The sequence below is a fragment of the Coenobita brevimanus genome, chromosome 66 (genome assembly GCF_032717465.1).
Source record: "Coenobita brevimanus isolate Jiangsu-jjx chromosome 66, ASM3271746v2, whole genome shotgun sequence".
Lineage (NCBI taxonomy): Eukaryota > Metazoa > Arthropoda > Malacostraca > Decapoda > Coenobitidae > Coenobita > Coenobita brevimanus.
Window position 1 is genome coordinate 17,343,640 of NC_137019.1, and position 115,000 is coordinate 17,458,639.

General features: G+C 42.8%; 1 protein-coding gene across 1 annotated transcript; it reads left to right on the forward strand.

Annotated features, from left to right (window-relative positions):
* Positions 1 to 18,519: 18,519 nt before the first annotated feature.
* Positions 18,520 to 78,805, forward strand: LOC145405274 (rap guanine nucleotide exchange factor 6-like). Its single transcript, XM_080276689.1, has 4 exons — positions 18,520 to 18,605; positions 20,819 to 20,954; positions 50,669 to 50,796; positions 78,718 to 78,805. Exons 1-4 carry the CDS (start codon positions 18,520 to 18,522, stop codon positions 78,803 to 78,805), a joined length of 438 nt encoding a protein of 145 aa, XP_080132815.1.
* Positions 78,806 to 115,000: the final 36,195 nt, after the last annotated feature.

Genomic DNA, 115,000 nt, shown 5'->3' on the forward strand with positions numbered 1-115,000 from the left:
CATCGCATCCAGCAACCACCACACAACCACAACCTAACACTACAACCACACAACACTACCACACAACCATCCACCACAGCCAGAAGTCCACTCACCTCAACAAAGGCACCCACCACAATCACACAACCATCCAGTACAACCACTCGGGCACATACCACAACCACCACTCAACTACCTACCACTACCACGCAACCACCCACCAGATTCATGCACCACAGCACCCCACCACAACCATACCACACTAATCTCCCCTTCAGCACCTCTGACTTCCAAGTTAATCCCCTCATTAACGTAGCCACAGCGTCAATGCAACCACACAAAATCATCATAATCGTCTGTAGGGTCATCATCATCACCATCTCTGTTTTCATCATCATCCTCTGTCAGACGGTCGAGAGAGAGAGAAAGAGAGAGAGAGAGGATGGGGGAGGGATTCTAGCAAAATGGAAATGATCCTATGAGAGGGAGACTGAATTGACAAGAGATTAAAAAAGCAAAAGAAAATAGACCAGCATGTATGTGGGTGGGGCGGGAGGGAGCGCGCCTACCTATTTCTGGGCCATGGTTAAGCTGTTTTTCGACATCGCCACCATCACCCTCACCATAACACCTGATCCCACTTATAAACGGGTGGTGAGATACAGCAACAGAAGCAAGGAAAACACTATAGAACAGGTACATTATCAGTAAATTGCCCAATAGCGAGAAATACGATGATGTAATGGCCATTCTTCTGAGAGTTCTACCTCAAGTCTGAATATTACTCTCAGGCATCTTTAAACATGAAATCATAGAGACGTCATAGTTCAAGGTGCTTCAGTGGCATGGTTGGAAGTATGGGAGGAAGAAAAGCGTGTCTCAGAATCCAAGTCCATGGTAAATGCTTGCTGTTTCGGGAGGTAGAGGACGAGAATTCGGCTTCATTGTATTCCAAGGTGTCCTGGCTTGCACCTCTCCGCGTTCAGTGGGGGTTATTTCTGTGGATTACAGTGATCGAAAACTCTCGCCAGTACATGCCTGTGCCAGCAAGCATTGGATCTGGACGCTGCCTAACATACCATGGTTTGAATCGAAGAGGCAGCTGGGAATTTTGTGACTTCCAAACGGGACCAGGGACATAATGGTGAGATGATCTGGACTACATTAGCATAGACTTGAACTCTCCTACACCCCATGCCCTCCCTGGGTAATAAAAGACTGCTTGTTGTTTCTTTTGTTATTCCATTAAAAGGGTTGCCAGAGATTGTTTCCAGTATGGAGGCGAATACACAAGCGTCACTTTCTCACTCGTATCGCCTTCCCCACAAGGATCTCCTGACGCTGCTGTTTCCGTGCTAGAGGCGTCAGACTGATGAAGCGGTTTGCATAATGAATGTTGCTGGCGGCTGTGTTTCAAGAGAGACTGCGGTAGGTTGGTGGACTGGGGTGAGGTGTTGTGACGAGTGGGTGGTACTGGACATAGTGGGGAGGTATTGGATGTAGTGAGAGAGAGAGGGTTGGGTACCGAAGACGAGTACTGTATAATGTGATGGGTAGATTGATAGGCTGCAGTAGATTTTAGGAGGAGATGAGGTGCGCTAATAGATAGTCATGTAGTTATATAAGTTGCGAGGGATAAAGAGTTGTTCAGCCTGTTTTAGACCTACATATTGGGATATATAGAGATGAATGTAGAGATTTCGGCGGCTGTTTACCTCATGTCTGCTGATATATAATTATCTGTGGAACTGCATCAATTCATCCACGCGTTACCTATTGCAGTCATCGAGGGGTTGTTTCGGCAAAAGGGCTTGTGAGTATATGTGTCGCTATTCAGTAACAAATGCTTCTGACGTGGAATACCACCAGAGAGAGAGAGAGAACACACACACACACACACACACACACACACACACACACACACACACACACACACACACACACTACATCCTATCACTCTAATTTCCTCATTGCAACTTCCTTATACAGTTGCGTCATCTCATTGCCGTCTCATAAATATTCATTCATAGACAGGTGTGTAAATGTGTGTGTGTGTGTGTGTGTGTGTGTGTGTGTGTGTGTGTGTGTGTGTGTGTGTGTGTGTGTTTGAATGAGTCGTGGCAAGAGTGGCTGGTACTAAGTGGGGGCGAAGGCGGAAATTCTTGATCATACTACCTGCCCCTCAGACCCACACACCACTGTCTCACTTTCCCAGTCCCTCTCACTTTCTCTATCTCTCTTTCTCACTTTCTCTTTTTCAGCTATGGTTCATTGCATATTCGTTTTAAGTCTCTATAGGCCTGGAGTTTTTCCCAGGTCTGGCTAATATATCAAGGCGCAACAGGGCTAAATATAAGACGTGTTACTGAAGGAAAGACAGATAGTCGTTCCTAATCCATATAGTCCTAAATCTCTGCTGTGCTGGCTAAAATCGTCTGGCGGTAAAAAGAATAAATATTTTTAAGGAGTAATCTTAACGAAAGGGTTGACATCTGATCCCGATTTGCAGTGTACGTGTTTGAATTTAAGCAAGAAAAGGAAGAATTTGTGTGTGTGGGATGGGAAGTGTTTGGTGTGATGTCCTTTGTATTATGATTTTAGCTTTTTATAATATTTTTCTGAAGTTGATTTTGGTGCATATATATTTTTCCTCTGACTCTTGACATTTTTGTAAGCTTTAGAGACAACACACATGGTGAAAAGTTTGAGAGATCCAAGCGCAGCGAAAACATGACTTTCCCCCATTTTATTTGTATGCCGTTATGAATGTTGAAGTGCAAAAGGATTATTCATGAGGTGTGGGAAGGGAGAATTTAATAGAGGGAATGAAAGATAGAGGGAAGTGGTAGGGAAAGCAAGGAAGAAGAGGAGTGTGTATGAACGTCGGAATCATTGAAAGGAAAAGAGAAATGGGGAATAGAAGAGAGAAAGGAAGAGGTGGGATATTCACGAAAGATTTCAGTAATGAAGAGGAAAGGGGGACTGGAGATGAGAGAGAGGAAGAGATGGAAAGTATAAGGAAGGCTGGAATATGGGAGAGAAAAGGGGAAGGAAAGGGGAGTGCAATAGAGAGAAGAGATGAGGAATGCAAATGGGAACGGAAAAGCGGCAATGAATGGAAAGGAAGGGAAAAGAATAGAGGGAAAAGAATGGGTAGAAAGTGCAAGAAAAGTTACGATTAAAAAAGGGGGAGAGCAGGGAACAGGAAGGGAAAAATAGAATTGGTGGGAGGTTGCAAAAAAAGTGGATTAATAGAAGAGAAAGGAAGAGAAGGGTAAGTGGAAAGGGCAAGAAATAAAAGGATGGAAGAGATGAAAAACACAAAGACTATAATACTGGAATGGAAAATGGAAGAGGAGGAAGAGAGAGAGGAAGGGGGTAGACAGGAAATGCTGCGAGTGCGGTGGCGGGTGAGGGTGAGGAAGTGTGTGGCTCATGTAATTGTTGTAGGCGCGCACACACACACACACACACACACACACACACACACACACACACACACACACACACACACACACACACACACACACACACACACACACACACACACACACACACACACACACACACACACACACACACACACACACACACACACACACACACACACACACACACACACACACACACACACACACACACACACACACACACACACACACACACACACACACACACTCTTCCTGTCTCACAAACACTAACCTACTTACACAGATACTAATTAACACATGTGCAAGAGACTAGTGTTACCGTTACCATGATCCTTCTGTGCTCTTATGCACTGTTTCTTTTATTCTTACACTTTCAGGCATGTTACTGAGATTATAAGAGATTTTTATCGAAATGAAGGGATCAGCTGTGGTCTTCGTTAAACCCTACACCCTGAGATTTCCTTAAACTTGACAAAAATTGACTGAAAATTAAAAGAATATGTCATAGCAAAAGGAAGTGTTATTGCTGGGAGAAAAGATGTCAAGCCAAAAATAGATAAATAACTAATGAAACACCTGTCTGACACTCACCCGCTAATAAAAACCAGATCCCACGTGTAATTGAAACTAGATTATTATCAGTATTATACCATTTACTGCTAATAACACAGTTTATTTTTTATTCATGCAACATTGATTAACTTCAACTAATCGCCGCTTTCCATAGGGTTTCTACACCAGTCTCTTGTTTTCTGGTGTTCCTAGATCACACCAGGCCGCCCTCATCCCGCTTCCCCTCCTGCCTGCCGTGTCGGGTGGGCGTCACGGTCATTTAGCCGTACCGTGGCACTTCGAAAAAAAAAAAGGCCAAATGAACGTGGCCTCATTCGGGAGATCGGCCGCAGTAATTGTCCTCATCTGTTTTCCTTCCTCTTCACCTACCTCTCCTATCCTTTGTCCTGCCTCTTCCTCCCTCACCTTCCGTCCCTTCCCTTCCCCTCCTCTTCCTTCCCTTCCCTTCCCTTCCCTTCCCTTCCCTTCCCTTCCCTTCCCTTCCCTTCCCCTATTCCTTCACCTGCCACGTCTTCCCTCACCGTACCCACTCCCCCTCCTGCCTCCCCCTCCTGCCTCCCACTTCTTCTCCACCCTTACTGTGCTAGAGTGGAACATTTGGATCGAGAGATCTGCCTAGGAGATGGCTTATAAATTGACCACCGAAATTCCATCTTACCCTTGCCTGTTTTTAGATTTTGTACTTTCCCTTTTTTTCCGGATCCATCACAGTGTATTTCAATCGTATTTTTCAATTTTCTGCTTTCCTTCTGTGTCTGGATCCCGCACATTGTTTTCTGTCAGTTTTAGTATACAGGATGATGTACTGTATATGTATATAACCCTCCTCTTTCATTCCACCTGGCCATTTCTTGTGTTGTGGGGACAGCTCAGAGTTATCGGTGTCTATCCTACATCATTTATTCATTGCCTACTCTTAATGCCACACCCGCGCCCACACCAGCAGACTTAGCCGTACCCGTAACACATCAGATACCATTAAGTGAGTTTCTAGTGGAGCGCTATTTACGGACCACCCTGTGTAGTCCACATGCCGGTCAATTAACTCAGACTCATTACCTTTTGTAAATAGTCACGTCGGCGCGTCTCAACACTCGCTCGTAATTAGCCCAGTTTAAAGTTGCAGCATAACGATTGAGCTCAGGCCGGTGGTTCCCCTCCAGTCATGACACACTGCTGGATTCCCTGGAGTGAGTTTTGCAAGATGAGGAAAATCGTCTGTCGTAAGCTATGATCCAATTAGAAGTTCTTTATTCGGTCAAAGTGTCCATCAAAACTGTTTTTAACCTTTTGTTCTGCAGTAAAACACACCATTCTTACTACTTTATATCTGGGTGTTTCTCTGTGGATGAGTATCATACGACGTTTAACCGAAACGAAAGGCATAGATTCCATTTTCCAGCCAAGTGATTTACAGTAAGCTGTGGCATAATCGGTGGGGTCAGTCCAGTTGTTCGGCTCGGGTCATTACTTTCCACTTACACTGCACGAGGACCCACCAACTTGACTTCTGGGAAACTTCTGGGTGGGTTTCGTTGTAGAATGAAAGGGATTGAATTTTAGATCCGGCTAGAGGGGAATCAGTGGTTAGGGGTAGAAGGGAGGGGGTAGAGAGGAGATCTAGAAATGGGGAAGGGGGAAATTGGGATGTCAGTCCGCAGCTCTCACATTACCACATCGGCGCCCTACCACTGTCTGTAACCACCATCTTCAGTTTCATGGTTGTGCCTTGTTTCTGTCCTACCCACCCCGTAGCCCCTTAGTGATTTTACCCTAATCTACACCATATTGCTGTCTGTTATTATTATAATATGTACTTTGTGTCAGTCCAACCTTGAGTACGTAATGTAGATGATGATGGTTATGATAATGATGATGATGATGATGATGGTATCCTAATCAAATAAAGCAGATTGTAGATGTTATGTTTAGGACTTTCTCAGCCATCCAGCATCTATTCCACGAAGCTGGTATTGGTCCTTTAGTAATATTATCTGCTTGAATTACAAAGAACACAGGGAGAGGGGGAGGGGAAGGGAGAGGAGAGAGAGAGAGAGAGAGAGAGAGAGGAATGCTAAAGGGGGAGGAGGGTAGAGGAAGGGAGATGAACATGGATGGGGTGAGGGAGAGGAGAGGGCAGGTAGAAGGAGAGGGAGAGAGACATAGGAAAAGGGATGTTAAAGGAAGAGGGAGGCAGGAATGGGGAGGGAGTGGGAGAGGGGAAAGGGAGACAGGAATGGGGAGAGAATGGGAGAGGGATTGGAAAAGGTAGTTGACAAACTTATGCCAACGTTAGAGGAAAGGAGGTTGGAAGGGGAAATAGAGAGAGAGAGAGAGAGAGAGAGAGAGAGAGAGAGAGAGAATGGCGATAAAGTATACATAAAAAAGTAAAAAGAATATTGATAACTGAGAAAGGAGAGAGATATAACAATAAAACGGGAACTGAAAAAGGTGGTGTGAAGATGAATATAGAGAGTGACAGGTGAGGGTGATGAGAGGGAGAGGGGAGAGCAAGAGTGCCTGGAGCAACCTTGATAATAGAGTCGTATGTTGCAACGAGGGGCACGGGAGAAGAATGAGAGAGAAGGTGTTGGGAAAAGAGAGAGAGAGAGAGAGAGAGAGAGAGTTAGTGATACGGAAAGAGGATTGTCAGATCAGCAGTCAGACAATTACATAGTAGTAGGAATCGCCTCACCTGTTTCGTAGTAAAACGCTCAGAAACAATAACCATTTCGGTATGTTGACCGCTTAGTTCATATTAAAAAAAAAATCTTAAAGCATAAAATAAATTATATATAGATAGACAGATAGATAGGTAGATACATACGGAATTTTCTCTAAAAAGAAATGTAAAAACAGTTTTGTCTATAATATGTATGTATATATTCAGATTAATATGTATTTATATTTATTCACAAATCGGTATCCTCCCTATGTAAAGTGGGAAACAGAAGTATGTTAATGATGTGCATAATATTAAAATGGCCCTGCAGCTAATGAAATAAATTGCGCTCCCTGACGTGCATTAAACATTCCTGAAGCGGTAGCTGTGTGTGTTTATTTTCATGTGTGGTTCTCCCGGGGTCGTTGCGTTCGTGTTACTTCCGGCAGTTTGCGGGAAGATCAAAGACAGGATTCCCCCCGTCAGCCGGAGGACGTGCGTGTAATGTTTGTTTTATTGTTCCCACCTCCAGACGAGTTTATTCAGCTTGAGAGAGCGCCACAGTAGTGAAGTAGTAAATGAAGGCTTTCTCTAACCCCACCAGTATTAAAAATTTCACTATGCCCAATGATATCGTCTGAAAACATCAAGAACGCAATAAAAAAAAACGCCATTGAAGCTTGTTATTGTTGTTGTTGTGGCTTTATGCTCTTGTTAATGTGAACCCAGTGGACTGCAGGCTAAAGATGCCTTACTTCAGCAATCCACCATCCTCCTTTTGGGGGAGACAGGGAGAGAGTTGAGTGACGTTTGTGTAACCAGGTAGTGGAGCCGCCTTGATGTATCGGTGCCGCCACGTGAAGGCCTCCCTCATCACAGTGAAGGGGTTGGGCGGAAAGATCAAAGTCAGGCGCTGCTGTTCGAATCCCAGGTGTGGTTGGATTAAAAGCTTAGTTGACGTGACGGGGTGTTTTTGGGTCTAAGGGTGCCGTAAAGGTCAGGTGAGAGAGAGAGAGAGAGAGAGAGAGAGAGAGAGAGAGAGAGGGAGAGAGACAGACAGACAGACAGACAGACAGATAGAGAGTTCATAGCAATGGTGAGAATGGTTTGCTCTTTTTAGTCTGACTTGGCCTAAAATTACCATCTCTCCATATTGAGAGCTGAATTAACAAGAGAACACTAAAATAAAACACTAGTCACGAAGAAGTGCTATGGAACAGCCGTCGTATTGTCCATTTGTGCTTCTGCGCTGCGTGAAAATATGCCACGAAATGACGAAAATCTGGGCCAAGTTAAGGTGAAAGAACTATAGCCGTAGTGTTGGTGTTTCAAGGTGGTGCTGATGGAAGTGGTGAAATTGATGGCTCTTGTGTTTACCGCCATTTAGCTTGACTTCTACCCACCGCTGGAGTCAAGAGGGTTAAGGTGAAGCAATTTTATGACACTTGGGATGGGAAGTGATGGTTGTTTATCATAGGAGTGCTCAGATTAGTTGTTAATATATCTGTTAGCTTTTTTCTACGATTCGATTGATATCTAACCATCATGTAAGAGAAAAGTATTGAAAAGAGGAATTTAACTATTATAGTACAAAACGAATACGTTGCTGTGTGTGAGAAGGGTAGCTATGGTTATGGGGGAAAGTTAATGTGCATTCAGGTTAGTGAAATAGTAGATGTTTGGGGGGTCGTCAGGAAAAAGAAATGAGACTACGATAATAAGAGCAAAAAGACATTGAGGACGGTGGGTGAGGGCAGTAGGGAAAGGAAGAGAGACAGAACATTCAGGTCAGCGAAGTGGTTGGTGCCATGTTTTTATAAATGTCTGGCAGTTATCGGTGTGATCGCCAGGAAAAAGGAACAAACAAGGTCTTAAGGCATGCAGAATTGGCCGACGGAGGGGTGAAAGCTGTAATGTGTGGGTGTGGGATCGTCAAAGGAAAAATGATGCGGCCGTGAGCAGAGAAAATAAAGGAAAAATTTTATGACAGGAAGTAGTTGCACACATGGCACAAAAAAAGGGATGAGGTTGAGTTGATACTGTATGCAGGCCAGGGAAGTGGTGGATTCAATCTTTAAAAAATCGTAGTCTTCGGTGTGATCACAAGTAAAAGAAACAAAACACAGAGATTGAGACGGAGAGAGATGGAAACGGAAGTTGAGGGGAATCGTAGGTGTGGATCGGCAAAAAATTTCTCGTCTGTGGTATTTCCACTGGGGAAAAAATAAATAAATACAGTATTAGGTAACCCCTTGAACCCTGATGAAAGCTTTTATTTCATTTCGTTTATCATCAGACATATATTAATCATGCTAGAGCCAGATGATGTAATAGTGATTAATGTCAGAATATATATATATATATATATATATATACCTATCGCCAGATTATATGTAGCTTAAGAGAGACCAGTAGGATTGAAAGCGTTAGAAAAATAAAATATGCATGAGGACAGGAAGGTGTGGGTTGACGGAGGTGAGGGAGGGGGTGATGAGGTCAGGAGGGGGAGCAGATACGTGCAAGTCAGCCGAAGAAAATCGCCTGGTGTTAGCCAGAAAAATATACCCAAGTGCGTCAGTAACATCGAAAAGGTTAACCCTTCACTTTTTTTTTTTTTTTTTTTTTTTTTTTTTTTCAGGCTTTATACTTCACGTTTAGGGAGACATCTGTTATAGAAGGGTGGGTGAAAAGTCTAAATATGGCAAGAATTAAAAAAAAAAAATCATCGTACACAAGGAATTAAGAATGGAGGATGAAGGTGAAGGATCATCAGGGGAATAAAATGCATGCTAGTCAGTAAAATAATAACTGAACAAAATTCTCTGATGAAAAATGTACATGATCCGTAACAGCAAGCAGGTGTTAAGAATTGAATATGGATTTGGAGGGGTCAGGAGGGGAAGAAACTGCAGGCAAACCAGTAAATCGGTGAAGGTAAGATTTCTAGAGATCTTTCCTAAGCTGAGAAAAGTTGTCCAGAAAAACTAAGAATAAATTGAACTAATACTTAATCACGTGGAAGGTGAAGAGAGGGAAGAACAGAATGCATGTAAGTCAGTAAAATGGCTCACGGTCGATGAACTGACACAGGAAGAGGCGAGTGGGAGTGGACGTGAGGGGGCGAGGAGAGGGAGAGCAAGAGGGAGAGTGAGAAGCAGGGCAGGAGAGAAAGTCAGGTAGGTCTTGGGAACTTCTCTCTTCCTCTTCCTCTTTTTTTTCCTACTCCTCTTCCTCCATTCTTGTACGTAGGGGAAAGAGCGGACGGGAGGGGGCGAAGAGAGGGAGAAGAGGAAGAGGAAGGGGAAGAAGCAGGGCAGGAAAGTGAGTAAAGTCCTTCTCCTCCTCCTCCTCCTCCTCCTCGATAACGATAATTCAGTTAACAGCCAGGATTTCTTTAGGCTGAAAAAAATCTTCCTGTGTTTGCCTAAATGTAATACCAAGGTGTACTGTGCAAAATAAATCGCTAAGGAAGAGGTGTAACGTAGCCTCCCAACGCCCACCAGGATACGGCCCTAAAAGTAAAGGTCAACCCAAGATACCTATTCACTAAAGGCGATGTGGCAAAGGGTCTCTCTCTCTCTCTCTCTCTCTCTCTCTCTCTCTCTCTCTCTCAGTATGAGTACGGTATGTAGTTATCTTTACCTGTATCTGTCTATCTATCTATCTATCTGTCTGTCTGTCTATTTATCTATCTTTGTCTCTATCTTCCTGTCTGTTTATCTCTCTTGGTATAGCGAGGGAGATTTTCTGACCGTTGTTACTGTTACATTTAACTGTTGCATCCTCTTCCTTTCTCCTGTTGTCGCTACTGTTGCAGAGGCGTCAAGGGCTCTTAACGGTGGCCAGGAAGTTGATTCTAACAGTTTGTCAAGGGGCGAGGGTAGTAGTTTATGAGCAGGGAATTAGAGCTGAAATTACGAGCTACACGCTATTTTTCAGGCCATTACTCAACCATTTAACTACCGCCCCCGTCAGCGTGCCTGATGAATGAAGATATAGTAACCTCGGCACATTCACCACCCAGTATAATAAGAACGGCGGGTGAAATAAATAGATGTAATGGAAGTTAGTTTAGACGGGCGTTGAAATCAGGGCTAGTGAAAATTATAGTCTGAATGATAGGTAATTATGAAGCTTACGTGTGGAAAGGTGTATCAGTCAGGTGGAGTTAGGATTCCGGGGGCTTGAATGGTGAGTGGATGGATGTGTGGCTCATTTCATTGGCCATGCTGTTGGTTAGGTCTGCCAATTATACTCTTTTCTTTTTCTGTTTTTTTTGTTCCATGCCTCAACCTATTTGCAGGTGGGAAAAAGAGGCAAGATGATGATGATGATGGTGATGGTGATGATGATGATGATGACAAGAACTGTATTTTAAGTGGCATAGGAAACTTCGTAGCACCATTTTGTTAGTGATTTATTATGTATATTACACCCATGATAATTAAATGTGTGCTATTTGTATGTTTCTATTATCGACAACGCTTGATGGATGATTTACAGTTGATATATGCATGTTAAAGGGAAATTAATCATAAGTTTCCAGTGTTGACGTTGATGTTTTTTCCAAATTAAGCGTGTCAAGGAAAGAAATAACTAAAACTGAAATTCCTGAAGCCAAAATTTGTGCGTATATCTGGGAGGGGCCAAGGTGAGCCGGACCGCCTCAACCAGGGCACGTCACGCAGCCACTGGGATGCCCTAACCCTGTGCAGCAAGGGGACCCTATTTTTTTTTTTTTAATTTCTTGCTGCCACTTGACGATTTTGTTAAGCTTTGGAGAGAGTGTATATTGATTGGGGTATAGATAATCCTTTTTTTGTGTGTGTATTTCTTGCTGCCACTTGACGATTTTGTTAAGCTTTGGGGAGACAGTGTATAGTGATAAGGCTATAGATAATCACCAGTATCGGCTCCACAGCCTGATTCCCTCCCCAGGCAGAGTAAACTTGTCTGGAGGAAGCAGGAATGAAACGAAAAATATGTCATGAGATTGAAGGGGTTAATTTCTTGGTGGTGCGTGTCAGAAGGTGGGGGAGCGTATTTGATGGGGGGGAGGGGGGTCAGAAGGAGGTGGAGAGCGGGGACAAGAAGTGGAAGGAAAAGAGAAGGTGGTGAGAAGATGGGGAAGGATATTGGAGAGGAATGTGGGAAGGGTTTGGTGGAGGGAGGAGAGGGAAAGAAAGAGGAAAAACGGGTCAGGGGTGTGGGAGGGGGAGGAGGAGGAAGTTACAAGGAAGAGAAGGGTGATGGAGGGAGAGGAAGGGGGATGGAGAGGCATGGTGGAGTGAGAAGTGTGGGGGAGAGAAGGTTAAAAAAGGTGGGGGAGGGGTCAGGGGGTCGAGGTGATATCAGGTATTGTGGACACTGCTAAAAGGTCACCCTGTTTGGTTCATTGTTTATGAGTACAGCATTCAGTATACTAGATGGTACTGTCACATTGGGAAGTAGATAGATTCACGTGACCTACAAGTGTCAGTGGGGTCAGCCAGGTCAAGTAAGGTCAGCCGGTGGGGTCGTTCAGGAAGGTCACAGTGTAGGGTACAGAATGGGGCAATTGTGTGTCGGTACGGGAATCTGTCGTGGTAAGTCAGAAGAGTAAAGCAAATGTAGACCTTAGACAGTCTCAGTTCAATATTTGTGTGTGTGTGTGTGTGTGTGTGTGTGTGTGTGTGTGTGTGTGTGTGTGTGTGTGTGTGTGAGAGAGAGAGAGAGAGAGAGAGAGAGAGAGAGGTACCAGCTCTGACTGATTCTGAGGTACAATATTGGTAAAGTTCATAGGTCATAGTATAATACAGATACAAATTTATGTGGCCAACGAAACTAATATTTAAGTGAGCATTGTGCTGGGGGTTGGGTGGGATGGAGTGGGGGTGGATAAAATGAGTAGAGGGGGAAGCATGACGAGAGGGGGGGGAGGGAGATAGAGGGGCTAGAGAGAGGGAAGAAGAGTGTATTGCGGTGGGGACGGGGAGGAGAGAGCGACTAGGGGAGGGGGCGGAAGGGGAAAAGTGTAATCATAAGGGGTTGGAGGGAGGAGGGAGAGGGGGGAGTGGAACTAGAGTGAGATAGAGATGAGGAGAGTTGGAAAAGGGAAGGGGGTGGAAGGGAGAGTGAAACCAAAGGGAGTAGGGTTGACCAGTGGGGAGATAGGGAGGGGGACAACTGTGAGGGGAGGGTAGATCAGTGGGGAGAAAGGTAGGGGGGACAACTGTGTGTAAATCCTACATTCAGTATTGGCAAAGGTTACGGGTCGCGTAAAGTAGATGTAGGTGGACTGTATGTGACTGTAGCGTGTCTGTAGGGCCAAGTTGTCAACAAAATTTATGTTACTATACCCATTGATTTAGTAGTGGGATGATGATGATAAAGGTGATGACCGAGAGAGGAGAGAAGGATGATGATGATGATGATAATGGTGAAGATGGAAGGGGAAGATGGTGATGATGATGATGTAAATTCGTGTCTGACCTTCGCGTGACTGAGTGTATTGGCCAGAGTGACATTAGGTCGGTTGAGGCTTTGCTGGAAACCTTTAAAAGTGAAAGGTGAACGTGTGGAAAAATAGAGAGGGTGATTTAGTCTCTCTCTCTCTCTCTCTCTCTCTCTCTCCTCTCATCTGTCTGTCTGTCTGTCTGTTTATGTATGTGCGTTTGTCTGTATGAATGTATGTATGTATGTATGTATGTTCGTGCTAAGCTGCATCCAGACTGAATGATAATACTCATCTATCAGCATGAAGAAATAAAAAATGGCACACTTAATTATAACGATGAAATTAGCTACACATAAATAAATACCATTAGTCTCACAGTCAAACTAGGCCATAAAAATAATCATGGAATTAAGTTCTAAACGATATTACCAATAATAATTCAATCTGTGTAATTAAATTTAATGGGATTTATCAGATTTTTGGCATTTTCTCTAATTGCTAAAGATTTTGTGGCCTTGCGAAATTGCGGGAGTAAAATATTGCGGCAAATTTTTTTTCTGTTTTCATTTTTTTTTTTAGCCGAATCTCATGTGTCGGGCATTAACGTCATATGGTCTCTTGTGACATTACATCAATTTCCACCTTTCCTCTTCGTCCCCCTGCTCTTCTCTTCCCCCATGCCCTTCTCTATCTGTGACCCTCCTTTTCCATTCCACTTTCCCTCTTTCCTTTCCTCCCAGCACTTTTTTTTTTTCTTTGCTTCCCCTGCTTTCCATTCCCTCCCGACCGATTCTGTCTGTCTTGTAATTTGTTTTTATTTCTTTCTGTCCCTTACCGAAACATACCCCCCTTCCTCTACTGCTTTTTTTTTTTCCTTCTCTCCCCTCGTCTCCTCTCTTCTCCTCGCCTCTCCTCTACTTTCCTCTCCTCTCCCATCCCATCGCATACCATCTCATACCGAATCGATCCCAAACCCAGTCTCTCTTCCATCCCATCTCATCCCATCCGAACCCACCCTCTGTGTACCTGTATATCGTGACTCACACACTCATAAATGAAACACGTGTCCATAGCTCAGGTGTTAATTATACGGACCACACCTGTACGAGAGAGAGAGAGAGAGAGAGAGAGAGAGACTCATGGCACTTGCCATATTCCATCATTATTAAATTTTCAACCAGCATGTTGCTGGTTTGTGTGGATCTGCATGGAGTGTTCGTCCCACCCTTTCATGCTCGTTTTTTTTAATGATTATTATTATCATTATTATTATTATTTTTATATTATTATTATTATCCATGTTTAATTCATGTTGCCTGCCTCATTTCACGGTCGTTGAAGCTTCAGCCATCATCCTGTCATCTTTTGGAAATCAGTGCAAATTATGGGATTGTTGATGGGTGAAAATGTTGTCTGCTTTTACACAAACCTATACCCTGACGAGGACAGTTTAGGGAACAGAAACATAGACACAAGTAGCCTACATAATCTTAACACAGCACCCTGCCAAAGAAACAGCTCAGGAAACGCGAAAACTTATTTAAGAACCCGCGCCCTGCAATAAGTATGAACCGGAACATTTGACCTTGCTCTTTGTCCTTTACATTTGACCAATTGTTTTAAAATTTAATACCTCATCCCTGCCTGGCTCTTCCATCAGATTTGGTCGATATTGGATAGAAAGTTTGAGTTGACCTTGCTTGTGATCTTGACCTTTGACCTGTTACAATCAGATTAGAATCACCTCATCCTTGGTTGACGTTAAACCCTTCCACCAGGTTTTGTCCAGATCGAATAAAAAACAATGTTCAGTTAAAGGGTCGAACCTTTGACTCTAGGATACAGACACACAAAACTCAGGCCTGATAAGACTCAAGGATACAGACATAGACAGTTCAGACTTAATAAGGCTTGGACACAGACAAAAATACAACCCAGACATAATAAGACACAGACAAAACTCAGGACATCATAGGACTCCAGGATACAGACACAAGAAAAAATCAGACATCATAACGCAATCCTCTGACTGACGCTGCAAGACTCCGATGCGAAGGGCGCGCCACGTAGGAGGGTCAGGGAGCGTGTCATTCGTCCTTGAGGACCTGACCATGATTCAGTGGAGCAGGCACCCATCCTTCACCATACACCCCTCACCCCTTCCTTCGTTCTTCCTCACCTTCTTTCCTTGAATCTTGGACGGGCAACTTCCATTTCTTCATCCTGCATTCATTCCCTCCTTCATTTTATACACCTCATCCCTCGGTCGTTCCTTATCCTTTTCCTTTCTTGGATCTTGGACGAGCAACTTTCTTATCTTCATCCTATTTTCATTCTCTCCATTTTTCACTCTGTGTCTTTACCACAATGCCATGAATTGTTCAGATGGAGGAATTATACCCAGATATGGAACTACACAAGTAATTTTTACTGTATATTGATGTTCTTCTTCCACTCCTTTCTTCCTTTTCTGAACGAACAACCACGAGAAATATCCTTTTAGGCACCCATGATTATATACACATCTCCCACTTTCCCTCCTTCATTTTTTCCTTCTGCTTCATTGTATCCTTCCTTCCCCCTTCCTCTCCCTTCCCTCCTTCCTTCCTTCTGTCCGCCCTCCCTTCCTCCTTGAGTTCCTAACAATGACTCAGAGAAGCAACCACCCACCCTTGAACTGAACACCCCAGCACCCCCCTCTGTCTTCTTTCTGGACAAATAACCACCCCCCACATCCCTCCTGACGAGCAGACATCCAACACCTCGACAAATACCCCCTCCCTCCCACACTACCAACACATTTTAACATGCACACAAGTAATCCCCCCCTTCCTACACACTGCCAACACATTTTCACATATGCACAGACATAATCCCTTCTCCACCCACTACCAACACATTTTCACATATGCACAGAAGTAATCCTTAGTTTCCTTATCTTGTACGATCAGCCGACACTCCTCGTCCCCCAGCTCACATTCCCCCCCTCACCCAGCGAATATCCTCCCCCAGAGCACATCCTCCCCTCCCCCAGAGCACATCCTCCCCTCCCCCAGAGCACATCCTCCCCTCCCCCAGAGCACATCCTCCCCTCCCCCAGCGCACATCCCCTCCCCCTCAGCCACAAGCACAACCATCTATAGTTCCTTCCTTTTAACTGGGCAGAGATTTCGTCCTTTTTCACACACACACACACACACACACACACACACACACACACACACACACACACACACACACACACACACACACACACACACACACACACACACACACACACACACACACACACACACACACACACACACACACCAGACTAACTCAAGAAAAGAAACCAAGACAACCAGTGCAAATGCAAGAATAAAACCCAGAATTTCCCAGCAAAGCCACTTCTTCCGCCGACGGAACAAAGCCATCGAGAGGGAAACCAATACACGAAGATGTCAGGCTTCAATAAAAAGCGTGAAACGGAGCGAGGGAAAAATACAAATATGTGAAAATTCAGAGCAAATTGAGTTGTCAGGTTGGAACAGTTGAGTGTGTGGGAGGGCAGGTCGAGGGTGGGTGGGCGGGAGGGAGTTGAGTGTGTGGGGGTGGATGTGGAGGGGAGAGGACAGCTTTTGGGATGATGTTTATGTTTGGGATATGTGGGGGTATTGTGTGTGTGTGTGTGTGTGTGTGTGTGTGTGTGTGTGTGTGTGTGTGTGTGTGTGTGTGTGTGTTCATAAATAGGCGAGTATAAAAATTGATTGTTAGTGTGTATGAATGCTTGTATGCTTCCTTGTTTGTATACTTGTTTTTTTCTGGTGCTTGTGTTTTTGTATATGCATTGTAATATAGTTCCCTGCATTTTATGATAATGTAAGATTTGTAATACTGAACACTGTGAGTTTGGTTTCTGCCAATAATTTACATTTTTCAGTCCAGTGCCTTCCGCTATATATAATTCATCTTTAAAGTTGAAGTTCCCATGGGTCTTTCTCTGAGCAGTATAACCATCATCATCACCGTCATCATTGTCGTCATTCATCATTCATTGTTATTTCTCCTCCTCCTCCTCCTCCTCCTCCTCCTCCTCCTCCTCCTCCCTTTTCTCATTCGTCTTCCTCATCGTCCTACCTCTATTTCCCAATGTTTGATAAATAGATCTGACAGGATTCAGAAACAGGAACTGTAAAGCAAAGGTTAGCTTATAGGGTACAGCACCATCGTCACAGTAGATTCATTAGTCTGTACCACTTTTTGAGAGAGAGAGAGAGAGAGAGAGAGAGAGAGAGTGAGTCTGTTTTAGGTTTTTGCATAATTACGAGAAAGTCCAAATGAACTGTTGAATCTCCTTCTGCATAAATTAACACTATTTTTTTTTTCATCTCCTTTCAGAGGTGGTCAGGGAAAGGACGACGACCCTTATACTGGAACTCAAGGCCTCATCCTGCATCTTAGAGTCGGAAATCCTGGCCCTCATCCTGCAACTTACAACGTCGTAAATAGGAATCCTCCTGAACAAGCCGAGTAACCAGTCCAAGCCTGAACCAGTCGAAATATAGCACACATATCCTGGAGAATCGAAAGCTGCTTCTTGAATAATCGAAAAAAAAAAAGAAAAAAGTTCTCCCACCTTCTTGAATATTCGTAACAACTTCTCCCAACTTCTTCTCCTTCAATAATCGAAAATAACTTCTTCTCTACTGACTAATCGAGAGTATCCAAACCCGGTGGAATCTAGTCACACTGTCGTAACTGCAAAGGAAATCCCAGGCAAAAGAAATTACTACACTAAACAAATAACTGAGGGCTTAAGATTTTCGTAACAAGGGGAAGGAAGCTTAGAATATTACGTGAGAAAACCAGATCATTCTGCATCATAATAAGGAATTTGTAACAAGAACTATTAATACCAAGCAGTGATATATCTAAAGGCGCAAAAAAGGAAAGAAGGAGTATAAGAAGAAGAAAAGGCTTTATTACGTGTGAGAATAAGACCGGAAAGAATCTCTGTGTTGTAACTGGGGTCTTTTAACAACGACTTGTTTAAAGACGTAAGCGAGGAGAAAAATATTGTGAAGGAAGCAGACCGGATTATTTCGCAACACCGTGCACGTGCGAATAGAAGATTCAGTGCTAAATAGAAGGTCCCATGCGGAATAAGGGGTTCTGTTCCCAAAAAGAAAGTCCTGAGAAGATCGTGGTGTGAGTAAAAAGAATTTCCTGAGCAAAAGAGAGTTTCCTGTCACAAAGAAGGCCCTGTGCGAAAAAGAAGACCCTGTGCTCAAAAAGAAGGTTCGAGAGCTCACTGGCAAAGGAGAAAACGTACTCAAAGAAGAAGCCAAAAACAGAAGATCCTAAACAGCGAGAAGATCCTGTGCGAAAGACAAGTTGGTGGGGGTGTGCGCCGTACCTATGCTCTATGCCAACGTTCTGTGCAAAGGGCGTGAACCATGGCGGGGCCGGAAACCCCTCTTAGTGCCTCTAGTCTCTTCACCCGGCGCTGTCCTCCCCGTCGCAGCCTAAAGGGAGTGAGCAGGTAGGTAGGGTATAACCTGCCAGGATGCGCGTGTGGTGGTGAAAAAACGCAGACGGTGGTGTGTTCGTGTGTGCGTATGGAACAACCCATCGAGAGCTAAAAGATGAGTCTCTGATGGATTCCGACTCATCTAGGCTGCTGTTAAAGGATGGGTGAATTTAGTTGATATCAGTAGCTAGACTTGGCGACTAGCGAAGACGGTGGTGTCAGTGAAGGACGGGTGACTTCTGACTCATCGACTGCTAAAGGATGAGTCTTTGTAAATACAGCTGATAGAAGTGACCAAACCTGTGGACACCAGTGAAGTAACCTATTGGTGCGTTACGGAAGGCTCGTGGATTTTGACTCATCACCTGCAGATGGATGAGCGAGTAAATAGAGTAATTTGTAACCCTGACTGACCTGTATGAATCGGTTATGAATCAGTTACATACGGTAAAGTTAGCTGAGAATCGTGACCAAACGTGTGGAAAGTGAATAATGGAATACTTTTATGTGTTTTGGCTGTCATTCGCAACCGAGACAGCCTGATGCCTCCAAGAGGGTGTTCCAGGGAAGGACTTCACTAAAACAAGCAGCAGGCGCAGAAGGAAAGCTGAGAGAGAGAGAGAGAGAGAGAGAGGGAGAGGTCTTATGCCCCTCGTATCCAGATATGTTGTAAGTGAATAATCGAATACACATATGTATTTTGGATGTCAGACGGAAGCCAGACAGCCCTGTTCCTCCCAAAGAGCGCCTCAGAACACCCCACTAACATTGTTGAACCTACAAACGCGGAAGGAAAGCTGAGAGAGTGAGGGAGGTCCGATACCTGCTTGAGTCGAAGTGTAGGAAGTGAATAATCGAATACCATTACGTGTTTTGGCTGTCAGGAACAAGAGAAACAGCCTTATGCCTTCTGAAGAACGCTTCAGAGCATCTCACTAGCACTACTCTAGCAGCAGGCGCAGAAGGAGAGCCGAGAGAGAGAGAGGCCTTATACCCCCCGCAGCTTCATGCTCAGTGTGTAGTGCTATCCGCTTCAAGAGAGAGGGTTGTGCCACCACCTAGTCTCCGTCAGCTGGCCCCGTGCTGCTGCTCCACACGCTCTGTCAGCTGATTGGTGCCGACGCCGCCTCTGTGTCAGCCGGGTCTGTCACTCGCATCTGTGCCACATTCGTATCTCTGGCACTCTTGTCTGTCACCCGTACTTGTATTGTGCCAGGAAGTGGGATACACTGAAACTTTTTGCCTGTGTCTCTCGTTCTGTGTTACTTGCATATGTGCCACTCGCGAACCTGCGGCACTCTGTGTTACCTATACTTGTGTATTGCCCGAAAGTGAGACATTGAAACTTTTACCCGTGTCACCCATTCTATGCCACTCTCTCTGTGCCTCTCATAGACCTGTGTCACTCGAGCTGTGCAAACCCGATTTGTGGGACTCTACTCGTGTTACTTATAGCTACCTACATTGTGCCTGTCACCCTGGGCTGTGCCACTCTCGTATGTGTGTCGCTCGCTCAGTGCCTGTCATATACCGGTGTTACTTGATCTGTGTTGCCCTGTCTGTGGCAGTTTACATGTGTTAGTTATACCCGTTTCGTGCCTGAAAGTGAGATAGATTGAAACATACTTGTGTTACTTGATCTCTGGCACTTTGGCACTCTACCTCCTATCATCGTGTCTGTGCCACATCTCACCTGTGTCACCAGTAATCTGTGGCACTGTTTGTGTCATGTAAACCCGTTCTGTGCCTGAAATTGAAGACTGATTTCTTATCAAACGGTACTGTCAATCTACTTGTCAGCCAATCTGTGTCACCCACTCATACCTACTTTGTGCCTAAAACAGAGGACGGATTGTAACTCGAAACTTGCCTGAATCTGTGCCTCTGACCCACAGTATTCTTGATCTCCGGCACTTGTTTAAAGTCGCCCGAAGTGCCATTGAGTCAGAGGCAGCTAAGTCCTCCCCCCTATCTAGTCAAGCCCTCAGTCTAAGCTCAGAATCTGTGTTGATCAGTTCAGTCAGAGCTCAGAAATTGCGTTGATCCTTCAGCCAACGCTCAGATATTGCGTTGATCGGTTCAGTTTAAGCTCTGAAAGTGTTTTAATCCTCCTAACCTCTGTGCCAAAATCGTTATCGAAGCCTGCAGCATCATCACAATGGGAAAGTCGTACCAATTCATTTGAGAACCCCCATTTGTGGTTGTGAGTTGTGGTTAATTCCCAGCTCACTCGTAGCACCTTCAGCCACACGAGCTACCAGAACAACTACCACCACCACCACCACCACCGCCATGGACGACTACCACGACAAGCAGTTCATCCAGGCCCTGATGGTGCACCCGCCTGAGAGGAGCCAGGAGGTGAGTGGGTCAGGAGTTTGTTTTGAAGGTCATGGGCTTGGTGTCTGGGCCGTAGTCGTAAGTGGTATTTAAAGGAGACTTCATAGCTCCTCTTCTTTGGCGATTTATTTGCTTTTTATGGCTTTTTTTCCTTCCTCCAGCCTGCCATTATTAGTACCGGTATCCAAATTACCTAAATTCCAGTTGAGTCAACATCTATATAAATTTCCCACAGGTGCATTGTGGGAACGAAATCCATAGTAATATTTTGGACGCACTGTGCTATAGGTCGATGGCAGAGGGTAATGTAATTTGTATTCCTTGGTTGATGGAAGTCTTTATTGCATGATAGTGCGTTACTGAAGCAAACTATGTCATCATTGCAAATATATAAATACCATGAGAGAGACCGTTATGGCGTAGCAAATACCCAAAATAAATCGATAAGAGAAAGAAGCAGCGAAATCTCCAGTGTCACCTAGAATACGACCATTTGTCTTTACCCTCCATTCATTTCCATTTCTCATCACTCACTCTTTTTCATTAATGTTTAACCTGATTTTCTATATATCATTTTCAGCTTTACTGATTATATTATCACTACCATCTTTGTCATCATAATCATCATCATCATCGAATACAGAATCAGGTGAGTGGATAAAAATTAATCTCATATTCCTTTAGTTTGTCTTTCATTCTCAGATTTTTTTTTTTTCATGCGTCTTCGTTTTCATCTTTATCATCATCATTATCATCATCAAATCATGTATTACGTATTTTATTTCAGTATCGTATTAATTCTCGCCTTTTTCTCTGGCCCCATATCAGTCAGTGCCTCTCTTGTCTCCTCATCATACTGTTTCACAAATCATTCATTCCGATCCACCCCTGCCATTCAAAATACACGTGTCTCTACTACGTGTTTATCCACTAGTCGTTCAGATCCATCAGTGTGCCTCTTAGTTTTATTATTATTTTTTTTTACAGCTTATTGTTGCGAAAAATACCCTGAGATGTTGGTCCATGTGAAAAGAATAAAGGCGAGATTAATTAGGAGATTATGTTATGTGGGATAAGTGGAGGGGGTAGGGAGGGACTGAGGTAGAGGTGGAGGGATGGGATGGAGAGGTATATGAATGTGGTATGAATTATAGGAATGGCAGCTTGATGGTAGAAGACAAGGCGACATTGTGCGATTTATTTGTGGCCATCCCCTCTGTAATGATGGCGTCTAGGTATAAATAGATAGATAGACCCACATCTCATTCATATCTACGTGCACCCCCCTCTGTTGGTGTCTTTTGATGTGATATATTAAAAATTTATTCAGATCTGCGAGGACTGCTCTATTCATTCACATCCCCCACAGTCTGGCCGAATATAGGTAGCCTTTAGGATATGATATTTTACGGTATTGGTCAGTCGCTCAGATCAGCAATAGTCCCGTTCAGTATTGGTGTGTGTGTGTGTGTGTGTGTGTGTGTGTGTGTGTGTGTGTGTGTGTGTGTGTGTGTGTGTGTGTTTGCGTTCATGAGTGAGTATGTGCGTGCGTGCGTGAGTGCTGTACCTCATGACTCTCTCAACTTCAATCTGTGGGGTGTGCCAGTTGCATGACTCGTCACTTGCATCATGCCATTCCCTCCCCATTGTACTCACCTACGTCATGGCGTTCTCTTTCGTCCCCAATCCTACCAGCTGATCTTCCATTTAATCCACCTTATTTTAAAGCCACCGGACGATACTTTTACCATTCATATCCATAATTTTTTACTTTCTGTATTTTTTGAACCACGAGAACTTTAGACAGGGTCCCTCTTCCCCTATGTGTTCCTATGGAGAACCGAAATAGACCTTTTTACCCTATTTCGGCCTAAAATTCTCATGTTGCCCTTATGAACCCTGAGTAGTAGCAATAGATTCACACTACTAGCCACAAAGAAATGTTATGGAAAGGATGTAGAGCCGTAGTATTGTCTTCCGTCGCCAAGCTGCGTGAAATAAGCTGCAAGAGGACAAGAACCTGGACCAAGTTAAGGTAAAAAGAGTACAGGCGGACTTCCAGGACATACAATAACCTACAACACCAACTTTCTCACCTGCATCCCACTTCATACCTTACACACCCCATCCCAACTTTACCTAAGTCGTCGAGGGAAGGCTTCCTGGTTGGAACCCTCTGTTATAAATTGGTCTAGGCCTCCAGTGGTCAGTACGGGACTACACATTCTTCTTGTTGGTTGCCCAGGTGTGAATGATGAGTGAATGGAGATGTGGGTTGGTTTTTGATGACCACTGTGACGGTGATGGTGACTGCGTGTGTTTTACGTTCTGTTTGCGTTTATAGTTAGTGTTCTCGTTTTTATGCTTTTCAGTCTCCTTTTTTATGTGTGTCTTTAGTTTCATTGTGTTTTTTTGTCGTTTATTTTTTGCTTGGTGTTTTTTCGCTGGGTCAGTTTTAGGGTAGAACAACTCTGCGTGTGGGGATTTAACGCCCTACTTCCCTCCTGGACACACAAACACTAATCCCTGCCACCCCTAGCCACGGCCCTCTGTTGGATTTTTACTTTGTCTTTTGTTTAGTTTATTCTTGCTTTATTCATATGATTTTTATTCTGCTTTAGTGATGTCTAGTATAGTTGGTTTGTTTTCACCTGACGGAACTAAGTCATTCCCACAAACTGATTGCTAAGTCGTGGATACATGAAATTCAGTGACCCTTATTTATGAGGTAGGAGTGAGTCTTACTGGGTACTAGTTAAATCATCCCTCCAGTCTGGCCATACTTTGCTATAAACTGAGGTGAAAGAGGTTAATGATTTTTACTGCATTTTTTCCATGACAGTTATGCCAAGCTGTCTGTACTTAGTAGGGTAAATCATCTGTTGTTACGGTAGCCTTAATAAAACATTCACTGTTCTCCATTTTGCTCTGTCTGTTCACTTTCTTTAACTCTTGTGCTAATAGAAATCCTAGTCATCAAGGGCAACAAAAACTACTTCAAGTAACTCTTTCTCTGCTGTCGGTACAATCAGGAAATGTATTTAGATTAAAACCAGAAGATTTTGCTCAGTCGAGAGAAATCCTAGCAGGGAGAGGGTCAAGGTGTTATTTTCACCTCGATTCGTATTGGTCTGGCTGAGTCCATATCGAATCCTCCTCTCCCCTTTAATTTATCCTCCCTTCCCCATCCCACTCATGCCTTCTTCCTCTCTCCCCTCTCCCTAGTCCTTCTCCATCCTATCCCGTCTCTTCCTCTCACATTCTCCACCTTCCATTCCACTTTCCTTCCTTTTTCTTCCCTCCACTCACATCCTCTCCCTTCCTTTCCGTATTCCCTCCGTGACCTCACCAGTCATCCGTTCCTTCCTCCCTCCCTTTTCCGTCGATCCTCTTCTCTATCCTTTCCTTGCCCATCCTCTAATCTGCAGTCCCTTCCACTCGCCACCATTCCCGTCACATCTCCACCTCTCATTGCTTTTAATCTCGTCCAAGCCCTGTTTTCTTCCCGCCCGTTCATAGTCGACCCCCTCCCACAACTTCCCTTACATTCGCTTCCCTCCTCTTTTTCCCCTCCCGTCCCATCTCTCCTTTCCCCACTCCTACTCTTCCTTACCTTCCTCTCCTCTCAAATCCCATCTTCTTTTCTCCTCCTTTCCTACCTCTTTCCCTCACATCCTTCTCTCCCTTCCCCATCCCCTCCCTTTCTACCTCTCCATCACATCCCACACTTCCCTCTCACTTCTCCCATTCCCATTCTAACCTTCTCCTCACTCTATGTTCACGCTTCTAGCCTATCCCTTCCCTTATCCTTTTCTTACTTCTCCCCATTGCTTGCCTTCACATCCTATGCTCCTGCCGTCTCTTCTTTCCTCTCTGTTCTGCCTTTACTTCCCCTCGCATCACGTCCCTCTCTCCATCCAGCTTCCCTTTACATCTCTTCACCCCTCTCCTTTCGTTTCCCCTCATCTCCCTTCTCCTGCTTCTCTCCTCCCCTCCTCTCATTGCTATCCATCTCCAGCAACACCGCTCTCCCTACTTTCGCTTCGTCGACCCTAATCACACACAGTTTTTCCAATACATTTGCTCCCCCATGCTCGTCCCTGTGCCCGACTGTACTGCACACACACACACACACACACACACACACACACACACACACACACACACACACACACACACACACACACACACACACACACACACACACACACACACACACACACACACACACACACACACACACACACACACACACACACACACACACACACACACACACACACACACACACACACACACACACACACACACACACACACACACACACACACACACACACACACACACACACACACACACACACACACACACACACACACACACACACACACACACACACACACACACACACACACACACACACACACACACACACACACACACACACACACACACACACACACACACACACACACACACACACACACACACACACACACACACACACACACACACACACACACACACACACACACACACACACACACACACACACACACACACACACACACACACACACACACACACACACACACACACACACACACACACACACACACACACACACACATCTGTCTATCTATCTATCTATCTATTTGTCTGTCTGTTGCCCATCCTCTTCAATTTCCGTACCTGCGCGAGATTCCCCACTCATTCTTCTGTGATTCGCGACCTCTGATCCTGTTCTTCTGTTATTTTTTTTCTTCCCTCTTGTGTGTATCTGCTTCCTGTCTCTCTTTTGTTATTCTTTCTTTCTCCGTCCATGCCTTTCCTGTAAGTCTTTATTTCTCCCCTTCCTCTTTTATGATTCCTTCCTTTTCTTTTGTGATTTTTTTCTTTTGACCCATTTCTTCTGTGATTCTTTCTTTCCATCATTCTTTTTGTGATTCTTTCCCTCTCCATCTTCACTGATTCATTCCTTTTTCATCGCCAGTAATTCTTTCCCATTTAATATTCATATTCCTCTTATCAACATTTTATTCCTTCACAGATTTCTCCCCCTTTCCGTCTTCTTTGATCCCTCCCATTCTTCTGTGTTTCATTCCTCTTCCGTGATTCTCCGCATCTTCTCAGTGATTTCTCTACCTCTTCATCATCACATCTTCCACGCTACTTCCATTTTTTTTTCTTTATTCCTCTCTCTTCTCCACTGATTTTCTTCTCTCTCTTCTGTGATACCTCTCTCTCTCTTTCCCTTTCGTGACCTTCCTCCCCTTCTCACATTCTTTCCCTGGTATTCCTCAGTTTCTCCCCAACGCTACCCCTTCTTGAGACTAGTTACTTTTTCAATTATATATATCCGGCTGAAAGTTTCTACCCATATAATTTTTTCCTCCGGTGAATATTAAATAGGGAATTCCTCATTGGATGTGGCGTCGGGCTTTACATAGATGGAGAAAATATACATACTTCCGTACATATATACCGTACATACATACATGCATACGTATGTAGTTAGAATGAGAGATAAAGGCTGCGACAGAGGTATGATAGATAAATTGATGGACAGATATAGCCTAGATATGTAGATAAATGGACGTATTCTAAGTCCCCTCCTTATCTCACATCCTTTCACGATTTGGTAATATTATAAAACGCCGGTATAAAGCCCATAATGTTCTGCAAGATTATTTTACATGTCTACAGCTTAGGGTATAGACCTGAGAGTCCTTTCGGTAAGGTACAGCAGTCCACACACTTCTTACACACCAGCACATATCATGACTTCGGTGTTATAGCTCTCACCTCAATTAAGCATAGATTATTTTCTTTATGTTGCTTAATTATATGTAGTTTAGTGGCAGAAAATTGTCATAGCTCTATATCCTATCCATAGCACTTCTTCGTGACTAGCACCACATTCTTGTTCATCCTACAACTTAGTTTTCAAGATGGAGAGGTGGTAGTTTCAGGCCAAGTTGGAGTAAAAAGAATATAGAATCCACTCTCCATACTGAATAACATGCTGGGACTGTCTCATTCAGGTCTGCAGTGGATATTAATAGGGGTGTTTTTATATCATGCCGGTGGGGCGTGTGGAATATCAGTAATTTCCATATTAACGAAATTCTAATCAACCTGTTCCCTGCCCCAGCCTAGGATGGAACCGCCGTCCTTTCGAACAGATTATGAATAGATTACAGTAATAATAATGATGATGATGGTGATGATTTATTATTATTTTCTATATTCTTTACATTCATTCTGGTAGACTATTATCGCCTTATAATTTCCTTGGTACTCTAGACTACCTGAGTTATCTTTCCTAATTACGATCTCAGTTAACACCTGGCGTTTACATTTTTAATTAGGCCAAAAGGGGGAGGATTAAGTGGTCTGTATTTTTCCTGTCTCAGTAAAAATATTAATTCCATAAGAACGAGTATTAACGATCAGTAGTGTAAGAGAACGAAGGGAGAATACTATTATAGAGCGTATAGTCACGAAGAAGTGGAAGGCAGTGGTAGTGGTGCAGGAATGAGAGGTAACGAAAAAAAATATGATAGTAACGAAAAGCAAAAAGGAGTAACGAAAGGAAATAGAGTTGTGAGAAAGAATATAGAATTGTAATGAAGAGAAAGGAGACAGGGGCGAAGGAGCAACGAAGAAACAAAGACTAATAACGAAGTGTCTGTGAGTCATTTACCTTTACCTGTGGCAGAGGAAGTGACGTGTGTGGATGTATTATGTTGATAGTGTTGCATAGTCATTCTTTCTCTCTCTCTCTCTCTCTCTCTCTCATTTCCTTCCCTTCCCTTACAATATGTTCAGTTCTGTTCTCTGTTCTCTTCTCTGTAGATGAGAGAGAAAGAGAGAGAGAGAGAGAGAGAGAGAGAGAGAGAGAGAGAGAGAGAGAGAGAGAGAGAGAGAGAGAGAGAGAGAGTAGGTGGGAAACAAGGTGGGAGGATGTGAATGGACCTGGAGGAGAGAGTAGGAGGATGGTAGGTGGGTGGGTGTTGGTGGGAGTGTGTAGCTGTGTGTGAGAGAGGAAGCTTTGTGGATAGGTACGTTGTGTGTGTGTGTGTGTGTGTGTGTGTGTGTGTGTGTGTGTGTGTGTGTGTGTGTGTGTGTGTGTGTGTGTGTGTGTGTGAAGGTACGTGTGCAGGTAAGTTGTGTGAGTAGGTGTGTAGACAGGTGATTGGGTAGTATGTGGGTAGATGTATATGGATAGATGTGTAGACAAGTGTGTGGGCGGATGTTTGGTTAGTGTGTAGACAGGTGTGTGGGTAGATGTATGAGCCGTTATGACGGTAGATGTGTAGGCAGGTGTGTGGGTAGATGTTTTTGTAGGCTGTAAGTGGATGAATGGGGGACTGGTACGTGAACCTGTGCGGGAGTGGGTGGGTGAGAGAGTTAAATGTAGGGGAATGAGCATACCCTGTCCACCTTTACTTGGCCCAAAAATGCCGTCACTCCATCTTGAATGCTGTGTCGTAACAAAAGAGTAACACTAGGAAATAATGCTAGTCACGATGAAGTGCATAGGAAAGGATGTTATGCCTATGTTTTGTCCTCTGTAGTTGAGTTATGGAATATCAAATGCATAAGACCCGTCACGACAAATAGTTTTGAACGAACTGTAGTTTTAATATTAGTAGTAGTAGTAATAGTAGTAGTAGTAGTGTATGTGTGTGTGTGTGTGTGTGTGTGTGTGTGTGTGTGTGTGTGTGTGTGTGTGTGTGTGTGTGTGTGTGTGTGTGTGTGTGTGTGTGTGTGCGCGCGTGTGCGTGCGTGCGTGTGCGTGCGTGCGCGTACGCTACTGTGGATGGAGGACGATGGAGATTGGAATATCATAGATATAGGGGTATTGAATCTAAATTAAGTTCGATAGATGTGTAGATATAGACTATAGGGAGGGTGACTGATAGTTAAATAGATTGTTTTATTAGATATGGTAGAGGTACCTTGATTGATGAACAGAATGACAGATATAGGTAGATGGATGGATGAGTGGACTTGAAAATCATCTTTGTTAATCAGCAGCAATTGACACATACATTTATTTAGCTCTAGATCGGTGACATCAGTGTCGGTGGCTGCGGACTCACCACACTGATTTTCTAAATTCATGGAGAGAAAAGCAGGAGAGGCGACAGGGCTTTTCATGTCGTCTGTATTATCTTTGTCAAATATTGTTTTAGATATACCGTTGTCGGCAAAAAATTGGGCATGCATGATCCGTAGCTATCTGAGTTTTAACCATTCGGCCTCTTATTGGAAAAGGGAGAATATATTACAGGGAATCAGTTTAGGGTATCTGTTTGTCAATCTTAATACACGAAGGCACAAATGATTGAAAAAAAGGACGACACCACTGGATAAGAAGTACGGAAGCTTGACTCAAATATATACTTCTTTAACCCTTGCATTACTATACCCATTGTACCTTAACCTGGCCTAGAACTGCCTTCCCTCCCTTTCAGATACAGAGCTAAAACGAAAAATAAATACTAGAATATGAATCTAGTCACGAAAGAGTGTATTGGCAAAGATGTAAAGCCGTAGTAATATTATGCCACTGAGTTTCGTGAAGTAAGCTGCAGAAGGACCAAAACTAGGGCCAAATTAACGTAAAAGGACTATAGTTGGTCCTTGTATGCTACATAAAGTCGTATGATCCCAGCAAGAATGTAATAAAAATGCTTTCGTCCTAAAGGAGTTCACTACAATGATGGGATAACTTATTACACGGAATTAGTGCAGCATTGTATGATCATATTATCTCCCAGAGTCAGTGCAGTATTGTGCGATCATAATACACCAAGGCGCCCTTGACCGAGAGAGAGAAAAACTTGTCATCATTAGAGAGTAAGTGCAGGTGCTTGATTGTGCTTTAGAGCCCACGCAGCCCAGGTATATATAGAGCAGAAATGGTGTAGCTAGTGCGGTGAAATGTGCCCTTATGTTTGGCGCTCCCACATCAGCTTAAGTTCGAGTGCCGTGAAGCCCCCATTGTGGTTTCACTCTTGTATAGCTGAAACCTCAGTAAAGGGAGATGAAAGCATTTGTATGCAGACGTAAGGTGGTTTGTGCTTGCGTGGTAAATGTTATAGATGTTATGCGGGTGCTTGTTGGTGAAAGGGTGTGGGAAGTAATTGTATGCGTTCTTGAAAATGAGTGGGAGGGGAAAATACAGGCAAAGAACGTAATCTTTTGCTTGTGTTATGTGGAGGTGGAGGGCGTTTTATTGTTCTGTAGTAATGGAATGCTGATGGTTGATGGTAAAGAGACAAGAGATGGAATGAAATGTGCTCTTGAAAATCGATGAAAGGGGACAGCAGAGCGAAGAACGTATGCTTTTACGTGTATTGAGTGGAGATGCAAGGCTGTTGATGCTTGTATAGTAACTTACGCAGGTGCATGATGGTGAAGGAACATGAGATGATAATGGTATGGAGTACAGTATATGTCAGTTTTGATCTGTACTGTAGCAGGCTTTAATTAGAGTTAACATACATACCGGTACATATACACACATACACTTACATAGAAACGAACTCGATCACTGTACACAAACAATCGATGTGTCCAATAAAAGGCCGTTTTCGTACTGAAGGAGTACATTAGACGTGAGTACAGGTGTGGCCAAATGAGATGACGAAGGTGTATTGTTGGTGGCGTAACACCCCCACCCCCTGCCCCTCAGGCCTTTTCTTACTACCTGTCCTGGGGGTGAGTTGCAGAGAGAGAGAGAGAGAGAGAGAGATGTGCACGGTTTAGTTTATTTTCGTACAGATCATCCCCAGGGTACGAATCTATCCAAAGCAAAACACTCATGTACTAACCACGTGTCTTTATCACCAGGTTTATTGATATAGTTGATGCCTTATGGTCTAGTGGTCTAACGCGCCAGGCGGGATGAAGGTCAGGTGTTGTGGGCACTGATCTGAATCGCTGAGAGACTGCTTGAATGCCTGAAAACTGTTTGCAATGTGATATCGTATGCAAGTTAACCATATCTTATTCTCAATTCTGTTTCATAAATGATCGTCAGATGTCTGAGGTGTACTCCCTTAGTTTGTTTACATTTTTTTTTCCAATTATATCCAACCCCAGGCGATTTTACTTAGCCTCAGGTGATTTCTCAAAGGCAATTTAGTCCTTCACGGTACTGCTTGTCATTCCATTCCTATAAAGCATATCGTCAGCGGATCCGGAAAGTAGGTGAGAGAGCTTTGTGCTTACTGATCCTTTCTCATACTGTCTGTGATTAGCGTTTGAAGTTTCCTGTTGGCAGTGGGACCTGATTACAATGAAAGGACCATAAGATCCTTGTCATCTTTGTAATACTGAATCTCTTCTCCGTACATTTTAATCTTATTCTTCACGTTTGCTCATATGACACCCTCCACGCACCACCTTCCCAACCTCGGAGCTCAGATCAGGAACCCCGCTCCAGGGGCCAAGTCATGAATGGCGTCCCGGAGTACTGGGCGATATTTTTTGTCTGTCCTGGAGGCAAGGGGGAGACTGAGGGATGCAGAGTTCCCAGGCGCTTCCTGACCCCTCCAGCCACGTCAGGACCACAGCACCACCTCCCCCGATATGCTCCCACGTCCTTTGGCTCTTTAATACTTGGTTTCTCCCACGCTTCCCCCAGCTTCCCTCCTCCCTCCTTTCTTCTTCACTCATCACTTCATCTTCGACCCGAGTCCTTCTCTCTCTCTGTCACATCCTTTTCCTCTCCTTTTTTATCAGCTTCCTCCATTCCAGCTTTCGTCTCTCTTGTTTACCCTCCTTTTCTTTTCATTCCTCTCTGTTTCCATGATCTGTCCCGCTACCCCTTCCCACTTTCAATATGTCCTTTCCTCCAAGATTGTTTCTCATCTCAGATCCTCTTCTTTCCTCCGCCCCCTTTTTTTCCCTCATTCTCTTTTCTCATCCCACTCAGTCCTCTATGCTCCTCTCCTCTCCTCATCCCGTACTCCTCTAACCTCATATCCTTTCCTTAGGTCTTTTCTCAGCCCTCCTCCCCTATGTATCCCTCTCCCTCACCTCTCATTCCTCTCCCTCTCCACTTATTCCTTTCCCTCTCTTCTTATCCCTCTCTTTCTCCCTTTGCTATGTCCCCCTCCCCCCTCTCCTCACCTCGTTTACCCCTGTCTTCTCTCATTTCCCCCAACATTTCTTCTTCCTTTCTTTTCGTCCTCTCTCTCTCTCTCTCTCTCTCTCTCTCTCTCTCTCTCTCTCTCTCTCTCTCCTTTTTTTTTTTTTTTTGGTCCCGTCGTAATATTATTGTACCCTTACCCGCCTTTTGTTCTGCATTTTCTTTTCACATCTCCCTTTTACCTGTTCTTTCCTTCCTCACCTCGTTTCAGGCAGTCTCTTCTCTGTTTCTCCTCACTCTCTCACCCTTTTTTTCCTCCCTGCACCTTTTTTCCTATCCTTCCCTGTCTCTCTTTACGCTATCCATCGTTTTCCTCTCCCTTTAATTGCCTTATATTCTCTTCCTCCCCTTTCACATCCATTCCCTCAAGTGTCTCTCTCAGTCTTGCTCACTTGTGTCGTGTTTTTTATTTATTTTTTATTATACTGGTTCGACCTCACTAGAAATTAAAAAGAGCTTTATTATAAAAACTAAAAAAATCTTGGGAGCGTCCATTTGTGTTGGGTGTTCGTGACAGGTACTCTGATTTTGTGGATTTCTTTGCTTTTGAGTGGATCGTACCCATGCACTCCATTAAGGTTAGTGGGAATATGATGATGGTGATGATGATGATGATGATGATGATGATGAGGAGGAGGAGGAGGAGGAGAAGAAGGAGGAGGAGGATGGTTATGAAACGACGTACAGGATACAGAAAACAGGTATTCAGTAACGAGTTAGACCACAGAAAATAGTACCGTAAAAGAATTGATTCCATTTTTCATTCAGCCAGAGTCTCATATATATTTCCCAGCATTATATCGCGAAGTTGTCAGATGTTGCCTAGTGGACTTGAAATGATGCACTTCCTGGATGACGCTACAACTCTCGGCTAGTTTGGCGCGGGAGTCGTGTTCTTGTCCTTGTTCTTGAGGAGCTAAAATTAAGATGTCGTTGATGAATTACAGACAAGACAAATTGGGGTTAAGATGAGCAGTCACGCACGCATTTAACCTTTTATATGCTTGTCTGTTAGGAAGTCTCTCATTTGACCTTAATCCTCTCGGGTTATCCAAAATAGAATATACACAGTTGCATACGTGGCAGTGAAAGTGTGTTAAAGGGATACAGGAAGGGTGTAATTTTGTGCATCCTTTAGGGCTTTAGGCTATATGCTCCGTACCTCATCACCTCCCGACCCTTGATCTTTCCGTACGGCAGTGGAGCGGATTTTAAAGCTAAAGGGGCCTGGATGCTGCCTGCCATCTAAACCACGAGACTTCTGTAGCCTATGATGTCCTTATTGGTCGTCTTGCTGCTGTAGAATGTTTTTTTTTGTTTTTTTTTAGTTATTATAGCCTACGGAAGAAAGGGCGAGAGACATTAAAAAAAGATTTCCATTGGTTATATTTTTACACACGAGGACGTTCATTTATATGCAGGGTATCCCGCGAGATTTTTCAGAAACTTTAGATTATTCAACGGCGAATTTTGGGGTAAATGAAAAAGCTGCTATACTAACACAGATCCAATTCATAACTTTTACGGAGCTATAGTTGCTGATGACCTTATGGGGTTAGAATGAGGGAGACCATTTTTACCCATATCATCATCAGTAATTGTCCCTCCTCCTGAGAATTGGGTCCATAGCAATAGAGCATTTATAACGAAAAATTAGCCGTAGAAAATCACCCTGAAATTACTTAATCACGCGAGACACCCTTTTTGTTTCCTCGTGTCAGGTGGTTTCCTTCAATTAAGGGGAGACTTTTTATTGTTATGAGGTAAAAAAGTTAAGGGGAATGGATGCTGGACCGATCTGACATTTTGGGGGAATACAGAGCCCCACCTTGGCTTTGGCATTGGTGGTGGGGTTGACTGGTGTTGGTAGTGGGTTTGGCTTGGCAGTGGGGGTTAGAAGTGCAGTTGGTAGTGAGATTCGCAGTGGGTTTGGTAGTGTCGTTTATGGAGCTGGCAGTGAAGTTGGCAGCGAGGTTGAAGTTGGCAGTGAGGTTGACAATGAAGTTGGCAGTGAGGTTGACAATGAAGTTGACAGTGGGGGTGGTAGTGGGGCTGGTGGTTAGAGTCGATGGTGGGGTTGATGTTGAGGTATGTCAGTGGGATTCAAAGGGATTTATGGGTTGGGTTAGCAGTGAGGTTGAGGTTGGGGTTGGCAGCATGACCTTTGGCTGGGTTGGTACGTCTCGCCTTAAAGGTTATGTGCTGGGGGTGTACAGGGTCAGGGCACGTACACTTCTATGTACACACACAATCAATAGTCCCTTTACACGTATAGAGTTCTGCAAGTGTGTGTGTGTGTGTGTGAGGAGGGGATCGTGTGTGGGGGGATTGTGTGTGGGGAGTGGGGAATCGTGTGTGTGTGTGTGTGTGTGTGTGTGTGTGTAGAGAGAGAGAGGGAGAGAGGGTGGGGGGGGTCTTCCATATTAATATTGAATATATTCGGTTTGTTTTCATCTGATGGAATTGTGCCATTCCTGCATCTTGAATATTGTTTTGGGATAACCTGATATTCGATAAACCATATATATGAAGTACGAATCAGTCTCCTTGGTTACTTTTTTTTTTTTACTTGAAGATCCATATCCCCATTTCAGTTTAGTTTATAGCCAAGTGGAGTCAGATTGGAAGATAAAATTGACTCGTAACCAAGGAGACTCATAACTACCTGATAACAAAAGTTCATCGAATTTCACGTCACCAAAACTTAGTACATGTATTCAATTTGCGAATGTGACCCAGTTCCGTCAGATGAAAACAGACAGGCTATGGGCAGATCATCCCAGCAGTCTGATTATACTTCGACATCAACTGAGCTGGAAGTGGTGAGGGATATTTGTGAGGTTTAATGTGCTGTAATTTTCACCATATACTCGTGCTAAATTTACCCCTCGATCAGAGTTAATACCCGTAACTAGATATGCCCTGCCATGACGATAAGGTAATACGCTTAATTGGTGTGTCAGCCTACCTGCCTTTTCCATTTTAGACATGTAGAAATACGAATCACTTACTGTTTTTAGTAGATATGAGATGAGTGTAAGGAAATGCGATTGGGTTTGAGGATTGTAGACATATGCCAACCCCTTCCACGCACGCACGCACAAATACACATACGAATAAATATATAGGCTACACACACACACACACACGCACGCATACAAACACACTAGCCTCTTTCACAATTTGTTTTTCTGTCTGCCATAGCCTTTGAAACCTCTAGTCCATTAAGTATCATGTAACAGGTATCAGGTGCCTTGAGCAAGTATCGGGTATCAGGGAGCATGTATCAGGTATCAGGGAGCATGTATCGGGTATCAGGTGTGAGGCAGGGAAGCGCTACCGGGAGAAAGAGAGAGAGGTCAGGTCAAAGGTCATGGGAGTGTGGGAGGAGGAGAGAGGGAAGTGTCAGGAGTTATGGATGCTTCGTGTGACCTTGACCATCTCTTACCTTACACTTGTTCCCAGCATCGTTGTTATAATCTTCATCCCCAGCGCTTCATTATTTCTTTCCTACCCTCAGTATCATATCTCAAAGCCCTCTTCTCCTTTCCTTTCCCCTCACTACATCCGTTTACCTCTCCTCTCCGTCCCATCCATATCATCAAGTTATAGAATTAGGTACTATAGTCATCTCTAACACACAGCTTAGAAAGGATTAGTAGGTCTGTTGTTGCTAGCTTTCCTTTTACTCATTCCTACCCCTTTGTGTCTTCTCACTTCTTTTTCACTCTTCCCCCCTGACCCATTCCCCCTCTTCCTTACTTTCCCACTCTTTCCTATTCCTCTTCTTTGCCCTTTTCTTCTTTCCCTTTCACTTAGGACCCTCCTTTCGCTTTTCATCATCTTCATTAGTAGCATATGATTATTCCTTCTATCTCCCACCTAATCCCTAATTCCCCTTCCTCTTTTCCCTCTAATTAATCTCAAACCTTTCCATTTTCCCGTACCTGCCTTCTCCTCCCTCATCCTCCTTAGCCTGTTCCATTTTCCATTCCTCTCCTCCTGCCTCTACTCTCCCCCTCCCTCTCTGTCCCCCTCCCTCCCCTCTCCCCTACGTCTCTCTTATAGATTGCCTGCATTCCCCTGTTCCCAGCCTTCCGTCATAATCATCATCATTTAGCGCCTCATTACTCCCTCACCCCTCTCTCATCATCATCTACTCCCTCTTTCCTTCTCCCCTCTCCCCTTTCCTCTCCCCTCTATCCTTCCCTCCTCCTGTCTTTCTACTAACCTCCCACTGTTCCCAGCCTTCCGTCATAATCATCATCAGTACTCCATCGCTCCTCCTTTGGCCCCCTATCCTTTGTTCCCATCCTCTTTCCTGGTCCCCTCCTAATTTCTTTTCCATTTTCCCTTATTTTTCCCCTTCCATTTTTCCCTTCCCCGTGACATAAGTTAGATTGGAAAGTTAACAAAACATAATGATGAATGATGAAACATGACGGACATATTTTTTATTTTTTGTAGCTCCCTCATTACGATGTCTTTATTTTTCCTATTTATTCAGGTGCTGAAAAATTATTATCATCATTTTTAATGATTAAGAAGAACCTGCCGCATTTCAGTGGACAAGAACGATCCCTCTTGAACATACGCATTCCAAAAAATCTCCCATAAATATAATCTTCAGGTACATTATAAAATATCAGTAATGCTGAGTCGAGGTATCTGGTCTAGCACGGGATGCGAAAGTAGTTAGTTAGCCCACCTCTTGCGTCACGATGTTTTATGATATACCATACACAGCGGGTTTATAGTCCTTTGTTTTGACACACAAACGCTAAGCATACATTATTTTTTTCTTTCTTCAGCTGTAGTCGTGAACATAGTCTGACCTGCTTGGGTACAGGAGAAAGAGTGTTCTAGATCGGGGTCCGTCTGGGGACGTGATAATACTGTAATGATAGTACTGTTAGGCCCTCGGTTAGCCCCTTGACTACCAGAATTTCCCTCAGTTTAACCAATGTGTGTGGTGTTTGATGAAAGCAGCCAGTCTCGTATTACCCCTTGGGAGGTGTAGAGGACAAGCTTGACCAACTATAGGGGATTCGATACGATGTGCATAGAGGTTCTCCTTCACCCCAAATGGTTCCTCAGATATTTCACTGTGTCTGCTGTGCCTGGCGTAAAATTGTTGACTCACAGTCGTAATTGCTGAGCTACATCAGTAGATTAACACTAGAATATGGTGATAGTCATGAAAAAGTGCAGTGGAAAGGACGCATAGTCGTAGTACTGTCGTATTCAGCCGCTAATAGCCTGCAAAAGGACGCAGATCACCAGGTTACCGCAGTGGCAGACAAAGGCAGTGCAGCGGCTCTACATCGTTGACATGGCTCTTCTTCGTGAATAGCATCACAATCTATTGTTAATCTATTGCTACAAGTCGGATTCAAGATGGAGAGTTGGCAATTTTAGGCCAAGTTAAAATTAAAAGTGTATAAACAACATCCAGAGTCGCCAAAGATTTAGTCAGCGAGCTTAAATGTGTCAGGAGGGGCGGGGTTGTACGGCTATATTAAATATTTTATGTGAGTTTTACTACGGGTGTTATCGAGGGTGGAGTAAGGGAAGAGATTTGATTATATTGATTTAGAGTTAGTAATTATAGTGGGCAGGATGTACTTGAGTAGGTGTGATGTGTTAAGAGAGAAGATGCAGTTATTATTGCCTGGCAGAAAACTTTATCTCAGTGTATGTTACATAATTCTTTTGGTACCTTACCGTAGTCTTTTATTAGTTATGGTTGTGTGTGTGTGTGTGTGTGTGTGTGTGTGTGTGAGAGAGAGAGAGAGAGAGAGAGAGAGAGAGAGAGAGAGAGAGAGACAGCTAGATAAACCAAACATTTTCCCTCCATCCTTCAATAGCTGGATTAACGAATTATGAGCACTACGCATGTTATGACGCTATAAACCGCACTACCTAATGCATCCTTCTAAACAGCCATGAACACTAATTCTGGCAGTTTATATAAAGCCAGCACACTTAACTTGATCCGTCCCTGTTGACATCTCATATATGTTTATGTGATGGCAGGATTAGTGCTATATTCCAGCGACCCTCTCACGGGGATTGCTTTGCCTCACACAGCCTACAAGTCCGTGGTGAGATGAGGTCCTCTTTAATTTCCCTTATGTTAACGTCAGAGGTTTTTAGATCATGTAATGCTAACAGGCGAGCAGGTGATTCGCTACCCATATAAATTCTGGATCAAGGTAGCCTCGACTTGGGTCCCTCCGCCTCAGGGAGCAATATGAGATTAGCTTTTGCCATTTCCCCACACCAGGAGACGGATTAATTTAGGTTAGGAACTCTCTTCTCCTATATAGCTAGCAAACACTTCACAGTCAGATTAGAGTGAATGCTAAAAATAACATGACGTAAACAGCGATTTTTTTTTTTTTTTTAATCATCATGCCTAACCTATGGAAACGTTCATATTCTGTAAATTGGTTAGAATCCTTTATACTGCCCTATATGAAAGAAATCCTGACAGTCAGAAGGGCACTGAACCGTGTGGCCCATAATTCGTCTCGGGAAGCAAGGTTATTACAGCACCGAACTCTGGATTTTATGACCCGATATCAGGGGCGCGGCCGCATTTACCAAAGTGGCCCTTGATGGACTAGTGGGTTGGATCGTGAATTCCCTGTCCCGCCACCTCTCTCAAGGGGTATATGAGCTCATGAGTCCCGTCAGTCCGATGACAAATTTCTCTGTACATTCTTGCTATCTACAGACTTTTCTTAATCAATTTTGGATAGATTTTTTTTTTTTCCGAACTGGTGAGGTTAGATGTAGCCTTCAGTATCCCCTTCACTATTGTAGGCCTGTGCTTGGTTTATATAGTTATTTGGAGGAAACAAGAATAAGTAATAAAAATACTTTATCTAATTCATAACAAGGTCGGCTGGTCTCCCTCTCTTGAGGATTCTAACTGTAGTATGTTCTTGAGCTGACTCCATCTCACAGAAAGAAGCCTGTATTGTTTTTCACGATGTAATTCCAGCTTTCATTCAGATAAAGTAAAATAATTGCTGCTTCCACCTAAGGTAGCACATGGTTAGAGTATTTCAGCCGTATTCGTGTAAAAGAGTTAGCGTTGGTGTTGGAAGAATCTAAGTTAAGAGTGTAAATCATGTTTGTCTTCGCATCCTTGATGGTGAGTGCTCTTTGTAAGGTGATATGCACGCTGCCTCTATCCAGTGCTTGCAAATACCTTCGGCCTCTGTTTAAACACTTTTCCACGAGGGGGGTTTCTCCTAGGCCGAATAAAATCGCTGGGTATTGAAGCATGAATGAAATAAAAAAAAGACCATCATATTTGCAGTTAAAAGCTATGTTCATTTCCTAAATCCTTACCATGAGGGCTGTCTTCTAATATAATTGTCTGGGAATAGGATGAGTAAAATATAGATCACGTTACCATATAAAGGGGTTAAGTATAGGAGGGTGAGTGGTATGTGGGAAGTTGTGGCGTAACGTAGTGGTGGCGAGGCAAGGTAAGGCAGGTAGCGGAAGAGTAAAGACGAGCCATTGTTTGTTATGATGCCACACAACAATGGTGGCACAGGTAGAGGTGGCCAGGGGAGGGGGGAGAAGGAAACGGAAGGGTGGGAGGAAAAGAGAGGGAGGGAAAGGAAATAGAGAGAAGGGATAGGGAAGGAGAGAGGAGAAGGAGAAGGGTTGAGAAAGGAAGTACAGTAGGACGAAGGGTAGGGAGGGGGAGAGGGAAGAGACTGGGGAGTGAGGGGGGAGGGAGGGAAATGAAGATGGAGAGGAATCAAGGGAAAAGGAGAAATTGGAAGCAAGGCAAAGACAGAGGAGAGTGACAGGGAGACAGGAGTTTGAGGAAAAAGCGTGCAGAAACAGCACTAGGTAGGGGAGGTATAGAGAGAGAGAGAGAGAGAGAGAGAGAGAGCACACTAGGTTGGTACTGCACAGGGGGACACCAGCCAAGAACCCAGGCATTAGCGGTAACCCATTGTCTCAGGCATAGCAGTGGGGGGCAGGAAGTGACTATATACTCGGTTGTATTGCCTCGTTAGGGGTGACAGACAGGCCCACATAACTTGAGAAATTGTAACTGCTGCATTAGTATTAAAACTGGGTTTACTAAAATATAAAGGATTATTTTTTTGGCGATCATTTTTGGAACACCTGTTATTTTGTGATGCATCCCACAGTACTTAGCGTAGTCAGCATCGATCAGCAAGATAAGGAATGGTCTGTCTTCGTTTCATGCTTGGGATATTGTTGTTAGAAATTGGAAGCATGCCTTGTCATTCACCATCTCAGCTTTAATTATGATGCCTTAAATTCAGTATCCTTTTTTTTTTCCTCTTTATGGCAGAAGAGTTTTTTCCACTCCCAGTTCAAAAAATTTCATGCTGAAGAAAGTTGTCAGGAAACAGCAAGAACAATATGTCGTCCTTGGACTGAAGGGGTTAAGGGTAAATGAGCAGCCTAAGCCCCCGGTGGCATTAGATGCATGATCGAATACCCTCCACGTGCCTTTAGAGATTCATAACTACTCGCAACACATGGCCATCACTGCCTGGTTGAGGAGCTATGGTAACCCAATATTACCCGGGGGCCTAATAGGACCCTCCCTCAATCCTCTGTATAATTTAGGTGATGCTCATGGATTCACTTGACAATGGAAGGCTGTGGTTTGTGGCTGTGACGGTAGCTTGAGGGCCAGGCCACCTGTACAAGGTTAATGTGCCTTTCTCGACTTTCTCTTGTTTAATTTCAGCCTTCAGCATGGCATATTCACTGAACTTTGATACCGCACCCAATTCCCACTCCATTTTAACCGAATCCCTCTTTTCGTCGAACTTGCAGTCCCGTATTAAAGTGCTAGATCTGTATAATTTAGGTGATGTTCTTGTATTCACCTGACAGTGGAAGGTAGTGGCTTGCGGCTGCGACGATGCCAGACTTCTCATAGAAGGTTAATGTGCTTTATTCAACTGACACTCGACTAATATCAGTTTTTAATGTACAGGAGTGACTGACAAGGAAACCATCGAAATGTAACGGGGTGTGTACTTCCCTGTACTCTATTCGCTGATGTAATATATCCGAAACCTCGAAGCGTTCCTAGGAATCTGGTGATTAATTGATATACGGTATTATCAAAATATGAAGGCAGTCTGACAATCCATAACTCTTCGCCCTGTGGTCGTGTGATAGAGGTCTGAAGTCGAGGATGAAGGTTGTTCGTCACGTGCAATGGTGCAAGTCCTCCGGAGATGACTAGAAGATTGTCTGCTATATAAAGTGCTATCTAAAAAAAAAAAAAGGAGGGGGGGAGGTAGATGTCGCCGGGTTGAAGGGAATTAAAGAAGAAATTATATTCTTTTTACTCTAAATTTGCGTAAAATTGCCCTTTCTTTGTCTTGGATGCTGAGTTCTAATCATAGATTGACAAGAGAATATACAGTAATGTTAGTCAGGAAGAAATATTATGGAATAGTTATATACCCCTTTTTTGTTTTATTCTGCCGCAGAACTACATGAAATAAGCTGCAGAAGAGGAAAATTTGGACCAAATTTAGGTGAAAAGGGTATAGGCATCTCACTGAAGGGGCTACCTAAGCTGCAGTTTCTAGAATACATTTAGCCTAGATATATTCGTCTTCCTCTCGCTTGTCCAATATTTCTTCAAGTGAAGTATTGTCACCTGTCCTTTTCACATAAAGACTCAATCTCAAGCACTAAAGGGGGCGATTTAGGAGAGTTTTATGGTTGTAACCCATTTGACGATCCTTTTAAAGTTCATGTGAGCATTTTAGAGCGTCGGAAGTGTTTGGTTTTGTTGTGCGGCGGCCTCACTCAGGCTGAAGATGAAGAGGGTGTATTTATACACCCTCTAACTTGGCCTAAAGTTGTCTTTTCCCCATAGTACATGCTGAATTGTAATAATAAGTGAAACCTAGGATAATAAATGAAAACCACGCTGGGTGGTAACCAAATAATCAAGTGACGTAAAGTGCTCTTGTGGATTAAGTTGATTCAACCGGATAGGGCACGTAGGAGTTTACTTCCGAGGAGTGTTTGGGGTTTATCGCTCACATTATGCTACACAAGGGTTTTTGAGGCTGGTCACATTCATCTCAAATGCCAGGACTGAGTAACATAACCCCGTGCCGCTGCGCTACTGTTGGGGCAGAAATGGAGTGGGTGATGAATGGATGGATGGTGGCTGTTGTAATGTAATCGTGTATGAAATACTAGGAATTAATAACTACCGGTATCGTAATATAACCAAATGTACAAAGTGTTATAGCAAGGACAAGGACAAAAAAGGATGAGCAATAATAAATACAGAGAAAACGAGAAAAAAAGTATACTGGGAAAAAGAAAGAAAAACACGGGAAAATAAGAACAAGGAAAAAACACCACGTGCACGAAAAAAGAACAGTACAGAGGAGAGAGGCGAAGAATTCCTAAGCACCGGGGGATCAGGTAGAGAGAGAAGGCAGGGGGGCGAATGGCAAGGTGACAGAGAAAGAAAGAAAAAATGAGGACCATGAAAAGGGGGAGCTAGAGGAAGAAAAATGTAGAGAACAGGAAAACAAAGAGGTAACAGAAGCGGGATGGAAGGAAGAAACGAAGGAAAAAAAAAAATTGGAAGGAGAGCGAAGAGAAAAGACACAAAAAGGCAAACAAAAAGGAAGAATGGCTTGGAAATACGGGAGAAAAACAAGACAGAACATGGACACGCTTGGAGCCTTCTCTGCCTGTTCCACCCCTGCCTTACCCTGCCTTATTCTGCCTCATCCCAGCATCACCTCTGTCACATCCCTCCCTCACCCTGTCTCACCCCTACCCCAGCCAGTCTCACCACTGCCTCACCTTGCCTTACCCTGCCTTTCTTCTGGCTCTATCTTTCTCTGCCTTTCTTCTGCCTTTCCCGTTGATTCTGTCCTGCTTCACACGTGTCTTTTTACTCATCTTTATTTCACATCTACTTCACCCTTGCTTGGCTCCATGTTATCTGTACCTAACATCCTCTTCACCCGTACATCAACCTTTCCTAACTCTTTTCTGTCCCCATATCCCTCCCTTGCCTTTCTCTTGTCTCACCCTACCTTCTCACTCTCCCACTTCATCCCTGCCCCAGCCTCCCTCATCTCACCTTCTCCCTTTCCCAGCTTCACCCTTGCCTCACCCCTTCACTTCCTAACCTCACCCCTTCCTCACCCTAACCCCAGCTTGCCCCGTTCCTCATTTCACCTAGACCTCACCGCACCCTTTTTCTCCCCATTGCACCCCTGCCTCGCCCTGCCTCTCCGGTTGCTGCCTCACCTGGACGCTTCCCACCCTACATAATTAAAAGCGAGGGTGTGGTCGTCTGGCCACGCCGCTGACACCACCACACTCTGCCAACAGCGTCCTCTGCCAACAGTCTTTTTTTTTGGCATGAGTCTGTTACACCAATAGTCACTTCAGTCATCAGTCACATCTGTCATCAATTGCATCCGTCATCAGTCGCTTTCATCATCAGTCACTTGCGTCATCAGTCACTTCTGTCATCAGTCACTTCTGTCATCAATTGCTTCCGTCATCAGTCACATCTGTCATCAATTGCTTCTGTCATCAGTCACATCTGTCATCAGTCTGTTATGCCGTCAGTTACTTCTGTCATCAATCCATTATGTCATCAGTATTGTCATCAGTTTATTAAGCCATCAGTTTTATGATTATTTATTTCATGCTACTCTTTCCTTTGGCTTCTGTCTTTTGTATGTAAGAAACAGTTTTGTTATTTCCGATTTTTTTCTGTATCAAAAAACTGCAGTGACTCTTTGAAACATGGCTTCATGCACAAAGGAGACGTAGACAATGTATCTGTGGTTCAGTAATGAAGTTATTGTTTAGCTAAAAGGTGAAGAATCGTTTTAACTTTATTGTTGGCGACAGTTTGGTAATATTGGCCAAGACATACAAACACATAACGTATTAAGTACCGTACCGTATATAAGAGGTGTATGCATTCCACACTTAAGAGGCACATTTAGCTGTTGGTTAATTCTCTATGTCAGGTTTTTTCTTTCTTTCAAAACCCTACTTCAGCCCATCCTTGAGTGGGAAAAAAATATGATGTGCAAGTACTCGTACTTTGCCTAGTTAATTCTTTCAGCACAATGACGACAGGCTACTGTATAAAAAACGGAGACCTCTCGTGGCAAGAGGGCTAGTGACGGCTGTATTTAACCTCTCAAGCTCGAAAAGTCTTCTGAGTAAAACGATCTAGGTGATAGGAAGAAAGAAGTGAAAAAGACGCCATCGTGCTGAAAGTCTTAGTAGTTGGTAAAGGCTGGGGAAATATACGCATCTCTTTGGTATTGTCAGGTTAAAGAAGAACTTTTACTTTAGCTTGGAATTTAATTTACCTTTCCTGCATTGTCTCATTTGTAGGAAGAATCTGCGTAGCTTAACCCTGATGTTAGGCAATTTCTCCCCCATTCTACTGCAGTACCGAGATGTCTTGCTTTTTTTTTTTTCCCCTTTTTTTCTACTCTTTTTGCTATCCTCATAAAATTTTACTCAACTTAGGAGAGATTATTCGAACTGGAAGGGTCAAATTTGGCCTTCATTAAATTGTTCACTGCCGGATGCCCCCTGTAAAGTTAAAACAGATCGTCTAGAGATTAGAATAAAGCAAAAAGTATGGTACGCATCACACTGAAGAGAGTAACCCTGATGTTAGGCAATTTCTCCCTCGCGCTACTGTAATGCAGTCTCCGGGGATCGGACTTGTGTGGTTGGTGTACTGTGTGCCTCTCCATTTCGAAAAATCCCAAACCTCTTTCAACGCGCTCGGAGATAGAATGAATCAAACAAGTGGCGTCAGAGTATTACAGCGCTTTACAACCTAGGTCTCTACAGAACGCAATCGGCTTAGGGTACTACCCCTCCTAAGAATATTGGTGAGTGAACACTGTTGTTGTTAAAGGTGAACCAACAGAGATATTATTGACCGTGAATCACCTGCCACAGAACAGAGAACCTTCAGTCTGATGGCGTTTGAAGGCAGTTTAAGTCCTTCACTGCGAGAGGTCGTTTCAGAGTTTAATAAAAGTCGTATGGAGATTTAGAATTTAAGCTACAGGTAGGTCTTAATCACCTGACAGAACACATAGCTTCAGTCTGACTCTGCTTGAAGACAGCTTAAATTCTTCGCTGTTGGAGGCCGTTTTCAAGTTTAATACGGTTGTCTGGAGGTTACAAGAATGAATTAAAATGGGAAAACATACTAAGTTGATTATAATTGTTTCTTGGCCATTCACCTTTAACAGTCCTTTCTTGTAAATTTAATTAAAAAGCAATTCCCTTAAACACCTTCGGAACGACGTGAGGATTCAAGGCTAAACTGTCTTATCCAGATCATATAAGTCGGAGGAGACTACCCTTCGTCCTTGGCAGTTTTTTACCTGATAGCGAAACCTCCAGTCACTTCTTAGATCGGAATCATAGCCTGTTTGCGCCAAAATTAATTTGAGGAGGAAGTTGACAGTGATAATAAAGGAAATAATAGTAATAATGTTTATGACGGCCTGACAAAAACGAAAAAGAATATAGCAAAATTATAGATACCGGTACTTGCAATCTTAATTAACGATAGGAAGAGGCCAATTTCCATCAAGAGCAAGAGCAAGTAACTGGGTGGTGGTGGTGGTGGTTGGTGTGAAGTTATTGATCACGTCTTGCAATTGCTGGGACGTGGCTGCTTCTGCTTGCAACACTGACAGACACAGTGCAAACAGCGAGGAGGAGAAGGAAGGGGAGGTGGGAGAAGTGAGGTGGAGAGAATAGACGAATTAGGACGAGGAGAAGGAAGAGGGAGAAATGAAGTGGAAAGAAGAGATGAATCAGGAGAAGGAGGAGGAGGAGGATGTGGGGGGAGGGGTGTTAATATGTGGAGAGAGAGAGGGGGGGGGTTATTAATTGGAGAGCAAGAGAGTTGGAAAGAAGAAATGTGAGAGAGAGCGAGAGGAAGAGATGGATGATAGTGGGAAGAAAGAGGGAATGAAGAAGGGCAGAGGTTAATCAGTGCGAGAGAGAGAGAGAGAGAGAGAGAGAGAGGGAGAGGGAGAGGGAGGATGGACAAAGGAGAGGTTTAATAAATGAAGAGGAAGAGAGATGGAAAGGAGAAATGAAATATGAGAGAGAATGAGGGGAAGAGATGGACGATAGTGGGAAGAAAGAGGGAATGAAGAGGGGCAGTGGTAATAATTGAGAGAGAGAGAGAGAGAGAGAGAGAGAGAGAGACTGAATGTATGAGGAAGTAGAGGAATGCGAGATGTAAATTGGGGAGAAAGGACATGCAGAAAGGGGAAGGGGAAGGAGCGTGAGTTAAAAAATGAAAAATCAGGAAGAGGGTAACGGAGTGAACTGAAAGCTGAAAAAGATGGAAAGAGGGGAAATAGAGAGAGAGAGAGAGAGAGAGAGAGAGAGAGAGGTAACGAAACCAGAGGAGAGGTGAAGAGAGCAAGGTAGGCATTCGCACAGACACACATAAAGGGAAAGGTGAAAGTTGACTGGCTGTGGTGTGAATGAATGCTATCTATCTTGTTATCAATCTCTCTGTGTCTATCCAGCTACGTACCTACATTTCTGCATACTACGTACTTACCATACCAATCTATACCTTTGTCCATTTTTTTGTACTGTCTACTTACGTACCTACTTACCTACTTAATCCATAGCTATCGTACTTACTGAACTACAGCACCTGCCTACCTCCATACCTACATACCAACCTGCCTACCTGCCTGGCTACATATTTACCTATCGTACACACCTACCTGTTGACCTACCATACATAAGCTGTCTGCCTTCTAACTTCAAACCTGCCTGCCTGTCTGTTCTTCCCACGTGACGAAAAGATCCAAAATCAAGAAAAGAAAAACTACGAAAGTGAGAGAAGTATCGACTGCATGCCCAGTGAAAATATATATATATATATATATATATATATATATATATATATATATATATATATATATATATATATATATATTATATAGATAGATAGATAGATAATGATTGTAAGAGAAAATCTGGAGATGTGTGTGTATAAAGGAAATGTAATATCCCGTAGCCGTTCACTGGAAACTTTTTTATTTTTAGCCACATCCTGGGAATTGACAGACCGCCCATAAATTTTTCTTTCCATTTATCCTTTCATTTTTAATATTCTTTACCTCCAGTGGATTAAGTGACGAATAGTAAAGGAATAATATATTAGGGTCAACTTTAATACATTCGCTTGTTCAGCTCTCTTCAGCTAGACAATGTCCTTTTTCATATTGTTACAGCTAATGTCAGGCAGGTTCATTCATCCCAGGAGACGTCCATCATGGTGAAGGTGGGAGTGAAGAGTATATCCACCCTCTCTAGTCTTAAAAGTCTTTCCTGATCGGAAGGACACGTTTTGTGGTAGCAGGAATTGAGAGAGAGAGAGAGAGAGAGAGGGTAGCACACTAAGGGAACTTTAATTTTCTCTCGATTCCCTGGAAGAAGTTATTCCCTGCCTGTTACAAAGCTTTTTTTTTTTTTTTTTTTTTTCAGGATATCGTCTGCTTCTGCTTTTCTTGATAGAACAGTAAAAGAAATTCAGAAGCTTTAGCTGTGCGGCAGAGCTTACATAATAATATTGATAATAACAATAATGATAATAATAATAATAATAATAATAATATAATAATAATAATAATAATAATAGTAATACGCTGGTGGGTCAGTTCATTGCCTAGTAAATTCGTCTGATGTTGGCAAGAAGGTGATACAAACAAACACTTCATTGTATCAGACTTAACCCATTCCTTGCCATGGCGAAGTTCAGTATTTTATTTCACTTTTTCTTTCACACTACCCCCAGACGATCTTAGTTTATGATTTTATTCGCATATAATTGGAGGTGTTTACTAAGGAAGAATAGACGAAGACAAAAAAGAGCCACCGGATTGAAAAATGAGATACTGATTCTAACCTTGCCATGAAGAGAGTCTCCCTTCAAATGGATAAAACAACAGAAGAAATATAACAATAATGACACCATCGCATCATATTGAAGAGGTTAAAGGTTGGGATCGATGCGGGGTGTGTAAAGAGGAAAGGCAGAAGTGGAGGTGCGCAAAAGATAAAAATGTGACATGGTGATGCGCATGACTGAAAAAAAAAAAAAAAAAAAAAGATCTGGCTGCGGCAAAAACAGGTAATGTCCATCTTCCCATGAGATCTATGGCAAGGAAGAGTATTAGTGGACATGCGCAGAAGTAATGATGGGTAGCTCCGTGTACCGTTCAGTTGAATTAAATCGTCAGGTCGTAGTAAGAGTGATGCACAAAAGCTGTCATTGTTGTGCCGGGGATAAAGTTTGTGGGATCGATATCGGGTGTATAAAGAGGATGGACAGAAATGGAGGTGTTGTGTGCGCAGAAGGTGAAAAAGTTGGCCTCAGCGCATGCTCTCCCTAAGCTGCGCAATATCGTCTGTCTGCAGCAGGAACGAAATCGTCTGGAGGTGGCAAGAATGAAAGAACCAACTCGAAATTAAGTGTAAAAAGGGGCTTCAGGAGCAGACTCATAGGTAGGCAGATGACAAAAAAAAAGGGTTGTAGACAATAAAATCATCTGGAGGTGGCAAAAATTAGAAGAATAATCGGTGGGAGGTGTAAAGAGCGCTTGAAGGGCAAAAGATGTGTATATGCACAGAATATTAATGTTTGGTCTGGGGTATTGCATGGCAGCCAAACCTTAAGCTGCAGAAATAATCCTGAGTCGGCAGCAGGAATGAAGGGTTAGAATTTATCATAGATGTAAAAGGAGCTTGAAAGTTGGAAAATGCAGATGGGCAGAGAATGAAAAAAAAAAAAAAATGGCCATAATTAGAGCAGGTTTTCCCAAATATAGGTTGTACAAAATTGCCTGACGGTAGTGGGAGAGAGAAAGTAGACTGTGTTAAGGAGATTAAAGGTTAGTGTTGATGTCAGGTATATAAAGAGGAAGTTCAGAGGGGTAGGTGAGGTGCGCAGGAAAGGAAGACGGACACGTACAGAGCATGTCGGCCCCTCCCCTCACTCTGCGCCATTCATACAGCTTGCAAGAGGACCAGAAGGGGGCGGCGTCCCCTAGTAGCCCGGAGGTGAATGTTCTGGACTATGCGTGTTGGGGTGGAGGTAGGTTTTGTATGGGGGTCAGAGAGGGTTTGTAGGGGTTTGGGCATGTTGTTTGGGTGTGTATGTGATGGTAGGATGAGTTCGTGTGTGTGTGTGTGTGTGTGTGTGTGTGTGTGTGTGTGTGTGTGTGTGTGTGTGTGTGTTTGGGGGGGCGAGGCAGGCTGTTGGGAGTCAGCACTTTCAGTCAAGTGCTGCATTTTATTTTTTTCTCGCTGTCTTCAGATGGTTTTCTTGACTTTGGAGGGGGGGGGGGAGATCGACCTTTTCGAGGAATTACATACCGCCTGTTTCTCAGCATGGGCCCTCAATAGCTGAATAGAATCATATGTTGGCGCAAAATATTCAGACTTAATAGGGTAGCGCGCTGTTACGTTGAACAAATCAACAGGGTGTGTGTATGGGATGGGAAGGCTGTAGGCGAGGGGGGTTGTTGGGGAAGGGGGAGGGGCGAGCTGTAACTGGGATCTGGGAAGGGGGGGGGGGCTTCGACTTCGTCAAGTTGTGGTCTTGTCCGTGTGAGGAAAACATCTTGACGTTTATAAGAGAGGATGATTCGTGGCCAGTGTATTTTGGTCTGACCTCGATTTCTGAGTCACTGTCCTCTTGGAGATTTGGACCCGACTTTTTCCTTTAAGGTCTTCATTCCGACAGCACATTGTATATTTAATTATTTTTGCTAGCTTCAAATGATTCTATTCTACGTAGGGGAAAAGTAAACTGGAGGGATTAATATAGCCTTCATTGCCGTATATTTTTTGTTAACTCCAGACGATTTTATCCTTTCTAATTTTGGGAATACGTTGTTAGCTGGAGGGTTAGATATAGCCCTCATTATTAACTCCTTCATTTTATAAGGGCTTTTCTGACCTGAATAACTATATCTGGTAACAGCAAGAATGAACAAATATACGTGTCATCATAAAGGATTGTTTAACCTCTGGTCATTTGACCCTGTCAGTACGATAACTGTATTTCAGTATGAGATATTGACAAATTTATTGTCAATATCTCATACTGAATAAGCTGATAAAGACTTTGGCTAATCTATTTAGTTCAGAAAACCTCTATGAAGCTGAAGATAATCGTCTGGTCGTAGACAGAATAAATGAAAATGACGTCACGGTGCCTATAGTTAAATATGAACAGTGCGTTTCGCGTTGGATTGGCAAGTATATGACCGATTATATATATTTACTCACATATCACTCATTAGTCACTTATTCGCCGTATATCCATCATTCACTCACCAGTCATTCAGTATCAACTCGTCCGTCAATATTTCACATGTTATTACGTATAATGGTTATCACTCATTTCTTGTTTAGCCTTATATCCACTTCTTTCATCTAAGCCTTAATTTTTTGTCCCCTACAGGAGCTGGACACTATCTATGGGACCCTGCGTGGTATGGAGGCCCTGTGTTGGCTCCGAGAACCCGCTCTCAGGGCCCTGTGTCGCACGGTCAGATATCAGATGTGTTACGCCAACGACATCCTCTACTGGTGAGTATTAGCACCATATTATTAAAACTGGATGCGCGAAAGTGTGGACAGAACCATCATTTTTTATGATAGTTTCTTTAGCAGGCAATAGTCATAGAATCTCTGACCATTGTTTCATTGCTGACTTTGCATTGTAATGTAGTGTTCTTGCTGATCACATCTAATTATTGCAGGTGTTCCATAAATGACTAAAAAATTGGGACTTTCTTACACAATCGCGCACACTGTTTACTGTACGTCTGATTTTTTTTTTTTTTTTTAAATCCCTATACTCCTATGACATTTTTCATTTCACTTAGACCATGACCAAATTATTTTATTCGAGTTAAAGGGGACCACTGAAGTGGCCGGGCCTCACATTTTAAATAATTATTTAGTTGTGGTAGGCAAGAGTTTTCTTGGTTGCTAGTCAAATCTACCCTCCAGTCTTGCTACTCTTGGTCAGCCATCAAGTGAGCTGAAAGGGGTTTGAAATTAAAATAAACGCGCTTTAGTGAGTCTTAGTCATTGCTTCAAGGTACACGACTGTGGTATCAAGTTTATCATACTTGAAATTAGAGTTTAGGTTGAAAGTATAGTACGTTTGTTTTGTTGCCTCTTGAACGAGGATTTCCTTCAAATTAATAAGTGTCTGATGTTAGCTTGAGTATAATAGGTAGGTGCGTTCGTAGCAACACAAGCATTCATCGATATAGTTTTTAACCACGTGACCTCTAAGATTCTCTTCTGGTGAATTAAATCCTGTGATAGTAGCATGAATACAGTTTGCAGTGGCCTTCCTAATAGTCGGAACAATTTATACTGGACAGGTAACAGTTTTGATTGGAATTGGGTTATTTATGGTTCATATTGTTTTAGATTACGTTGGTTCATGTTTATAGCTTCAAGCTGAAGCATTTTTGTTCTGAAATTGTACATAGTTTACAGATTTAGAAGAGATCACTGGAGTTGCGACAAAATGAATGGGCAAAGTCGAATAATAATGTTACCCCTTCATAGCTATACGTTTTCTTCCAAGACTGTATGGCTCTGAATTTTCTGTTACCTGTTAGGGACTACTTAAATATTTCTAAAGGGGTGCCAAACCACTATCTTGTATGTTCTGTGTACGTTTATTGAGTTTCCATTATTTTTTTTATTTTTTTATTCAGCATTTAGAATGTCATCGGTGGAGCCTGTTTAATGTTCAGTTCTCAGAAAAATTCAAGGTCCAGGTTTATGATGGATTGCCCCCTATTATCTGTTCATGACTTTTTTTTTTTTTTTCTTTTTTTAACAGATAACGCTCTGCAAAGCTGCCTATATATTATTGAACTTTCCTTGGTTTGTCTGTTTGATAGATAGTATTGTATGTTGTCACAATATTGTTCGTAAACAAACTCATTTTGCAACAAGGGAGTTTCAAGGTTGCGACAATTCTAGCTGTGCTCAATAGATGGCGGAGGCTGGCTGGTTGTGGTTCGAGAGATAAGCCCTGTGGGGAAAATTGTTCACGTGTAGCCACCAGTCACTTGGATTTATGTTTTATTCTATTTTATAAGAGATGGAGATGTTTCCTTCTATACATAAAATGGTTTAGTTCTCTTTATCACGCAGCCAGATCTCATGAACATAGAATCTACGGTACCTTCCTCTTTCACTGTAGAGGAAGAACGAGAATCATGGAAAGTGTCTGTGATCTCTAATCCTTCGTCCTAGAAATACAAATCTTACGTAAAGAAGTTAACTGATAATAAATGAATTTGTGACGGCATTCTTTTGGCAAGCTTCTTGGAACGGTAATTACGAAATGATTAGAACCTTTACCACGATGGAATTGTGAGAGGTATTTTTTTATTCTTCGTCTGCTCTTTTGGGGTCCACAAAAGCCGATTGTTTCTCTTCATTGTTGCAGTAATTACAGCATATTTCCTAACTCAGCGACAGTGGCAAACAGACAACAATATTGTTACTGGGGAATTATTGTCGTTTTCTCTGAATGGGAAACTTCGGGAGCAGGCGTATCCCAGGGAGACCAGTATAAAGTGGATGTGTTTGGACTTGCTATTTTCATACCACTCTTGCTTGGCTCACGCCGGCATAGTTCTCGAGGGTGTTGGACTTTAACACAGTGGCAAACAACGAACTTAGTTGCTCGGTTCTCTTCGCATATAAGGACTCCACAATACTTGCATATGTTGTTGCATTCTTAAAAAAAAAGAAAAAAAAAAAATGGACCTTGTTGGATGGACACATGTCGAGAAGAGCGAGCAGTAGAAGTGAGTGGAGCATGTGGAGTTACGAGAAGAGATAAACAAATGAGATTGTGAAGGAGCCATCCTCTTGTCTGGCCTTTTCTCTTATACATTGCTTGCATCTGAGTAGAATTAGCAATTTTTCCAACAACTAACCTCGTAATGGGTCAACAGGACTCTTGTTATCTGTACTCTCTCTCTCTCTCTCTCTCTCTCTCTCTCTCTCTCTCTCTCTCTCTCTCGTTTATGCTTCACATAACTCCGGGATATTTATTTTTCAGTATTTTCTACCCCGGAAGTTTAATTTGTTCTGACATTGGAGTAGCAGTCAGATTAAATAATTCATCATCGTGTGTGTGTGTGTGTGTGTGTGTGTGTGTGTGTGTGTGTGTGTGTGTGATTTAGCTTGAATGGGTGTGGTTTTGAGTTACAAATACTGGCATTCTTTAGCTTGTCTTTGGCATATTCTTTACCTCGTCCGGTACCACCTGAATAATATCATTTGTACAACCTTCATCGTTCATTACATCCATCCATCATCCAGTCAGTCATTGCTAATTCATTCCTACACTTCCTGCACTAAGCATTATATAAGTATACACAGCTATCACAAGTAGCTACCTTCACCATCGTAGCTACCAAAACAGCAAACTCGTGATTCCCACTACCATGACTGTCAGCATCACTACCCTTACTGCCACTGTCACTTTTGCTATCGCCATAACTACCTTCTCCAAAACTATGCCATCTCGAAGCCATACCACCTCCTTCACCCCTACAACCATCACAACTTCCACAGTCACCACCACAACAACACATAGCATCACCACTACCACCGTTACCACACTCTACCACCACTACTTCCTCCCCACAGACACACACACAGCTACCATCACAAGGACCACAATCACCATTATGACCACACCTACCATCATCACTACCACCGCCACACCACCACACCTAATCATCCCGGAAGTAGCAGTGTACCTCAATCGCGGCCACCGGAAAGTCCCAGTCACGCTGTGTGTCACATAAATAAACACCGATTGATGCTGGCTTCCTCTCACACCCTCGCATCTCACTTTTATACCGGGTGTTTGAAATGAGCAAGATGAGGTGTTCCTGTGTGTGGTGGGAGACATACTCTTTTCGCCTTAATTCGGCCCAGAGTTTCTTCCTTTTTTCAGCTGTTATTTCCGGTAACCTAGTGGCAGAAAAGGACAGTTCTACAGCTCAGCATCATCCTTTCCAAAGCACTTCTCCGTGACTAGGATTATATTCTTTTGTTAATCAGTATGTTACAGCTCAGTCTTTAGGATGGAGAGTTGGCAGTTTTAGGCCAAGTTAGAGTAGGATGAGTGTAATAATGTCGTAGTGTATGGTTTGGTCGTGTGGCAGTGTGTGGTGTAAGGTGTTACTCGAGTTAACGTTGTGTATGAGGTGTACCCGTGTATGGTTATGTATTTTGTGGTGTGGTGGTGTGAGGGACGTGATGTTTAGGGGCTTATACTCCACTGTGACTTTGCTCTCAACCTATATCAATCAGTCTATCTGTCTATCTGTCTGTCTGTGTCTGCATGTCTTGTCTCTGTGTATATATTTATGTGTATGTATGTTTCCCTGTCGGTCTGTCTGTCTATCTGTCTATCTCTATCCATCTATCTGTCTGTCTGTCTGTCTATCTATCTATCTGTTAAGCTTTTATTTGTGATCTGGAACCAGGAAAGGTTTCCACAGGCTTAAATGATGTGTGAAAGATTTTGTGGGCCGTTTCGCTGGTTTTATAGTTATGTCAGTTTTATTCTTTAGTTTCTTTGTTTCTGGTACCTACGTTAGGCCATCTTTTAGGTGGGAATTGGGGTTGGGATTTATTATTAGTATTATTATCATTATTATTAATATGTTTTTCCGTTCTGTATACCCACAGGGATATTATTTGATTGCGAGAAAACGTAAAAGTCAGTTGAAAAATTAAGTCCACATACTGAAATTGTGTCCATTTTGAATCAGTCTCGATGAACACCACAAGATATTATGAAGCCAAAGGAAACTGTATCGCTCAAAGCGTTAAATAAGCGCCAACGCCTTGCCTTCACATCGGGCTACAATTGTGCAAACATTTGGCCGTACCAACAGCAGTGCCGGGCTTAACACGGCCTAACACGCTCTCATACACTTGGGAGTTCACCCCAGGAATCACGGATGATGGTTTTGGCTGTCTTATCCTTGGAAATTTTTTTTTTTTTTTCCGTCGTTTTTTTTTTTTTTTTTTTTTTTACAAGAAAACTAAGCAGCGGTTCTGTTTTTCATTCCCCAGGTGATTAAATGTGTTTATGGCTTTCCTATCTTTCGTACGATATATATATATATATATATATATATATATATATATATATATATGTATATATATATGTATATATATATGTATATATATATATATATATATATATATATATATATATATATATATATACTGTATATATATATATATATATATATATATATATATATATATATATATATATACGGTGTATATAATTCATGTTTGACTTTCATATCTTTCGAATGTATGCGTTTCCTTTCATATTTTATCCTTTCTTTATAATTATAACAATAAAACAGTTGCCGCGCCACTTTGTGTGTGTGTGTGTGTGTGTGTGTGTGTGTGTGTGTGTGTGTGTGTGTGTGTGTGTGTGTGTGTTTTACGAAGGTGACCCATGGCTGCCCTGAGGTAATGTTGGCACTGGCAGAGTAATTACTGCTAAACTGCCGATACGTGTGCCAGTAAAATGAGAGTTTTAGCGCCAGCCATAACAATTAAGCGGGAAGTCGACTCTCACGGACATTCTCACTCCTGACGGGGGAGTGGTGGTGATGGAGAGGAGTGATGGAGAGAGGGAAGGGTGGAAAGAGAGGAGGAAGAAGAGGAGTGACGGCGGGGGTGGAGATGGAGAATAGTGGTGGTGATAGGAAAGGATGGAGAGATGTGAGGGAAGGAGTGGCGGTGGGGATGGAGATAGAGAGGAGCGATGGTGAGAGGAAAGAATGGAAAGAGAGGAGGGAAGGGGTAGCGGTGGGGAACTGAGAAAGTGGTGATGGAGAGAGGGAGAATGTAAAGAGAAGAGGGAGGCAGAGGATCGATGGTGGGAGTGAAGGAGACATAGAGATGGAAAGACTGAAGGGAGGAGGGAGGCAGATGAAAGAAAGAGAATGGAACAAGGGAGTCTGTTGGTAGAAAGGAGAGTGGGCGATATAGGGGCGGTGGCAGTAGTTGAGATAAGTGATGGAGAGGGGGAAAGAAGGAAAGTGAGGAGAGATGGAGGAGTAGGAGACGAGAGGAGGTGAAAATTACTTTACAGGTTGAGGGACGGTGGAGGGAAGTGAATGAAAGGGAAATAAAAAAAATGGTGGCAGACTGAATTTTAAAAAAGGAGATATGACAGAAAAAAGGTGAGAGAGAGAGGGGGGGGGACAGGGAGAGAGAGAATCACGGAACAAAGCAAGCGAACAAAAACAAAGAGGCGAGGGGGAGGAGCACGCCTGGTCTACCTTCCCCATCCCTCCTTCCTCCCTAATGTGGGTTTTTAGAGGCGTAATGGGTGTGTCTAATGCGTAAAGTGGGGAGACTCTCGACCCCTTAACGCTTTTACTACCGGAGGTCTCCCTTAAGCAGAATAAAAATCGCATGGCGGAAGCATCATCGTAGTAACGCAGCTGACCCTTAAACCTTGCTTACAGTTTTTTTTATTTTACTGTTTTTAGCGATAGATGATTTACGTGTGACTGGTCTGAGTTAAAAAAAAATATATATATATCGTGCTTTACCTGTAAGATTCTGCTGACGGCTTTATTCTCTGTGGTAAATGTTTGATGTTTTTACCAGCTGCTGGAAGACCACCTGAGGCCTCTGAGAGTTAAAAAATTTTCTCTATTAACCTTTAAACTTAAGCAGACGACACACTTTTTTTTTTTTTTACTCTAGCTAACGTCAGACGATTTTCCTTGCCACAGGGAAATCACCAAAAGGATTATTTGTAGGTTAGTGTAGTTCCAGATGAAGAGCTGAAGGTACGTGTAATTGGCCAATTGTTGTATCATTTGTGGATGTACTTTGTCGAAGTGGTGGTTGTGGTACCTAGGCAGGGAAATTGCCGTTGATAATGGTAGGTTGGAGAGAGAGAGAGAGAGAGTTAATTGTGAAAAAGATTGCAGTTGCTTATCAGTTACTCTGTATGTCTCAGGTATCACAGTTTTCATATACAGCCCTCACTGTATCAACTTTTTATTTTTATTTTTTTAAAATTAATCAGGGTTCCACCGTTCATGCATGATTATCCAGAAACAGGAGAGGAGCCGTCTTAAAATATCAGTAACGAATCACCCAGTAACTTAATATTTCTCAGCTTTCAGAGTTTTCATTTACTGTATAAGTCACATTAAGGTTGCAGTATTTAGGTATGGTTATCGAGAAATACAAAAGAGAGGGAAATATTTAGTCTTAACCTTATAAAAATAGAAGAGAAAGGTTAGTTATCTGTCTAGGGTGTTAGGGCCGGGAATAGCGTATTGAGGGGTTGGGTATGGTGGAAAAAGTTAAAAGGGATGAGCCGTGCTAAGCTGAGAACCTTGTATAACAGTGACTTAAGAACAAAATACCTCATTTTTCATATGTACCTCAGTGTCCTTGTAGGCTTCATTAATTCACCCATTTTTTAAGAACTGTATTAGAATCAGTTATAAAGAAAATATATCAAGGTTCCAAGACCAGAGCATGAGTATCAAGCAACACAAATGGGGTTAATTATCTGTGTAGTGTGTAAGGGCAGTGAGTGTTTCGAGGGGATTGGGTGTGGTGGAAGGGGATAAGAGGGATGAGCCTTGCTAAACTAGGGTCTGTGTGGGATAAAGAGAATTTTGGAAGCTTGGTTGATGAGTTAGTGGAAGTGTGGCTCATTTTGACTGGGACCTTTGATGATGGTTCTCCTAATTAGTGTGTGTGTGTGTGTGTGTGTGTGTGTGTGTGTGTGTGTGTGTGTGTGTGAGAGAGAGAGAGAGAGTCTGGTAGAGTGTGAAGTGTTGTGGTGAAGTGTGGTGAGCGTAATAACCATGTAGAATGTGGCGTGGTGTAATGAGGTGTGGGGTGGAGTGGTGCCTTATGGTGCACTGTGATGTGATGTAATGTGTAGAGAGAGAGATAACCATGTTGAGTGTAGTATGGTGTGATGAGGTGTGTGTAATGTAGTGTAGGTAATGCACTGTGGTAAGATGTAGTTTAGTGTATTGTAGTGTGGTGTTGTAAGTTGTAGTGTAATGAGGTGTAGTGTAGCATAATGTCGAGGTAGTGTAGTGAGGTGTAGTGTTGTAAGAAAGGCAACCATTTAGAGCGTAGCAGTGATGGATAGCTTCCTGGCAGTTGACGGCTTGCTAATGAACCTGTAAGCGTGGCCTCCATAATGAGCTAAGAAATATTAGCTCAGACTCCTTAGCCTTCTCCTCCGTCTCCTCCTTTTCCTTTTCATCTTGCAACTTTTTGTTTTGTCTTTCTGGTAAACTGTTATCATCGTCATTACTGTCATTTTCGTCATCGTCGTCGTCGGCTTCATAATAATAAGAATAATAAGAATAACAATAAAAAGAAATAGTAATAATAATAATAGAAGACATCGTCATCTTCATCGTCATCGTCATCCTCATGGTCATTTTGAATTTTTAATATATATATTTTTCTTATGCAGGCATACTATATTAAGTCCCAGGTTCAAATCCCGGCTGGGGCAGGGACCAGTTTAAGGATTTGAATTTCATTAAATCAGGCTTTACTGATCTACCAGAAGACCCGCCGACATGTCGTAAAAATACCCCCGCTAATACCAATACACCAGTCCTGTATGAGACAGCCCTAGCATGTATTCAATATGGACGGTGGGTGTTAGCGCCGAAGTGGTGACATGTAGAGGTGTATGGTATGTAGGAGGACTGATGGGCCTTGATAGCAGGCTGTGAAGCCTATGCCCAGAGTCGGACACATTTTAAAAAAAAAAAAAAAAAAAAAAAAAAAAAAAAAAAAAGTCAAACGAGAAAAAATGCACTTGCTCATACAAGAACACCAAATATTTTAGGTATGAAGGAATGCTGTGTGTTATACTGGAGACTGTATTAAACCCAGAAACATGGGGCTTCATGATTAAAGTTTGTGGGAGAGAATGTGTTAGCCTGCAGACTTGCGTGATAAGCTGATATTACTTCACAACTTCTGCAACCCAGTAAAGCGATACAATCTGTTAGCTCTTCTTGGTCTCGGAATTAGCCCCCTCTGTAGGATACTCTCTTGTTATTTGCTTCCTTTTAATTTCATGTTCTTCTTTTGCTTAATGGGAACACCTTGTAGTGAAGGGGTTAGAAATGGTCTTCTTTCAGCCTTTCAGTTCGGGGCGTCTTTCTCTTCAGACTAGCTTCTGCCCATGACCTTTTGATCGCCAGGAGTTTTCCACTGCTGAATTCGATCGTCTGGCGTTGTATATGTGTAATAAGTTTTGTGAAAGGATTAGTGACATGCCCTATATTCCTTTAGTTGACGAGAGTTTTCTAGGGTGACATTATCCAGATTCCAGTACCGAAGTGTGACAAAATCCGTGAATGAATTTACCCATAAGTGTGGGTGTTTCCTTTTAAAATTTATTCTTCTTGCAGCCAGACAGTTTTATTAATGCTATGGGAAATCTCTGGTAGCGAAGGGTGTAAGGGCGACTGGGAGCTGTCAGTACCCTTATGTTCAGGACAGCTCCCGAGGCGGTGCTGGAGTCGTGGGTATTCCGTGGAAGGAGGCGGCGGATAAAAAAGAATCTTCCACGAACAGACTCAATTTCGTCCTTGATAGAATTTCACCCTGAGTCTTGTAAGGGGAAAATAAGGATGATATTTAATCATAGGCCTCAGGTTTGGGGCCAGACCATTTGTTCTTCTAGGGGATTTTTTTTTTTTTGGAGGTGGGGTGGGGGGGGGGGTGGCTTGGAATGTGCTTGCCTGAAGGGAGGAAGAGAGAGAAAGTTTTTTAACTTCATCTCCACGATGCTCCAGTTATTGCTGTCGCTAAGCGATTTTGGTTATCTTTAAAGGGATTTTCGAGCTGGAAGTATTGGATATTGTCTTCAATAATCCTTTCAGTTGGAGAGACTTTTCCATAGTTGGATAAAATCGTTCAGCGGTAAGGAGAATAAAACTGGAATGTCGTCCCAGGTTGGAAGTGTCGTATAATAAAAAAAGCCTCAGGCTTTGGTTAGCCTGGTATCAGTTTTTCCTGGAGAATTTTTTTTGCTGTCGCAAAGGGAGGATAGTACTGCGAGAGAGGGACATGGATTCTTGCAAGTCTTTCTCCTTATGTGGATGTTATAATCTATATTTTATTAATTTTTTTTAGGTGCATCGCTATTTGTATGCTATATACATTTTGATTTTTTTTTTTTTTTTTTTTTTTTTATGCGAGGAAGAAGGAACCAAAGGCCATGAGCCCGCAGTAACAGTTCCCTCCAAGAGAAAAACAAAATACAATAGAGAGCCAAATTCAAGATCCGATCATTTTGAGATGCCTGGACACACTACGTTTGAAAGACTGGAGATCATAGGCAGGAGGAAATACAGACAGAGGGAGACAGTTCCAGAGCTGACCTGTTGCATAAATGAAAGACTGGGAGTAACGGTTAACTCTTGCATTAGAGAGTTGGACAGAAAAGGGATGAGAGTTTGCTGCCAGACAGGTGCTACGCGCCCGTCGTAGAGGTGGAGGAATGCAAGCAGACAGTTCAGAGGAGCAGTGACCATTAAAGTAGCGATAGAAAAGAGATAAAGATGCAACAGTGCGGCGAAGAGACAGAGGTTGAAGGGAGTCAGTAAGAGGAGGAGAGTTAATGAGACGAAAAGCCTTTGACTCCACCCTATTGAGAAGAGCTGTATGTGGGGAGCCTCCCCACATGAGAGTTGTACTCCACACAGGGGCGGATCAAACCCCTGTACAGAGTCAACAATTGTGCAGGGGTAAAGAAAGAGCGGAGTCGGCTTACACCCAATCTCTTGGAAGCAGATTTTACAAGAGATGTAATATGATCTTTCCAAGATAAGTCCCGAGTAAATGAAACCCCAAGCATGTTCAAGGATGATGCAGGATTAATCTGAATATTATTAAACATTAGTGGGTATACCTGTGGAAGATTTTGTCGGGTTGATAGGTGTAAGAACTGAGTCTTAGATGCATTAAAGACAACCATATTATTTTTACCCCAGTCAGAGATATGAGCCAAGTCAGACATTAGGTGTGCCATAGCCTCATCCCTTGTTTCTTGAAGTAACTGTTGAGATGGGCGTTGCGGGAACCGAATGGAAAGATGAAGGGTGGAGTCATCAGCGTATGAGTGGATAGGGTTAGATGTACAGCTTAGAAGATCATTGATGAATAAAAGGAAGAGAGTTGGTGATAGGACAGAGCCCTGAGGAACACCACTGTTGATAGATCTAGGAGAAGAACGATGGCCGTCTACGACAGCGGCTATAGAACGACCAGAAAGGAAGCTAGCGATGAAGGCACAGATAGAAGGATAGAAACCGTAGGAGGGCAGTTTGGAAATTAAAGATTTATGCCAGACTCGATCGAAAGCCTTTGAGATGTCAAGTGCAATGGCAAAGCTTTCGCCAAAGTCCCGAAAGGAGGATGACCAGGAGTCTGAAAGGTTGGTGAGAAGATCGCCAGTGGAGCGTCCCTGACGGAACCCATACTGACGATCGGAAAGAAGGTTGTGATAGGAAAGATGCCTTAAAATTTTTTTATTAAGAATTGACTCGAAAACTTTTGAAATACAGGACGTTAAAGCAATTGGACGATAGTTGGAGGGTTGGGAGTGGTCACCCTTCTTTGGGACTGGCTGAATGAGAGCAAACTTCCAGCAAGAAGGAAAGGTACAAGTTGACAGACAAAGGCGAAATAGTTTGCCTAGGCAGGGTGTAAGCACAGAAGCACAGTTTTTGAGAACAACAGGAGGGACTCCATCAGGCCCATATGCCTTGTTAGTACTGAGGCCAGTAATGGCAGAAAAATACATCAACTGAAGAAATTTTAATGTCAGCCATGAGGAAGTCAGAGGGGGAAGTGATGGAGGAACAGCACCGGAATCGTCTAAGGTGGAATTGGAGGAGAAAGTCTGTGCGAAGAGATCTGCTTTATCAGTAGAAGAAACAGCTACAGAACCATCAGAGTAGAAAAAGAGGAGGGAAGGATGATGAGGTAAAGTTGTTAGAAAGATTTTTGGCAAGGTGCCAGAAGGAGCGAGAAGAATTCGAGTTGGAGAGTTGAGAGCATTTAGTATGGATGAAATTATTTTTAGTAGAGCGAAGAACAGACTTAGCACGATTCCGGGCAGAAACGTAAAGATTATGTGATTCAGGGGTGGGTTGGCTCCGGCACCTTTTGTAGGCCTTCTCCTTGTTGCGGACAGCATTAGAACAAGCGTGATTAAACCAAGGCTTTCTTGCGTTAGTCAAAGGATATGAGAAAGGAATGTATGCTTCCATGCCCGAGAGAATAACCTCCGTAATGCGCAAGGCACACTCAGATGGCTCACGGCCATGGAAGCAATAATCATTCCAGGGAAAATCAAAGAAGTACTGCCTGAGGGCCTCCCAGTCCGCAGCTCCAAAATGCCAGAGACGACGTTTCCCTGGAGGGTCCGCAGGCCGTACTGGAGCGATAGGACAGGTTAAGGTAATAAGGTTGTGATCGGAGGAGCCCAACGGAGAGAAAAGATTAACAGAGTAAGCAGAAGGATTAGTTGTGAGGAAGAGGTCAAGTATGTTGGAGCTCTCTCCAAGGCGGTCAGGGATACGGGTAGGGTGCTGTACAAGCTGCTCTAGGTCATTAAGGACACATTTCCTTGCGACACTGTTGAAAGTTAACACGTACAGTAGGACGGTAATATCTTCTTATTTCAGTTTATTTTTGCAGCCTTCAAGCGATTATACTTTGCTTTCATATGTAGCTCTCGAACCGAAGGGAGAAGAACTTAGTAACGAGAAGAAAAGGATATAAAAGAATATGTCTTAGGGGAAAGTAAACGAAGCTCATCACTATTGCGTCACGAAGTATGCGGGGTATAAAAAAAAAAAAAATCATCATCATCATCATCATCGTGACCCTCTTATCCCCGTAGAGAGAGAAGGAAGCGAAATAATAGAAGACATTTTAAGGGGAACTAAGCGTAACTCTGCTTATACTTAGCGTCATGTCTGAAAAATTAAACGTGGCTGTGTCCCTCTTAGGATGTTTCTGAGGGTAAGAGGATGAGGGCAAGAAAATGTCAGAGAGGGAAGCGAAAGTTCAAAGGTGCTCGTGGAATCTGTGACCTTTTTGCCCTCCTCCTCCTCCTCCTCTTCCTTGTTTATGTTCTTGTTCTTGCTCTTGTTGTTGTTCTTCTTCTTTTTCTTGCTCTCCTTCTTGTTCTTCTTCTTTTTCTTGCTCTCCTTCTTGTTGTTTTTCTTTTTCTACTACTGGCACATCATTCCTGCTCTGGTGGATTATCAGCTTGGATCCTGAGGGGCAATATAGGTTTCGTGGGGAAAAGAGAGACTGAGTAGGTAAATAGACAGACAGACCGACACACTGTTAGATACATACATACATACATAGGTAGATAGATGGATGGATAGATGGATTGAAACACCGATTAACAGATCGATTAATTGATTGAATGATTGATATATACAGAGGAGATAGGACACATATCGGTGATGCTGTCAGAGAGAGAGAGAGAGAGAGAGAGAGAGAGAGAGAGAGAGAATCCTGTTGCTCACTTCGTCTCTAGTGTAAAGCAAGGGAGCGTGAAACGGATGGAGAACCTCCCTTGTTCTCTCTCTAGATAGACAGATAGATATAGATAAACACTTATGTATCTAAGAAAAATGGATGAGATAGGAAAACAGAAACAGAACGAACCGGGAAACAGGGTAATAAAAATCTGGGAAAAGAGCGGGCATGAAGACAGAGGAGGAGCAGAAAAACAAGAAGAAGGAAGAGTAGTAGTGGAAGTAGATGGGATAGAACAGAAGGGAACGGGAGCGTAGAGCTAGGAAGGGAGAACTCAAGCAGGGAGGGAGAACAAAGGAAGGAAGAAGGTAGGGTGGTAAGAAAAGTGAGGAAATGGAAGAATCCAGTGAAAGGGAAAGGAGAAAGACATCAAGACTCAGAAGGAAGATGAAAGTTTAAGCAAAAGAGAAAGGAGGAGAAAGTCAAAGGTTACGAAACGAGTAGAGAGGAAAAACAAAGACTGGACGGAAGGAGAGACAGTGAAAGAAAAGAAAGAGTAACAACGAGAAATATGAAATGAACAGAGAAAAGGGACGGACAATAAAATATTAAAAAATGAAAATAAGGAGAAGAGACAAACATTGCAACTGAGAGAAAGAATGTCTTATTGATGGAAAGATGGGGGAGGGGGGAAGGGAAGAGAAGAAAAAATCGATAAATACTGTACACTGTGAGAAGAAATGAAAGAGAGAATATATACACAGTCGAATGAATTACTGCCGATTAGCAATGGAGAGAGAGGAGGGGGGACGGAAGTTTGAGAATACAATGCATTTGAAAAGAAACGAAGAGGAGCTGAAAATTTAAGTGTGTGTGTGTGTGTGTGTGTGTGTGTGTGTGTGTGTGTGTGTGTGTGTGTGTGTGTGTGTGTGCAATTGTACGTATGTGTTTGTATGTTTGTGTAAGTAAGGATGGGATCGGATGTGCCGGATATGGAACGGTTAATAGTGAAAGGGGGGAAAAAGAAGAAAGCCGCCTCGAGGTTTTAAAAAATCCCAGCGTTAATTTTAATTGCAAAATCACCCGATGCAACTGCAAGCCCGAATTTCAAAGTCAAATTTAATTATCTTTCCCGACCCAGCCCGACTCCACGCCCGACGCTCTCATTCACTCGCATTTTGTACCCCCTTTTTTGAGTTTATGCCTACGGTAAATCTCGCCCTCATAAAGTTACCCCTGAATTGCTGCCGCTTTCTCTCTCCGTTTTCTGCCTTTTTTTTCTCTCTTCGTTTTGTGTTTTTCTGCGAATTTGCTGGTTGTGTGTGTGTGTGTGTGTGTGTGTGTGTGTTATATTTATTAATCGTTTTTGTGTAGTCTGTACATTTCTTCTTTTATATTTATTAGCGATGTAGCCAGTTATCTACTTTCTTTGTTTTATATTTTACTTTATTTTTTTGTTACTCTGGACAAGCATTAGCAGCCCGTTCCCAGAGGCCGAGCGTTCCTCAATTCCCAGACACTGTTATACCGGTGTGCAGTTCTGTATTTTTTCCGTATTCTCTAATAATTGCAGTATTTTCCGTTTATTTTCCACTTCCTTTTTCTGTTGCATTGTTTTTTTACGCTCTTAGTAATATTGGGGTACTTTTTCTGCAGGTTCTTTCATCTGATTTGCCCTTCTCTGGGTTTTTTGTCTTCAATGTAGGCTAAGGGTTTTCGATTTCTGCCTCTTCGTTTCCTTCATTTTTCGGGTTGTTTTGTGAGGGTCTTAGCTAGGCTTGTTTTGCACATCACTAGCCAAGTTCACTCAGCCAAATGGGTAGATGTGTTTCCTGTGTCCTCTCGCTTTAGTCTGTGGATCAAAGGTATAACAACCCCTCTTTTCCCCATCATTATCGTCATCATCATCATCATCATTGTCCCTCCTCCTCCTCCTCCTCCTCCTCCTCCTATTCTTCTTCCTCCTCCTCCTCCTCCTCTTCCTATTCTTTTTCTTCTTCCTTCTCCTTCTCCTATTCTTCTTCCTCTTCCTCCTCCTCCTCCTCCTCCAGTTCTTCCTTGTCGTTCTCCTCCACTTCCTCATCCTCATTCATGACGCACCCCCTCTTTTCCTTCCTCTCCTCCCAGGTTTGCATACAAATGGAAAAATTTATTGGCTTGTATGACAGAAGTTTAGTCGTATTTCCACCTTTCTTATACCAGCCCAGGTCCTGTATCCTCTTGGGCTTAGGAGGCTCTTTTTTACCTCTTCCTTTCCAGTTTATTACTACTCATGTGTATGCTGGAGAGACGCCTTCATGTGGTTACATCGATATAGTTCGTAGATGGAGCTACACACACACACACACACACACACACACACACACACACACACACACACACACACACACACACATCAGGTTATCTACATATTTATCAGTGTTCATCTAGCTGTCAGTTTATCTACCTATCTGTCAGTCTCTCTATCTTATATTACCTTTCAAACCCAGTGGCCCCAGGAATATCTTTTTTTTTTTTTCCTCCATTTTCCTCTTGCCATCTCCAGACGAAACTGTTTAGCTACCTTTGGAGAAGCTATTATCCTTGAAGTACCATTGTTTCATTGTCTTTAATTTATCGTCGAATTATTAGTTTCTTTATATATACCCTTATTATTTATGCACAAACGATATTTTAAAACCATTTAACCTATAAAGTATTAATCTTGGGCTGTAATATGTAAAGCAGAATTTTGGGGCAAAGTTTGGTCGTTGTATGGGGGAAGTTGTGAGAGTTTGTGGGGGAATTTCCTTTATAACGCGAACAGAGGGACTTTCAGGTTAAGAATCACCCGATGTCGTTGGGGACGTGAAGAATGTTCATGTAATGCTAGGGGGAAAATCAGAAGAAATTCGTATTGATATGGACGTCTTTATTGGGAAGTACTCTAGTCGGTTTGTTTTCATCTGAAGGAACTGGATCACTCAAAAGTTAGTTAGTGTATTATGGTTACGTGAAATTGATGAGTTTTAAGTATGAGGTAGGAATGGATCTTCTTGGTTACTAGTCAAAGCAGGTCTCCGATATTACGACACTTGCCCAAAAACTGAGCTGAAGAGGTTGTGGATTATTTGGATGGAGAGGTGTTTGGAAAAAGGGGGAAAAAGGTTCACTTACTATTAACTAAAGTCCCTCTGGAAGTGACAGGCAAACTGGGATAACCTCGGCTCCCCATAAGTTGCTCTTTATTACTTCCTTGGGCTGTGGTGAGATAGGCTGCGAGGGGAGAGATGGAGGATGGGGAGACTGGAGATAGGGATATAGGAAGAGGGATGGAGGGTGGCTGTAAAGACTTGGTAACACCTCTTCTTTAGCGACTCATTCTGCACTTTACACCATCCAGTCCTCTTCTGTTAATATCTGTATTGAAGTATCGATAAAATACAAAAGATATGTCAAAGTGTAATGTGTATAATAAATCGCAGAGAAATAGGTTTTACCAAGCCTCCTGGAACACAGTCTAAGAGGGGTGATAGTTGTGTATTAGTATGAGAGGCAAGAGTGTGCTGGTGGTGGTGGTGATGGCGGGAGGTCGTTGTGGTGCTGGCAATGGACGTGGTAATGACGCCACAGAGGTGCGTTGTACTCGTGGCCGGGATAATGTCTGAACTTGGGGTGGTGTGAGAGGCTATAATGCGATTAGCTTTCCCCTGCCGGTTGTCTCGTATAGTCAACATACCTGAGGAGCCTTGTGTGGTGGGGTCGCTAGTGTTGCTTCTCCCACTAAAGGGGGCGGGGGGAGCAGTAATGTGTCCATTGTCCTTTCATTTATTTTCACATGGATAACAGCACTGACTTCAGAACGCCTTCATAAAGAGAGTTGCCCTGCTATTATAGTGGTAAGATATAAAGGCGTCATTGTTTTGATGGGGCTGACTCATTCAACTCAGGAACGTCCCTTTTTACCATACCTACTTACGTGATTTAGTGCTACCCACTGAGTTACAAGCAGAGTGATTTCTAGTAGCCTAGGAAGCCATTTGCTAAACCATATAACCAAAGAAACGTCTTATGGTCTAGTTGGTAAAGGCGTTACAGACAAATGTGGCCCATCAAAGCTTATATCCAAGGGTTGGCTGGGATTTGTTGCTCACATATTGTCACTGAATGATGTGCAAATGGTTACTATCAATCTTTATGCTTGGATTAAGTAACCTAGTTCTTGGTCACTACTTTCCTAATAAGACTATAAAAGGTTGGATAATGAAAGGATGGATTGCCAAACCCCAGACCGCATTATTCAGCTTCCAAAATACAAGTTAAATAGAACAATATATCTAGGCTTACTTCATGGCAGGACGGGATATAAAGTGGTGTGGGTGGTGTCGGTCAGTAAAGACTAATGGAGAGGAGGGCTGACACGGCTGTAATGAAAATTTGCATGTGATTGGAACTGGGCACGGGGACAAAATTCATTGGCATGTAAATGTGAGCGATGAACACGTTGAAGGTCCCCGCGCAATTGCAATTCCCGCGTCACTCTTCGGCTATTTGTCTTTGTTGCAGCGGGCGGCGGACGTATTTGTGTGCGCCTCGGGGTTCATTTGGGAGTCTGCTAGGCCGGGAAAGACTAGTCGACCCGCACTGGCCTGACGTAGAAGGAAATTGCGTTTACTCAGCATTTTGTCTCCTGCTTTCCTTTGCTAGAGACGTGGGGGGAGAGAGAGAGAGAGAGAGAGAGAGAGAGAGAGAGAGAGAGAGAGAGAGAGAGAGAGAGAAACCTCTGAAACAAGAAAATATTGCTTTTATCTAGCATTGTGTTTCCTGCATCCCCTATAAGCAACGTAGAATGAGGTGGATGTATGTGGAAGTAGGGTTAGCCTGTCTGTCTGCATTCTCGGCAAAGTTAATGTTGGACTTGTGTACTGCATGGGATAGGATGAAGCGCTTGACCACTAGATCAAGGGACAAAGAATATAGAAACAGTCCCAGGAGTCTGATAGCCCCGAAGATGAAACTCTGGCTCTTCCATTCATGAACTGGACGAGCCAACCAATGCACGGAGAGTAAAAGCCATTAGAAGAAGGCGTTAGGATTAGAGTGAGTGTAAGTAGGTATAGATGGGTGTAGGTTGGAGTGGGTGTATTTAGATGGATGTAGGTTGGACAGGTGTAGCTAGGTGTAGAGTGATGTAGGTTTGCTTAGATGGGTGTGAGTGTAAATGGGTGTTGCAGGGTCTAGGTAGTTGTGGGTGGGTAGAAATAGATGTAGGGTGGTATGGGTTGGTGTAGGTGGAGGTAATAGAAGTGTCATTCATTGCAGACTAAATAGGAGAGAGGAAGGAGGAACTGATGACGCGGGGTGAGGAAAGAGGGAGAGGGCGAATTCAAAGGGAGGAAACAGAGGGGGAGATGGTAAGTTGGGGGAGGGGAATTAGAGACTGACGAGTAAAAATCTGAGGGGATGGGGCAGCCAAAAGGGGATAGGAAAGAGGGGAAGGGTCTACAAGTCGAGATAGGGAGAAGGGATAGTTAGGAGGAGAGGGGGGATTTAAGTCTGGAAAGTTTGGCGAGGTTAGGAGACTAGATGATGGACAGGGCTGCAGGGAAGACTATGCACAAGTTTTAAGACTTAGCATGGACTGTATATTATTTCTGTTTTTACCGTAGTTTTCCCTAAAGTTTTCTCTTTTGGGGTGATATGAAAGGAAGTAGTTTTGTGTCTGTAATCTCTCTCTCTCTCTCTCTCTCTCTCTCTCTCGTGTGTGTGTGTGTGTGTGTGTGTGTGTGTGTGTGTGTGTGTGTGTGTGTGTGTGTGTGCGTGTGCGCGCGCACGCGCGCGTGCTTCTCTTTTCACACCAAGATTTATTATTTTCTCAAACGTAAAAAAAGTGGGCTTGGAAGAAGGCTAAACGAATGTGCCCAGGAAAATACTTCAGCACTTTTACCTGGTGGTCAGATTTATGCAGCCACTCCCCCTCCCTTGCCGTTAATCTTCGCTTCTTGTGTGTGTGTGTGTGTGTGTGTGTGAGTGAGAGAGAGAGAGAGAGAGAGAGAGAGAGAGAGAGAGAGAGAGAGAGTAGGGGAGAAACAAAGGGTTGCTAAGGGAGAAGGGAGGCAGGGTCTTCAGAGAGCGAGGGAGGAAGGCCAGGTCGAGAGTAGAAAATTGAGCCAGTTTAAAGAAAAGAGTTTATTTACAAAGCGTGAAAGCAGACAAAATTAAAATGAAAATGTAGTAAATAATAGCGTTAGAAAGTAGCAGTAAAGACTTTGTTAAGGTAATGCAAATAAAAATAATAAAATTGTGAATAGGAATACCGTTATAGATAGTGTACAAAATGTGGAATTCAAGCATTAAAAATATCCAAAGAGTTGTGTATTATCAGAATAGAGTTAGTTGTGTGGGAGCAGAGTATATAAAAATAATTAAGTGTGATAAATGATGGTGGGGGAACAGGGCGACATGGAGGCGATTTGTTTGTGACCACCCCTTACGTGATTAAGGCGTCTGGCAATAGATAGATAGACAGATAAATGATGACTTTGGCTCTAGAAAATGTGGAATCATAATATAAAATGATAAAGAAGGAACTGATTAAATCGCGAGAAAAGATTACAGGAAAGTCATGACAAAATATGGACACCGAATTGTTTGTTCAGTATTCGTCCGTACATAAAACACCAAAAAAAATATATGCAGTATAAAGATAATTAAACCTTGGTAAATTAAAATATAAGCAGATATCAGTGTTAAGCCTTGACCCTCAGTTGATGACTTACAAATATAATGGGAAAATTACTGAGGTATAAGGCTTAAAAAAATCTCTTGGTTAACCCCTCAACCTTGGCCAATGTCTTTAATATATTTTACTCAGACAAATGCTAGACGAGCCTAGTCACCAACTGGGAAACCTCCGGGAGTCAAGGGGTTAAAGGAGAATGAAATAAAGCGAAAGTAGCAAGATAGAAAGTGTTAAGTAACCTAGAGTTTTTTGAGTACAGCGTTGCAAGAAATACACACGAGGTTATTAGAGTGAAAGGTTAAAACAACGGGTGATAAGGGGAGAAGATGAGAGTCGTGAGGTGGAAATGAGGGTTATAAGAGTAGGGTGTGAGGGGTGGAAGTGATAACTGTGAGGTGAGGAAATGAAGGGATTAGGGATGGGGGATGAGGGGTGGAAATGAGTCCTGTGAGGATAGGCTATAAGTAAGGAGGATGAGGGATGGAGATGAGGGTGGCTGAGGGGAAGAAATGATATCTGTAAGTGTATCAGTAAGGGAGATGAAGGGTGGAGATAGGACTGGAGGGGAGGGGAGAGAAATGAGAACCATAGGGGGAGACATAAGAACTGTGTCGAGCTGAAGGGAAGGACGTTAGGGAAAGAAATGAGGAGAGGAAATGAAGGCTATTAGTGGTAAAAATGAGAGGAGATGCAGGGAGAAAATGAGGACCGTGAGGCGAGGAAATGAAGTCTCTAGAAGTAGATTAGAACTGTGACGAACAGAAATCAGGCGTTAGAGGAGGAAATGAGTGGTGTTAGAGCAGGAAATGAGTGGTGTTAGAGGAGGAAACGAGTGATGTTAGAAGAGGAAGTGAGTGGTGTTAAAGGAGGAAGTGAGTGGTGTTAAAGGAGGAAATGAGTGGTGTTAAAGGAGGAAATGAGTGGTGTTAGAGGAGGAAATGAGTGGTGTTAGAGGAAATGAGTGGTGTTAGAGGAGGAAATGAGTGGTGTCAGAGGAGGAAATGAGTGGTGTCAGAGGAGGAAATGAAGGCTCTGAGGGGTAAAATGAGAGGAGAGGAGGGGTGGAAATGAGGGCTGTGAGAGGAGCAAGATGGCGAGGGCTGTGAGGAATGGGCCTCTATGAAACCTTAGGGCGCTGGGGGATTTAGTGGATATGAGGCTGAGAGAGAGAGAGAGAGAGAGAGAGGATGTGAAGATGTTTGTGAGATAGATGATAACTGCAGGAGGTGATGTGCAAGGGAGATAAGGAATAAACAGAGAGAGAGAGAGAGAGAGAGAGAGAGTTTGCAAGAAAGATAATAATTGCAGTAGGTGATATGGAAGGGAGATAAGGAGTAAACCAAGAGGGAGAAGAGAGTGGGATAATAAATGAGAGATAACGATAGGAGCTGGACCTTAATGGACTTTAGGACTGAAAGGAGAATGGAAGATAACAAGGGAAAATAAATAGGGAGAGAGAAGGGAGGGGGAAGGGGACTCGGAGATGTGAAAGTCAGCAGTAAATAATGAACTTGTGTGAACTGGAAAGATAAGAAACACATGGAGTAAAAGAAAATGAGAAGCAAAATAATCAGTAGTTCATTCATTTTAACAAGGTGGTGATTTTTGTTCCTTTGTAGCATGTGTCCCTTGGCTCAGTGTCAGAAAAAGACAATACTACAGTTCAGCCACTGCCCTGGAACTTCTTCGTGACTAGAGCTATGTGCTAGTGTTAATCTGTTGCTAAATCTCAGCATTCAAGATGGACATATAGCATTTTTACGCCAAGTTAAGGTGAAGTGAGTACAGTTTTCTACGATATTGATGCACGATGTTTCAGTATAAAAAGATACCGGTACGGGTAACATGCAGTAGACTATTAAGGTGTAACATGCAAAAAAAAAAAAAAAAAATCACAAAGGAACGCGAGCTTCGAAGCTTCCTGTGGCATCCAGAATACGGACAAGGTAAGGAGAAATACGAGACAGGCCATTTTTTCTTGTTTTAGGGGAAACTTGAAGATATATGAGGCTGGCAGAGAAACGGGGATGAGGAAGGGAGAATGAGGCGTCTGAGGGGAATAATGAACGAGGGGAGAGACCAGTTGCCGAGGGAGATTACACGATAAGAGGGGAAACACACACATACACACATTACATAAGGGAGAGGGTAGGATTTGTGGAGGAAGGAGACACTGATAAACAAACTGAAATTCCTCTTAACTGCTCCCTTACTATGACTTGTGTTTAATTTATTCTACCCATTTATAGACGATACTATTCAACATGGGAAAGTCGCCTCTACCGTTTTTACATTACCTTGGCCCTTTTGCATGTTTATTTTACGAAGCTCAGTGGCAAAATGAGACAATACTATGGTTCCACGGTTCTGCGTCCTTTCTATAGCACTTATTCGCAACTAGCATCATATTCCTGTGTGGATCTTAGTTACAACTTGGCATGCAAGATGGAGTGATGGCATTTTTAGGCCAGGTTAAAGTAAGAGGTGTATAGCAATGCAGGGATTAACAAGGCTATTTTGAAGTGTCTCCAGAATGGAATGAAATCATAGAGACAGCAAGATTGAAATTAAATAGATTATCGTGGGCAGAAGAAGAAAACACTGATATCTTTATGTATTTGTGTATTTATTTATTTTTTGTTTACGTATATATTTATTCATTTATTGTACTTCTGAAAGGCGGTTTTGTTTAGGTTGTTACGAGATTTTATTATTTAAATCATGAAGCATATCACGTATTCTGGGGGATATTCATGACGTCATAGTACTTAAAGGGTTAGCAGTAGTAGTAGTAGTAGTAGAGAGAGAGAGAGAGAGAGAGAGAGAGAGAGAGAGAGAGAGAGAGAGAGGCCTAAGTGGTGACTGTGATGAAGTGAATGGTGAGGTATCGTCTGTAGGCTTTCAGCTTTATCAAGAGGTAGTAACTTTTACGAATTAGAGAGAGAGAGAAAGAGAGAGAGAGAGAAATTGTCTGTGTTGGTAGTGGGATTTGTAGTGGTAGTAGTGGTTGGTAGTGGCGGTAGTAGTGAAAGTGGTAGTAGAAGTAATAGTATTAGTGGCAGTGATATTGGTAGTAGTGACGGTAATTGTGGTAGTAGTAGTAGTAACTAGTAGTAGTAGCAGTAGCAGCAGTACTGTTGGCGATGGATGGGGTTGAAGGGTGCTGACAGTCATGTTAGTGGTGGAAGGTGTGATGATGGATGTAGATGGATAGTAGTAATGGTGATGATGGTGGTGGTGGTGATGGTAGTGGTTGTATCGTGGTCGGATGGTAGTAACTAATATTGGCATTGGTAAGAGGTGATGGTAGAAGGGATAGTGGTAGTGTCAATGGTGGTAGTGTTGGTAGTGGCCAGAATCGTAAATATATACGCGAGATAAAAATGAAGAACCACGCCCTCCTAGATTCACTTTACCTTGAGAGAGAGAGAGAGGACAGTGAAAATGCGAGGATACGCGTGAAGGAAAAAAAAAAAATCAGTTACTCCTACCTCACTGACTCTAAGATATCACTCCACGAAAAAAATCCTTTGATGCCAGCCGGAAGAAAAGACCTGCGAGTGTCAGTGTCAGGGAATAGGTTACGTTGAATAAAATAATTTCTTTTTATACTCTCTCTCTCTCTCTCTCTCTCTCTCTCTCTCTCTCTCTCTCTCTCTCTCTCTCTCTCTCTCTCTCTCTCTCTCTCAACCCCCCCCCCTAGAGCAGCCCACCGGTGAAACAGTTAAAGTAGATGTGTCTAAAAGCCTAGACCGGTGGCCGTGGGAGCTGTGTGTATATCTGTGTGTGTGCGTACTTGGTCGTATTTGATTTGTGTGTGTGTGTGTGTGTGTGTGTGTGTGTGTGTGTGTGTGTGTGTGTGTGTGTGTGTGTGTGTGTGTGTTTTGTGTGTGAAATATCCATAACCTTTGGAGACCATGAACTAAATTTCGTGTCCAGCAAGATACTACCTCAATTTCTGAAGAAAGTAGAGCTGTATAAATAAACCATGACCCTCGACATATTCTGTGCTCATGACAAAAAGAAAATACGGTAATAAAATATAATAAACCACTTGCAATATTCACCCTCATTGTTCGTGCATGATGAACCATAAATAAAGGCCAGGTGTCATGAACTGCAACAGCCTCAGAGAAAATCATGACCTACAACATTGAGCCTCGTTTTCCATGCATAATTGACCATTTGGCAAAGAGTAAAGGCCAAAATCTGCTAGTATTTCTTTTTTCTTTTTCTTTTTTAACCGCTGTGTTCCGAAATCTCTTTGTTCTGAAATCCGGCCATGTGTTCCGAGATTCACCTATGTTCCAAAATCCACCCATATTCCAAAACTCACCCATATTCCGAAATCCACCTATGTTCCAATATCCGCCCGTGTTCCATAATTCATCCAGTTTCCAAAGTCCTCAAGTTTTGTGGATGAAGGGATCCAACTGAGGTGATCCGGCCGGCTGCAGAAAATATCCCCGAGACTGGCTAAAATCCGTGGATGCGTCGGCAGGTTCCCGGTCATGAGCGGCAATTTCACGGTGGAAGCAGGTGGGCAGAAAACTTCATTAGCCGCACCATCTCCACCCCAAGGAGGTGGTTGGCGGGGGAGCTTGGAGGAGTGAGGAGGGGGAAGGAGGGTTTGTCTTGAAAGGGGTGAAAGGAGAGGGGGAGGAGGGGGAGTGGAGGTAAAGGAGGGTTTGTTTGAAGGGGAAGGAAGGAGTGGTCTATCTTGGAGGGGAAGTAAGGAGGGTCTAAGTGTGGGATGGAGGAGGGATCTGTATTGGAGGGGAAGAAAGGGTTTGTCTTGAGGTTGGGGAGGTTAGACGGTGAGGGATTTGGTGGCGGGGGGAGAAGAAGGGAAATGTCTTGGAGTGGAGGAAAGTGGATTGGTTTATATATTAATTTATTCATTCATTCATTCACTCATTCATTCATTCAGTAGCTCATTTTCGAGGAGGAGAGGAGGGGTGTGTCTTGGGGGGGCCAAGCGTAGACCAATTGGAGACTCATACTAGAAGGTGAAAGGAAAAAGGGAGTTCATCCTGTTTACGAGGGGAAGGGGTGGCTAGGTGGGGGAAGGGGGGGATTTCTGTTTAGTTTCCGGATCCGCCTGGGGGTTATAAAATTGGTTTCTCTCTCTCTCTCTCTCTCTCTCTCTCTCTCTCTCTCTCATATTGGACTTGTAGGTAGTTTTATTTTTCCCTGTCTTGGCTGTATACCATTTTCCTATATAGATTTTCTCCCTCACGATTATACAGGACTTTTCTCTCCCTCTCTTTCTGTCTCTCCCTCGAATTTCTCTCTTCCTCTCTGCCTCCCCTGCCTGCGAGTTGCAATAGCCTGAAGGGTAGGAAACTTGGCTGGGACTGCCTTCGTGCCATGAATAGCGAGGGGAGCTGGTTGAGTCGCCTCGGGTGCCTTGCGTTGGTGTTGTGGTCGAAAGGGAGAGACGAGACGGTTTGATGGAAACTGTTTGGTTAAATGAATTTCTTTACTGTAGACATGCTTATGTACTGAATTGCGGCAAAAACTGAACGATTTTGTTAAACTGCTTTATCAATAACTGGGGTTTCAAACAATGTCAGTATCCTCCTTAGCCGAAGGGTCTCATTCAAAATTTTGTTCTGATCAACGCCAGGCGATTTTACGCAGCTCTGGAAAACACTCGAGCTTGAGTTAAACTGTAACTCGATGGTCTTCACACGGAAGCACATTAGTAGTTTATTGATGCTGAATGTAGCTGACTGTACTCAGCTGTGGAAAGTCGTGGGACTGAGTTTAAGTAACCTAAGCGTCTAAATGGGTCCTTTTGTTGCTACGGACGTAATTTGGCATTTTGTGCCTATAACACATGGCGATTATAATCAGCTGAACGAAATTCTAGCAATTCCTAGAAACTTGAGATGCATCTTTTTCCCCGAGTCTTCCATCTTGCGCGTCTGGTGCTCCCCGCACGGCAGAATCAAAGTTATGAGCGACCTCCTCCTTTCCGGGTGGTGGCGTGTGAGTGGGAATGGGAGGAGTGGCGGTCCATTTATCCCCGGGGCGGCGTGAGAGAGAGAGTGAGATGTGGGGGTGACAACATACAGCTACTGGAGATGTGTCCTGGGGCGCTGCGGGGATGTGAGGAGAAGGGAAGAGTGGTGGTCGAAGGAGATCAAGTAGAAAACCTGACAGCTGACCTGACAAGGAATGGGTTTACGATATTGTGGTACTGGATGAAAGATTGAAGATCAGGGGGTGCGACGTACCGCCCAACACTGAACAAATATAGATAGGTAGGTAGGTAGATTGGGTAGAGTAAGTAGGGTAGTGTGTGTGTGTGTGTGTGTTTAGGGTAGGTAGAAAGGTAGGTAGATTGGGTAGAGTAAGTAGGGTAGTGTGTGTGTGTGTGTGTGTGTGTGTGTGTGTGTTTAGGGTAGGTAGATAGGTAGGTAGAATGGGTAGAGTAAGTAGGGTAGTGTGTGTGTTTAGGGTAGGTAGATTGGGTAGAGTAAGTAGGGTAGTGTGTGTGTGTGTGTGTGTGTGTGTGTGTGTGTGTGTGTGTGTGTGTGTGTGTGTGTGTGTGTCATATAATCCAACACAAAGCTACTCTGAGGTGTATCCTAGGGCGTTCTCTACTAGAGTGATGTAGAGGCTTTGGTAGGGAAGGGGGATAAAAAAAAGAAAGGGATAGAGTGTGGGGCTTGTCATATCGGAGAGAGAGAGAGAGAGAGAGAGAGAGAGAGAGAGATGAAGAGGGAAACTGAGCGAAAGAAAAAGCGTGAACAGGGACTAGGGGGAAGCAAATACTCCCCAGCTGTCTGTCTAGATTCAAAACTTGGTGATTTCCGGAAGTGATACAGTATATTTTATGAAGTCCATATTCTTTTGTTACATTTTATCAACCATGTGGATTGTACTGGATGTGTGATAGAGCCAAGAATTTCAGAAGTTGAGAGGAAAGTTGAGAGACATTACGGGGAAGGGAAGAAAGAGACAGAGAATAAAATGGAGGGATGTAGTTGGGAGGTAGACTGATTGATAGAGGGGGATGCGAGTTGGAAAGAGGGCTGCGTGATTCTGGGGAATGGGATGACGTGGAGACTGTTTTTTGTGGCCCCCCATTACAGGCTTAAGAAGTCTGGTTATAGATCGATAGTCAGAATATCTACCTCGACTGTTGATTTCAGATAGTGTTATAGACCTCTCAGCTTTTAGTTAGCAGTGTACCTGTGTTGTATATGGATAGTAACGTATGTCGAAAAGAACCGAGAATGTTGAACGTTGGGAGGGAAATAAGGAAAACTCGAGGCTTGAAAAGGATTTTTTTTTCAGTATGAGGAAAGGCGTCACATGGTAAATGGGTTAATGAAGACTAATCTGTTCAGTCCGAATTATCTCTGGACTTAAATAATATCATCTGGGAATAACAAGAATAATTTACAAAAGACGTTCTGGGATTGAAGGGATTTTTAACACCAGTGTCTTGAAAGAACTGAATAACTCTTATTGTCGTACGGTATTTTTGTCGTTTTTATTCAGTAATTAGTGATTGTCTTGTGATATATGATCATTGTCACCTTCGTTACGTTGCCACAAAACATACATTCATCATACAGTCGAGGACATGTAGAAATTGTGTATCCTTTCCAGCCCTTTGGCTGAGATTGCACATTGATATTTTCTTTCGTGTTAGGTGTGGCGTTTATGTACTGACTCTCTCCATTAACATTATACCAGAAATTTAGAATGATCCTTAGAGAGGCCCATCCGTCCACTTGGGGTAAATTTCTTTTCTCGTCTGTGACTTCGATCTTTGGCCCATCACCTTCATATTCGACTGTGACCTTGTAACAGGCGCAGGCTACCAACTCACTAGACATGAGGTTTTTAGGTCAAAGCGTTTAGAAGTTACAACCCGAAAGATTGGACAGACAGAAACATAGACATTCATATAGAGTCATAGACAGACAAGTGACATCATTACTTGCCTGGTACGCTTGTGGTAAAAATATCGTTCATCTCGAGAAAAACATTGGGAAAGAATAAGTGATAATATGTCTTGTAATTCCTTTAGCGATTCTTAAGTAGAGCTAGCTTATCCTTACTTATGTTTTTATGATTAGAGACTAAGCTTAATTAAGTGTGTACATTTTTAACCCTTGGTATTCTTTGTCCATATATCCTTACTTCGTTTCTCTTTACAGCCGTGGGGAGCTGGCCACGTGCTGGTTCATCCTACTCTCCGGCTCTGTCTTCATCGATGGCTCCATGTTCCTCCCCAGATCAAGGTAAGTAACCCTTTATGTGGAAGTGTGTATAGAAGGAGCTTTTCATCATTGATAGCGAGATTCCTTTGATTGGAAAAGTTGAAGAACTATTTTCCTTATAGTCGTTACTGTTTTGATCCGCCATCCTCAGTAACGTCGTATACTCTATTTCATCATCATCAAATACTCTATCATCATCATTATCGTCATGGCTGTCGTCTTTGTCATCTGACTGAATGAGTTACGACACTGAAGAGTTGAACAGTAATGTAAATGAAACAAAATCCTAAGCAGTTTAATAGTGACCAGTGCTAGAAACATCACTCCATCGCACATGCACAGTTGCCAGAGAGATGCCACATATATGGAGGGTGGGAAGGAGGGCTTTTAGGACATCAAACCCTCGCCTAAGTGGATGTCCTCGCCGACGGCCTGAACGAGGTGCTTGTGACGGAGTGAGGGAGGGTCAGAGAGCAATCAGCCTGAGTGAGCCAGGTCCAGGTCATGTCATGTAATTCTAATCGCGCCAGAAGGGTCAGAGGGTGTCAGGTCCGGCGTCGCTAGTCACTCGAGGTAACGATGTCAGTCATGTGTCAGCCAGAATTAAATATGGAAACGCTCCTCTGTGTGTGTGTGTGTTTGTGTGTGTGTGTGTGTGTGTGTGTGTGTGTGTGTGTGTGTGTTTACCTTATTAATCAGACTGCTACCTGACGATTTTACTGCATGATTATAGTCAAATCTAATCGAGCAGGGATTCATACTCACAATACCTAATCTCTGCAGATCATAAATCTACCTTAAGCCGAATAAAATCACCTTGAGATAACATGAAAACGATATTCTTTTTTCATCTGTACTTAGATATAACACATTCATAGTTCCTAATAGACAGGTGCGTGGATGGACACCTCAAGAAGTATTATGGAAAATGATCGATTATTATTTTATTTATGGCTCTGTTACTCTGTTTTACCGTTCTGTTTCTTTCACGTCACCATAGTTGTTTTATATTGACTTGGCCCAGATTTTCGTCCTTTTTGCAGCTTACTTCCCGTAGCTCATTGGCAGAATAGGATAATACTAGGCACCACATCCTTTCCATAGCACTTCTTCATGACTAGCATTATATTCTAGTGTCAGTCTCTTGCCACAATTGAGCATTGAAGTTCGAGAGATGGCAATTTTAGGCCAAGTTTGAGTGAAAACGGTATAGTTGCACAATGATCAACAAAGCCTACAACACTGTCACCCTTGCTTCACTGCTCCACCGCATTACCACCCAATCCCATATCAAGTGTACTGGTCCAGTGCTCATAAAGTTACGTATAATCACTGTTCGACTGGAGCTGCCACTTCTAATAGTACTAGAATGCAGTAAAATGCCCAGTACTCCAGAAATCAATAGAAAAATTGATAAATGATAAAAAATATGTATATAGCAGGACTGATACAGGTGCATAGATAGTTGGATTAAAAAAAAAAAGAAAAAAAAAAGGTAAATACGTACTGTACATAGAGACAGCTCGATATAGCTTCAGTAAGAGGTTGATAAGAGAGACAAATAGCCTCGTATATTTCTCGTGATCTGTCGTACAAAGGTCACATCACTTCTTTTAAAATCAGCGTCTTATAGATTAGGCCGATGTATCTAAGTGCTTGCTTCTTAAACTCAATTTGTTGTTGACTAGTGTGTGGAGGACGTTTTCACATTTATGTATAGGGGGCGGTGGAGGGGTATCACTATTTATAATACTTCATAACTCATCATATCGTTTTCACATCCTACCCATCCCTCCCCCGTCCTCTCTCTCTCTCTCTCTCTCTCTCTCTCTCTGCATTTCTTCTTTTTTTTCTTTGAGTGATGGATATTCAAGTAACGGTAGGCGAGTCACGGTGGCTTGTGCAGAGGCCAGAACGCCCACACAAGTAGAGTCAGCAAAAAGTTGTATACATAAATCTAGACTTTTGTTGAACGTAATATTTTGAAAGGATGAAGTGCTTTGAAACACTGTACACCACATCGTATTTGAGTAATCTTGTACTGCACTGTGGAAGGAGTGAGGAATAGAAGGATAGAGGTAGGAGAGTGATGGAGGTACAGAGACTGGGAGCGAGGAGAGGGGAGACAACACTCGAATTTCCAGTTTCCTTTCTTTACCCCCTCCAGCCTCAAAATATAAAATAAAAAATAAGTAAAAAGTTTCCTTGTTCTGTCTGCTTGGCTGCTTCCGACCACCGCCACTTAAGTTCTTCTCAAGATGGCGAAACTGTCACCACGCTTCAGAGATGCTGGATGTGGGTGCCTTAGTGCGGGAACCTTGAATTGTGTCGGTGTCTTAGTTTCTTACTGTAAATTTCACCTGTAACTCTAACCTACCCAAACACAACCCGGCCCAGACCAACCTGACCTAACCTAACCTAACCTAATCTAACCTACTTTAACCCTACCTTCCCTTCCCTTCCCATACCATACCATACCATACCATATCATACCATACACTGCCTATCGTAACCTAACCTAACCAAACTTAAATGGAGACATAATATTCTCTGGTGATAAATTCCACTATGCTTATCCTTGTGAGTAAGGTTTTATCGTCGTTTTATTATTTTTAGAAGCATATCGACAGCCATTATTCAGATTTGGAAGAAGTCCTTATACTGACGGGATGACTATATTCTTATTTTAATTCTGCCTCCAGTAATAGAATATAATCAGTTAATATATTTCTCCGTGTGAAGGTTCATAGAGACTTATTATTTTTAGCATGTAGCGAGCGAAATAATACTCATAAACTGAAAAATAATGTGGTGGTAAGTGAGAAAAAAAATTCCTGAAAGGAAATACGTGATTGCCCAGTATTCCAGTCATTATAATTTTTCCTATGCTGTGAAATTCAACAGATACCACAAATAAAATATAAACTACCTACCAATAACTGTTCTTCGGTAAAAAAGAAAAAAAAATGGTCCTTGGAAGAAAGCGGTTTTCCACGAGTCTCTAGGGTGCAGCAAAGAGCCGTATTCTGACTGACATAAGGGGCTTTCTAGCACTACTTCCTTAGCGATTTATTTGCATATCACAGCAAGTTATTGAGTCGTTATTTATTTATTCATACTTATATAGACTGCAGAAGCAACATACAAGAATACAAACTTCCTAACACCTTTTACTTAACGATTTACTTTCCATATTACAACTAGTTATTCTCTTTTAGATTAGTTTTCATGTCTGGATAGGCTGCATAAATAACACAGAGGAATACAGAAAATAACACTATAAGAAAAGGTGCTGCCGAACCTCCATGACCTTCGAAAATAACAGGCCAATGACCCTCTAGGGTGAAACTTTAAGGTATGAGTGGATCCCCCAACACCCATAGCCCGCCACACCAATGGTCTCGCCTTAGGATTATTTTGCCCTTTGTGCCACCCTCACGACTCCTTAGCTTTGGGTTTAGGGGGAAGGTGTTTGGAAGAGAGGTGCGGGGCAGGTGTGTGTGTGTGTGTGTGTGTGTGTGTGTGTGTGTGTGTGTGTGTGTGTGTGTGCGTGTTTACGTAATTATTTCTAGTTAATTGTACTTTTACAGGCTTGAGTCATGCTTCCTATGGCGTGTTGCTGTATGAGAGAGAGAGAGAGAGAGAGAGAGAGAGAGTAAAATGAAAGAGTGGTAGCTGTAAAGAAGACATTATACGGATATTCTATGTTTTAAGAGCTGGTCATTTTTTTTTTTTAAGATAGTATTGTCTTGGTGCTATATGCTTTGGAATCAGTTGTCTCTTTAGCATCACATCCTTAGCAGTTTTCTTCTGCATATACAGTAGGACACTAGGCTAATGCTCTCTTGTATGTTACTTTTGCCTTTATAATGTTGTAGGGTAGTAAGCGTAAGTAAGATACGGGAGACTACTAGATAAGACAGTCCTCGTTGTGAAGGTTCAGCAGAAACAGATGAAGAAAGATAATAGAAACGAGGATATGGCACAGTAATGCTGACGAAGAAATAATGCAACACTGCCGAATATATTAATACGTGAGCGCTGACGAAGCACCTTTCCACCCCTCACCTGCATACCGACACACACTCAAGGTCACTGTTTAGTTCAGCCAGCGTGTACGTATGACTGTTCTCTCTTATTTGCACGCACGCACGCACCACCACACGCACCCAGCAACACACCTTAATGGTTGACATGCACGCACACGCAACTATGGGCCATAATTTGAACATACATAACACACATTCACACAACCATTTTCTTTCTTCGTTAAAGGAAATGTCAGAAAAGTTACAGGAAGGGGAAAAAATGCATGTATTTGCGTGCTGGAGGATAAGACGGTGTGGAGAGGTAAGTTTTTTGAAGTATCCCAGTAAAAAATTGATACGTAGGTGTGTGTGTTGGGGGAGGGGGTGTTAGATAGGCAACTACATTTCTGCATACGTACACACATCCTTACATACACAAGAGGGTAGAGAGAGAGAGAGAGTACATTACAGGGTTGAGCTCCAGGCACCTTTGTTGTGGTCCAAGGTCGCTCCACCCAGACGTTTTTACTATGATGATGATGATGATGATGATGATGATGATGATGATGATGATGATGATTATTATTATCTCAGACGAAGCTTTTAGTACTATCCGTCTTCCTTCTGCTACCACCAGATAATTATATTTAGGAAAGGCCTCCCGTTTATAAGACTTGAAATCCCTTTAGTGGAATTAAATGCCTAGAATCCAGACACCCTTTCCTCTCTCCTTTCTATAACCCTTTCGGCGTCCCAGACATCCCTGTGTAAATGCCTTGCAAATTCTTTCACCTGTTAGAGAGAGAGAGAGAGAGAGAGAGAGAGAGAGAGAGAGAGAGAGAGGGAGAGAATTACAAGCACGAGAGTGAATACCTGCACGAGATACCTGAGAATGCAACTCCTGGAGGCGACAAGACGAGAATGCGGAGAGAGACAGACAGACAGACAGACAGACAAAGAGAGAGATCAAATTCTAAAGAGACCGTTCCCTTTCTCTTTGATGCTGTTTTCCTCACTTCGTCCTCTAGCCTTTATTCTCCCTGCCTTCCCTCTTTCTTCCTACCCCCTCCGTCAGCAACACTAGAGGCTGGCGCCTTTGTTAGTCACATTTTTTTTTTTTCCCCACGAACAAGTGAGAAACTCAGTGGATCAACATTTCACACGTATCCTTCCTCCATGCCTGTTGTTGTTTTTGTTGTTGTTGCCCTAGGTTCATCTCAAACGTGAACCCAACAAACCTTTGGCTGAAGCTGCCCCGTTCGACTGCAGTCCGCCATCCTCTTTTCGGGGGATAGGGTAATAGCTGATGGACGCTTTTATATCTAGGCAGTTGAGTCGTCCTGTTATGTCAGTGCCACCACATGAAGGGTCCCTCTTCAACACCCTATGCCTTTTATATGCGAGAGAAGCAGTTCTGGGTTCACTAATGGCTCGTTGTGGAACTCATACTCAGGCCACAATCTCTCCTCAAGAATTTCCATCCAGTGAATGATTTGGAAGTTAAAATGATTTGCATATATATTGTTACCGGCGAAACTTCGGGTCTTCCAGGATACATTCGACCCCTTTAACATTGATTCAGCCCGTGGACATCATTTTTATTCTATTCATGCTGCTATTATGATTTTATTCAACTCGGGGATACTATTGTAGCAGCATGAATGTTGATACTGGTAACACCAACCCTCTCAAAGTCGGGACAACTCTGCTGTAGTATTTTCTTGCTAATGTTCATGAGTTTTATTCAGCTGAAAGACCCTGGAATTGTTCATACTGTCAACATGAACCCAATCAAGTCCGGGACAGCTTTAGAATTCTTTTCCTTCTAACGCTAAACGAATTAATGCACCCCAGAGTGAGTTATATAAGCATGTACAATAACCTTCTCAAGTCCGGGACAACTCTATTATTCTTCATGTTAACACCAGACGATTTCATTCAACTGAGAGAGTCATGGGAGCCAGACAGTTAACGTACCATGACCAGAAATTTAATGGCAAAAAAGAAGTATTAGGGAGCCTGCCAAACCCACGAGAAGACGATGCCCTCACTCACAATCAGCCGCCTTTCAAACTGCGTCTTCAGTTCTCGTTATCTTCGAGGGGAGGGAGAGTGTCGATTCCTATCTTTACTTTGGAACACAATATTTTGAGAGAGAGAGAGAGAGAGAGACAGGAGGGCAGCGGATATTGCAATTGCCGCGTCGATGGCACCCGCAATGAGTGCCATCCTGCCTGCCCGGAGTCACTACCACCAATGCCACCCTCCTACCCTCTTTGTCTGCCTCCCCCTCCCTTGCCTGCTTCCCCCTCCCTTGCCTGCTTCCCCTTTCCTTCCTTTTTCGCCACCATCCCTACCCCTCCCCACTCTCTCTGGCCCGCTCCCAACCCTCTGCTTCTAACCCTTCCTTTGCCTGCTCCCCTTTTCCTCCCCTTTCACCATTAGCTCTAGTCCTATTCACCATCTGCGTGTCCTTTTCCCTGCCTGCCCTTCTTTTCCTTCCCTTGCCATCACCAGTTTTGCTCCCATCTTTGCTGCCACTATACCTGCCCCATCCCTGCCTGTCTGCCTCTCTGTCATAGCTATTTTTACCCCAACCCTCCCTGTTGCATTGCCCTCACCCTCTGCTGCTAGTCTCCCTGTCACGGCTACTCCCCTCCTTTGTCCCTCGGTACTGTCCCTTAAACATATCCTCTCGGCCTCCTTGCCCCCCTGTCTAAGCTCGAAACTTCCCTGCCCCCACAAACAGTACACTGCCCTGCTGTCTGCTCTCATTACCAACCCTACCCGCCCTGACCCTGCCACCACTACTGCTGTCTCCCCCTCAGTACACCACTCTTGCCCCTTACCCCCATCTGTTCCTCCCCTTTCCCAGCTCCCCGCCGCCACTACCTCCACTCCCAGCATTACACCATTGCCTCTCTTGCTACCACCACCTCTACCCTACGCTGCATCCTCCCTTTGCCCTTCCCCCTCCTCCCACCAGTCTATATCTCCTGCAGTCCCACCCCAATCTCCCGTGTCGCTGTAACTTCTTCTGTCACTGAAACATCCTCTGCCACTGTAACATCACTTGCCATTGCCATCTACCCTGCCGCCATCAGTTCTACCTTCCTCTTCCCACCATCTGCAGTCTCTGCTGTCCCCTGCAATTGACCCATCCACCACCACACTCACCCTTGCCACGCCACGTTTCCCCTGCCATCACCACACCCACCCCTACTCTCACTATATCTCTTTCCACCGCTGCACCCTTCCATACTCCCACCACACTCCCCTGCCACCAGCACACCCACTCCTACACCTACCACATTCCCCATGCCACCAACACACCCATCCCTGCCCTCCCACCAGCACTACAGGGTCCTTGTTTTACCCTCATTGGCTAAACAAGGGAATATTATTGGTCACCTTCACCATAGTTGTCACCAGGCACAGTTGACTGGGATGGTGATGTGAATAAGACATTTGGTAATACTGGTGGTTGACGAGTGATATGGCTGTTGGAGAGATTAGATTAAGGTAGTTTAGGTTAGGTTAGATTTGGTAAGGTTATGTATGATTGACTGGGTTTGTTACGGGATAGTTAAAGAGATAGATTAGGTTAGGTTAGGCTGGGTTAAAATAAGGTTTAAATTAGATTAGCTTAGGTTATGCTAGATTAGGTTAGATTAGATTTGCTAAGGTTAGGTGAGGTTGACTGGGTTCGTAATGAGAGTGAGGCATTTAATGATATAATTGATATACGAGTGTGGTGGTTATTAGGTCTTTATTGAGCAGAATAATGTCATTTTGATATAGGTAAATGACTCGTTAATTGCGACTGTTTTTAACCCCTTCAGTCCGATCTCTCACCCAATCAGAATAATTTCGACCGGGCTTTATTTTGAAATGAATAAAACAGTGCTGTAGGTAGAGATGATGAGATTAAGGCTTTCAGCTCGAAGGGTCTGTCTTAAGCTTAGTAAAATCGCCTGGTGCTAACTGGAAAAGACAGTTTTATGTTGTCTTCTGTTTTTTTTTTCTTTTGCTACTGCCAGACGATTTTCTTCAGCTTGAGGAACCTTATGATAGTGGAAAACTTAGAAACACTCCCTTGGCTCCTTCTGTAAGTTAGTCTCAATTCTAAGTTTACTGCAGCCAGACGATTATATTAGAGATTATATTAGGGTTTGGTGTACAAATGTTTGGGAAGTGGATGAAGTGTGTACAAATGCTATGGGAAATGGATGAAATGTGTATGAATGGATTGTGTGTGTGTGTGTGTGTGTGTGTGTGTGTGTGTGTGTGTGTGTGTGTGTAATAGTTGAATGATGCAAGTATGGATTATGTAAGTGACATGGATAGGGGGTAGTGTGGGCATGAATTCGTGGATGGAGTGAGTCTGAATTTGAAGATGGAATAGGTGTCTGACTGATGTAGAAATGAATGTATATGGGTAGTAAGGTTAGAGGGATGGTGTGTAGTGAGGGTGAGGTGGGATGGGGTGGAACTGGTCATCAACACAACTACCGTGCATGGTGTTTGCAATGTCAACACTGTCCCTGAACATTTACGACATCATCAAGGGATATTGATGCTGGCCTGCGTTTTTACCACACTCGGGTTTCCTGTGTGAACACCCAACTAGCAACTTTCCACCATTCCCCCACACCTGAGAGAGAGAGAGAGAGAGAGGGGGGGGGGGAATTCAATTTTTTTTTTTTTCCGACTCGGAGCATAGACTAGACAGTTTGTTCCCTGAGCCTGGTTCCATTATCATAAAGTTTCAAGAGTAAACCCCATTCAACTTGGACGTCTTTTTCATTGTAGTCAAGCCCTTACCACATAATTTTGCTAATATTAGGAAAGACCTCTACCTGCTAACGAATTAATGACGGCTGAGTCTGACTTCTGTTTTAGCAGCCTCCCCTACTTAAATATAATCGTGTGAACATAACATGATAAAAAAAATAAAAAATACTGAGCCATCGCAGTAATGGGTCTAAAATGATCTGGGCCTATTATTGTACTCGCAGAAATACTTAAATTTTAGTTGTAATATTGCTTACCTTCCCATTTATTTTCGCTTTTGCAAGTAATAGCAATTTGCAGTCAAATTAATGACTTCTAAAATGGAATAACACGACTAAGCAAAATTAGTTTCCAAAATATTATTCAAGTGTGGAGACTTGTTGGTTAAGATACTTCATAAATATAGTACCTAGTAACAGACCCACCCTAAAAAAAAAAAAAAAAAAAAAAAAAAGGAAGCCCCCCAAAAAATCCACATTTAAAAAGTTTCCACCTCCACAGGAAAAAAAAAAAAAAAAAGTGCGCAACTCAGAGGGAAAAAAATCTGACATTTATATAAAGTTTCCACCGTGTTTACTCTGAAAAGTGACGGGACAATTTCTGATAACAACCACAGTATGTATGCAAAAGAGAGAGAGAGAGAGAGAGAGAGAGAGAGAGAGAGAGAGAGGTGGAGAAAAATAATATTACGAGAGAGCGTCTGGGGTGAATACTTTGATTATGAGCTTAAGTTATGGCGTAATGTTGTAGTTTTTTGTGCGTAAGTTGTTGGGTAATGTAGTGGTGTAGCGTAATTGAGGCATAAGATCTAGCGTAAGTTGTGCCCTAATGTTATAGTGTCGTAATTTAAGTTGTAATATAATGTAGTGGTGTGCCGAAATTTGGGCGTACGGTGTAATGTTTCCCTAAGTCGTAGCGTAAGTTCCTGCGTAAGTTGTGATTCAGTGGCTCAGTGGGTTTGGTCGTGAGGTCTCAAATTCCCGCATTACCACGAAGTTTGTTGAATAGGGATGTGAGTTGGAGGGAGGGCAGCCATATGACGGAGGGCAAAATGACTTGGCGATTCGTTTTTGGCCGCTCCTTTCATGAATAAGGCGTGTGGGGAAAGATCTATAATTACTGTATTCTGTTTCGTCGTCAGTGCAGTACGTCCGTCTTAACCTCAGCCAGATACCGCTATGAAGTTGCACCTTTTTGAGAGAGAGAGAGAGAGAGAGAGAGAGAGAGAGAGAGAGAGAGAAGGGGGGGGAAGCGTAACGTTGCTTCCGGTTGCGTATATGCATAATAAGGTTAACAAAGCGTGTGGCTCCCTGTTACTTAGGTCTCTCTCTCTCTCTCTCTCTCTCTCTCTCTCTCTCCTACTGTTGCATTTTGTTACCAGACACCAACCAAAATATTTGTTGTTGGGCTGTGGCTGGAAGAGAGAGAGAGAGAGAGAGGGAGGGGGGAGGGGAGTTGGGGAGGGAGACTGTGTGTGTGTGTGTGTGTGTGTGTGTGTGTGTGTGTGTGTGTGTGTGTGTGAAGGTGTGGGGGTCCGTAGGGAGGGTAAAAGGAGATTGTGAGTCTGTAAATATGAGGGGGACGGTAAGGGGCGCAGTAACTGTAATATATAGGTGGCCCAGGAGGGTGATTCGCCTAGAGAGAGAGAGAGAGAGAGAGCAGATAGGGGAAGTCATAAATGTAGGGGCTGGACAAAGTGTGGTATAAAAAGGGAAAGAATCTAAGGGAGAGGAATACAGAAAGTGTGAAGGTTAAAAGAAGAGAATATTTATCATTGTCATTATCATCACGCGAAGAAAGACGGTAAAGAAAAACAGTTGACACCGACTTAGCCCTCCTTACTTTGCTCTCTCTCTCTCTCTCTCTCTCTCTCTCTCTCTCTCTCTCTCTCTCTCTCTCTCTCTCATTTTCCTTGTATTTTCATGTGTCAGTGCTCAATTGTCAGTAATTGGAATATGGAAGGGAGGAGGTGAAGTGTGAAAGAGGGAGATAGAAGGGTAAAGAGAGAAAGGGAAAAGGAAAGCGAGGGGAAGAGGATCGTGGAGAGAAAAATAGGAAAACAGAGAGATACGGGGGGAGGGGGGGAGGCGGGACTTTGATAATGGTCAGAGATGTGTAAAATGCCTTTGTATTTCCTATAATAAAATCTACATTCATAGCTCCAGTAGTCCACCACTATGACATCCTCTTTATATATTTATTTTATTTATTTATTTATCTATCTATCTACCGGTATCTATCTATCTATCTATCTGTTTATATATTCTAGCTATGGCCGGAAAATGCTACTAAGCTAGTGATGGGATTAGAACTGTATACATTTCCCTTACTCAACACCTGCGCTTTTGTTCAAGGAAGTTTTCTTAGTCAGTCAGTGGGGATGTGTGGGACTTTATTTTGCTTGACTTTCATGATATTTGTACAAGCTTTTACGAGACTCCTTATGGACTACCAGGAAACTGTGCTTATCCTCCATTCCGGAAAATACTCCCCCTCTCCGCTCACTCTCTTCCTGACTGACTTTATTGTGCAACACGTTATCATTTATTCTCCATCTTTATTCATTTTAAACTCCTTGCCCCTTATTGTACTCGTCTCTCTTCTAGCCTTTTTTGTTCGTCCTTAAATGAGTCACCGTGTAGTGAATGGGTTGTTGAGGGCAATATCCAGCCCTTGAATAAAAAGTATCTTCTGAAATAAGTAAAAACCTCTCAAAGCAACAAGAAAAACAAATACGTCATCAGTGTGAAAGGGTTAAGTTCCTCCTAGACTCTTCTTACTCAAGCTAGGCGTAAAATTGCCATTATCCATCTTGAATGCAGTTACAGGATACCAACACTTAAATATGATGTTAGTCACGAAGAAGTGCTCTAGAAGGGACGTGGAGCCGTAGCATTGCCTTTTTCTACCAATGTGCCATGTGGAATAGGCTGCACAAGGATGAAAATTTGAGTCAAGCTAAGGTGAAGGAATTATGGTAGATATATTTTCAGAGGCGTACGAGCATTGTAGACAGAGTAATAGTGTATTCCATATTAGCAGTTTATCTTCCCGAATTTAAGGGGCCCTGGGCTAGACTACCCTAATCCTAATCATTAAATCTTTTTAGCTAAAGGACGTCGTACATAGATATAGTTCTGTACCTCCGGACGATTTCTAACTGGAAGGGTTAAATAAAGCCTTCATTAACTCGTACTTTACTTGGGAGCCTATTAAATTATTTCATTATTTGGGGGTGGGGGTGCCCTCTTAACCTGATCAGTAATGTCAGGTAGTAACACAAATAAAGACCTCAGCTTATTGAAGGGGTTGAGGGTAGGAGACCAGCCTTTTTCCTCGGCAGCAGTACACGTGTTGAAACCCCCATCCTCAACTTTTCTCATCCTCCCACACTCTCTACACTATTTTTTTTTTTTAGTGACGTATTCGGTCTCCACCTCTTTTTTTTTTTTTCTGCTGGCTTCTTCGTCGGCCTCCTCTTCATCTTCCTCACCCCTCATACTTACTCATCTCCCAGCCTCATTTCCATGTTATAGTCATACTTTATCTGGGCCAATTTTTACAGCTTCCCTCCGTCTTTCCATCCCTTCCATAAAACCTGATTACGACTCTACACATCTTCGACGTTATCATAGTTCTCTCTCTCTCTTTCTCTCTCTCTCTCTCTCTCTCTCTCTCTCACACACACACACACACACACACACACACACACACACACACACACACACACACGTTTCTTCCCACGTTCCTCTCCCCTCTCCACTTCTGTCATTTCATTCATTTTTCCTGTTCTTCCCGCTTCCATTTCGTTTCGTTTCTTTTCTTTTCTTTTTTTGTCACCAGAAAGAGACTTCGAGGGAAAGTGTCGCTTGTTGACGTGAGCCGTACAAATGACAGTCTCCCCTCGCCCCTATCACCAAGAAAGAAAATGGATGAAAAATGAACATGGATGAACAGAGAAAAGAAGAAAAAAAAAATGCAAAGCTAAAAATGGATATTGTAGATATATTCCGTATATCACTTGGCTTTCTTTTATGTCTGCATCTGTCTATCTGTCCATATATCTATCTGTCTTTCTGTCAATATTTTTATCTGTGTCTGTCTGTCGATCAAGTACGAGGAGAAATCGTACATATGTAAATACTGCAAGAAACTGTCTTTGACTGTAAAAAAGAAAAAAAAAGAAAAAAGAAAATTCTTAAATATCCACCAGTGAAATTATATGAGGACCTAGAAAGAAAATATCTGTTGACGTCATTTATGGCGGAAGAATTAATTATGGGGCAGGAGTTACATAAGTGGAGGAGAGAAAGAAAATAATGCTAAATATTGACAGGAGAGAGAGAGAGAGAGAGAGAGAGAGAGAGAGAGGAGGGGGAGGGGGAGTTACGTACAGCGTGAAAATGATAAAAGATAATTAACTGAAAGCAAGTTAAGTGAGCTGTGTGTGTGTGTGTGTGTGTGTGTGTGTGTGTGTGTGTGTGTGTGTGTGTGTGTGTGTGTGAGAGAGAGAGAGAGAGAGAGAGAGAGAGCGAACAATTAAGGAAAGTGAGACCATAATTAATTGGAAACACGTGTAAAGAAAAATACCAAGGTGCTTTTTTCCCGTATTTTTCGAGCTCAGGTGCGATGGTGTGAAAAATGCCCTAATGAGCGAAAGAGAAGACGCTGTAAAATGAAAGTAAAGGTGGTCGTGCGCTCTCTTGTCTTGTGTGTGGGGGTGGACGGCTCTATATGCTGATGTGAGGAGCATAGACACTGTTTGGCTGCCTCAAGAACTGTATATCTAATTCCTCCTTCGCTAAAATCGGTGCTGGAGGCCTTCACGTGGTGGCACAGATATGGAGCAACGTAACTGCATGGGTATTCAGTCGTCCTTCATTTATTTCCCTATCCTCCGAAAGACGATGGTGGTCAGCAAGGAGAGAGTAACTTAATCCTGTAGTCTACCGAGTTCATATTTCAGATGAGCCTGGAACAGCAAGAACAACAATATTAACAGACCAAGAACTTAAATATGTGGGAAATAGATAGATAGATAGATATAGGTGGATAGATCAATAAGCATCAACGACTGACATAAAAAATAGAATCCATCTATCGAGTCTATCCTGGGCTGAGCATATATGTTTAATCTCATAAGCGGTGAACGATGCCGTGCTAAAAAATACGTATCTTTTCCCTCTAACCGTCTAACGCAACCTACCATTTTTTTTTTTTACTTGTATGTCTGTTTGTGTGTGTGTGTGTGTGTGTGTGTGTGTGTGTGTTTCTTCCTTCAGCATCCCTCAAGACATCCGAGAACAGCAAATATCAGGAAGAACTATAATGTGATCCCATATCAAGTGTAATATAACTTTCTTAATATAACGCAATATCTGGTAATATATCTCGTGTAATACTCTGTCATCTATGTAGTCATTCCTTCATTAGCCCCGAGGATGTTTTTTATTAGTGACAGTGGAGGTGATGAGAGAGAGAGAGAGAGAGAGAGAGAAGGGGGGGGGATGGAGTAGATGGTTATAGGATGGAGGATGAAGAGATGATGGGGAGGGAGTGGGGAGGGATGGTGGGAGGAGGAAAGGAGTGTAAATAGAGGAAAGTCGGTGGGAGACAAAGGGTAAGGAAAACAGAATGGAGAGAGCGAAGAAAGAGAGAGTGAGTGGAGAGAGACAGGAAGGAGGGAGGAAAACTGGGAGGGTAGGGAGATACGGGGAGGGGAGGGAAGGGGTGGAAAGGGAAGGGGAGGAGTAATATTACAAGACCAGATGATATGAAGTGTGTGTGTGTGTGTGTGTGTGTGTGTGTGTGTGTGTGTGTGTGTGTGTGTGTGTGTGTGTGTGAGAAGAACAGCTTTAATATTACATTCTCAGGGTGGGTGGGTTCGTTGTCATCATTTCTCCCTTCTTAATGACGTACTTATCCAATCTCACCCCTACACGACAACATGGCATGGCGCATCTGATATCCCAGCGAGTTTAAGTGACATCCTCCATGAGAGCAAATGAAAAAAGACAATGATGACAGCGGTTAATCAGTATCACACCGAAATTGCAGTTCTTTCGTAAACTGTTTATATATGAATATTTATAAATGTGTACCCTATATACAGTATATTAGCTCAGGAAATGTCTCGTAGTGGGAATGTACTGGGGATAGTTGTACTTTTTTCAATTTGTTCGTGGTGATTGCAGACGGTTTTATTCAGCTTAGAGATCTTTAGAACTGGAGGAGTTAAATACAGCATTCAGTATCCACCTCACTACTAGGATGCTCTCCAAATATGCATTAAATCATCTGGTAACAGAGTCAGTAAAAAAAAAAAAAAAAAAAAAAAAAATCATCTGACTGAAGTGGGTAACACGAAATCTCCCCAAACCAGAAGATTATCTAGTAATGGCAAGAATATAGTTATAAAGGCGCCATAATGCTGAAGGGGTTGAACGATGTTTTTATGATGGTAAAAAAAATAAATAAATAAACTACAAGAAGACGGTAGAAAGTATGTTGTATTTTGTAGGTCAGTCTCACCATTTTTTTTTTTTCCGGTAGATTAAAGCCAACAAGTTATGCCTATCGTTCCAGCCAGGCCCTATATATATGCTTCTTGCTGACGGCCAGGGTGACTTTTACGACCGTCCTGAGAGGCACCCCGATTAGGCTAAGAGATAACATTCCGGGTCCACTAGGGGTAAGGAGGACGGAATTTGGGGGCAGTCTTTCCGTGAGTTTTTTGGAAGCTCCCTTTAATTTTTTTTCTTGCCATTTTACAAGAACCTACATAAGAGGATAATAGTCGAAGGTCAGTTAACCCCTAATGACCATCTCCTGTCTTGTGGTACTGCTCAGGTGCTAGATTATGACGTGGATATCAAAGAAAGGAAACTGTTCTAGCACTTTAGCGTTCTCAGGTAAATTCTGTATGCAAACGGTGTAGACACTGAAAAGGTTTAAATTGATAACCATTGAATATGAAAATGAAATATGAAAATAAATCGGTAAAGAAGAAATGTGAACGAAGTCTTAAACCCATGAAACTTCAGCATTTGGTTATGTGGAAATGTGAAATTTGGTTGGTTGTGGTGTGGTTGTGCGAGGCGTGGTAGTGTGGAATGTGGCTCTGTGGCAGTGTGAGCTATGGCAGTATGAGATGTGGTGCAAGTGAGCTGTGGTTGTCCTTTACATCACACTTGATTATGTTGATGCTGTATGGAAAGATAATGGCTGGAATACAGTTCTTCCTATCAGATCTTATCCTAGGTGTATAGAAAACAAGTCTTGATATAATTTTGCATCTTCTGTCCCTTGTCTCTTTCTCGTCGTGTCATTCTTTCTTTGTTCTCGGTCTTTCTAGCTTTTATTTCGTTCCATCCTTTGCCTCTTTGTCCTTGTTCTGTGTTTTGTCTCTTCGCTCTCATCTGATCTCTTGTCTTGCCCCCTTCAACTCCCCCTCCTCTCCAGGTGCCATCGCCAGGGCCTATTACGAAGAGCTTATTTTCCCAACACATTCTTTTTTCGTCTATACATTTCACCGTTTTCTCATTTACTGTCTCATCCAATACTTCGTCTCTTCCTTTTTGTCTCATTTCTTGACTCCCGACGTCCTATCATGTCTTTTCCTTCTAGATGTAGGGGTTGTTTTTTCTAATCTCTTTTCCTCTCATCTTCTTCTCTTTTTACCGCTCATTTCCCTCTTCTCATCTCCTATCTTCTCTCATTCTCCCCACCTCCTCAGCCTTCCCACTTTCCAGGCACTTTCCCCAGGGCCTTGTAAAAATAGTCCCTTTTCTCTCCCCATCTACAAAGAGCCTCCATCCTCGCTGCCCTCTGTGCATACGTAATCAGGAGTCCTCTTTGGTCTTGCTTGTAAAACCGGGATGGTCTATTTTATTTAAACACCGCCAGATAAATTTATGCAGATCTTGGAGTGAAGGGACATAATGTTATGCTTTTGGCCCTTAGATAACTTGATGATTTTTATTTCATTTATTTCGTGTCTTAATACAGCATTTTTTTTTTTTTTGTCAGAGTATCCCTAGAACGGCAGTCAAAGATGTTTATTTCCTTTAACTATCTGTGGTTATGGTCTTACGCCGCATACAGTAAGGAAGAAACAGGGAGGGGGCATATCCGTCCCTTTCACATAAAAATCACAGCATATAGTACACCGGAACAAACAGGGACTCGCTTTAACTTAAAACAGAACGCTGTGTTGTACCGATGGACATTTACCTATTGCATAAAACACGAAACAGATGATGACTAAAAATGTACAGCGTTTGTTAGTATTGGACAGGGCTGAAGTTTGATGGAAATAGAAAATACACACACACACACACACACACACACACACACACACACACACACACACACACACACACACACACACACACACACACACACACACACACACACACACACACACAGCGCAGAAAAGAGAAATCACCTGCTATTTTGTGAACTCTGAGACGAAATGGAGAGCTGTTTGCTCTCAGGAATGCCAGTGTTTGCACCTAGATAGGAAACTGCGTCCTACATTATGGTGAGCAGGAAATATGGAGCTGTCACTCTCTCTCTCTCTCTCTCTCTCTCTCTCTCTCTCTCTCTCTTTTATTCAACAGGCATTCGGCGATAGATTTATGGATACTGTAGAGAGATAGGCTGATAAATAAGATAGCAGGATCTACCTAAAATTCATATGTCATTTACTGAAGTCTGCTGAGAGAGAGAGAGTAATAACCGATATACATCATGTACTAATTTCCTCCTCTAATTGGACCACATTACGCCAATCCTCATTACTGCCTTCCAATAACCATGCATCACCACGCACATTGTCCAGCACCTTGCGTTCGAGAAATGTCTTAACTCTTTTATTACGAATATCCAAATGTCTTTTATAGTTCTCTTTCCTACTTCCACACAAGGTTATTTAGGAGAGAGAGAGAGAGAGAGAGAGAGAGAGAGAGAGAGAGAGAGAGAGACTAAGCTAAATAATATCGTCTGTAATGGCAAAATATCTAATTCCTCTAGTTCATAACTTTTTTTCTGAAGGCAAATAAAATGATCTAGAGATGGCCAGAATATGATGCAAATGACACCCTTAGGTTGAAAGGGTTGAGTTATTCCATTCCTGGTGATGATATTTTAATCATTATTTCCATGTCTGTTGTCCATCCTGCAGGAATTAAGTTACGATTAAGTATTTTTCGTATCATCAATTTCTTTTTGTAGTAAGGAGAAAGAAAGAATAGTACAGGATCTTCTGATGTCTGTCGCTCTACCTAGAAAACAAATATTACTCACGAGAAGACAGTTACCAGCTGACATAGGTTAAAGAATTCGTATTATCAGTCGTTCTTCCCGGCAAAGGAAATATTATTCATAAGAGGAAAGTTACAGGTATGATAGGGTGAAGAATCGTGTAATATCTTTCATTTCTCTAGGCAGGGCAAATATTATTCCCGAAAGGAATGTTATGAAAGGTTGTTGTGTGACTCAGCGTTAATTAGTGTGATTACACCTAAATTGCCAGGTTAATTGGTTCTCGGAATGCCATTATGAGCGTGAGTAATTGTTGTCTTGCGCGTATCACTGGAATGGCGTAGGAAGAAAGTGGGTAGTGTAGGTATGGGTGGTGTAGGTGGGAGGGATGTAGGTGGGAATGGTGTAATTGGGAAGGGTGTTAAGTGGGAGTGGTATAGGTGGAGGTAGAATAAGTGTAAGTGAGCTAAATGGTGTAGGTGGTTCTAGGATCGAGGTCAGAGGTGCTGCATTATTCAAGAGATCGACTGGGGGTAATGGGGGGCAGTAATGGGTAAGGTGATGGGGAGGGGCGGTGGTCCCTTGTCCCTCCCTTCCTCACTCTTCCTCCCCCCAGGTGAGAGAAAAAAAAGCACACACAAGCGATCTCTCTCTCTCTCTCTCTCTCTCTCTCTCTCTCTCTCTCTCTCTCTCTCTCTCTCTCTCTCTCTCTCTCGATCTCTCTCTCTCAGGTGATATATAGGAGAGAGAACCTCCTGTAGGGCCCATTTTTCTCCCTGGCAGCCTTTCTGAAAAATTGTGACGCGTAGATGAATGGAGGGTGACCTGACCAGACGGGAGAGAGAGAGAGAGAGAGAGAGAGAGAGAGAGAGAGAGAGAGAGAGAGAGAGAGAGAGAGAGAGAGAGAGAGAGAGAGGTGGAGAGAGGAAGGGAGGGGGTGATCTGAGAGAGGGAGGGGTATAGGGGTAGGGACAGGTGGGAAGGGGAGAGAGGTGAGGAACAGAAGGAAGATGGGGAAGAGACTGGATTGAGGGAGAGAGGAAGAGAAGGATGGAGGATAGAGATGAGGGAGATAGGATGGAAGGGGAGGGCAGGTGGAGGGGAAAGAGTGGAAGCGATGGCGATGAGGGCAGGAGGATGGAAGGAGAGATTGATGGAAGCAGAGCCGAGGGGACTGGGAAAGAGGGGAGGACTGGGAAGAGGAGCTTAAGGGACGACGGGAGGGGAAAAGAAAGGAATGCGTAGAAAAGGCCATGGGAGGGGGGGGGGAGACTAAGTAGGGGAAAAAAGAGGAAACTAGGCAGGGAAGAAAGATCCAGGAAATGGAAGAGAGAGAGAGAGAAGCTTGGGGAGAAAAGGAGCTGAGGGAAAGGAAGGGACAAGTTTAGGAAGAATATTGCCGGGTAGAAAGAGGAAACGAAGTGGGAGAGATTGAAGTGGAGAGGAGGGAAGGAAATGGATAGAGGAGAAAGGTTGTGGAACTTTTTATTTTCCTTTTTCCATTTTTTTTTTCCATGGCTGTCACCATTCATTCCGGCAAAGTCCAGGTCAACAGTGCCTGATCTGGGAAAATTTATAGCACTTTTTTATTTTTTTATTTTTTTTTATTATTTTTTTTTTAAGATGCAAAATTTACATCCTTCCGAGTTACGAAGATTTTACTCCTGACGGCCTTAATTCATCACCCATTTTTGCATATAATTTTTACCATATTTAGCCCAGGGACGTGTGTGTGTGTGTGTGTGTGTGTGTGTGTGTGTGTGTGTGTGTGTGTGTGTTTTTGCTATCATACGGTGTTAGTGTGGGATACTGGACACACACACACACACACACACACACACACACACACACACACGAATAAGGACATTTTTACCTGACCTACTGAAGAGAATGGGTCACCAAGAGGATATAGGGAGCCTTCTAAGCTCACAAAGAACAGGGATCTCCTTGGTTTCTAGTGGACGGCGAGATATTCTGTTTTTGAGTGTTTCCATAGCACTCACCACCAGCCACTTCGCTCTCTTTTATTGGCTCTACGGCTCTCTCACTTTCTTTCTTCTCTCTCTCTTCTGGTACTCCACTTTGACTTGAGAACATTCTCTCTCTCTCTCTCTCTCTCTCTCTCTCTCTCTCTCTCTCTCTCTCTCTCTCTCTCTCTCTCTCTCTCTCTCATCACACACACACACACACACACACACACACACACACACACACACACACACACACACACACACACACACACACACACACACACACACACACACACACACACACACACACACACCACTCTGGTTTCCCAATATTCTTCGTAAGTTTGTGTGCCGCGAGAATGAGATTACGGACTAAAGAAGGAGAAGAGAGGAGGAGGAGGAAGAGGAAGAAGAAGAGGAGGGGCGAGAAGGAGATGGTGATGGTGAGGATGATGATAATGAGGAGGAGGAGGAGGACTGCGCTGTGGAGGATGAGGAAGAGGATTGTGATGATGATAGTGAGGATTAGGAGGAGGAGGAAGAGGAAAAGGAGGATCAGAAGCAAAAGAGGAAGGATTTGGAAGAGGAGGAGCAGGAGGGAAAATGGTGAGAGAGGAAGAGAGTAGAGGCAGCCTGTATGCAGATTAGGACTAGAAGTGCCGTAGAGTGCCAATGAAAGAGAGAGTGTGGGGAGAGAGGAGGGGGTGGAAGAGGGGTAAGGGGGAGGAAACTGAGGTGGAGAGGAAGAGGAGGAGGGATAATTGAGGAGAAGAGGGGAGGTAGAATAAGGGCGGAGAAAAGAGGAAAGGTTTTAAAGAGGTGGGGAGTGTGAGAAAGGTGGAAGGAAATGGAGTGAAGGAGAAAAGGGGATATGGAGGGGAGTGGAAAATGCACATGGTAAATGGGGAGGGAATAAAGAGGGAGAAATGGGTGGAGAGGCATGAAAAGGGAGAGAGGCATCAGAAGAGGGAGAGGGGGAGGGGGGAAGGAAGAGAAAGGAGGAAAGGGAGAGAGAGAAGGGGAGACTAAAATGCACCAAGGAGAATGGGAAAGGGAGTAAGGGAGAGGAAATGGAAACGAAGCGAAGGAAGGGAGAGAAACATCACAAAATGGGGAAGGGGGAGTGGGAAAGCGGGGAGTGAAAAGGGGAGAGAAGGCTAAAAGACACCAATGAGAGGGGAAGGGAAGGAGAGAGAGAGGGCGGAGGGATAAGAAGGGAAAGGCACATCAGGAAAGGGAATTAAAAAAAAAAAAAATGAGGGGAACGAAAATGGGAGAGAGGGGGGACTAAAATGCACCAGACAGAAGGGAAAGAGACTAGGCACTAAGGACCCCATGCAAGGGAAAGAAGGAGTGGGCAATAACCTGGAGCTGAGGCCTGGAAACTGGACTCCATACTTTCCTGGTTCTACCCCACGACTTTAAACTACCTGCCTGAACCTGGTTAAATTTTGCCAGTTACATTCTCCGTTTTTCCACTATTTTCCTAATTTATTACATTATGTAGTAGTAAGACTTTCCATATGTCCCCTTTTCCATCGCGAGACTTTATACATTCCACATTTTAACGTCAGCTTCCATACTTACCGAATCTGTAGAGTTTTACATTTCCATGTTTTATCTCTTAAATTTCAGACTTTCCATGTTCCTGCTTCATATTCCAGTGTCCATACCTAAACTCTGTGCTTTTCACATTTGGACTCCAGACTAAGTATTTTCACTTTTCCATCCAGAACTCCATACTTCCCTGGTTACATCAAAACAAAGATGTGGGAAAGAATTACTTTTTTTTTTTTTCCATTGTTATGCGGAGAGAAGGACCAGAAATCTGAAAACCTAAAAGCTAAATCTGTCGCTGTCAAAGATATATAAAAAATGGAGAGCAGAATCAGGAACCATATATATATATTTTTTAATACCTTCTCTTGTATCTTTCAACCAGCGACAGACGATATTATTTCATCTGAGTGGGAGTAGCCTGAGATGGTTAAAGCTGTCATAGCAGAGAGAGAGAGAGAGAGAGAGAGAGAGGTACCATTTACATAATTATATTTTCATCATTACGATCCTAACCCAATTTCTCTTACTGGGGTGAGTAGGGTCTGGAACCTGAGAGAGAGAGAGAGAGAGAGAGAGAGAGCGTAGGGTAGATGTGCCACTCATATGTCTGTATTAGGGTGGCCGTCGGATTACCCTTTATCCCTTCCCCCTCCCCCCCTCATACCTCCTCCCCTCATTCCTTCATACCCTTCTCCCTCAGTTCCTTACCTCCCATTCCCCTTTTCTTCCGTTTTCCCTTCACTCCCTCGTGCCTCCAAGTACCATCCCCAATCTCTGTCACATCTTTCTCCTCCCTCCTGCTTCATTTTTTCAATCCGTCCACTATCCTTGTTCTCTCATCCCTGTCCTTTCCTCCATTCCCCTACCCTCATCCAATTCCTTCCCCCTGCTGTCGTGCTTACACTCTCAGTCCCATCTCCCCGTCTTTGTCCTCCCATCTCTAAATTTTCCTCTCCTCCCTCTCCTGAGTCCTCCTCCAATCCCCTTTCTTCTCCCAAATCCCTCTACTCCCCCTTAGCATCCCTCTTGTCCCCCACTAATAACCCCATCTCCCTTGCATTCTCCTCCATTCCCCATTTTCATGTTCCTAGTCACTCCACTTCGTTTTTCTCCTCGTCTCATCCCTTTGCTTCCATTCACTCCCCCTTCCACTCATACTTTCCCTCTTCTCCCTCTCCTCTCACCTCACCATCCCTACCACTCCCAGCCCCAACTCTCTCACTTCTCCTCCACCTCCTCTCTTCATCTTCATCGCCCCTCTCTTGTCTTCATTTGTCTTCCTCTCACCCCATTTCCAACTTCTGGCTTGATTTTCCCATAATTCTTCATATCTAAGTTCAACCTCTCTCTCTCTCTCTCTCTCTCTCTCTCCCTCTCCCTACCCCCATATCTAAGTCCTTACTGAGGACACACGAGAGTAATAAACAAGGATTCCAGATTATCCCAGCTGTAGTCTAGCACCTTACCAGATCCTGAGAGAGAGAGAGAGAGAGAGAGAGAGAGACTAGGAAGTGCTGAAAGAGGCTTACGTCTGAGTGGAATAAGAAGTGAGGATGGAGCGACAAGAGAAAGATGGATGGAGTGAGGGACACAGGGAAAAAATAATCAGGGTAAAATGAGAGAGAGAGAGAGAGAGAGAGAGAGAGAGAGAGAGAGAGAGAGAGAGGATCTTGTCTTTTGTGTGTGTAGGGGGAAAGATCTCCTGATGGTGATGATGATGATGTGTGAAGTAAGGTAGAGAGGAGAAATGTACAGTCGGCATCATAAGTCCTGTCACCTCTCCTGTTTTTCTCTCCATGCGGTTTGCGGGCCCCTGGCCTTTGGTTCCTTCTCTCTTGCATTAAAAAAATAAAATACAATCAGTGTGATGAATCCGTTGCTACAGACACGGATGACTTCATTTGGCCACGGATCAGTGGATCAGTGTCATAAGCGCCATTTGCTGTAGATCCATCTGATTTTCAAAGTCTATTTCCTCTGCAGTGATGGACTATTTGGTGTATGTGTCTGCAATATCAGTGTGGTGAAATATCATCTCGTGAATGTGATTAACTGCAATATCAACGGTACTTGAAATTACTGGGTCGTTACTGGATATCCTTATCAACTGTTATATTCTGTTAGTTATAGATAAATGAAAATTCACTATTATATTCACAATATATTCCAAATACTACTTCACCTGCAGTACATATATAAGCTACATCACTCCCATCCATCAGTAGTGTTGTTAGGAATTGCATAAAGTCCTTCATCGTGCTTTAAGTGTTGAGTCTTGTTGAGTTGAATGCAGCAGCTTTCTTGGTAGTTCTGCAATGACGTCTTAGTGGGGAGGTTTCGTACGGTGACTCTTCTTGAAGCCAGGGTACCAACAGGCTATGACCAAGCGATTTTGCTCTCTTTACAACCCGATCAATTACATTTTTATTTCCGCCTGACGATTTTATTCAAAGAAGAGCCCCCCCACCCCACCCCAACTTAAAGAGCTAAGAAGAGTACAAAGGGCGAAGTTGGTATGCTGGTAGTTGGTAAGGGTGAACGTAACTAGAGAGGATTGGCATAAATTGATTGAATGAGCGATTAGGGTACAGGTCCTAGGATGGTTAAGCATGGGGACGGCATCGTATTGTAGTGGGAAGAGGCCAGGATTACTCTTTAAGTATTATTGGCGTTTCCTCATTTTCGTGCTGGTGCTTGCTGCCCTGATGTAGAGAGAGAGAAAGAGAGAAAGAGGGGGGGGGGATAAACACGTACACATACCACAAAGAACTCACCATTCTCAAGACGTGATCCGGCTGTCATTTTTTTTTTTTTTTTTTTTTTGACATATCTTGGTGGTTGCAAGCTTTAGATTCATTTTCTTTTTTCTTCTTTTTACATTCTTTTCATAGTGCCAGACCACTTCCTTGGATTTTTAAGTCCTCAGTGGTGTGTGTGTGTGTGTGTGTGTATCTACTGAATTCCCCTCTCTCTCTCTCTCTCTCTCTCTCTCTCTCTCTCTCTCTCTCTCTCTCTCTCTCTCTCTCTCTCTCTCTCTTGCAGGCAGGGGGTTCCACTTTCCTCAGTGTCACCCCTGCAGTGAAATCTTAACTTCTCTTATAGTCAGTTTTGCCCGTCTAATGAAGACAAAGTGTGACGTCTCCTATTCGTCTGCGGCTTTCATAGAGTTTTCATGGTGCCGGTGTATGATGTAACTTTTTCTCTCCCTTTTTTATTCTCCCTTTTCTTCTTTTTTCTTCTTCCCTTCATTTTATCTTTTTACTCCATTGTGTTAACCGCTCGACTCCGATGATGTAGTTTTGTAGTTTATTCTTGCCCTTACTTAACATAGGAAAGATCTCCCGTAGTGAAGTTATTTAACTTCTCCAATCAGAATTCACTCCAAAGCTGAATAGAAGTCTGCAAAATACCTAGAACAAATGTTAAAATACGTCATCGGACTGGAGGAATAAGTATTTTGTGGTTTTCACGTACTTTTCTTTATATTTTTTGTGTCTCTTGGTGTTCTTTCAGTCCTCTTTGTTTATTTTAGTTGGTATTCTGATGTTTTTATACTCCATCGAGCGTGGTCTTTATTTCCTTTTTTCTTTCTTCCTTTTCTTCTTCTTTTGTGATTTTCTATATGATGGTTTCCAGTGGTTGTAGGTTATTATATTTTAGAGTGCTGGCCTGTGTGTGTGTGTGTGTGTGTGTGTGTGTGTGTGTGTGTGTGTGTGTGTGTGTGTGTGTATCCTACCCCTGTTTGTTCGGTAATATTGGTTTCTTCTCTCAGTTTTCCCTGTTCTCGCCTTTAACCTTTGCCTTTCTTTCTTCCCAATATCTCCCTTTTTCTTTTGTGCACATTCTTTCCTCCGTTCTTTTAGCTCTTTCTACCCTTCTTGGCATTCCTTCTTCCGATTACATTTTTCATCATCCTTTTCCCTCTTCCTCGTCTTCTAGGTACAGCATGTTCGTTTTTTTTTTTTTTTTAATCTTCTTCTTCCTCTGATATTTATCTTCCTTTATTTCTTTTCATTCTTTTATCCGTTTCTTGCCTCTTTATGCCCCTCCCTGTTGTCTTCCCATTCTTTGTCTCACTCTTCCCTCACATCTATCTTCCAGTGTATTGTCTTTTCTTCATCCTAGTTTTTCGTCATTCGGCCTTTTTCCTGTTTTTTCCTCCTCCTCCTCTTTCTAGATCCCTTTCCTCATTGTCCTCCTCTCCTTTTTTCTCTGACTTCTCCTCCTCCATCTTGTCCTCGTCTTCCTCACCTACCTCTTTTCCTAATCATTTCAAGTCCTCTTCCTTGTCTTCCTCGCTGTCTTCCTCTTGTATCCTGTTCCTCATCCTCACGTTCTTCCCCTTCTTCCTCTTCCTCACGTTCTTCCCCTTCTTCCTCCGACACGCGGCTCAGGGGGTGACAAGGATGGATGCTCTGAGCGCGTGCCTTGTGCTGTGTCAGGGAAGAGAATATGCATGTGGTGGTGGTGGTGGTGGTGTGGTGAAGATGGTGATTGTGGTGGTTGTGTTGGTGGTAGTGTTGATGGTGGTGGTGGTTCTGGTTGTGGTGGGTATGTTGATAGTGGTTAGGTGAATATAAGTGTGGTGGTGACTGCAACAGCGGTTATGGTGATAGTTGATGTAATAGTGTAGGTAGTGGTGATGGTTATGATGATGTTGGGAGTTGTAGTTGTGGTAGTGAGTGTGATTTCAGTGGCTGAATTGTTGTGATGGTGACAGACACACAGGCAGATAGTGGATAGATGGATAGATAGATAGATAAATACATAGATATGAGATAGATAAATGTATAGATAAGCTAGCAGATTCATGTTTACAGCATAAATATGACTTTCAGATTCCGACATAATAATGAATGAATGCGCGGGATTTAAGTATGAATTGACGGAGGTGTATAGTATGAGTATGACTTGCAGATTCAGGAATAGTTGAATGAGTAGGCGTATGGGACATGTAAATAGTAAACATGACTCGTCGAATCTTACTTATGAATGAATGTTAGGTTTTGGTGTCTGTGTATTATGATTTATAGGTTCTGGTGTAGCTATGAATGATTGTGTGAGTTTAGATGTATGTGAAATGTATAATGTGAATGCAGTTTGTATTCTAGAAGGGCAAATGTATAGTTATATGAGAAGTTACAATATGAATGACTTATTGAAAGAGGCTTGTATAATGTGTATATTGTGATCGTGAGGGATAGAGTGTAGAGGTACATGAATAGGGGTGGTATGAATTGGAGGAAGGACAAACTGATGGTGGGAGACAGATAGATAAACAGATAGACAGACAGACAGATGGAGAGATAGATAGATAGAGAGAAGGTAAGCATGGGGAATAATGTACAGGTGTACGAGAGGTGTACAGTGAGTATGCCCTGTAGATAAAGATATACGTCTGAATTTATGAATTAGCCTCAGGTGTGTGTGTGTGTGTGTGTGTGTGTGAGTGTATGAGAGCATTGTCAACATCAGTATGCCTACCACGATACTACTTAAAATTCCACACACATACCCTAAATTTCCGCCCTACTGCTGTCTCCCACACACATATTTTCTATTATGGCCATATCAACTTTAAGAACGCCCTCCGTGTTATGTCTAGGCCTACAAGGTGGCGGTCTTATGTACAGTGCTTAGAAAAAGTCTGTTTACCTAGGAGGTCGATGGTGTCACATTGAGCGTTGTTGGTGTTTGCGTTATATTTGAAGGGTAAATAATTCCGAGTATTTACCCTTTTCATTATTTCTTCCTTCCTGGCTCACACCCCCCTCTCCCAATCTCACCTTTGTCCTTCTGCCTACGAATGATAACACAAACCCTAATACCCCTCACCTCTCACCGCCTAATTCACCTTTCTGCCCTAACTCTCATATATACAAGTTTATCCTCCTCCCCATTCTCATCTCCCTCTTTCATCGAGTTCTTTTTCTTTCCTATCTATATTTTTCTTTCCTTTCCTTTCCTTCATCCAACACGTTGTCCGCCGTTTCTTCCTAGTTTTACATCCCTCTTCCTTCTCCTCCTCTCCCATCTTCCTCTTCCATTTTGTCTCCCTCTTTTCTTCTCTCACGACGCAACCCTTGCCCACACACAACCAGCTTCTGCCAACGCCTGATAACACTAACCCAATAATTCTACTCCTTCCTTAATTCCCCGTTCTACCCTCATTCTTATATTTACTTCCCTTATCTTTCGTCTCTTCTTCCTCTTCCTTTTATTCTTGACAGTCCTCATCTTTGTTTTCCTTTCTCCCAGTCTTTCTATTCCATTGCATCCTCTTCCGGTTTTTCATGATCCTCAGCCTTCTGTTCCTCTCCCATCGTCCTCTTCCATTTACTCTTCCCCCTTTCATCTCTCCCCACCTCATCCTTGCCCACACATAACTCGCTTCTGTCTACCCCTGATAACGCCACCCCTGCACCTCTACTTCCTCTCCTTTCTACATTTTCTCCCCTTACTTTTTCTTTTTTTCCTTACATTCTTTATCCTCTTGACCCCCTTGCCGTCTCTTTCCCATCGAGTTTTCCCTCTGTTTATTTAACTTTACATCCTTGATCCTTCTCTTCCTTTCCTGTCACTGGTTTTCATTGTGTCCTGTTTCTCTTCCTTTACTCTTTATAGTGTTCATACTTGCATCCCATTTCTTTCGTTCATGATTTCTTCCTTGTCTCCCTTGTACTCTTCAGTTCCCTTCAGTTTTCAGTGTTCTATTCCTTTTCCATGTATTCCTTCCTGTATCCTCCTCTTCTTTTCCCTCACCCCCTCACCTTTCCCTACACATAACCGGCTTCTGTCTACGCCTGATAACGCCAACATAGGCCCCAATACCACTACCTCTTCTCCCAGCCCCATCCCTCCGCAGCTCTCCCTCTGCCCCCACCCCCATCCCCACCCCCAGCTCCTGTAGGCCTAAGACTATTATGCTCTTATATTAATGTCCTCCCTTGAGATCCGCAAGCCTGGATTAAGTATTCTCGAGGAGTTGGCAAGAGGCATAATACTTGTTGAGGAACGTGTTAAACTGGGATTTTTTTTCTTCCTTACACATCGCTTATGAAAACCCTGGAGATAATGAGTCGTATTCTGAGTGGCGCTGAAGACATGGTAACACCAGTTTCTTGGCGATTTATCTTGCCTTCTGCATCCTAATATCCTCCTGTATGTTAATTATATGGCTTTGTTTTCGACTTTGTTCACATCAGTAACATAGAAAAGGATATTGAGGTGTAAAGTTCAGAATAAGTCGCTAAGGAAGAGGTATCACGAGCCTTCCAAAGCCACCACTGTATCACCTTTCCCCCACAACTCGTACTAAACTCGTGCTAAACGTGACTTTTCATCCATACGTAGAGGACAAAAAATAAAAATACGAGAAACCTCTGTATGATCTGTTGAGGGAAAAAAAAAAAACTTTATTTTTTTTTTTCTACACAATGAACGCATCGACTGGGAAAATTCTGAAGAGACTTTTTTGTGTAAGAATATATTAAACTCTACCTCTTGTTGCAACGCATCGACCAGAAAACCATCAAAGAGACGGCTGTGTAGTTACTGGGGAAATTTGTGTAACACGAGTTTTTCTCCCGTCATATCGTCTAATAAAACGATCAAAGCGGCTTTTGTCTTTTATTGAGGATAATATTAAACCCGACTCTCGTAATCAAAGACGAAAACCCATAATGTGTTTTTCTGTTGTTGTTCCGAGGCCTTGTAATATGGTGTATAAAAGTCTGCGTATCCCTTAGGCCAATCGAGTTCTTTTTTTTGGCTGGGTGGTTGCGTGGCGTATTGACGTCCCTCGGGGCTTGGGTTCGAGTCCACCTTTTGACTGTACTACGCTTGTCAAGATGTTTCTCATATTAAATCCTCAGATAAGGGTGAGGGCAAATGAGAAGACGTTTAGGATGAGGGTAAAGTTTATATTGCATCGTAGAAGTGGATGGAAACGACAGAAGCGGATACTAGTAATAGAAAGATGTGGATAAAATCTGTGTAAGAAAAATAGTTTCAATAAGGGAGAAAAAAAAAATTAATGATTGAGGGTATGGTTGTTACTAGTTAGAAAAATGCAAATAAAAAAGGACTGGATAAATATAGCATACAGGAAGTGAAGGGAAAATCAGAACAAGTGAAAAAAAAAAAATGTGGAATGAGGGAAAGCATTTGTTAAGACAGAAATAGGAAGCATGGTGAAAACGTATCAACAAAGACATTTTAATAGCTAAGGCAGGGGAACTTGATATTGGCCAGGAGGATGAAGAAGGATAAAGCCTCTACCCAACAAATGTATACCAGACGTGATCCCAGGTGGCTGTTTAGGATCAAGGGGAGATGGGTTTTATCAGCCTTGGTTTGACACTCGGCCGCTTCTGTCTCTGTGGTAGGCGGGGGTCCAGGTCTAAATTCATCGCTCGTGTGGGTAATAGTAATTTTTTGTTGCTGACAGCCCAAGTCATATTCAGATTCGTAAAGAGTTCTTAGGCTTCCCAAACTTCCAAGTCACATCGATTAGGTGTAGTGATGAGGGATGAGTTTTGTTGCCTGTCTCGTTAAACTTGGCGTAAAGGATAATGATGCCTCTAGTATTTTCTTAAAGGCTCCGTAGAGGGTAATATGATGGTCGTATTTTCCTGAAGGTGATATGGAGGGTAATAATGATCGTGGTATTTTCATAAAGTTGTCATAGAGGATAATGATGATCGTAGTTGCTTGTGAGTAGGGACGTATGACAAAGGTGGAAGATGAAGAGAGAAAGAGATGATTATAATGACAAAATACTCAAGACATAGAAAAGCAAGGCTAACGTGTGTTGGATTCGAAAAATATGTGGTCTCTCTCTCTCTCTCTCTCTCTCTCTCTCTCTCTCTCTCTCTCTCTCTCTCTCTCACACACACACACACACACACACACACACACACACACACACACACACACACACACACACAGGAGACTAGTACTCGTGTTACTGCTGTCGCTTTGTCGTGAGAGTTGAAGGAAACGCCCGTCAGTTGCTTGCAAGATAAAAATACCTGGGGACCTGAGAGAGAGGGGAGAGAGAGAAAGGGAGAGAGAGAGAGAGAGAGAGAGAGAGAGAGAGGGGGATGAGGAGGGAGTAAATGGGGAAAGAGGGAAAGAAAAGGGGGCAGAAAAGATGGGGAGGGGAGGGGAAGAATTGGAGAGAGTGGAAGAGAGGAATGGAGGGAGAGGAAAGGCAGGATGGGTGGGAAAAACTGAAAGGGAGGAAAGGGGAAGAGGAAAATGGTAAAGAAGGAAAGAAAGAGGGAAAAGGTTGGAAAGTGATGAGTAAATCGACGAAAACCATAAAATTGACAGAAGTTAGCGAAAAACGGTAAAACTGGGGGGAACCGTAAAACTGGTGGAGAAAATGACGGAAAATGGTGAAATTGATGAAGAAATTGACGGAAATGGACGAAATTCACGGCAGTTGATGGAAAGCTGTGCCTTAAAAATGACGCAAAATGTGATACTGGGGAAGAGACTGGCAGTAAAAAATTAAATCTGGTGGGGAACTGGACGAAGAACGATGAAAACTTAGATAAATCAATAAAAAAGTGAAAGGTAAAGAAGAATTTGCCTAGAAACGATAAACAAAAAAAGACAAATGTATGAGAAAGCTGGAAAAAAAAAATCAAGAAAAGTTAAATGTGATGAAGAATTTGCCTAAAAACGATAAAATGAACAAAAAAAGGGGGGCTGGTTTAAGAAAGCTGGAGAAAGTCAAGAGGAAAAAGAGTCACCGAAATAAAAGACCTGGATGTGTTCAAGTGTAAAAACAAATAGATATCTTGAAACGTGATGGCAGGCTGTAGAGAAAATATCGATCTCCAGAGAAGAAAGTGTAGATAATATCTGAGCGTCATTGAGCAAATAGACAGATGTTTTCGAGATCAGCATGCTGTGAGGAGATATGCTTTTAGCGTGAAATTTACTCGGATTGTGCAACGTAAATGATTCCCTTTCATTTCACAAGCTGTTCACTCCTATATTGCGGTAACGTGTATTTTAGTTAATTTTTGCTACTGTCAGAGGCTATTGTTCAACTGTGGAAGGATCTCTCGATATTATGGGCCTATGGAAATCTATATTTAACCCCTCCAGTGTGAAGAAAATCGTCGAGAAGAAGCTGGAATGCGCAACAAAAGACGTCCCCATAGTGAACTGCAGCGATTTTTAGAGTACCGGGTATCCATGGCACGTGACAGATGACAGAGGAAGCAATATCAGCGGGACTTAGGGCACGACGCAACAGCTGTGTGTTAGGTACTATTCCATTTGTCTTCACGAGCAAACGTTCGCTCACAGTCCTCTGCAATCGTCGTCTCCATCCATCCACAGTTTATATTCCTCCCCGAACGTAAGAGTATCCTTCCTTCTCATACTCTTTTGTTGTGTCTTTCATATTGCTATCACATTATATTTGATGTAACACCTTTCATCGCCACAGCAGACAAAAAAAGTGTCAAAGAACTTTCGATCGTGATGGTAACTAGGATTGTCTCTCTCAGGGAAGGTTATCAAAATGCTGTAAATTGCAAAAGCCTTGACAAGACTTACATGGAATGGTATGTATAGTAAAGGAGGTAACGTGAAAAAGGTGTGTGTGTGTGTGTGTGTGTGTGTGTGTGTGTGTGGATGTGGATGTGTATTGCGCGCGTGTGAGCGGTGCTGGTGGCGGTGTTTGCCCACGGTACACACTCGGTCTCCAGACGAACTCCTCCTCACATCACAAGCTGTTACTTAGGGCAGACGCTCTCTCCTGGAAGCTGCTCGTGTCACATAAATGCATACGTATATGTATTTATTTATCTTTTTACATTTATAGATTGAATATTTAGTACATAGATGGAGTATATACAGTAGACAAATGGATGAATGGATGGATGGATGGATACGTCGAAATAGTGTATATAATGGATTCCTATTTTTTTTTCTTTAGCGAGATTTGCTTAGGCTTGATGCAGTCTCAGAAATGTATAGAGAAAATGTTCACTTAGATTCGAGAGAATGTATGTGTTTGTATGTATATGTACGTATGTATGTATGTAATTATGTATGTATCTTTTTTATGTATGCATGAATAAGTACGTCAGAAATTATTTTTGTAATTGCATGTCGCGGATATGAAAAGCTGTACGTGATTGCATTGCTTAACAGCAAAGCTGATTCTGCTTAGCACTTGCAGTGTATTGAGAAAGCCGGTGATGCCCGCCGTGTTACCAGGTGCATTAAATATATGTAATGGGGTGGAATGGTGTGTGTGTGTGTGTGTGTGTGTGTGTGTGTGTGTTTAGAACTGAAGGCAAAAATATATCTTCACTCTTAGCTTTCTCTTCTGTGTAATAAATTTAATAATAGACACGATATTATGTATAAATTCAGCTTTAGATAAATAACTCGTTTTTCTTTTTTTCATAGCTTCGTTGGACAGAGTGCGTTATCCTACCTCCAGGTGACATTTATATTTAGATATCTGAGCGTTGTATTTTCGTCACTCGCTGCGCATCTCGTAGTTTATCTTTAATACTATTATCGAGAGGTGATTGGGAGGTGCAGAAGAGCGATTTGTCGTTATAATGTTAGGGTTGGTGTTGATGCTAAAGCCATTATATACGATGATTCCTTTTTCCTAGTTTGTCATTGCTACCTCCGGATGATTTTCACACTTCAGCATGGTATATGAGGATGAATTACGCTTGCAGTTAAACGCTTGATGGAGATTATTTTCTAACCCTTCCTGTGTTGAATATTACTGTATGTCGATTGTAGGAATTAAATTTAAAAAAGCATTAATTTAGTGGGGGGATAGAAAATGTTTTCAATGGATTGTTTTGTGAGTCCTTGCTATGTTTTGGGGTAAGCAGAGTAACAGTCAGTCAATCACTAAAGCTGTTAGTTAACCAAACACCAACGCTACCTTGGGTCCCTCCTAAGCTAAATATAATCGTGTGTTACCAGCAAGAATAAAGCACACAAACGTAATCGAACTGAAGGAACTGCATTTACGTTCCCATACTCATGCACAGAGCTTGAGCCAAGTAGACCCGATTGTGACGCCGGTGGGAAATGCGATATCCCTGTCAGCGTAACTAATACAGCCTGTGTTGACGTCCGCTGTTGATGCTATATTCACTAGTTTCCAGGCTTCCGACGGATTCTAGATTTCCAGCAGTTACTAGATTTGCAGCAGCCTATAGATTTTCAACATTTTCAGATTCCTAAGTTTTCAGTGTTATTCTCCATTTTTTTGTTCATCTGTGATGCCTGTTCTTTTTTTTCCAGTTTTTATGATATGTACTGCAGAAAGTGTGACACGTCCTCTGTTGTGGTTTTGTTTGTTACAGGTGACTCGTGATACTGATATTTTTTCTCTTTCTTTTCTTTGTAACATCATGCTTTTTCTTTTTATGACCTGTACTTCATATATTTTTCTCTGTGTTTTTGCAGGTAAGAGCAAGCGAGGGTTTAGGTGGTGAATTGTGATCTCAGGTGAGTGAATGTTTGTGTACGAGAGGGATAAAGACTTGTAACCTGTATGATGGAAACTTGTTAGCCTGGGTAGTCTGCACGAGTGAGATCCGGGGTTAGGCCATTGTTAGTGGCTCGGGCAGAGGAATAGGCTCAGTCACTAGACGTATTAACGTTGAAATGAGAGCAACTTATATGATATTCTTGAGTTTTTGAAGATTCGTTCAGATTGTGAGATCTATTTGCCTGGGGGAGTGGATAGAGAGAGGCTAGTTTTAACTTTGATAACAGCTTAATGGTAGATTATGGTGACAGTCACAGAAGAGTGCAGTGGATAGGATGCAGAGCCGTGTCACTGGCTTACTGTCCCAGAGCTACGTGAAAAAAGCTACTAGAGGACTAAAATCCGGGTCAAGATAAGGTGAAAAAAACTATATTACGTCTTCTTGGTATCGGGTAAAGCTTGATTATGAATATTTTAAGATCAAAATTTATATCAGACGATAAACAATTGAGAATTGTTGCGGTTTATGTATCTTTCACTAATATGTAAGTGGATGTTATATCATAGAAAGAGGGGTCGTTTCTGAATAGGGACAGAAATGCATGAAAGTCTTCTTATCGTGTCCATCTTTCATCCTCCACCAAGTCTTTCAATACTGTGGAAGGAGTGTAATGCCATAGGAAGAGGGGTCGTTACTGAGTAGGAACAGAAACGCCTGATGGTTCTTTTAGTATTCCCTCACAAGATACGACAAATTCATTTCCTAAGACTGAATGAAGTCGTCTGTCTGTAGTAAGTACAAAATTATTATAAGATTTCTATTGCAAAATGATCAACGGTGTGAAGGGGTCCTCTGTGGCCCCGACGTCCGCACCCTTGGAGGCTTGAAAACCTACCCCTTCCTGGCCATTTGCGAGAATTTATATCGTGTCTGGTGATGATCGAGGCGATGTGCTAAGTTTTACCCGCTGTCCTATAGATTAAAAAAAAAAAAAAAAAGTAGGGAAAAAATATGGTCTCTGTATCAAAAGTAGTCCGGAGGGAAAAGGGGAAAGAAATAATGGTAGAGCTTTTTAGATGATGTTGTAACCTGGCAAAGGAGAAATGGAATTATGTAGGAAGAGGGAGGAATTTATTATAGGACGAAGCTGGGAGGCTTAAATAAGAAAAAAAAATTGGGGGAAAATAACTGAGAAAAAGTTAGTTTCTTTCGAAGCTGCTGTAACTTGGCAAAGAAAAAAAGAGAAAGGGGAAAGAAGGCTTAAGAGGAAGATGGGAGAATTTTTGAGTTATCTGTGATTTTCAGTATATTAAAAAAGAACTTTGAGGAAAACATACAGGCAGAAAAAAAAAATAAAACGGGACGTCTCTCCTCTAAAGATATTGTTGCCTGGTGATAGAGAAATGGGTGAGGAGGCGTGGGGAAAAATTAATAAAATAAAAAAAAAGGAAAGCGGTAAGAAAAATGGTTAGAGGGAGGTAACAGACTTGCAACAAAGTTTACGGTGTTCTGTGTAGCCATTATGAAAAATGGAGAGGTGGAAAAATGAAAACTGGAAAAGGCAAGGTAGAAAGAATGAGAGGATGATATGAGATGTATTGTGCATTAAAAAAAATAGAAGAAATAAGAGTATGGGGACAGGAAAAACAAAGGGAAGGGGAGAAAAGGAAGAACGATGGAAAGAAAGTTAGGAAGGTGAGAATAATAATGATAATAATAATAATAATACTAATAATAATAATAATAAAGAAATTAAGGAAAATTGGAGAAACAGACATGGGCCTCCCAGTTTTGTTCAGAATTCCTTTTATTATGATTAAGAGGAAGGATAGGAAAATGGAAAACAAGGAAGAGGAAGGGAGGAAGGATAAGAGGAAGATTTGAGAATAAATATAAAAAAACGAGAAAGAGAGAGAAGAAAGGAAAATATAGATAAAAAATGCATAGACATTTCGGTAATATAGTAGTAATTTAGGGATGGAAAAATGAGGAAAGCGATATGGAAAATGAAAATAAAATAAAAGAGAGGGAAGGATGAAGGGTTGAGAGGAAGGTGAGAGAGATTTATATGATAGGAAGGAGGAGATGAGAGAACAGAGAGGGAGGCTAA

What these genes read in the sequence shown, in the direction of transcription:
- LOC145405274 (XM_080276689.1), top strand. Translation starts at nt 18,520, where the DNA reads ATGGCGGGGCCGGAAACCCCTCTTAGTGCCTCTAGTCTCTTCACCCGG. An exon ending in CGCCTGAGAGGAGCCAGGAG is followed by an intron (nt 20,955 to 50,668) that starts GTGAGTGGGTCA and finishes TGTCCCCTACAG; the next exon opens with GAGCTGGACACTATCTATGG. An exon ending in GCCAACGACATCCTCTACTG is followed by an intron (nt 50,797 to 78,717) that starts GTGAGTATTAGC and finishes TTCTCTTTACAG; the next exon opens with CCGTGGGGAGCTGGCCACGT.